General features: G+C 41.5%; 13 protein-coding genes across 18 annotated transcripts; 1 reads left to right on the top strand and 12 right to left on the bottom strand.

Annotated features, from left to right (window-relative positions):
- Positions 1–2841: 2841 nt before the first annotated feature.
- Positions 2842–31515, bottom strand: ogdha (oxoglutarate (alpha-ketoglutarate) dehydrogenase a (lipoamide)). Of its 3 annotated transcripts, XM_026342434.1 has the most exons (24): positions 31411–31515; positions 29080–29471; positions 26202–26387; positions 23136–23238; positions 18902–18946; positions 12019–12134; positions 11472–11626; positions 11240–11386; positions 10823–10913; positions 9638–9817; positions 8801–8929; positions 8537–8716; positions 8291–8443; positions 7848–7950; positions 7626–7754; positions 7335–7485; positions 7053–7180; positions 6780–6958; positions 6581–6652; positions 6355–6480; positions 6154–6226; positions 5890–6053; positions 5278–5432; positions 2842–5189 (listed from the first exon to the last, which is right to left on the bottom strand). In XM_026342434.1, the coding sequence occupies exons 2-24, from the start codon at positions 29317–29319 to the stop codon at positions 5069–5071; spliced, it is 3126 nt and encodes a 1041-aa protein (XP_026198219.1). In that variant the 5' UTR covers positions 29320–29471; positions 31411–31515; the 3' UTR covers positions 2842–5068. The 3 variants fall into 3 exon arrangements, with proteins under 3 accessions (XP_026198219.1, XP_026198221.1, XP_026198220.1); XM_026342436.1 differs by lacking the exons at positions 18902–18946; positions 23136–23238 and adding an exon at positions 23580–23673; XM_026342435.1 differs by lacking the exon at positions 18902–18946.
- Positions 31516–31913: 398 nt separating this feature from the next.
- adam9 (ADAM metallopeptidase domain 9) lies at positions 31914–57206 on the bottom strand. The gene is made up of 24 exons (XM_026342448.1): positions 56723–57206; positions 51373–51473; positions 47549–47607; positions 47319–47397; positions 44525–44601; positions 43659–43860; positions 43508–43573; positions 42849–42920; positions 42199–42368; positions 41943–42024; positions 41525–41658; positions 40962–41133; positions 40351–40443; positions 40085–40192; positions 39894–39984; positions 39464–39569; positions 38955–39138; positions 38531–38611; positions 38310–38415; positions 37938–38085; positions 37149–37251; positions 36229–36258; positions 35874–35932; positions 31914–35723 (listed from the first exon to the last, which is right to left on the bottom strand). The coding sequence occupies exons 1-24, from the start codon at positions 56814–56816 to the stop codon at positions 35654–35656; spliced, it is 2487 nt and encodes an 828-aa protein (XP_026198233.1). The 5' UTR covers positions 56817–57206; the 3' UTR covers positions 31914–35653.
- Positions 57207–58660: 1454 nt separating this feature from the next.
- ercc6l (excision repair cross-complementation group 6-like) lies at positions 58661–66730 on the bottom strand. The gene is made up of 3 exons (XM_026342428.1): positions 66576–66730; positions 65179–65223; positions 58661–64007 (listed from the first exon to the last, which is right to left on the bottom strand). The coding sequence occupies exons 1-3, from the start codon at positions 66629–66631 to the stop codon at positions 59858–59860; spliced, it is 4251 nt and encodes a 1416-aa protein (XP_026198213.1). The 5' UTR covers positions 66632–66730; the 3' UTR covers positions 58661–59857.
- Positions 66731–69242: 2512 nt separating this feature from the next.
- sdhaf1 (succinate dehydrogenase complex assembly factor 1) lies at positions 69243–70992 on the bottom strand. Of its 2 annotated transcripts, none has more exons than XM_026342497.1 (2): positions 70911–70992; positions 69243–70403 (listed from the first exon to the last, which is right to left on the bottom strand). In XM_026342497.1, the coding sequence occupies exon 2, from the start codon at positions 70109–70111 to the stop codon at positions 69863–69865; it is 249 nt and encodes an 82-aa protein (XP_026198282.1). In that variant the 5' UTR covers positions 70112–70403; positions 70911–70992; the 3' UTR covers positions 69243–69862. The 2 variants fall into 2 exon arrangements, with proteins under 2 accessions (XP_026198282.1, XP_026198281.1); XM_026342496.1 differs by having other exon boundaries at positions 70799–70986.
- A 970-nt stretch (positions 70993–71962) lies between these two features.
- nudt18 (nudix (nucleoside diphosphate linked moiety X)-type motif 18) lies at positions 71963–77327 on the top strand. The gene is made up of 7 exons (XM_026342477.1): positions 71963–72034; positions 72619–72791; positions 73234–73344; positions 73439–73541; positions 73909–74032; positions 74281–74405; positions 74502–77327. Exons 2-7 carry the CDS (start codon positions 72621–72623, stop codon positions 74882–74884), a joined length of 1017 nt encoding a protein of 338 aa, XP_026198262.1. The 5' UTR covers positions 71963–72034; positions 72619–72620; the 3' UTR covers positions 74885–77327.
- Positions 76764–86063, bottom strand: LOC113150104 (protein FAM240C). 2 transcript variants are annotated; one of them, XM_026342495.1, is made up of 5 exons: positions 86039–86063; positions 85385–85525; positions 83669–83726; positions 83188–83309; positions 76764–76891 (listed from the first exon to the last, which is right to left on the bottom strand). In XM_026342495.1, exons 2-5 carry the CDS (start codon positions 85450–85452, stop codon positions 76789–76791), a joined length of 351 nt encoding a protein of 116 aa, XP_026198280.1. In that variant the 5' UTR covers positions 85453–85525; positions 86039–86063; the 3' UTR covers positions 76764–76788. The 2 variants fall into 2 exon arrangements, with proteins under 2 accessions (XP_026198280.1, XP_026198279.1); XM_026342494.1 differs by lacking the exons at positions 85385–85525; positions 86039–86063 and having other exon boundaries at positions 83669–83952.
- A 36-nt stretch (positions 86064–86099) lies between these two features.
- On the bottom strand, positions 86100–87319 carry LOC113150085 (tripartite motif-containing protein 35-like). Its single transcript, XM_026342475.2, has one exon. It carries the CDS (start codon positions 87282–87284, stop codon positions 86235–86237), a length of 1050 nt encoding a protein of 349 aa, XP_026198260.1. The 5' UTR covers positions 87285–87319; the 3' UTR covers positions 86100–86234.
- A 3725-nt stretch (positions 87320–91044) lies between these two features.
- LOC113150076 (E3 ubiquitin-protein ligase TRIM39-like) lies at positions 91045–94393 on the bottom strand. Its single transcript, XM_026342462.1, is given in 5 exon segments — positions 91045–91842; positions 91844–91963; positions 91965–92467; positions 92565–92686; positions 94305–94393. Coding segments are annotated over 3 exon segments (1386 nt in total). The 5' UTR covers positions 92451–92467; positions 92565–92686; positions 94305–94393; the 3' UTR covers positions 91045–91062.
- An 89-nt stretch (positions 94394–94482) lies between these two features.
- Positions 94483–96338, bottom strand: LOC113150069 (tripartite motif-containing protein 35-like). Its single transcript, XM_026342453.1, has 2 exons — positions 96195–96338; positions 94483–96097 (listed from the first exon to the last, which is right to left on the bottom strand). The coding sequence occupies exon 2, from the start codon at positions 96078–96080 to the stop codon at positions 94497–94499; it is 1584 nt and encodes a 527-aa protein (XP_026198238.1). The 5' UTR covers positions 96081–96097; positions 96195–96338; the 3' UTR covers positions 94483–94496.
- A 1572-nt stretch (positions 96339–97910) lies between these two features.
- Positions 97911–99771, bottom strand: LOC113150073 (tripartite motif-containing protein 35-like). The gene is made up of 2 exons (XM_026342458.1): positions 99612–99771; positions 97911–99514 (listed from the first exon to the last, which is right to left on the bottom strand). Exon 2 carries the CDS (start codon positions 99495–99497, stop codon positions 98088–98090), a length of 1410 nt encoding a protein of 469 aa, XP_026198243.1. The 5' UTR covers positions 99498–99514; positions 99612–99771; the 3' UTR covers positions 97911–98087.
- Positions 99772–102561: 2790 nt separating this feature from the next.
- On the bottom strand, positions 102562–104791 carry LOC113150077 (tripartite motif-containing protein 35-like). The gene has a single exon (XM_033326174.1). The coding sequence runs from the start codon at positions 104772–104774 to the stop codon at positions 103395–103397; it is 1380 nt and encodes a 459-aa protein (XP_033182065.1). The 5' UTR covers positions 104775–104791; the 3' UTR covers positions 102562–103394.
- A 5290-nt stretch (positions 104792–110081) lies between these two features.
- LOC113150540 (tripartite motif-containing protein 35-like) lies at positions 110082–111408 on the bottom strand. Its single transcript, XM_026343084.1, has 2 exons — positions 111276–111408; positions 110082–111178 (listed from the first exon to the last, which is right to left on the bottom strand). The coding sequence occupies exon 2, from the start codon at positions 111159–111161 to the stop codon at positions 110082–110084; it is 1080 nt and encodes a 359-aa protein (XP_026198869.1). The 5' UTR covers positions 111162–111178; positions 111276–111408.
- Positions 111409–112413: 1005 nt separating this feature from the next.
- On the bottom strand, positions 112414–114552 carry LOC113150097. 2 transcript variants are annotated; one of them, XM_026342488.1, is made up of 3 exons: positions 114020–114552; positions 113393–113429; positions 112414–113218 (listed from the first exon to the last, which is right to left on the bottom strand). In XM_026342488.1, exons 1-3 carry the CDS (start codon positions 114386–114388, stop codon positions 113136–113138), a joined length of 489 nt encoding a protein of 162 aa, XP_026198273.1. In that variant the 5' UTR covers positions 114389–114552; the 3' UTR covers positions 112414–113135. The 2 variants fall into 2 exon arrangements, with proteins under 2 accessions (XP_026198273.1, XP_026198272.1); XM_026342487.1 differs by lacking the exon at positions 112414–113218 and having other exon boundaries at positions 113392–113429; positions 113727–114552.
- Positions 114553–121896: the final 7344 nt, after the last annotated feature.

Genomic DNA, 121896 nt, shown 5'->3' with positions numbered 1-121896 from the left:
AGAGAGACGAACCTTGTCTGACAGAGATCCTGGTATATTACAGTTCATACACTGAACCCCACCGAGCTGTCAGGATCCAGGTGAGGAGGTGTGACCTGAAACATGAAACTGGGAGACTGGTTAGGGTTAGGGCAGGAGCAGCCAACACTGGTCCTCGAGAACCATCCCCGCACTTACACCTTCTGATCCGAACACACCTGATCCAGGTAATGAGCAGTGGGTGGAGCAGGGAAACAAGCTGGAGCTGTGGAGTTAGCCACAGGTTGGGGTTAAGGTAACACTGGGGTCAGTCGCAGCTGGTTTGTGTAGGCTGGAACTTGCCACCTCCTTTGAGATGATCCTTGTTTCTTCTCCCACATTCGTCTCATCACACAGACACAGTTCACACAGTGTCAGCCGGCTGATGTCTGGACTCTGGACCCTGTCTAACAGGGTGTTTGGAGAACCCGCTCTGCAGCCGTGTAACCACAACAGAATCAGAGGGAGCTCAGGTAAACGAGAGGAGAACGTGGAGAACTATGCAGCAGAAACTGAAACAGAGAGTTTATTAGTTTACTACCTGACAGGACGATAATTTAAACAGGAAAAACCAGATCACATCAGCAGGACTGAAAAACAACAACGGTTTGTAAAAACCTTTCCATCCATTCACTATCGTTGGATAGACAGTAGCTGAGGGTTGGAACATATTGCCCAGTGCTGCTGAAGCCAACACCACCTGGAACCTCCTCCTCACTGCATCCGTCCATCAGAAGACTGAAGAGGTGTTTCAGCCACATCACACAGGTCCACATCTCTGGGTGAATCTCTCCAGGACCAGGAGGTGAACTGAGGTCCAGTCAGCCGTCGGTTCTGAATTACAATATTTTATATATTTATATATTTTGTAATATATCTAGAGTTGTCCAACATTATCCACGTGTCCCGCTTCATTTGGTTTCTACTATCAGCTGGTTGTTGAAGTGGAAACAGGGAGTTGTGGCAGGTTTGTGTTTTGTGGACAAAGGACCAGCACAGAAATCTTTACAGTCACAGTGGTTTGAAGCGTGAGAAAAAGATTTATGAGTAACAAAGGTGGAAATAATAAATAAATGTTTTTAATAAATACTGTAGCCTCCTTTAGTCCAACAACAGTGGACCTACATTTCCCATAATGCACCACGATCGCTCTTCTTCATCTCCTTGCCTGGTAAAGAGCCACGTCTTCAAACCATCGAGTCTGTGACACACACAGGATGATGTCCATGTGCAGACGTCTGTGTCCGATGATGTCACGGTGATGTCACTGTGACGTCACCAAGGTTATTTTCACATTGGTGAAGCTCATAGCAGCACACACACACACACACACACACACACACACACACAAAGAGAACTCTGTGTGTGTACCGACCGTCCTCTCGTCTAAAGAGATGCTGCTGTGATCTGCAGTCTCTGTTGCCGTGGCAACCGATGCTCAGAAACCCACATACACACACACACACACACACACACACACCTGTGAGACAGGTTTGATTTGATGTGTAACAGACCCTGTGAGAAGATGAGTGAAGAGGAGGAGGAGGAGGAGGGAAACAGAGGGAGGAAGAAAAGGAAGAGAACAAAGGAATTCAGCAACTGATCAGAAAAGGAAAAGTGAAAGAGAGAAGGGAAGAAGGAAAGGAAGCAAGGAATGAATCGAAATAACAAAGGGACTGAGGTGAGGAGGAAAGGAAAGGAGGACAGAAAGGAATGACACAAAGAGGGAGAGAGACAGAAACAAGACACTAAGAGAGAAGGAAAGGACAAAATGGACAAAAGACAAATGTTGACAAGATGCAGCTGTGAACAAACTGAACCAGGGTTTGAATTAAAAACATTTTTAAGAAAGGGAAGTGAATTTATCAGCTGTTCAACCATCACACTGAAATAAATCAATAAAAAACAGCAGAGACGAGGTGAATGAGAATTATTAGGTACGTTTATTAATATTAATATAAAAATAGAGATAAATAAAACACTGAACTGGGCTGTGACACATGATGAATTCCTTTATGTTTGATTCTTCTGTATTCTTATGTATTAGTGAAACATTTAGAGCATCAGGTTAAATTTATGGAACATTTAACAATTTAATGTAGAAACAAATCAACTAAGAAATATTCTTTACTCTTCAGGTGTTCAGAAGTTGTTTCTGTCCTACACTCTTCATCAGAGAATAAATAAAACCGGACGTTTATGACTTTAAAAGTTTTGTTGGTGAGTTTCTGCTGAGAAAATTATTTATAATTAAATACCAATAATATAAGATAAAGCTAGCACTGTGTTACATAAAAAGTACTTTTACCATTTTATTTTGGCATTTTTACTGAATAAAAAGATGAAACTGCAACTAAAACAACTTTTACACTGTAAGGCTGAATTTAGTTAGTTTTAGTGATGCTTGAGGTACTTTTACTAAATAAAAAAAACCTACAGTATTTCTTTTGTTTAGAATATTTACTTAAGGTAATGTTTAAATTTAAAATCTAAATTTTGTACAGTGTGGTTGAAGTTTTAGTAAGTGAAGTCTTTATTTAAAATTAATAATATTGTATAATGTATATGATAAATAAAACTCATCTACACTGGTCTGTTTGATACTTTTACTTTGGATATTTAAAGTACAATTTTAGAAAGATTTTTGAAATTTAATAACCTTGGTCAAAGTCTCAAAGTCTAGGTGGAGGCTCATGGTACGTACTGATGCAGAAAGGGTTATTATTCACACATAAGACAGATTGAAATGATTATTTTTCTAAGATGTAAAAAATAAAACTTGGTTCAGGACATAATGATGATCAAAGACAGAGGCAGCGGCTCTTCAGTACATACAGGATTCTTTATTGAATGAAGCAAAATAATGAAGAGAATTTCAATCCCCTATTATGAAAATAAATAAATCATTTTCTTTGTCTCCCAGAGGCCCAGAACAACACTACCTGCAGCTGACTTCATGTTCTGCCGTCGTCCATTCAGCTGCTCGACACCAAAAAAAGAAACAATAAAAACATGATCGGATCCATTTTGGCACGAGATGATCGCTCGCCGGAGAGAAAAAGAAAAAACAGAGAGAGGAGTCAAAGGGTAAAATCAGAATCAGCAGCGCATTTGGTTCAGTTCATGTAGGGACGCCTGATTGTGCGGATCATTTTATTCCCCAGATATCCCTTCAGAATAAAATACAAAATAAAGTAAAATCTCAGTGTGCGGGTAAAGCGTTGCCATGGTGACTAATTACAGACAGTCCTTAACGAGCAAACACCTGCTGCTGGAGTGATCCTCAAATCATTACTCTCATTTTTTCCCAGCTAGCTGTGCTCCCACCAGTTTCCAGTAGGGAGCGCTAACGATGCTAACGAGCCATTTATTAAAACACTAATAATAAAATGTTTCCTGCAACGTATCAGAGGAAGAGAGGATGATGATGGTGAAGATGGAATAACGAGAGAATAAAACAAAAAAACAAAAAAACACAGGAGTCGTGGCTGTGCTGGGTAATAACTGGAGGGGTGTGTGTGGACGGAGGAAGAGGGGTGTGTGTGTTGAAAGGGTCAAAGGTCAGAAAGATTCAGGCTTTATTCTACCACATTGTTTGATTTGTCAGGGGCAACGGTGCCTAAATAGTTGCCAAAACAGAAAAACCTCTAAGGCATCTTTAGTTTCCTTCATTTTACCCAAGTTGCCCCTCAGTGTTGCCCCGAGTCTTGACTCCAGATTGCTCAGACACTCTTGATGAGGGCCGGGTACCAAACCTAAACACTTTCTAAATACTGACTGAAATGTTTCATTAAAAAGTTCTGAAAAGTGGCAGAATGAATTCAGACTGCACCAGACTCCATTCAGAAATTTGCCAAATTTAGAATAAATGTGATTTAAAACTCTCGTATGATTTGTGTTTTGATTCAGGACACTGGTTCTCTGATTTCTGTCTCACTCCCGTCTGGAATCCTGCCATAAATCTAATTAATATTTACCAATCAATGAAAACAGATGCTCCCCCGTCTCCTTTTCTGTGATTAATTCTAGACAAATTTGAGCTTTGTCACATTTAGTTTTTCTTTTACGTCAAACATCTCTAAATAAATTCATCAAGCAGCAGACAAACCAGACCATTTTCCTTTTCAGTCTGACAAGAAACAACTTGTTGAGGCAACTTGTTGCCCACTTAGTTATTGCCTGTGGTGGAACATAGCCTGAAGCTGCTGTACTACAGAACAGAGTACACACGGTACCGATACTACGCACTGACACCTGTGCTGCTGATCCTGTGTTCTTCTGCATACTGTTAAATACACAAACGTACTACTTTCAAAGCAGCAGTAGTCGTACACAGTTACTGTATGTTGTCCCACATGTTTACTACACACAGATACTATGAAGTACACACTGTAGGGCTGCAACAAACTCTGGTTTGAAATTTCAAATGAGAAACATGTTTATTAGTCTGTCACATGCATAAAAGTGTGTGGACAGGTGAACACGTCAGTCTAAGACCTGAAACATGCTTCAGGAAGTTACGTGATCGTTCCCACACAGCTCCTACACACACTTCGATTCCTACTTCTCGCTTCTTTAAAGCTTTGGATGAAAATTGTTTTTGCTACATTTCAGTGGTTCGATGATGAAGAGCCCAGATTCACCGTGTACTTGTACTGTAGTAGTAAGTAGTAAACTGTGTCACATTATAAAAACTACAAAATGTGAGTTTGTTTTTGGTTTTTGAGTTTAACTGGAGTGAAATTTAAAACGTGAAAACAACAGACTGTAAACTTGGTGATTGTGTGGTATTATTTGCAGTTGGAATACTTCACATGTGTACTATTTACTTAGTATTACACAGTGTTAGCAGACTGTGCAGTACGCAGAATTAGTCCATGTATTATCTGTGTACTATGTTCTTAGCAGTACAGAGTAATTATGCAGTAGTACAGTGTGTTATATCTGTGTGTTGATGCTGCAGTCTGAGCATAAAACTGAATCCAGGGGGTCATGGGTCAAGGGTCGGGGGGTGAGACAGTAGAGAGTTTCATCCAGGTGTCGCAGGTGTTTACTGCTGATCTTTGAACGCGTCCAGGCCGAAGGCGGTGTCCAGGAAACGCCTCAGCTCCACCAGGTGAGTGTTCTTGTTTCCTGTGGCCGGAGCCGCTGCCGGTTCTCTGCCGGCATACCTAAGACACAGACAGGGTCAAAGGTCAATGTGGACTCCCCCCTCAACTGTCACCGTCTGATAACTAAAAAGATGACGAAGGTCGTTACCAGACAGGCTTGGATCTCTGGTTGGTGGTCCTGATGCGAGGCTTCACGTAGTCGTAGTAACCCTGGTTCTTGTGCTCCTCCTGACACCAAACCACGTCAGCGTTAGGGAAACGCTCCATCTCCGCCTTCACCTGGTCGAACGGGAACGGAGACAGCTGCAGGGAGGAAGAGACGTAGACACATCAACACGACTCCTCAGCTTTAGCTCATGTTGGTTATTTTAGCACAGCAAATAAAAACTCAACCAACAGCTCAGTTTGCTTTAAATGTTCAGTCCACAATTCTGAAGCATCACAGCAGCAGTTCCTGAATGAGAGCAGTGTAGCAGCGCAGCTCTGCTACACTAAACCACAAAATTCAGTCATATTCTCCTGTTTGTCCCATCAGAAAACCACCTGTGTTTTGTAAGAGGCAAAGAATGTGGGCCAGGCTGGATAATTACAGAGAGAAAGGAGGTAGCCTACACAAACCCCAACAACTAGAGAGAACAGCAGAACATGGAAAGTGAGGAGATCTGTGAGGAGTTCTCTCTGCTCCAGTGGGAGACAAATCCAAAGACAGTGGGAAACAAATCATTCTTTTATGCAGACAGGTGTATTTTTAGGTCTGTACCTGCTCCATGCGAGCGATGGCCACAGTCCCCTCCATGCCTCTGTTCTTCCTCTCTTTGGTCAGCTCATAGTAGACCTTCCCTGTGCAGAAGATCAATCTTTTCACCTCCTCTGGACGCTCCAGCGCTGGACCTCCTTCTGGGATCAACCTCTGGAAGTGAGTTCCTACAGAGGAGAGAAGATGACGAAGAAGAAGAAGAAGAATAATAAGGAAACACAGACTCTTTAAATCTAATACGGTACATAATGATGGAGGTGAAGTTACCAGGCAGCATCTCGTCAAAGCTGGATCGAGCCTCTGGGTGACGCAGCAGAGATTTAGGAGTGAAGATGATCAGCTGGTGAGAAACAGGAAGAGGATCAGGCTTTATAAAATAAAAGTACATGTGAAACATAAACTGAAACTTTATTCTCTCTTATATATTAAAGAGCACTAAAGGTGTGTGTGTGTGTGTGTGTGTCTTACAGGCTTCCTGAACGGCAGCAGGATCTGTCGTCTGAGAACGTGGAAGTAGTTTGCAGGACTTGAACAGTTCACCACGATCCAGTTGCAGTCGTAGAGTTGACGCGTGGCAAAGTCCTCTGTGATGTTCTGATATGAAGACAATCGGTTTAATGAAAATGAGAATGAAGCCACTCACTCCTGTGTGTGTGTGTGTGTGTGTGTGTGTGTGTGTGTGTTAGAGTCTTACTGGCATGACATCAGGGTCATCGTTGCACATCTGGAGGAATCTCTCTGGACGAGCTGAAGAATGTTCTGGACCCTGAAAACACAGACAGAGACTCAGACACACTGAGCTGTGTGTTTATTACTCAACAGACCTCATTCTTCAGGTCTAACTTGTTGAAGAGATTATCTCTGGTCTGGAGTTCTGAGCCTGTGGTTCTCACCATGCCCTCCAAGCCGTGTGGCAGCAGCAGCACGATTCCGTTCTGTCTGACCCACTTGGCCTGACCGGGAGAGATGAACTGATCGATGATGCCCTGAGCCGTGTTGTGGAAGTCTCCAAACTGGGCCTCCCACAGGATCAGAGCATTGGGACTCGCCATTGCAAAACCCAGCTCGAAACCTAAAATACACAGAAAATAAAACCCGATTAGAAACAGAACCCATGATCAATCTGTAGAAGGACTAAAAAAGCAGCAGCTTCACGACGGACTGACCGAGAACGCCGTACTCGGACAGCGAGCTGTTGCAGACAGTGTATGGTGCCTGGTCAGGAGACAGGTGGTTCATGGGGATACAGGTCCTCTTGTCCACATTCTGGTCATGGAGGACGTGATGACGGTGGCTGAAAGGAGACAAAACAGCATCAGTCTGCAGAACGACTGTAGAACACAGGACTGAAAACGCTATCCTTCCTGAAGTAGTGTATTAGAACTGAACTTAACATTCAGGTGAAAACAAAAGCAGACGCAGAACCTGTCTGCAGGTGGATCGTTCACCTGAATGTGCCTCGTTCTACGTCTTGTCCTGACAGTCTGACGTGAATTCCCTCCTTCAGCAGTGACCCGAAAGCCATGTACTCCGCCAGAGCCCAGTCCACCGTCCGGTTACGAACCATCTCAGCTCGGCCCTTCAGGATACGACTCAGACCTGAAGCAACAAGTTTGGTCAAGAACCAGAATCAAGTACCAGAATCTCACTGTGATACAGGAAACGCAATTTGGTGTCAGAGCCGATCTCCACTGGGTTAAAGGTTCCTGTTCCCACAAAGCATATAATTTGTGTCAGACCTCCGTGGATGGTGAAGTCCTCCACAGGAACGGACGAGGCCACCTGTCCGATGTGGTTCAGGCTTTCCTCAGTTAGACCGGTGGAGGGGCAACTCATGGACTTTGGCTGTCCGTCCAGGGTGAAAAAACCTGAAGACAACAACAGATCAACAGTTTTTGGACCAGAACAGATTCAGACAGACTCTCATAAAGGCAGCCCACAGTAAAGCCATCCTCTCTCACCAGGCCAGGGGGAGTCCAGCCAGTGCTTGATGTGGAGGATCTTCTCGTCTTTGGAGCGAGCATACGCTTCCTCACAGATCTTATCGTACTTGGCGATCTCCTCCTGCAGAGAAGACAAAAAAATATATAAAAATCGGATTTTGCCGAATTTCTGCAGCTCATTTCTAATAAATCTGAAATTCTCGTTAACATTACAACATGTTAGGCCTGTTTAGAATATAGCAGATAAATTAGAGCGATGCAGAAACTATTGTCCTGCTTTCATCTCCTGCTGATTCACTGGTGAGAAACTTAAAAAATGTTTTAATCAGGGCTAATTCAGCTGCTGAGCCTCCATCAGTGAGTGATGAAGCTGCCCATGCTGTTGAAACCTCGGTGTGTGTCAGGCTGAGTTTCAGTTTTCAGTAACCTGACTCCGTCTGTGTGGCGTTTGTGTGTTTTACCTCGTACTCCTGCCTGCTCACAACTCCCTCTGCGATCAGCTTCTCAGCGTATTTCTGCAGAACCGGTTTTTGCTTCTTGATCTGTTTGTACATCAGCGGCTGAGTGAACATTGGCTCGTCCATCTCATTGTGACCCATCCGACGATAACACACCTGCACAGACAGACAGGTTCACAGGTGTGTCTCAGTCCACAGTTCAGTTAGTTTTCACTTTTATGACACAGATGAAACTGAGCGTTCACTGACCAGGTCAACCACCACGTCCTTGTGGAACGTGGCTCTCCACTCAGCAGCCACCTTGCAGACGTAGATGACGGCCTCGGGGTCGTCGGCGTTGACGTGGAAGATGGGAGCGTTGACGACTCGAGCCACGTCAGTTGGATATGGAGACGATCGAGCCATACGAGGATCAGTGGTGAAACCGATCTGAAAGAAAGGTTCCAGCTCAGGCTCTCCCTCATTTAGCTTTTCTCTGCTTTATATTGGTGGTTCCTGCTATTTCTTTGTTACCTGGTTGTTGACGACGACGTGCACGGTGCCATGCGTAGTGTAGGACGGCAGGTCAGACAGGTGGAAGGTTTCATAGACAATACCCTGACCTGCAAACGCTGCGTCACCATGGAGGAGGATGGACATCACCTGTAGACAGACGAACAGCACAGTGCTACAGGTTACTAATGAGGCTGACCACTGCACAAAGCTTTAACTGTTCCTGAACGTGGCTCTTGTGATCCTTTTAGAGCCGAGACAGTGGTTACAGAGAGTTGGCTGATAAATAAAGTGTCTGCAGATAGATCTGCAGCCTACACTGGGAGCATCCACGTCTACAAGCACTCTTGCCCACTGCGCTCTGCAAGCAAACAATGTCCTCACCTCACCACCAATTTTCAAGTGTCTTCTGAATCTCTCTCCGCACTTAAAACCTTATTAAAAAAAAAAAAAAAAACCCTAACTAAATGTCAGATGCATTTCATGCACATCTGACTGAAAATTATCGTGCATGAACGTGAAAATTTATTTAGATGTTTTAGTAGCACTTGAAGAGATCAGCGATATTAGATAATTGCACGGTGGTGTACTTCTGTGTGCAACAGAGTACACACCATGTGGGATTCCTCACAACAAAGCTGGTGAGGCGTTCAGGGACGGTATAGAGCATAGATCAAGTTTAGCATATTTGTGTCTCATTTTTAATTATTAAGTAAAAAAGTGTTTTATCTGATGCAATAAGGGGAAAATTGAAAAACCCACATTGATTGTGACGTTGTGCGTTTTGTTGCTACAGAACTCTTTCATCTGTTGGACTCAGCGAAAGCTCAGTTCAGTGTGTAAGAAAATGGTGTTCACCCTTTTCCCGTCATTGTCTCCACTGTAGAACTGTTCAGCCTTGGTCTTTCCCTGCACCACGGGGTCGACGGCCTCCAGATGAGACGGGTTGGCCACTAGAGACAAGGTGATGTTTCTGTCTGTCACACGGTTGATACGACGGTGGTACATCCCCAGATGGTACTTCACATCTCCAGAGCCCTGAGAAGGAAAAACTCAGTGAATACAGTCCTGAAAACTGTTCAGTAGAGTAGCTATTAAAGAACAATAACTCCAACTAAAGCACTGAAATAATTCTTTTCAGCAATTTGAGTTTCAAACATTAAAACTGCAAACTTCATGTGTCAATGATGATTTTTAGCCAAACATTTACATAAGTACTGCATTTAGGTGGTTTTTCACTATTTACTTTATTAGGTACACTTTGCTAGTATCGCTTTTTTCTTTACAGAACTGTCTAAATTCTTTGTGGCACATATTTAACAAGGTTCTGGAAACTTTTCTTAGAGAGTTTAATCCATATGGGCATGATAGCTTTATGCAGTTGATGCAGATTTGTCTGCTGAAAATTAAACACCAATCTTCTGCTCCACCACATCGATGAAGGTGTTGTGGATTTATCTGAGTACAGTGAACTCACTGTGATGTTCAAGAAACCAGTTGAGATGATTTTAGCTTTGGGACATGGTGTGTATCTATCGAATGATGGGTGCACTGTGGTCATAAGGGGATAGAAACGGTCAGCAACACTGATGTAGGCAGCAGCATTTAAAAAATGCTTAATTTGTACTTAATTAATTTGTAAGGGGCCCAAAGTGGGACATGAAAATATCCCCCCACACAGCTACAACACCACCAGCCTGAGCTGTTAATACAAGGTAGGATGGATCAAATCCATCCAATTATCTGTTCTCCAGATTTGGTGAGTCTGTGAAAGCTGCATCTTTCACGTTTAGTAGGTTCAGAGATGTCTCCCTAAGACCTCAGCTGTAGTGAGTGGTTATTTGAGTTGCTGTGGAGTTACTATGTCTACGAGCCGAGTTCCTACTTATGTTAACGAGCAGTTGAACACATGTACCTGATCAAGTGGCTGGTGAGTGTTTAAGCAAGTCCCCATTTATTCTGACGGCACATGGCAATTACACACTTTATCCTCATCACCTGCTCCTCCTGTGTGTGCAGCTTTAGTAAGAGCAGCTAAATTACCTCATCAGCAGCTTCCAGTTTGGAGTCGAACTGGCAGAAAATCTGTTCCAGTTCTTTACGGATCACGTTGGCCAAAACATTCAGACGACCCCTGAAATAGAGCGAGAGAAGAGGAGTCAAGATGAAACCTGGCTGCAACTCTACGATGCTCACGTGGACAAAGCTGAGAGCTACATCAGATTTGATTAAAGGCACACCGCAGTGTGCATTTGGGGACAGTCATACTGGGAAACTGAAACCCTGGCTGACACAAAGCAGGTTGGGTTCAGTTTTCTAGTCTACTTCTGGGTCTTGTGACCACAGCAGCCTCAGATTTCTGTTCTTGGCTGACAGTAGTGGAACCTGAGTATTTAACTGAGTTACTGCTGTGTTTTAGCTCCATGAACAAGCAGATGTTCTTAATAAAGTGTGTGTTACCTGTGAGGCATGCCCATGATGACGTAATCCACTCCGCTCCCCGATGATTTATCGATGATGGTTTTCAGAGCCGGGATCAGAGACTCACATCCCTCCAAACCAAAACGTTTCTCTGCAGACCACTTCTTCTGGAGGAACTCCTCAAACCTGAACATACACATATTAACAGTGCTCATACTCTTCATCCTCCACACCAGTGCCCGAAGGTCATATGATCTGATGGCGTTCTTACCGGGTGGAGCGGACCATTCGGGCCAGCAGAGTCCTCTTCTCCTCCAGATTAAACTGCATCAGTCCTGGAGTCTCAAACTTCTGCCTGATCCACTGACACTGCTCCAGGTCATTGATGAACATGAACTCCACACCGATGTGCTGGCAGTAAGCCATCTGCAAAACGCCACACAGCACAGGTTAGGTGTTAGCACAGGTAGTGACCAAGGTTAAGATAGTTTAAGATCCTCAAACCCATTTTAATTTTCGTTATGTTGTTGGATTTCATCTAATTTTATCTCATTTTCACTTACTTTAAAATTAAAAAAGTTTGTTAGGAAAGATACTCCACTCTGACTCTTCTGTACTACCTCATGTCATCTGTTTTAGGGTGATAAAGCTGAAAACAGCCACACAAGGCCAAGTGGAGCATTACAAGTTTTTCCTTGTTGCATTTTACATAAAGGAAACATCCCGATTACATTACTTTGGCTCTCAATGAGCTGTCATCATTGTGCTGACAGATCCCAACATTACAGCTGCCGACTCTGAATGAAGCCTGTATCTACCTCCAATCGTCGTATGATCTCTTTGAGTGGCAGGGCGCTCTCCGAGCCTCCGATAAAGGTGGTGGTGGGCAGGCGAAACACCTTGTCCAGGTCGGACTCATCCAGACCATAGAAGCCTGCACGTCCCATGACACCACAGGACAGGAGGGAAATAGAGGGAGCAGGAAGGGAGGGAGTTTAGGGAGAGAAAATGAGGGAAGGAGTTTAGGAATGATTGAAGGATGCAACAACACCAAAATGATGCACAGATACACGCAGGCAATGGATAAACAAATGTTAGTAATGAACAACAATGCATCAATAAAACATGAATATGGATGGAGACAATGGATCCACAGACAGACATTAAACATGCAGACAGGGACAGAACGGGGGAAGAGGAGAGGATGAAGTTTCAGCAGCAGGAGTTTTAGTAAAGATGGAGAGTGTTAGTGGTACAGGACGGGTGTGTGGGGGGGGGGGGGTTCAGAGAGAATAAAAGATAGATAAAGAGAAAGGTAAGAGAGACGTAGTTAGCATCATGAACACGCACTAATCAACAGATTCACACATCAAACCAGACACGACAGAGCTCAGGGCTAAATCTGGTGATGTGTTATATGTTTCTTACTCTCGTTCCAGTTACACGTGTAATGGGACATACGAGTGTTTTAAATTCACCAATTTTCTTTTAGATATGAACAAAGTTCAAAAGTGATCCAGAGCTGTCGTAGGAGTCAGACTGTTAGTCTGTCGTCACAGAATTGTAGCAGCTTTGTCTGAATCCATTTAGAATTTAATGACTACCACTGAGAGGCATTTTAGATTTTCAGATTTCACTCATGGAGCCTTTTGCTTTACAAAGATGTTTTTAGCGTCCAGCTTCCTGTAGCCTGAACCGTTCCCCCTTTATTTCAGTCTTAATCCAGCTTCTCTGATCATAGCTCATTGACACTTATCATTTTGGCTTCAATACTATGCCTGATTTTGTTACATCAAGATGTGGACAAAATTGTTGGTACCAAAACCAACAAAGTCATTAAAATAACTATAAACTGACAAAAGTAATAATAAATAAAGATTTAATAAAAAAAAAAAAACTAATGAAAATCAGACATTTCTTTTAAGTCTGTTTTTAGCTGTGTTTGGTTCTTATCCTGTTGGAGGACCATGATCTGTGACTAAGACCAAGCTTTCTCACACTGGATTCTGGTTTGCACCAGAATACCTGTATAGTCTTGATATTTCATGAACCCTGCACAGATTCAAGAAAGATTCCAGATGCAGTAAAGCAGGCCCAGAACATAACCAAGCCTCCTCTATGTTTTACAGCACGTACAGTGTACTTATTTGTATTCTTCATTTTTGAATCTGTGAACATAGAACTGATGGACTTGTCAAAAAGTTCCAGTTTTTGTCTCATCTGTCCAAAGGTTTTTGTATGATTTGCTTTCATCAGTGTAGTCCTCCTCGGTCGTCTTCCATTAAGTCCACTTTGGCTCAAACAGTGACTGATGGTGTGAACTGACTCTAATGTACATTGACCTCTAATCTCTATGGAAGTTGTTCTGGGTTCTTTAGTTACCATTTGTATTATCCTTCTCTTATTATTTTGGTTATTTTGCAACTACAGACTGATTGTGGGACAGTTAGGGAAAGGAGGTTTATGAAAGAGAAATGAACTGAGATAAAGTATTTTGTGTGCATCTACGTCTTTGACTCCAGTTTAATCAGACTTTAGACTTCTGTGGCCTTTTTTTTAATGACACAATGACCTTAAACATTTCCTGTTTCACTCATTGACCAATGGCAGCTGATTCAGCCAATCAGAAAGCTGATGCAGCTTTTAATATTTCCCCTAACACGTTGAAACAGCAGCAAAGATAAAAACACCACAATCACACGCCATCCACATGACCAATAGCCAAGCTGGCCAATCAGAAAGCAGAGTTTCTGTAAAGACAACAGGCACTCATCGTTGAGACTCCTGCCCTTTCCCCCCCTCCTTCTTTGCCTTCAGAGGGAGGAGAAGAAAAATAAAACAGGACAAAACTCGTCACCACACCCAGCTGAGGCTTCCCCCCCCGCCCAACAAACACAAATGGGTTTCTGATTTTTACCGCTCCGTCTGCAGCCGGCACTAAACTGCGAGTGGAACTCTGACTCTGAAACACAGGTTCAACAGTTTAATTACACATTCATTTCTCTGAGTCACAGCTGCAGCAGAAACATTTGTGTTTCACTAAACACTCCAGCTCCTCCACACATGCTACCAGTGAGGTAAACAGCACATTGTTGCTTTCAGACCTGAATCGGTCCCACAAACTAGGTCTGGAAACAAGGAGGACCTGGTTAATCAACAATGTGGTTTCAGGATTGGTTTCCTGGCACGTCAGAAACTTGTCGACATTTCTAACTGCGAGCAACCATATTGTGCATGGATGTGCTAGAAGAGCACCGCTCCGCGAGCACACTCATTTTTCGTTGCAGCTAAACAACATGAGTGTTGTTCACATGCAGGTCGAACATGAGCAGCAAAAGGATTTGTTCATTTGACTTTAATCCCAACACTCCCGTCAGCCGCTCTCCTCCATCTTACTTCCATACCTTGTTTCATTCATTTCATTCGATGTGTTCAGGGACCATGCAGAGCATAGTTCAGTTGCATTTCCCAAAATCTAAATGTTCTCTAGCCAAGAAAGAAGCTGCAAAGTTGGAACTGGATCAATCTTTTCTGCAAAGTGATGTCAGCCGGAAACAAGCTGTGTTGGTCAATTATATACATGCAAGTGAACATTCCTGGTGGATTGTTTTGTAACGTGCCGTTTGCTTCAGGATCATCATGAAACAAATCGGATCTGACTGCATCAACTTATGAGTCACGAAATCATTCTCCTGTGACCTGCTCGTCCTTTGAAAACTTAAAATAAGTAACTAAATAAAAACATTTTTCATTTTCCTCAGTTTCTTGCTCAGAATAATCTTTACTTGCAGTCAAACTCAGCACAAAGTTTCTCTGAGCTCATCTTAAAACCTGAAGACGAGCATGTGGGAGTATAATGTGCGAACGCTGATCCCAGGCTAATGGAAGTGTGACATGCAGCATTATAACTTCCAGCAAACAATGAGAACAGGCGTCAGGGTGAAGCTTGTCGTGAGCAGTTAAACTTTGTAAATATGTAAATATTTACATAACCAAAGACGCACAAATTTTCAATTAGAACTGAAAAAGTTCATTTTCATTATTTTTAATTAGTTGAATTAAATTAAATTAAAGTAAATTAACTAAAGAAACAACATACGGGACCCAGTTTTTTAAGGAGATAAGTTTTACATGTTTTTGCCCGACTAATGTAAACATGCACAAAGTAATATTAGTGTAGGATTAAAAATATTTAATATTGGAAGCAGGATTTAATCTGTTCTTGCACAATTATGCTATCGTTCAATTAAGTTATTGTTACATTACTGCTGATTAAGAAAACAGCAGTGGTTTGTCAATTCTAGAGTTTCAACATTTTCCAGCAGTGCTGTGTTGATTTAAACCTGCTGTGGAGCTAAATTTCTGCTGCCCTGATCATGTGCTGAACTGAGAATATGTAGTGTTAATATCAGAGGACACTCACAACCAACGCTGTCATCACAATCACAAGATATGCAAAGACCGAGGTAGGCGTAATGCAAACGTGTAGTTAAATACAAGCAGATCCGCAGCTTCAGGACAAGAACACACAGGAGACAATCTAAAACACATTTTCAATCGTCTGGATGTTGCCAAGGTGCTTGTTATAAAACCAGCAGGTGATTTATAGATCAGAGAAAAGCAGCAGTGTCTTCCAGTTCAGCTGGTTGGACTGACTGATGTGTGTTAGTGTTAATACAGCAGAGGTGTCCCGCCCTCGCCTCACTTTAAAAACAACCCGAGGCAGGCAGCTAAAGGCTAAATCTGCTGTGAAGCCCAAGACGTGGGAGCAGAGTAAAACCAAGAAATGCAGAAAATAAACAACAAAGGCAAGAAAGTACAAACTAAAGGGAAACAGAAAGAACTCAGACCAGCTGTAAACTAACTTACAACTGTGACATGAGCCGATAACACATCACGACACAGGCTGAACGTTTTCTTCAAATGATGAACTTGTTTTAAGTTTTCTATTAATTTTTTTAACGACACTTCTGAACACAGACGTCTGATCTAATTGAACAAATTATATTTTCTTTAACTTAATTTTAACAACTAAATCTTCACGACTACGTCACCAGGTGCAGACATGTTCATCAATCTAAGAAATTTCCAGCCTGTGTTGAGGGTTTGAGCTTCAACAGGTGACAAGAGAAAAATTATTTTTAAATGAACGACCACAGCGAAAAGTGAAATTTGATTTAATTTACTGCAGAGCTGCTTAAATAAGTCATCACACGTCATGTGTCACAGATTCAACTGTTTTTAGTCTTTACTGTTAGTGTGTGAACATACTGAAAATTACTCAATTTTTTGTAAATTATACTCATTTAATTCAAATGTCAATTCTGCATTACAGTGTTTAATCTTCCACTTACAGGTTTTATTCGATTTTGTAAGTTATTTTGAGACTGATGTGAAGCAGAAACAGGGCGATGACCCTTCTGACATTAATAAAACAATCAAGTATCCAGTTTTCAAAGAATTAACTTCACTGTGCAGAATTTGTTGCTAAAAAATAAAACTTTAAAATTACGGTAATTCACTTAAATTAACTTTACAGTGTAACGGAGCTTGGTTGGGTTTAATAAACACATTAAAAACAGTTGAATGGCTGTTCGCATTTTCATTAAACAATGAAAATGGTGCTTGATTTCACCAACTCACAGCAACTTCACAAACCGAGAAACCAGAGAAATGAAATGCGAATATCTTTAATGCTCCATGTGTTGCACAACATCTGTCAGCATCTGTGGTGAATTAGTGTGATGAACCTGAAAGGACATGAAAACAGCTGCCGGGATTTGTTAAAACACGTTTGTCATAAAAGAAAAAATTTTTTTTTTTTTTTTTTTTAAATAAATTTGATATATTTTTTGATATTTTCTGGTACATTAACAACACTAGTTTAATACTAATATCGAAAACAGCATATTTACGGGGCCTCCTCAGGATAATATAATTATCTTTTTATTTTTGGAAGAACCTGTGACCACAGTCAAAAATAATCTTTCAATGTCACCTTGTAGTTTTGTGAAAACTCATCTATCGACTGTTCTACTACTCAGCAGGATGCTAGCAGCCTGCTAGAAGCTAACACAGTTAACTACACCAACCAGAACACACAGGAGACATTCAGAGGTCAGAGGGGCTGAGGCAATAATTTTCTGTTTGTCTTAAAAAACACAGTAAACAACTGCTGTGTAAAGAGCGCAGCGGCCACAAGAGCTTAACGCGCTGCAACTTACAAACACAAATTAAGAAAACATGTTCCCTAACCGGCTGTTTCTATTGTTTCTGTTCCGTTTTGCCCACGTGCTGTCAAACTGGCAAAGAAGTTTTGTTATTTTGCTTGTTTATTTATATTCTTGTGATTTTTGCAGCGAGTTGAGCTCTCAGGTTGATCATAAAAGAGCTGGTCAGAAAGAAAACTGAGTTCTAAATGTCCTCAGGATGTTTTCTGTGCTCCGGAGATTTTAAAGGGATATTTCCCTGTGGTTCAATGTCTGATCCAGTGTCAACAGTAAACACTTTGCCCAGGAGTAAAGAACAGCCTCCACATATCAACTATCCCAAACTGACAGTTTAGGATTAAAACAAAAGTGTTTCCAAAAAAATTAAGTAGCTTCTGTTATTTGAAAAAAACAAAAAAAAAAAAAAAAACAGGTAGGATTAATTTTCTTTCTTTTTTATTTATTTATTTATTTATTTATTGACAATTAGATATTTGTCCTAACTGAGCTAAGGGCCCATTAACATGCACATTCTAGTTCTGATCTTATTGTGGTTTTGGCCTTATTCAGGACTTGGTGTTTACATGAACCATAGAGAAATCTTGGTTTGAGGTTCATTAACATTAGGTTTCATTAACTTTTTCATTAATTAAGTGTGACCAACAATTACAACCAGCAACACAGTGATTGGTATTGGCATCAACACTGACCATATAAAGTCCTTGTTTTGCTGATGATATGACTGAATGATATTGATATTGTTTTTGTAATGGTGCAACTTTATATTTATCTAAAATTTATTAAATGTTCTGATCAACATACTGTAGTAATATGTGCCAAACTAATGACTGAAGCTCTGCACATTAGTATCAACAGCAGACACAATTCATTGTGACTTATACATAGGGTGCCACTGTCGATCAGTTAGCGATCAGTGTTCACAAAGAATTTACCCAAAGGGATTAATAATATATCAATTATTATTATTGTTATATTCTTATTTTTATATTTGGTGGAGGCAAAATCTGGAGGAATTATCACTTTTGTGGCAAAACTGTGAAATTAACTTATTTTCTGACGGTGGATCAATGTGACCAATATGGTGGCAGACCATTCTTTAACTCCTGTAGAAAGAACTTGAATAAAATAACAAAGACATTGAACCAAATGAAAATTTCTCTTTTTTTAAATCCTGCCCTGTAATGCAGCTCAGGATGTCAGGAACAGGCACTTCTGCTGTCACCAGTCCAGCAGACAGCAGTATCTGTTTTTAACATCCCAGACCTCTTGTACATGTTACAGGTCACTCAGGTTGTCAGGAACAGAAACCTCCGCTGCCACCAGTCCAGCAGACAGCAGTATTCATTTTTAACATCCTGGCGCTCCTGTACATGTTACTGCTCGCTACTGCTGTAAAAATACTCAAAACAATGACAGACTACAGGCTTCATAGCACTGTGCAGTGACACACCAGCATCGTTGTTTCTCATACCTCCTACCGTTAGGACTCTCAGCCTCTCCTTGAACACAGTCACGTCTGGATGGGTCACCAGCAGGAAGATGCAGCAAAAGGAGAGACACCCGGACACTGTTATTGAGCTACAATCCATTTAAGCCAGACACCCATGGTCATTTTACACCACCACCTGAGCCATCTATAACCAAAACGGAGCACAACACTGGCCCCGGCATCTCAGCGTCTCCACCACCGTGTAATTAGTTCACGATTTACAGAATGAACTTGATAAGGAAGGTTACTTCAGACAGAAGATGTGGAGAAAGATAGATGCATTTAATGCCATGCTGTGGTTAAACAGTCCTCAATAGCCAAACCATAACCAACCCACATTCAGGGGTCTCCCCAAAACTAGAAGCCATTCTGCACGGGTCACCTGCACTACAGGAATGGGACTAATTCCAGAGCTGCAGCAATGCAGAAGTCAACAGTGACAAAAATTTACTAATTTGCACACGTAGCAGAGTGTCTTCTATCAAACATATACTTTACAATACAGTATGTGCCTGCAATTCTCTAGGTTTAAACAAAATTAAATAATGGTGACAGATGAATTTATTTTCCAATGACAGCAGATGGCATGCGTTGAAGAAGAGCAGGAAGCAAAACAGCGCAGAGACAGAAAATTATACAGTAGTTCAATGTTCCTGAAAATATTCAACAACTAAAAATATATTCACTGCTACAGATGCAGAGCCAGTGGGTTATTTCAAGGTCAACGGTCCGTCTGATTTTAGATTCAAACTGAAAATATTTATCTTCCTGTGGTCTAAGTGTAGATGAGACATTAATATAGAGACTCTTTACTTTAACATATTGATCATCACTATGATCAGTATGATAAATGCTCCACAAAAACTCAACTGCAGCAACTGTGTCTGCAGAAAAAGTTTGAGCCACATAATCCTCCTCCCTAAAAGCAAATAACATAACCACTGTTAGACCTATAAAGCTAAAACGCACTTCAGCCTGATTATTACTGTGACTACCAACCTCTATGGATTTAATCAAAGTCCCATCAGTTTCTGTCTGCCACATATGACCGTCAAACTAACAGCATAAGAAAATATACAAACTAAAAACTGTTAATCTTAAAAATTTTCAAGATTTAAATTTTTAATGTTAGGACTTCTACTTAAAAACAGTGGTGATGGAGTAAAGCTGGTCAGCAACCTCAATGTCTCTACAGCTCCCAGCCAACAAAAAACAAACCAGAGGTAACTAATGGGGCGTTCACACATACGGACTCAACGGATTAGGTCAGCAACTGCTGCTATTCATTGTGAATGAGACCTGACTTGTGTCCCCTGCTGAGCTTGATATATTCAGCAAGAGTCCAGGTTCTGTAAACTGCAGAAGGAAAAGTGAGAAACGTTGACATTTATACAAATATCTCCGGACACGATGTGAGCAACAACCAGGTGAGAGCCGTCATCTTGATTCCAGCAGAGGGTTGTTTACTACTCCACTGCACTCTCTTTCCTCTTTTGCATCAGATAAAATCCAGTTTACACCTTAAAATAGTTTAATTATTTTAAGTGTTTTAAAATAAAGTTGAATTGTAATCTCCAAACTGTACCTGAATGCCTCATTAGCAGTGCTGCTGTGAGAAATAGTGGCTCATTACATTTAGTCATTTGGTAGGAGCTCTTATCCAAAGCTCGTGCTTTGTGGTACACGTCTGTACAAGCTGTGTCCACTTATGACAAGAAGAGAGGACGTAACGATATTCTTTTAATCTGTGGGCGCCAGGGAGCCGATATTAAAAAGTGGGAGACTCACTTAACTTTCAGAAGACATTAGATGTTTGTTATTCTAAGTGTTTTGATGTGATCAACTGTTGCATTTGCTTTTTACTCACTTTAATTGTACTGCAAGAAGTAAGACGAATAACGTGCAGTCGTAAGCTAATTAGGTCTCGCTTCACCTCGTTCTCCTGCCTACTCGCTGCTCTGTGTGGAGGAGCTGAGCTCCATCCTCAGTCCCGGAGACACAGACTTAGAAAGAGGCTGCAGCAGAAACACTATAACTGTATTTTCAGATCTGTCAACCTCACTCTGCTCTCTTCAAGCGCCAATAAAATGCATCTCAGTGAGTCACTCATGCTGGTGCACCCTAATAATTCTGTGCATTCATACCAAATCATTTACTGGCACCTCCTAGGTGGGATAGGTACAATGTCTCTGTTTGATCATGAAAATATAGTAAATAGTTTTAAGAATATGCACAACGTCAGTTACATATTGTAACCACAGCTTCTAACTGTATGAGTAGCTGAATTGCATGCTTTATTGTTTAATTTCTCAATTTTCTCTACACTTTAGTGCAGTCTGTGGAGCATTTAAATCTAAAACAGATTGGAAGCATAAAAATACGCTCTAGGCAGTATAGACAGCTAGTTTGATTAAAATAGAAGCATATTGGCTGTGTGACATGTCAAAAAGATGTGCATATTAAAAATGCAGACATGGTGTAACATCAGCTATGTTCTCATTATTCTGTATTTTTTTATCCATATGTGTGAACGTAGCATCAGACTAGAAACTACTTAGGCCACAGCTCAGAGTCAACATGTCAAAGCAGAAGCCGAACAACCAAAGGAATAAGTTTACAGCTGAAAACACGTTTGCGTCAGCAGAAGGTTTCTGGCATCACAGCAAAGATGCTGCAGTTTCTAGAGCAGCTGGTTATTGATGCATCACAACTACGTAGGCAAAGACTGCTGATGACTTGTAGCAGGCAAAACAGTCCAAGGTTAAACAGATTTGGGTCTGAGTAAAAAAAATAAATAAAAAAATAAATAAAAAACTGAAAACATGACTAAAGATCACAGTTAACAAAATCACATCAACTCACAACTGTGTGGAAGCTGTAAACGACCCGTCATATCATGTGATCTTCCTCTGTACACGTGATCCTGAGTTTTTTTACTACTAAATGAATCAAACTATCTTTACAGATGAACTCTGCACAGTGTCTGGAGAATTAGGTTTGGACATTATCTGCAGTTAGTTTATCACACATGTAGCATACGCTAGGAGATAGTCAGAGTCAGATGTGTTCTCACTTGGGGAAACAGTATTTGGGTTCCGTGAGGAGCTAACGTTAACTTGCCGATGAAGATCATGTTACGAATGCTCCATAAACCCAATAAACTGCTCTGGAGTTGAGGTTATTTTGTCAGAATTATCAAATATCCTCTTTTACACACATTTTACTGTATCTTTCTGTTCATCTCATCGCTGTTTGTTTTAAAGGTGTCAGTAGGTTAAATACAGAACAGAACACCTGTGGGCCAAATCTATTTCTGCCCAACATCTTTCTTAACTAATTGATGGAACAACATGACTCAGGTTCTGAGGACATTATGGTGAAGGGAAACTATTTCATACTGACAATACAGAAAACTGTTCCAGTATTTGTGAGGAGACAAAAACATGAAAACAAGTTAGCGAAATATTCAGTGTATACCTTGTCACACAGACACTGAAAACTAATATTCTGTAGGTACATTTTCTGTGTAAAAGAGAACTACAGAGATATTTTTACTATGTAGCATCTAAACTTAGACAAACCTGTGTTCAAATCCCATCCTCTATTTAGACCAAGTGCAGGACAACAGATTTAAAGATCAACACTGGATTATAGCTCCAAGTTTTATTACACTAAATAAAGCCAATGTTTTAACTCAGCCCCATCATGCACAGGCAAATGGCCTACATGATTATTATAGTTACACTTTCATTGAAATGTATGGGATCACCTACAAATCTCATTGTCTGTCAAACACAAGGAAAAAACAAATTTCTGAGCAGCGGGGGACCGAGTGAGCACTTCCTTTTGGAGATATAATCCATTGTCTGAACCATACTTAGTGGGATCAGATTAGATTTGATTAAATATACTATATACTACAATATCTGATTAAGTTGTGAGTCTGATCATATCCAACAAGGATTCAGAAACTTCACTTGATCAAGAAAGTTTCCGTTTTCAGTAAAGTTCCTTAAACACTCACAGCACATGAGAAGGTTTAAGAAAACTTCAGTACCACAAACATTTATTGTACATAAGAAAGTTAAACTCTATGTACAACAGGTTTTGGGACTATTGGTTAGAACCAGCCGGACTGTGATGCAGATCCGGAGACGACAGGGGGAACGAGGGAAATGGGAAGATGTGGTAAATCTCTAAGGGGTTAGCGCCTCACCCAGCTTGTCAGAGGAGGTGATAATGTCAGTGGGGACACATGAGTCCAGATCGGCGTCCATGATGCCGAGAGGGTCCAACTGGGCCACGTGGTGCCCTCGGATCTACAAGGAGTGACAACAGTACAGAGCCCACCCAGGACGGGAGGAAGAGGAAGGAAAGAGAGGAGTGAGGAATAACAGAAAATACAGATGTGGGAGGATGGTGGACGAGAAGCACAACGGAGTGAAAGATTTAGAAAGTAAAGGAACAGAAAAAGTTGAAACGGAAAGAAGTTAAAGAGGTAAAGTGTTGGACAACAGCGGGGGTGTAAAAAAGACCAAAGAAAGGAAAAGAGAAAGATTTGACAAAAAGAGGAAGGAGAGAAGAAGAGAGGGTGGGTGGGAAAAGCAACATTAACACCACAGACTGGAAGCAGTTTGCTTTTTAGTTCTGGTGTTCTCACCAACATCCTGGAAGCCGGTATTGACCGGAGCATCATCAAAATTCACACAGCTGATTCCCAGAGGATCCAGGTGGGCATTGTGATGCCCCATCACCTGAACACACACACACAGTTATCATCACACAACAGTACTGAGAGTCACTGCGTTCACGTCATGTAGGTGTAGGCGGGGTACAACCTGGTTTCCAGTCTGACATAATAGGTTTACACAATTCAGAGTCACCAGTGAACCTATATGTTTTTAGAAAAACCTAAAGGCGACAAACTCCAGCCAATATCATCTTGTAGTTTAAGGCAGACAAATCCATTTATAATCAATTCTAACACAGTTTGGTTTACTCCTAATTTCACTTGTAAACAACCAGAAATATGTAATTAATGCAATAACAGCCTAACTTAGCTATGTGATGCCTGGTTCAGAGTACACAATATTAGCTGAGTCAAAGACCAACCTGACAGACACTGATCATCAAGACCAAAAACAAGAGTCAGACACCACAACAGATGGTTTAATCTCACATGTATGTGCAGTATCAAAGCTACATCTAACTTATGTGGAATCTGGAAGGAGCAATGATGCTGCTGCTCATGATACAAACTATTAAACAGAGCAAAAGAGCTGTTGAAACAACATCTGTCGTTTTGTGTTAGGTGGTAGGTGTTAGCTGACGACACAGTAAAACTAGAATTACCTCACTGTGGTTGTACGCCTCTGCCAACCATTCAAGTAGCAGTTTTCATTTATTCATTTGTTCAGACTTGTATTCTAATCAGTTCTTCCATGAGTCCAAATGGACATTTCTGCAACACGTAATGAATTTCTCTCCAGTTATTTCTGAATTATAGTGTTGAAGACAATGGGACAGACTGGAGACCCCAGTGACCATCAAAAGCTAAACAGTTACTACTTCTCAAGTCAAAGTGAACATTTGCCAATTTTAAACCAACTCCCTCAAGATGTTCTTGAAATACTGTGGTGAAAAAAATGGGAGGGAAAGACAGACGAGCCGAAGACAAAGGCCTAAAAATATACCAACACATCATTCATGTTAAGCTCCCAGATCACACATCATTATCTCCCTGTACAGACAAACATTCTGTCTACGTTGTCTGTCATATCTTGTGTCATGTTTATTAAACAGACATGTAGTGTAGTGTAATAAGGGACATTTATGCTAGTTAACAGTCACAACAACAGTATAGTAAACAAAAAAACAAACAACACTATAACATTGAAATAAAAAGCTTTCCCATGGTTCCCATTATGACATGACGTGAACGCAGCATCAGTACTGACAGATGGAGGTCTCCACAGCTCCACACTGACCCAGTTTTTAACCTGTTACTTATTTCTTACTTTCTATTCTTTCCTTTTGCTCACTCCATTCTCTCTCATCATTTCCTCTTTTACTTAACTCTACTGCAGTGTGTCTTTACTAGTGGTCTCAGTTTGAGCTCACTTTCCTGACACTGACATGTGCTTGTGTCTCTTCCTGTTGCTTCTCTTTTGATCAGGTCATGTGACATAAAGCTCACTGGAATTTCTGCCTAATTCAGTAAAGGTTAAATAAAAATAACACATGTAATTATTTTGTCCCTAATCAGATCAGTCCAACGTTTGTGATCTGTGGAGACCTGCATCGGCTTCATCACTGATCAGAGTTTCTCAACCTTTTTCCTCGACACCAAATAAAGATTTCACATTAAATTCAGTCGATTTTCTCATATTCATAAGAGCATAGGTTTAATTAAACCAAACACAACAACAAGTCATCATGCCTCACTCTCACACATCTGCTTACAAGATGAACTCCTCCAGAGTGTGAACGTCAAGGTTGAGAAACTCTGATCTACAGAGATCCATACTACACAATCACACACATCCTGTTTAACACATCTTACACGTGCTGGAATTTGATTGTAAATAAATAAAATAATAATAATAATGATACAACATAATACAAGAAATATAACACAGTCAAACTGTTCCAGGATGTTCTGTGAAAAAAGGTTAAATATCATAATATTCATTAAAAGAAAGTTCATTAAACACAGTTTAGCGATTCTGCTTTCAACTGGAGAAATGCTTTGAGTAATGTCCTGAGAAGAAATCATAACTTTTTACTGAATCTAAATTAAATGTAAACTAATAGACCTGATTTTGGAGACGATTTCAAACAGGAAATGTGTCTGGTTGACCAGTACTAGAATGGGAAAGGATGTGTACTTAATGGGTTCAGACAAAATGCCTCTATTTATTTTAATTTTCTCTGTTAAAGGACCAGTTCACCCAAAAACGTTATGACAAAGCCTTTCATTCCTAGATGGAGTTTATTTGCGAAGGCAATTTTTAACAAAACCAGTTCTGTAATTGTATTGAAAGTACAAATCCCCCTTTAAATGCTTGATTAAATTATTATATTTTATCATATGTAAATATGCTTAATTAGATCATTAGTCAACATTCCTTTGCTATAAACCTAAAAAAGCAAGAAATTTATATCTGAAAATAACTAAGGATACTTTCTAACTCTGGATGGAAAGTAGAGAATTTGTGTGTTGTGGTACCGTCTAAGTTTTATGTTCAGGGTCTAATAGACCTCTGTGAGGATGCCTGTGTACCTGGTAGGCCCTGATGAGGGACTGGACGGCCAGGTGATCCTCCACCAGCTTCTCCACGTTGGGTTGAGCTCCAACCAGAGAGGAGAGCTGGGGAGCGAGGAGACTCGTGGCTGCAGTCAGAGGAGACTGGTAGGCAGCACCTGGAGGAGCACCGGCGTTAGCGTTCCTAAAAAACACATCCCAAGACTGGAACGAAGGAGGTAAAGAGGAAAGAATAGAGGAGAAAGTTTGAGGTGTGAGATAATAGTTGCATACATCACATGAATAAATGTACTTAGTTACTTTCCGTCAACTGAATCAGACAGTGTTTATGTCACAGTCAGTAGGAACAGACATCCCTGATCCTACAAACTGTTTTCTGTCTGTTTCAGCATCAGTTTTTCACTTTGTGGTTCAACTCATACTGGACTCGTGAGTCACAGACTCTGTTCATAAACATGTTATTCCCGCCATGAACTCAGCTCTCACCACAATCAAAGCTACTCCGAACACACCACAGGCTCTTCCTGCTGCTGGTTGTAGCTTTTATCACTTCAGCACATATTTGCCTTGTTCCCATCTCACATTAGTCCTTTCTGGAAGCTACAGTATCAGGTACTGGTTGGTAGGTTACAACACATTGTTATAAGGCAGCGGTGGAATACGACCAAGGACTGTACTTAAGTACAATTGGAGCAGTGCGATTCATTTTATTTTATTTTCAATACTGATTTAGTTTCTAATGGTTATGAAAACAAAATAGTCATTTTGCAATTTTGCTTATTTTGACTTCACCGTCACTGCACCAACTGCAGTTTTCTTGGCCAATTCTGATTTTCTTTCATTCCAAGACATATAACTTGCACCATAACCCAACATTTTTGTATACGTTCATAATTTTAGCTTAAAAAATGACTAAGAATAACATAACACATTCTCCAGCTTTCATTTCACTGTCATTTAAAGTTCCAAAATAAAAACTCTCCACTTTACTGGAAAAACCTCAAAGTAAAGATGAAGTGCAGTATTCGTACTTGGCCAGATGTAAACAGGTGCAACAGGTTGCAGAAACAGAACAGTACAATAAGGGACATTTTATCAAACATTAAATCAGGTTTTTACACTTCTGAGATACTCGTAACTTTTTATTTAAGTTACTTTTCCTCCACTATATGACAGCTTTAGTTGCTTTGCAGATTGTTAAAACTAAATGTAATTTAATAATAAATGTTGATGGATTAATAGAATGAAGAAGCTTTTAGCAGATAAACAATTAAAATAAAACCTTCCAGTTTTCCTTCTCTTTGTCGTCAAGCTGCCCACAGGAGGAACACAGCAAACCAGAGAAGAGGGACAATAAAATCCCTCAGTGCCCATCTCTCTGTACATTCACACAGTCACACCCATGAACCTGAGGTTAGTAGGAGGTTAGAGTGGTTTCACAAGCTCAGAAACATTAAACGCATTGTCCTGCATCAGTTAACTTTAAAGCTGCACAATAAGGCACTAGGAACACACATTTTCATCCGGGCTATAGAACAGCTCATCCTCCCACGTTTTTGGAGATGGAAGGCAGCCAGACGAGGAACTGACTTGTGCAAAGTTCAACCCAGATTCCTTCTTTTTCTCTTAACTTCTTTACAAATATATCTGATGGTGAGGGGGTTAAGACAAATTGTGGATAATACATAATCTCTCATTAGCCTAGCATAGTATTTCACATGTATAAGAAAGGTTTCAGTAATAAGGAGATTAATGGGATCTCAGAGAAATTTTCCTGACAGAAACAAAGGATTAAGGCACAACTACACAAAAGATTTATGTTTTCTGACTCTCAAAACTTCCATTCTTCAGTACTGAACCGATTCTTCTCCTTCCAGCAGCTGCTGAAAAATAGAGCTTTAATCCAGCATGAATTTAAGGTTGACACAAGATGAAACTGTGAAGTAGAAACTGCACCTGAAGTCATCAAGGTTGTTAATCTGATTTAAATAACAGAATCTTACTTTGACCTTTACATATCAGCACAATTTTACAGCTATAAAACATTATTGCCACTATGACGTACAGTATACGTGTGAGTTGTGTAAGTGTCCACACCAGTGCTAAGCTAATAACAGCAAGGTCACAATCTGACCGTTACATAACAACTGTGACATGTAACACAACACCTCAGTGACCTGAACACACCTCACTGTGGGGTTACATGTTTACTTCCTCTATTAGCAGCCACAGAAACTTTAAGCATGTGTCAGAAAAGACACAAAAATTAAATTTATCTGCTGCTGGAGAAACAGCTAATAGCTCACTAAAGGCTTTTCATACGTAAATATGAGTTTGGGAATTAAGGAGCAGAAAGTTTGAGCATAATGAAAGTAGGTGTGTATAAACTAACATGATCTGTGGTGTGCTCCCATTGCATGAAGATCCACTGTCCACTACTACTTCAATTAGATCTACTTTGCCACATTTTTTGGGGGTTTTAACCAAATGTTCAGAGGTTGTCTATCGACAGATGAAATAATATAGTTTGACAAATAAGCTGGTTGGAAGTCTTCTGTAACACTGTGATGTTGTAAACATAATTTGAACTCTTGTGCTAATTTGTACTTGGGTATTAGTTCATTTGATTTTATATCAAGAATCAGCATCTGCAAAGTAACTAATGCTCAGATACGTAAAGTGGAGGAATATTCTGAATAAAATCAAAATAGGTCCAGTATAAATACCTCAAACGTCTACTTAAGTACAGAGTAAAGGCACATGGTACTTTTCACCACTGATATTTTATGTCTTATATTCACTTTTGTGTTGCCTTCATTGAGCTTAATGAACCTTCCTTGACAGATCTGTTGCCTGTAGCCCCTCCAGACCAGCAGGGGGCTCTACTGCTTCTTACCTTGTGAACACTCTTGGGGTTCTCCAGCCAAGCAAAGTACATCTCCTCCACATAGTTGGAGCTCGTCCCATTCAGAAACGGCTCCGAGGCCACCGGTGCCGAGTAACACCGGATTGGCTGAAACGTCCTTTTGCCACCTGTGGAGGAGGCTGTGATTGGCCGTTGCTGGCCAGCAGTCTGAGCCGCCTGTGAGGCGGTGAGTGGGCGCAGCCGCACCGCACAAGTCCTTAAACGATGCATGAGCAGTCCTTAACGTATCACACACTGTGGTGGTCAGTCCGACTTGACGGACGTCCTCAGAACAACGACACAATAATAAAACTCCACTGAGGTCAAACTCAGAACTGAGAGGGCTGAATGAAACGTCCACCGTCCACTGGTCTGTCTGTCCACTGGGACACAGAGAGAGAGAGACACTGTGTTAGAGTCAGGCAGCAATATACAGAAGATTTCTGCATGTGTAGGTGTGCTTCATTGTCTCTTTGAAAAACTACTCTAAAAGCTATGCACCACACCGATTATTTTTTATCCAGACGATTAAAAGGATTCTGCAAATATCTTTAGAATTTGGGTGAGTGACAAATGACTTGACTGATTTTTAAAAGATTTCAATATATTTATCAAAGGTAACACATAAAAGGCACAAACTGAGAACACTATCATTCTGTTCCAGTTTCCTCGTCTTGTGGAACATTTGAGTCTGGTGACTCACTAACTTTTACACTTTCAGCAACCTGTGTGCGTGTTTTCCTTGTCTTAAGCCTCACCTATGTAGTATGAGTGATTGTGCAGATGACAGTAGACTCTCTGTTGAACAGATACATTTATTTGTGAGTTTATCTTCATTACTGTAGTTATTATTTTCTAAATAATAATTAAAAATTTTTATTTTTTAATCATCCAGCCCTGTGCACTGGCCCCTATAACAACCGACTCGCTTTAACCCATCAGTTAAAGAAGTAGCAGATTTGAGTGCTGAGTGGACAGTGTGCATATTCCATCTCTCTGTGTCTGCCAAGGAGCTAATGCTAAGCTAACAGCTGTCTACAGATATCAGCCTCGCATCAACACAAACAAAGCTGAATTAGTAACAGACCTTTGGTTTCTGTCCTGTGCCTGCTCAAATTAAGATTAAAGTTGACGTTCTGGTCTAAAGGCATTAACATTTAGTTTCTGTAAACTGATTATGTAATTCACTACAGTTAGTTGCTTGTAAAAGAAAGAACAGAATTTATACAAATGTTAATGTATTAAGACAGTTCACTATAACTACAGTTACTATTATATCTCATCTCTGTAACAGCAAACATCCCAGAGGTTTCATTAATGTTGGTGGGGCACCTTTGGGGAAAGGGCAGTGGCTGGATTTCCCAAAACAGCCTGAGGACCTGCCAAATGTGATTCAGTTTCATGTTTACTTAAGTTTTATGCTCCAACCTACAACCAGTTACTTGTGAAAAGCAATCGAAGGCTGTAGAAGTCCTAAACCTTTAACCTGACCCCAGAACTCTATCTTTGGTTATTTCCAGTGTGACCGACATGTCAAACTTCCTCTAGCTGCAGTTTCTCAGTCTGTGTTTTGACCTTCTTCGGTCTCCGCTCTCTGCCTTTACTCTTCTTCCCTTACCTCCGGCTAGGACCCACCCACTACAAGCTTTCCGAGCACGTGAATGGCCACCAGAAAGAAGCCTCGCCCAGAAAATGGACACCGCACCTTTTTATTGGCCATGCGAACTGTCAATCACTTTGTCCTTTCACGAGTCATGACTTCCCGAAAATTATTACCTATATAATGACAACATAGTAAAATCATCTCTTCTGGATGTTTTAGCGTTTCCACAGCCATAACATTCAGACTCTATACTGCTCTGCACTAACTGGTTAGATGACTAGCTTCACAGTTAACGTGCTACGTTGTGTAATTAGCCGGCTGGCCCCGGCGAAATGCTTCTACTTTTCTATTAATTGCCATTAGCACGTTTGGCTAGCGGCTAAAGAGATGCTAATTGCGTTAACCTAACGCGCATCATGCAGCCACCTACAGACATAATAGAAGCATTTTTCGTTTGTTGAGTGAACCATACTTTTCACTAAGCACCGACAGTTTCAGAGAGTATTTTGACAAATGACCTAGCCCTTCACGGCTAAATTAGTTTACACGGAGAGCTAGCACGCTGCTAACACGCTAACAGGTTTCTCACATTCCTGAACACGGATTTTTATTTTTCTTTGAAAATTAAACCAGAATCTGTCTGTGTGTGACAAAGCAAGTTGAATTGTTTACACAAAGACACTCAGGCGTAGCTAAAGTCTCAAGTCTCGGTAACTGACCTCGAGAAACACGTTTCAGCGGCTCCTCTCTCGACCGGTATCCCGGATGCCCTTCTCCTCTCCCGGTAAAAATGATGACAGTTCGGGGCGCGAAGCATGGAAGCGAGGCCTGCGTAAAAATTACGTGACGCAGCGATGACGCAATGACGCACCACGAGAGAGAGCGTGTTTTCTCCGGTCGAAAAAAACAAAAAATAAAATAAAAACCGAATAAAAAATATAGAAATTTATTTTTAACACTTGTATACAATTTTCTTTAACAAAAAATGTTTTATTAATAATACAATTTACCAATATATATGATTTAATCATTGTATTTAGTTAATTCTATTCTTATATATTAAACTATGTGTTATTGTAGAAGCAGAACTCATGTTGTCTTTTATATATTAAAAAAGAATGATTTCTTTTTCATGCTAGATTTCTGCAAAAATGTATTATTTATTACACATAGATAAATCTGGATCTACATTCAAACAATCATGTTATCAACATGCATCAAGTTAAAAATGCTTGTTTTTTATTATCACTATTTCAAATCACAAAAGCTGAAGGCGTTTCCATGTCACACATTGATATTTATTCATGAAGTAAAAACTCATTCGAAGATTTTTGCATTACCACAGAAAAAAAGTGTTACATCTGCAAAAAAGAAAAGAATATATAAAATCATTTATAACAGAAAAAAGGTGATGAGTGTCTCTGCGTTGCCATGGGGATATCAGTATTCAGGGAGATCAGGTGACACCAGTTGATGTCATCCACCTGGTGTCAAACAAGTCATAAGGTAAAAAACAAATCGAACATGTAACAGGTTTGCTTTTGAGTCTTTCTCACCCTGGAAGTACAGTGTGTGATAACTTTAGGAAAAATGCAGAAAATCACCAGATTCATTTTACCTCTAAAGTCAGCAGCAGCTGCAGCAGAAGCAGTTCACTGACCCCACGTTAACATTTCTCAGGAACTAAATTCTGGGTGTTAACACTGATGCTTTTCATTTGTTGGCACCAAAGTAGCCCTATGTTTTTAACAGTCAAGACAATTAAATAATATATTAAGCAGGTAAATATATCAACATAATGATCTTTTCAACACACAGTGCATCCAGGTTCACGGCCGAAACTGAAACATTTGGTGTAAGTTTAACAGATTATGTCAACGCTGTTATATCTTCAGTCTGGGATGTTCAGTAAGTTAATAACTGCATAACAAGCAAAGGTAAGTATGATGATGATGAGATTGAACTATATTATGCAAAAGAACTGTGATATAGCAGTCCACTATTTTCTTTTCATGGACTGTATCCAAAATCTCAGTGCAACCTCACGGTTTACTGCATTTTGTTGCCTTGTACAAGTGTAATGACAATAAAGTTGGATCTAATTTGAGCAGAAGATTAAAGTAATTCTTAAAACAGTCAAAGACACTTCATAGAATGTGTAATAAAAGAGGAACATTGTGTTTAATAGAGATTTTTGTCATTGATCAGATATCAAGACCCAGTTTTCTCTTCTATACGTAAGGCAGGACGTCCCAGACTGAAACCTGATTGTCAAACCATTGATTGAAACACCTGACTCATTTTTTCCCACTTTCAAATAAAGTGGGTCATCCTTTTGCCACATACAAATACTGTATAATTGGATAATTTTCCTTACTAAATAAATAAATATATTTTTGGGTCTCCTCTCTCTACAATAGTTTTGGGACTTCTAAACTCAGATTACGTTTTAGACAATTCTACAGGGTTCAAAATTAAAGTGAGGGTTTACACAAAGCTCCTACTGTAACACAGGAGAGATGGTTTATTTTCAGATTTTTGTACAGGATGTGACAAATCTTCATGTCATTGTTGATGCTTTTATTCTATATACGAGCTCAGTTTAAGTAACGGTTCCAAATCAGATTTTGGTTATTTTTTTCTCACATCACAGCATCAAGTTTGTAAATGATTGTCCTACAGTCACAGGCTGCAACAGTGTTTTTATTTTATATCAATCACAGAGGTGGATTTGAACTGAAAATTGCCACTGAAAAAACATTGGATCGGTGGTGATGTTATTGTAATGAAAGCTGTGAGACATTTTTGGTTGTGCACCAAAAACAGAACATTAAAAGGCAAAGCTGACCCAACCACATGAACAACTACTCTGTCAAATCACTTGTGGACTGTTGACATAAGGTACATTTCTACCTAAAATTCCTGCATCTTTGGAACTAGAAGGACTTTTCTCAGGAAGTTTGTTGGATCTAAAAGTACCTGCGATAATGCAAATTAGAACCATTAGGATTTTAAGCCTCTGTATTTACTCTTGATGACTTTGTGCAACCTAATGAAACATGGAGGAAAACAGAATCTTCAGAGCACCTGTCTCCACAGTAAATCACCTGCAGAGTGTTTAATGTATTTATTCTGCTTTAAATGTATTGGCCATGGAACAATCAGAAAAGACATGAAAAACACAGAAAACACTGTTTAACAGAGTTTAGTTTTCCTCATTCAGTTTTCCACAGGACATATAAATGAAGAGAGGATGTACCAAACATCTACAGAGCATCCCAGAGATCAGATTTAACAGCGCTGAAGTGTTTCAGGTGAGATTTCCTCTGTGTGAAAACTAAATGAGGCGAGGGTACATTCCCTGCAGCAACACAAACCGGCGTAGTAACAAACATCAACGTACCACACAAACCCAGATCCACAGGAGAGGAACTGAAACCCACAAGAGTTCTGCACTCAGGCGCCATTGCATACTGTGATTTTACAATTCTGGAGAGAGTGCACGCCGGAGCGACCACAGCAGCAGGAGCAGGGGTTCGTTACATTCCTACAACAGTGCAGAGCAGAAGGGAGGTGCAATCAGACGGCACCAGTGCTTCCATTCACAGAGAGAAAGTTAGAAAGTCCAGGTGAGGGAACAGGTGCAGAGTGACCCCAGTCTGTGTCTTCAAACCAGCCAATCACAGTTTGTATATTGTTACAAATCATGTATTTAGCATTTGCACAGTTCTCAGTTTTGATTACATTTGGATGTTAACAGTTATTGTTAGTTTGTGGAGAAAGCTGCTGGACAAGTTCTTTTAATGGCCCCACATTTCGCACCTCTTTCCACTGGTTTTGTAGTGTTTCATATGTCTTTGTATGTGTTTAGTATCTTTTAGTGGTTCTATTTATGTATTATTCCCTTTGTTTTGTTACAGTTAGCATTAGCTCATTTATTTGTACATTTAACGATTAGCTGTCAAAGCTTAGTTAAAAACAGGGAAAGCAAATGTTTTGCAACGCTAGTAGTATGAAATAAGGACAAATGAAGAAAACCTGCATTATAACTTTGTAACACCAACTCTAGCACTTTCTGCTAGAAAATGTTAATTAGCCAAAATGCTAAATACCTAAAGTAGATTTTAGTGATAGAGGGTGAGGAAGTGGATTAATATGGGTATGAAATAGCATTTATTGATGAATAAATATTTGAATAGGTAGTGACTATTCAGTCACTACCTATTCAGTTCTGACATTTGGCAACAGCTTTGTTAGCTAGCAGTGGTTAGTTAGCCCTCTGGATTCCATGCTGTAAAATTATATCCACTTGATTTTGGACTAAACTCTGTTTAACTGATAACTAGCATTAGCCCATGAACTTATATATTTACTGTTAGTAAATATTTGGGAGACGCTGTAGCTAACTAGTGTTAACTAAGACTTTGTAACTTTAACCTTTTGAGTGTTAGCACTCAAATTCCTGTTAGCTACCTAGCACGCTAACTAATGTGAAATAACAGAGGATTAAGGAGTGAATTAAAACAACCGTTAATATAAATACAGAACACTGATGGAATTACATGTTTGTTCTGTAACAATTTAGTGTTTTTTAGCCTGTGTAGTGATGAGATATGATTGGCTGGTTTAATGACGGAGCGGACCGAGTGTCAGCTGATGGAGCTCAGCTTTTACTGCCTGTCTGAACTTTAAAGAAGGAAACAAATAAAGTAAAAGCAGTTCAGTCCCACTGTGTTCCTGTATGTTCCGCTAATTTCCCAGCCCAGTCTGAAAAAGTCCAGTTTCCTGGTAGTCCGGTTTAGAGTCGGGTCCTCTAGCAGACATCCACCATCTTGGCTGCAAAATAATTTCTTGGCAGGTCACTAGTGGACTGAAGTTGGAGAAGTTAAAGAAAAAAGAAGAGAAGAAGAAGAAGAGGGGAGACGTCCAGGTGTAGTAGGTGGGGGCGGGGCTCCTGATGTTTTAGACAGGTGGAGGAGGAGCAGCTCTTTGAGGCACCAGCGGCTGTGATGCAGCACAAGGTTTCGGTTTTCTGAGAAAGGAATGAACCAGAAAAGAGAAATCAACAACTGATACTGAAACCATTTTTACATTTCTGTTTCTTATCACGATCCACAAACAACATCCAACTTTAGACAAACTTAAACAGCAAACATTAACAGATCTGTGGCATTTCTCTTACTGTGGAGGAGGAGGAGGCTTCGGAGCGTAGGATGGAGCTGTCCTGCTGGTCTCCACCACCTGATCAGAACACACAGAGGAAATACAGCACAGTTACTGCACAATCACAACATGATATTCAATGATTATTTTTATATTTGCAGAGTTTAAATCCGCTTTAACAAAGTAATTTGTCATTTTCTCCAAGAACAAGAGTGACAACAACACAGACGACAGGAAAAAGTCATAAGACGCAGATCACAGAGCACTATTGTAGTAGTAGTAGTAGTAGTAGTAGTAGTAATAATAGTAGTAGTAGTAGTAGTAGTAGTAGTAGTATTACAGTGGTAGTTTCTTAAAGTATGTCAGGGTTTTACCTTTTGTGGTGGCAGTAGCTGAGCGTGGTGCTTCACATGGAGAGAGGACAGGATGTTAGTTAGTTTTAATACAAACACTGACTGTCAGTAACACACACACACACACACACACGCACACACACGCGCACACACGCACACGCGCACACACACACACACACACACACACACACACACACACACACACACACACACACACACACACACACACACACTCCTAACAAACCTACTGATGTGTTAATCAACAACCAATCAAATCAATCATTTGATTTGACCATTTATTGATTGGTTACCACAGCTTGTTTACATATTAACTCAAGTGTTCGGTATTAAAAACTAAATGAATCACAAAGATAAAGTGATTAAACAACTTTGTTGGGAATCTCACACAGGATGAAGCTGTAACAAACACTCAATCTACCAAAAGCTAACACACTAAACTACACCTGAGGCTTACCGGGAGTGCATCTACATCATCATCATCATCATCATAATAAGCAGCAGCCTCCTGGTCAGCACAGTCAAAGGTTTTACATATTATAATTTGGTTTATCACAGTTTCTGTACATACACAACATTTAAGAAACTTAAGATGTTTAGATTCTTTGTGTTATCAATCTCATCAGCAGACATCTGGTTGAGCCTGACTGGTTTATTCTTCACCGCGACAATAAGCCCAAACATACAGGCAGAGTAGAGCTCTATCTAGCAACAATTATTTAAACTACCCTTTGTTTTTGTAAGAGGATGGTAAAATTGCACAGCCCAGTTTTAGAGTTGCCAATAACCAGAAGGAAATTCCTTGAATAGTATTTAGTGGTTTTTGTCAGTAGTTTAGTCTGAGTTAGACACGAACTATAACTCAAACACACACTCAGCCCCTATTTTACAAGCTGTCAGCCTCAACCTGTCGGTAAACTCACCCCGTCTCTGACAATGTTGTTGGCGTTGCCGCGGGCAACAGATGGAGGCTGCGCCCTAGGAGGCGGGGCTCTGCTGGGTTTGTCTGAAGCTGCACCGTCAGCCCTGAAGACAGAAAAGTCGGAACAAAAACTCTGATATCATACTCTTCAGAAAAGCTGTCTACATGTTTTCTGCTGTTAGTTCTTCTGACAGTGTCAATAATATTCTTTAAATAACTGAGATAATAAACTTAATAAATATTTTTGAACTGAGATAACCCTAACCCTTAAACTACTAAAGGATAGAACCTAATAATCGCAGAAGTTTGCTGCCATGATGTTGACACGTCTTTCTATGTTCACTGTTCAAATTTATAACACAGCACAGAGGACTATTTTAGAACAGTTGTCCTTGAACGCAGCACAGTGAACAGCTGTGTTCAGAGCAGCTGTCAGTCTGATCTGATTATTCATAGAAACAACAGCTGAGTCGCCGTCAGCTGCTGACGACTGGAAACGCTCTTGAAACCTTTAGGATGACGACAAGCGTGACGTCAGCTGTGGAGTCTGGAAGATAAATGTTAATTCTGTCTGTGTTCATGTTTTACAGCCTGGTCCCAGTGCATAAAAAACACAAACCACATCCACAGTTAAGTTTCCTTATGAAGAAATAATCCTTATGAAAACTTTCCCGTCTGCAAAACCACCCAGACCCAACCCCCCACCCTCACTGAAAAGTGCCCCCTCGTCCAAAAATGTGTAATGTGATGATATCAGTGTTAAGGTCTGTGTCGATGTGTCGAGACTCACTGGTAACCCTGCGACCTCTTCCTGCGGCTCAGCCCGAGTTGTCGCAGTAGCACATTCCTGCGCAGGAAAACAAACGCACCCAGAGCGAGAAGAGGAAGAACGATGAAGAAGAAGACCAACAGCCCGTCCCTGAGAGACGTGTCTTTATCTGAGGGGGACAGACAGATTTCATATTAACCTCTTTAACCTCGCTAGGACGCCCCACTCCTCTTTCTCAAGGCAGTCATCTAGTTTTACTAAACTGGAAACTGGATTTTTTTTAACCCACAAAATACAATTTAAGAAGATGAAAATACTCACGTTAAGTACTTATTACAGTAGTAAATGTAAATGTACTAAGTGATGTTCCACCCTGTCTGAAGGTGACCGTACCGTTCCACGTGGGTCCACTGTCCACGCTGCCTCCATAACCTTTGATGGCACAGTCCGGTGGCTCCCAGCCATCCTCACAGTGACAGTGGTTGTTGCTGTTACACACCTGAGAGACAGACACAGGTTATGTTCACATTCGGATCACACACTCAGGTGTGACGTACCTGACGCGCCACACGTGAACAGATTTGACTGAAATATGAGAAACAGGTGAGCCTCACCCCGTGTCCGTGACATTTCTTCTCCACGTCACAGTCGTAGTTCAGCACGTCGGCACTTCGGCACTCAAAGTTCATGCACACCTGGACACCACAGAAGAAGAAAGCTCAGTCACCATCTCTCTGTGTTACCTTTAACTCTCCTACCCCTCTTGCCTCCTCGTTTCCGCTCCTCTTCCATTTCCTTCCCACTTCTTCTTTACTTTCCTAACCTCCTTTCCTTACTTCTACTCAACTCATTATCTTCTTCTCCCTTGTCATCCTCCTGGTCCCGTCTCGACTTTTTCCTCTCTTCTTACCTCCCCTCTTTCTTTCCCTCCTTTCCTCCACACCTTGTTTCCTCTTCTCTTCCTACTTTGTTTAATCTCATCTCCTCTCCTCTTCTTCCTCCCCATTACCTTTCTCTCCTCCCCCCTATTCACCTCACCTTGTTGTCTCCACACTTGGTTCCCTCGTTCACCATTCCTGGATCGGGAACGTCTGATCCCAGCCTGAAGTCGACTCCGAAACACTTCCCTCCAGCGATCGGTGTGGTGATGATCGACGGTTCGATCCCGAAAACCGTGGTCTGCTGAACATTGGAGCACTGCAGCTTCCCACACAGAGCGTTTCTACAAAGAGGGATACAAACATCATGTGATCAGGTAAACTGCACTATTATTATTAACTTCTTATGTTTTTATAATAAATAATCTGAATATCTGTTGATGAGCTCTAGTCTAGATTTGAGTGTGTACAGTGGTTATTTACTTTTCAAAGGGTGTTAAATCTACTTCAAGTTACTTCTAGCATTTTCCAAACAACTAAATTATGACGAGTAACTTTAGAAAATGACTAGTGTCAGTGTCTGGGGAGCAAAAAAGTCTTAGTTTAAACATCCTGCTGATTATATGTACTGTGAGATTTAAGTGATGGAAATGAGAAAATGTGTTTTACCTGCTCTCACACTTCCTGTAGCCAGCGTTGTAGTAGCCACAGTTGCCAAAACGATCTCCTTTACTGTTGACGTCTTTAAAACAGATTTCAGGAGCCGCCTTCGCCTCTGAGGATGAGGAGGAGAGAGAAGAGGAAGCACAGTGACTTTATTAGTACAAGTGATACTGAAGGGAAACCTACAAACAAACACTTTGAATCATTTAATATCAGTGTGATGTCAAAACAACTGATTCATGAATGAAAATGTGATAAACAAACAGAAAAGTAACTAAATCTTGTTAATTAGTTTGAACCTGTATTTATTTGGAGTACAGAACGTTTCACTCACTCTGACAGTAAAAAAGAAATGTGGGTAATAAACTGTTTTTCTAACAAACCACCACAGAAAAGAAACACGTCACTGAACATAGTAACTGTCTGCGGTACGTACTGGCTCCAAATATGGCCTGACACTGCCCGTCGTAGTGCTGACACCTCCCGTTGTAACAGTAGGCCTGCTGGTTCCTGCATGGCTGCCCGTTCTGAAACACACACGTCAACAGATTATAAGAAGCAGTTCAGACTTTCAGATGGTGACTGAGGAAACTGAGTGAGTGTGGCGCCCCCTCAGATAAAAGTCACCTGGGCGAAGACGTCGCTCTGACAGAAGGATGAAGAGCCGTTGCAGTACTCTGGTAGATCACACTCAGCGTCTATACTGGAGCGACACACTGTTCCTCCAGGCCGGTACTGAACGAACACACACACAGAGCAAAAGTCATTCACATAAAGGAGCTGAGAGATTCTAACTATCTACCTATCTCTTGACACATCTCATCACTTGATGAGGGCGAAAACTGTGTTTCTGTTTGTTTTAATACGTTGAGTCTCTGCTCGACTCTGTTTACCTGACAGTTCTGGCAGCACTCTCCGTACGCACACTGAGCTCCAGACTTCAATTTACAGGTCTGATACTCACAGCAGGGGTCCTCCTCACACTCCTGTTCAACACACACAAACACACCCACGTTTAATGCATATATGGATTTAACTAAATGTAACTGTGATAATTTAAATCCAAACTTTTTCAGGTAGGGATTTTAGTTAGTTTGTAGTTTGTTACTGTATTATTTTATTTTAATACCGTTTATTAAATATTTTAGATTTTTTGCAGTCACCTTGGAACAAGGTATATTTTTAAATATTGTTCAAGCATTTTCAAAAACTGATTAATGATTTTTTTTCTTTCTATCATTTTAAGGCTTTTTGACTTTTTATTTATATTTATAGGAGATTTTTAGGACATTTTTTAAAACACTATTTTTCTAACTTTTTACTGGATGACTGTGTCATTTGCAAACAGGGTTAGAAGTTGAAGCTATAAAATGATCCTGTTTACACAGAGACTATTTAAACTACTTACAGAAGTGAGGGCTCCTAAAGATTTCATATTTAAGGTTAACTGTGAAATGTTTTTGACTTTGATTTAACATAAAATAAAACACAAATCTCCACAGACCTTTTGAGATCCACAGTCACACTCCTCTCCAACATCCACCAGTCTGTTCCCACAGTAGGGGGCGCTGTAGGCCTCATCAGGCCGGGGGACGTTCAGGAGACAAGTTCCCCCAGTTAACAAAATCATTTTCTCAAAATCATCAGCACTGCAACTGCTGAAGTTTCTGGATCCTCTGCAGAGAAGAAGAGGAGAGAAGGAAATACAGTACCCAGTATACACACAGTACACAGTATACCTACAGTACACAGTATACACACAGTACACAGTATACCTACAGTACACAGTATACACACAGTACACAGTATACCTACAGTACACAGTATACATACAGTACACAGTATACACACAGAACACAGTATACACACAGTATACCTACAGTACACAGTATACCTACAGTACACAGTATACATACAGTACACAGTATACATACAGTACACAGTATACACACACAGTATGCATACAGTACACAGTATACACACAGTATACATACAGTACACAGTATACACACAGTATACATACAGTACATGCAGAATTTTTTATGTATATTCAGGATTCCGTCTTACGTGGCTGCAGAGTTCATGATGCAGGAGAGGGTGGGGCAGGTACAGGGACGTCCGTCATCATGATTCATCCCCAGGTTGTGACCAAGTTCATGAGCCACGATGGAGGCAAACGAGGGAACGTCGTTATTGATGAACTGAGGGAGAGAGAGCGGGTGTTAGAATTCCCAACACTTTCATATGACTTGAACACAGCGTTAGTTTGTAGTTTTCTTTCATAACAGTATTTATCTATGTAAATGTATATAAACACTTATCTTTATCAAAACAGACACATCTGTGTTAATGAAGCTCAAGTTAAGTCAGATAAGATTTTGTTTATTGCTGGTGTTAAAGTTAAAGGTGGTGTTTTACAGAACAGTATCATAGTCAGAGGTGATCCTAATATTCTGAACATCCTCGCTTATAAATCAGAACGAACCGCGTTGATCCCTCCCCCGTGACTCCTGGAGCAGACGGTGGAGACGAAGGCCATTCCAGCTGTTGTTCCAAAACTCTTCTTCCTGCAGACAATATCATCATCATCATCATCATCATGTGTGTGTTTTCCCTGCACCTCTCAAATAATGAGTTGAGGGTGTGTGTGTCACATAATGTATGTGTGTTACAGAGTGTGTGTGTCACATAATGTGTGTGTGCGACAGAATGTGTGTGTGTTACAGAGTGTGTTCACTGACAGTATCAGTTGTGCTGAGTCGTGCCGGCGCCGGTTGACCAGCTCCTTCTCTCTCCACTGGGTAAAGCGACTCAGCACCTCTCCAGCTCCTCCCTCGGTGCTGATCGGGTTCTGCTGTGTCCAGATCTCCAGACCTACCAGGACCACTCGGACATTCAGCTGCATGTAGATCTGCAGACACACACGTCACTGTTACGTTTTTAAAACCAACATCCATTCACTGAATAATGAAATAAATTAAATGTACAGAAGGAGAGAAGTCGTAAAAGAGTTTCACCATGTGTCGACATTAAGAACCACGAATGTTGAAAATTAGTCTTAAAAACTTTCACCTGAACATATTTTTTTTATCCAACTTCCTGATACAAATTGCAAATCTGCACAATAGTTTATGTAATTAATCATTATTACAGTGCAGGGTGCAGATCGTTGGTCTGTTTGTTGACATCAGTCTCAGCTGGTGTTGGATGCAGAGTTAAAGTTTTTTTCTAATTCAAGAAACAAATATCACTAAAGCTGGTTTCTGAACATATTTTTCTTTCTGTTACAGAGTTGAGGCTCGTGACACTGAAGGGTCCATAAAACTTTGTTTCATCTGTGGACATGTGCTGAGATCTAGTCTGGAAATGGTTTGTGTGTGTGTTTACTCACGCTGTCTATGAAGTTGGCCAGATGAACCATCTCCTCCCTCACTGCTGTCTCATTCCTGTTCATAAAATTATACTGAGCACAGACAGAAAGAAAATCTTCAGACCAATGTTTTATTTGTGTTGGGATGATAATAATAATATTTATTATTACGATAACAAAATGATTTTGTAACATTTCAAAAAGGTTAATTTGAAGATGAACAAACAGGCAGACTGACACTGTGACTTTTAGTTTGCTGTTGGCTCTGTACGAACCATCACAGTCTTAAACTGTCAGTGTAAATTAAAGAGTTTGGTTGAAAACATTTAATTAAGCGTTTAGGAATTTCAACTACTACCACAATTTGTATTCATGTAAAAGAAGATGCTTCACTCTAACGCTGCTTTAGATCCAACAGAGTGATACATCTCTATTTTAGAGGATCAGTTTCAGATTCACATTCTCCCAGTTGTTACTTCACTTGAATTAAGATTTTGGTATTGTTTCACTGTCACATTCAGTTGAATCACCATTTATAGTAGGCTCACTTGGTTTGTTCACATTAATAAATAGATAAATAAAAAAATAAAAATCAGACCTGAGTCACTAGAAAAAAGAAAAATCACATTTGAGTCACTTCTTTGTGTAAACGTAGCTGAAGTTGTGTTTGAGTGTCTCACCCTGTCGTTGTCGACCACCAGCAACAGCTCCACATAGTGAGTTTGATGGAGAACAGCTCGCTTCACCTGCAACGTCAATGATGAATCAGTGGATGGTAATAAATCCTCACAGTGTGTGTGTGTGTGTGTGTGAGAGAGAGAGAGAGTTCACCCTGCTGTGCTGTCTGTGGTGGATTTCCTTTGGTTCGTACGGAGCATGCTCCGTGGAGTTAGCGTGGTTGTGCTCATCATGTGGCGTTCCACACCCCCGGGGCTGTGATGTCACGTCCTGTAAGCGGTAAACCAGGTGCTGGTCGGGGCCGGATGCTAGCGGCTCGATACCGTAGCTATCGTCGTTGAGATGTAACACTCCTCTGAAGAAAGAGAGACCAAAAATATTAGAACACGTCCACACATGAAGTCAAAGTGTTAAGATCAACAAAATAATTACTGAGGAATCACACAGACTGAAGCAGCAGGAGAACACACACACACACACACACACACACACACACACACACACACACACACACACACACACACACTCACTCACACACACACACACACACACACACACACACACACACACACACACACACACACACACACACACACACACACACACCCATCTGTGCAAAGAATATAAATAGGACAACAACTCTGTCCTTGAGAGAGCGGAGCGTGTACAGTGAGCATGAAGCGTCTGCTGTGTTCATAAAGTGTCTGTAAGGTGTGTACATTGTGTATTGTTTATACAGTGTGTATAAATTGCGTACAGTGTGTATGACGTGTGTATAAATTGCGTACAGTGTGTATGAAGTGTATATAAATTGCGTACAGTGTGTATGAAGTGTATATAAATTGCGTACAGTGTGTGTAAAGTAACAGCAGCAGTAGTGTAACATCCAGTGAACCTTCAAGGACCAGAAAGCAGCTGCTGCTGTTCACTCGTGGTTCTCATGAGTCCAGTGCAAATGTCACATTATTATTATTATTAATATTATTATTGTTGTTGTTGTTGTTCTGTGTTTTGTTTACCTGAGGCCGTTGCAGATGCTCATGGCAACAGAAGAACCCTCCATGTCTTGAACGAAGCCCTGATAGTGACAGTGGTTCTGTAAAACAACAGCAGCTGGTGAAACAGAGCCTCCTCGCTGAGTATGTGTCACATCATCTACACCCTCACACAGCTTCTCCTGTCACGGCTGTGATGGTGACACAATGCTCTTCCTACCTTTGGGTGGAGAAATACATTTTCAACTCAGTTTCTCCAAGACAGATGCACCAGCATCTACTTGAGATCTCCAGTGATTCTGGCAAGAATCTGGGTTCATCACTGACAACCAGCTAAGCTGACCACACCTCCTTCCTCTCTCAGGCAGCTGATTCACCCTCCACAACATGAGAAAAATCAAATCAGGCATTTATCATCTCTCATCTTGACTACTGCAGCGTCTTAGCGACCATCATGCACAATCAAACTCCAGATGACCCAAAATGCAGCAGCACGTCACACCATTGTCCATATGTCTGCACCGGCCTCCAGTAGCTGCTGCATCAGGTTCAGAGCTCCGACAAGGAACATCCTAATCCAGGTCTACAGTCCCTCCCTCCCACTACAAATGCAGTCTGGTCCCTACAGCTCACAGAAAAAGGCCTCAAGGAAAGATTTTCAGCTCAGTCGTCACATGATGGTGGAATGAGCTTAGGACATGATCAATAGATGATTTATAGCTAAAACAGGACAAATCACAAACGTACTGAGAGTAAAATACTATGTGAAGAAGGAAACCTGCAGAATGAACTGTCAGCTGCAGAGATTTGAAGACTACTCCTCACACTGTAACTGGAGGAATAAACTGCACCTCACACTGTTACTGTGAGTCTAAGCTTGTTTAATGAGCTCAGTATTTAGAGTTTTACTTGGTTTAGGTTCAGTTGATGGATCAGTGACAGTTGAGGGAGGCTGCAGACTGACGGCACTGGGTGGAAAATATGTTGGTATGCATATAATTAAGAAGAGTTTTATGATCATGTGTTGACTAAAGTGATTAGACTGAACTGACACAGTTTGTCAGTGAAGCTCTGCCTGTTTCCTCTAATGTGAGTTTCTGCATTAATGAAGTACAGCTGGTAAAAGTACCGAGTGGAGTCAAGTATCTGAGTACTTCTTCCATCACTGAATATGTGGATATATTTACAGCTAAGCGTGCAAGACAGCAGGTGGTCTGTCCAGAACTTTTTATCAGACACAAATTGAACAAAAGCTGGTCGGAGCTGCCGAACATCTGTATAATAATATATAATATTTAAAAAGAAGAAGTGAGTAATCAGCTGACTGGAAATATCAGCTGTCACTCTCAGAGGAGCTTACAGAACACTTCCTGTCTGCCAGTGTGTGAGAGTGAGTTGGACTCTGTGTCTCCTAACGTCTATTTTGATTATTAATATGTAAATAACATCAAAATCATCCATCACAAAATATATACCAGATATTTAGTACATTTACTTCCACCTTCTGCTAGTTCATAGTTGTTCATATATGTATTGTTGTTTAATAACACCAAATATAACATCCAATAATATACATCATTTTAAAACCATGGTGATTATAAAAATTGATTAAATTGTTTTGCTACTGGTGAAAATCTAAAAACATGACAATTCTCAGGCAGGTTCTGAAGGTATATGGAGCACTGGGGCAGAATTATGCACTAGATCTTCATTTATCATTTATCATTTATCTCACACACACACACACACACACACACACACACAGGAAATGTAGACTGCAGCCATTATTGTTATTTAGCTCTATGTCACAGCTGCACCAAACTCCATAAAAAATTCATTTGAAAAAGTCAATTAAGATGTTTTGCAGTTGACGACTGAGACGTTTCTCAGGAACAGGAAACATTAGCTGTTGGTGTTTTAGCAAACACAACCCTGCTGTGTAGTTTCCCTTTTGCAGTGACTCAGAGTGAATCCAGTTTTCGTACAGATGTATTTACATGTGCCAGTAAAGTAATTCAGATTTGAATCTGAGATGCTCGATCATTTACAGTATCATATGCAGAGAGCAGGGGAGGTGATGGAGCTCGGGGTCAGGAGACAGGAAGTATAAGTGCACAGAGTCAGAGGAAATTCCCATCATGCTTCTCTTCATGGGAAAAATTTTGTTTCAATAAACCCAACGGCTCCAGTGACGTTACACTGAGTTGCAGTGGAATGTACAGTTACTCAACTACTGCGAGTATTTAGGTATTTGTAATTTAAGTATTTCCATTTTATACTTCTGTTCTCCAAACAAACTCCAGTGACTCAGATAACTGCAGCCACCCTCGTGGAGCATCACACCGTGTCATCACCTCCTTCTTCATCTTTCACTATTTTTATTGTTCTGTTTTGCATTTCTGTACTAAGCTCTAGATTTTTTTTGTTCTGATGGTTCAGATTTGATGTTTGGTTCAGTTTGTTTCTATACTGCTGTAGCACCTAAACGCCCCCTCAGAGGAACTGCGGATGTTTGAATTAAATATTAGAAGACGTTCAGCTGAAAATATTAGTCTGTGATTCGACCTTTCAGGGATTTTTAACTAAATTTTAATTAAACTTATTATGAGTAATAATAATAATAATTATTATTATTAATGATTATTATTTGCACAGATAACAATCAATGGAGAGACAGAAATGAATGTATCTGATGGGCGTTTTCATTCCCTGCATCTACGTCTAGAACAATGTAAACACTGATTTACAGTTTGGGAAATACTGAATATAATCAACTGTCAAATACAGAATAAATACAAAGTGTGTGTGTGTGTGTTACCTCTACAGGTGGTCTAGATGTCACCAGCGATCCATTCTGACTGTAGGTAAACAAGGTGAAATCTGCAGGCAGCAGCAGCCTGAAAACAACAAATCATTTCCAATTAATATAATTGTTATTTCATCCAATATTAATGATTAATGAAGATCCAAAGGTGGAGGTTTAATTAAAATGCAGAGCTCAGGTTGTGACTGATAACAGAGTTAAACAATCGTCAGATCAACACTTACTTGTTTCTCTGCAGATGAACAACGTGGTCGTTTCCGTCCACGCTGATGATGTACGACACCTGAGGAAACAGAGACGACGAGAAGCTGTTAGTGACGGATGTGAGCGCTACACGTTAGTTCTGATTCACACATTGTGTAGGTGGCAGCAGGCATTCAGCAACACCCCCAACCTGTCAACTAGAGGAAGACGAACGAATGGCGTCACACTTCGCTACGTCCACTGTTCAAGGTCTGTGGTCTCTGTGCGCTTCTCACAAACTGACCATTTGGTACAACACCACCCAACCCCTACAGGACATCCTGAGATGCACCCTAAGTGACAAACTGCTCCACCTGCTGCCATCAGCCTCCATCACACACACACACACACTCATTTTACTTTTCTTCTTGGTTCAGGTCTTTCTTTACTTCTGTTCAGCTGCTCTAACGTCTGACTAAAGGTTTCTCCTGTCTTAGCGCTGTGACATCAAGTGGAGGCTGAGACCGACTGCGTCGCTTTGTTTCGACCAAACGTGTCACTAGGACATATCTCAAAACAGCAGGTGGCTGTAAAACAGAAGAGGGGCGAGGACTCTTTACTTTTTTCACATCTCTTCAGATGGATTATAGCTGCTTCTAATCCATAATGAGTATTATAGGAAGTAGTAAATCATACTGGGTCCATTTGTAGTGACCGGCTAAGCTGAACAGCCAATCAGAGCGGTCTCTCTCAGGTACACCACAATATTATCCAAACCACAGACGCTCAGTGTCTTTGTAATCAGCGTTTTACATTTTAAAAACAATTTAAACTGATGATTAATGCTGCGTCAGGTTTTGTGTAACACCTGTTGTTATTATGGAAAATAACAACTGTCAACAAAGTCCAAATGAGTCTGAGGAAGTTTCAGAGAGATCTGTCAAACTGCAAAAGTCTGAAAACTCCAAGGTCACCTGAGCCTCTCACCTGGCAAATACTCTGTGTGTGTGTGTGTGTGTGTGTTGCAGCTACCAGCAGGTATGTCATTACTGCTGGGGTGAACACACACAGACAGATGGTGTGTGTGTGTGTGTGTGTGTGTGTTTGGGGCGAGGACAGGAAGTCAGCGGTGGACGACATCACCCAGCTGCCAACAGCAGCTCCTCCGTCCTCTAACACAGCAGGGGTCAAAGGTCAGCACAGGAGAAGGGGAGGAACTGTGAATCCCACACAGAGACTCATCTGTTTATCCCAGCTCTTAAATAATGTGTTAGAGTTTCTAGATTTCATAATATTGATGGTTTTATGGCTCCTGATGCTTCATGTTATTAATGTTTTCAAAGTTAACTCGCTGCTGGTTGTAGCTCTGAGTGTCACATCTAGAAAAGAAGAACTGTGTAAATCACAGTGTGTTTTAAACCGGTTCTTCTGTTTATACACGTAGATGTTGACGTGCATACTTTCACACGGTGTCACTTGCTCCGAGCGCTCTCACATTTCACCACAGCACGTTACAGTGTTTGTGTGTGAGTGTATTTCTGTGAGGACCATTTCCAGTTTTAGATCTTTAGTGTGAGGACAAACACAGTTTCTGGAACTGCCAGTTTGCAGATGCACCAACTCTACTTCACACAACCAACCACAGCGCGAGACAGTGGATGTTTGTGTCAGTTTCAGAACCACCTCATCCCACAGGGAGCAAGACAAACAAGTGTGACGGCCGTTTGTCACAACACTAATCAAAACACCACCAGCAGATTAATCAGGTTCATGGGGAAACCGGTGATGGATGGTGAAGAACAAGCAGCAAAGCGAGACTTCATAGCTGTAACATAGTGTGGTGAATAACTTTATCTGACTGCTTTCCTCTCTCGTTCCTCCTTATTTTTACTTCCTGGATCATATTTCAGGGTCTCACTGGTGCATTAAATAACAATTCCTGCCCTGAGGCTTCTGAAACTGTTGTAACGTAGGAGGCTGCTTTAACAACAATCTCAGTGAGAATGTGGCCTGAGGAGCCGAGGAATGCTTTATGCCAAGTGTGTGTGTGTGTGTGTGTGTGTGTTGTACCATAGTGCTGACAGATTGTGCGTGAGAGTGTGAACATGTACAAGGGCGTGTGTGTGTGTGTGTGTGTTGAACATGTTCCAGCACGCAGGGCGGGACAGAAGATGACAGCACAGGAAACTCACAGAGTCTGAGTCAGTCAGCATATTAAATCCTCCTCTGATGACTCGTCTCTGTGTTTTAAGGTTGTTCTGCTGCACAAGCTCATCTCACACTCAGCTGTTCAGTAGAGGAGGTTCGGCTCCACCTTATCGGCCCAACTAACAGTTATTACTGTCCAAACATTGTTTCTCCGGAACCGCTCGTGTTCGCGGTTTTGTTAGAGTCCAGGAGGATCGCGGTCCGTGTTCTGTCAGTGGGGTAAAATAAGCAGGAACCTACTGAACATGTGTCACTGCTGGGATGATGTTGTCATGTTGGAATGCGGCCCACTTTTCACAACAGACGTGCTGCATTTTACCTTCACATCTGGAGAGTCAAACTGCTCTTTGGCAAACTCCAGGCGCGGTGATGTTTTTATGGAGAGCAGCAGTGGGGCGGGATTTGTTGTCCAGCTCCAGTGATTCCTTCCTTCTGTATGTTTAATGGGTGTGTTCAACAAAGACACGAAAGATCACGATCGTCGGAGTGTGTGGATATTTGTGACTTTAGAGAAGATCTGATCAGACTTCAAGGCAACGAGAACATAAACAGTTCACTTACTTTTTCTTGCCAGTAACATCAATAATTACTATTATTTACTCAGAGAATCACAGCCTGTCTTCAGTTAGACTTGTTTTCTAACAAGTGCATTAGGATTAGTCACTAACCTAAAATCATCAGGACCTTGTAGTCCAGACTGGACTTTTCATTCATCTAGTCATCGTACATTAATTTCCCTTAGGTCTGTGCCAGTTTGTGTCTGCAGATGTAATTTACAGCAGCAACTGTCACGTCTCTCTGTCTTCTTCCGCCACATGTTGTGCTGCAGGCAAACGTCTGAGTCTGGGCTTGTTCTGATCACTCAGCTGAAAGTAGCTCTCATTTTTAGACTCTGTACTCTTACTGTACTGTTTGACATGATTCTTGCGTTGCTGGTAAAAGAGATTAGGGCAGTGACGTTAGTTTTTCAGACTTGAGAGCACGACCAACAAGCACTCTGTGCCGTGTGTACAGAGCAGCAGTAAGTGTCCACTGACAGCAAAGTACCTGAAGTCTCTCAAACTAAACAGAACAGAAAAGAAACAACTTTGTAAATATGTGAACGTCTACGAAGTCACAAGTTTCTAGATTGATTCTGATGTGAATAAGTTGGATGTAGAAGCTCATTAAGCTGACAGATAAAATTATGTTGTTGATGTGTTTCAGATTGTGCTGTTTTATGCTGAAATTCTTTAAATATTGTACTTTTAATTATTCGACAGTAACTGTTGCATCAGTAATCCCGTCTTGAGCTGCCAGGTGCTAAGTTAAAAGTTGTTTGGTTTTGTGACTTGACTTCCTGTTCGTTAAGTCCTGAATCCCAGCAGTAGGTACGGTTCACTTGGTTACTTCTTCTCACCTTCACCGTTAATGTTTGAATGATGTGTTCAGTACGGATTAAATGTTCGAACCACTCTGTGATGTTTAAACTGACTTTGGACAAACGGAAGAACAAGGAAGATAATCTAAAGCTGACTCAGCGAAGGTCACAAGAGGCGGTGCTGACTGCACATCCGCTGTGCAGTTTCCTGAGGTCAGAGGTCAAAAACAGCTTCCGTGGAATAAAACAAACCAGAAGAACAAGTAGAAAAACACCTTGATGGTAAAACCATCATACCTGATCAGGTAGTCTTCCGTCCACGTCCCGCCTCAGCCTGCCTCCTATTGGTCGAGGGACGGTCAGCTGATAGGAGGAGAGGTGATCAGTCTGCTGAGAGTCTGCAGGAGGAAACAAATCAGTGTCAGCGAAACTACAGGACTCACTTCTTTTCCATGTTCCTACCGTGTTCATATGTGCTGGTATCGTTATGGTAACCTAGTCAACTCAGGCGTGACGCCATTCGCAGCTCTGACTTGAGGTACATTAAGGTAAAAGTACTAGAATCAGCGGAGCGACCAGTATCTTCTTGTGGTGTCGCTGTTTATTTTCATGTTTCTGCGAGTTTGTTTTCAGCTTGTTCGGCAGCTCTCTCCTGATGTTTAGTGCACAGAGGAACGGTTTTGTTTGAAACCCACTGATGGAGGGAGGTAATAAAAACCAGGCGTCTGATACAACGTGCTGCTGCAGAGGAAACATTTCATTCAGATTCTATTTTTAGCTCCTTAACTGGTTTAGTGTAGAATCCAGTGATGAATCTGAACATGGTTTGTGTCTGCACAGCTCTGCTCGGGTCACGAGAAAGTAAAATGTGACCTCAGTAGCCTCTCCGGCATTTCCCCACTCTCTCCATCTGTTACATAAACTCTTTGTGTTCATATTACTGCCGGCTTAGCAGCTGTTTGTTTGCCTCTTTTTGTGCAGTCAATGCGCCGTTTCTGAGCGTGTGTTGTTGTGTGAGAGTGTGCACAGAGCGTAGCTTCACCGTTTGAGTTTATGTGATGATAATTAATCTCTGGATGTTTGCAGGTTGAAGAGGCCGAGCTCTGAGGTTGCTGGTTTGATTCCTGACACGTTACCTGAGTACAGGTGGAAATATTTTCCCTGTATTTAACTCGCAGTGTCTGGAAGTTGAGTCATGGCGACTATGACACAGGACCTCCTGATTGGACTGACTTCAGATTGGTCACACTTAAAGGAGCAGTTCAACATGTAACAAAGAGCCGTTAATATGAATTAATTATTACTGGCATCTTAACCACTTCCACATTTTAGGTTTTGTTCCTCTCTGACTTTTCTTGTCAACCAGACAATCGACTAGTTTGTCTTGAAACTGAGAACTTCCTAAGAATTGAGAGGACGCTGTTTAGTCCTTCATGCAGACGTCATTTCAGGTTTTTTGAGACTACAACTAAATTCTCAACTGCAGTTTTAGGTAACAATGATGTGCGAACACAGCGCTTAAGCTAAATCTATAAGAAATTTAAATCACACAGAGATCTTGAAGAGAAGTTTAGAAAGTTTTAGAAAAAAATAAATCTTAAATAAAATCTACAGAAGGCTTAAGAAACTCTTATTTCTACCATCCCCTGAATAAACCTGTGAGCTCGGTGCCAGCTCTGGATGTGGATCAGCCAAGTAGGTTAAGTGGGTCTGAACCACAGAAACCTGACCTGACCCTCCACATCGACTGAACCTGAATCACACCTGACCTCTTTCACATTTTTCCACTTAGTTCTGAAAACAGAAACAAGTTCATTTACCACTAACAAGATAAAATCGGTGTCAGAACACAGACGCTGCCCCGTTCTAAGGACAAACGTGGTAAAAACTGATTATCTAGACTTTATCTAGACTCTGCATCCGCTCAACGTTGCTCTTCAGTCACAACTCCACATATGTGTTTTAAAAATATTAACATTTGCTGTGTGTTGCCCACGGACTAATTTTAAATGGTGTTGCTGTCATTTTGTGGCTGATGAGAAGATAAAACCTCCACATATTTATTATAAAACTCACTGGAGAAGAGTAAACAAGCTCGTTCAGGCATTTTACTTTCAATATGATTAATCCACTACCAAAATGGTTACAGCTGCTGATGAACTCTCTGCCAACTACTAGTTTCAGCTCTTGCCGATTTGGATCTGCACGTGGGATTTGTCCTGATCTAAAAATCTGCAGCATGATCTTTAACAGGAAACACTTCAGGATGTTTTCTGGGTGAAAGTGAATGTGTGAATGTTTCAGAGCTGAAGGTTTGTTCATGTTCAGTAAGAAGAAAGAAAAAAAAAAACACAGAGTGAGTCATAATCCAGGGAAACAGGGGCCGCTGCTCCACGGTCAACATCAGTGTGATGGCTTCTGTCTGTTATTCACGTATTAAAAAAGGTTGTTTTAACAAGTCTTTCATTAACAGAACGAGGGCTGAGCTGGACGACCCTGATCTCTTCCAGCCTAATCACCAATCCTCCAGTGATTTGGATTCATGCATTGTTCTTGTGATAAAACATTAGAGAAGAAACAACCTCAGCTGCAGAGATAAAACAGTATCACAGTGCCGCTCTCCTCCACCCCAAGCTGCTCTGCTTTAACGCAGGCGTCCAGTCTACATGTCGTCATTTTATTACTGCCACACAGGGTCAACAATGTCCCCCAATCTCAGGTTCTATGGAAGAAACATACAAAGCCTGACACTGAAATATGGCACTGGAACACACCACAATGATGACAGCTGTGGCCAACTGGCACGAATGTTCTTGGAATAGGGAACCCTTCTCTATCGAAAATAGAGAAGAGCGTTCTGTGTCCCCTGTTCACAACCGTTTTCTTGATTTCATCACATATGTTTTTCTTCTCGTTCAGTCATTGGCTAAGACGAGCAGCTAATCGGTCTATAACGCTGATGAGGTTAAAAATGATGAATCAACAGAAAAATGTGGACAGACAGCAAAAACTAGTCCGACCGATGGAGACACAGCCGTCTGTGGGCTTCGTGTGTCCAGGCCTCAAGTCTTCGTCCGGACAGGCTGTGTTTTAATGCAGGAGGCTGCAGCAAGAGGACGGTGACAAACACAGTCCAGTCCACTTTATTCTTCCAACTGGACTTTGGAGGAACAAGTTATGTGTTTAGGACACAGAAACGGGCGTTTGTTACAGTCACAGAACTGATAAACAGCAGAAATACAACGTGCACATTACAAAGTATTCCACCAGGAATTTGTTCTTGCATGTACAGACAAGCTCAGCGTCTGAGTGACGTTATCCTCCAGGAAATCTTGATCTAGATCCAACTGTTTATCTGCACAATGCTGCATCATCCCCACGGTTCCTACTGTAATAACCTCACTCCCTGTTGCTAATAAACGGGACAGGGCTGAGTTTTAATCACACAGAGAAACTCAGTGTGAACGCAGCCTTACACAGAACGGTGTGACGGCGAAATGCCGCCATAATCCATAGTAGAACCACGATGTGTGTGTGTGTGTGTTTTCAGATTGTGTATGTGTCTCAGGCAGTTTAAGCAGCTTAGCGTCGTCGTTCAGCCGAGTCCTCCAGCTCAGGCGCCGACAGGAAGTAAAACCCTGATAAACCCTCGACGGTGAGTGTGGTAGAGGGGGTGAGTTGACCGTGAGCTGAGGAGAGTCTCCGATATCGTCTACGAGAGTTTATTTACAGGAACCAGCTGCTGCCAACAAATACACACTTTTTATCTATGTCAGTGCGAAGAAACTCTTCTTTAGGCCGTCCACCCCCCTCCACCCTCACCTTATCAGTGTGGCCCTGTGATAAGGTTCAGGTTGAATCAAAGGTGTTTTTTAACTCTGCCTCTCAGTATTATGTTATTAAAACACTAACGTTCTTCACATTCTTCTTCTTTCAAGGCAACAGAGATAAAAATGGACTTAGTTTATATAAATACTTCAACATAATACTTACTGTAATCTAAACAAACAGACGGGAAGTGCAGTCATTTTGATTTTAAAAGGTTTGTATATGATTTAATGTGAGCTTGTACTGAATCGTGACAGGATGGTAGAACTGGAATACTTAGACTCAGACTCGTTAGTATTTGACTCAGACTCGTTAGTATTTAAATCTGACTCGTTAGTATTTGACTCTGACTCGTTAGTATTTGACTCGTTAGTATTTGACTCTGACTCTTTAGTATTTGACTCGTTAGTATTTGACTCTGACTCGTTAGTATTTGACTCGTTAGTATTTGACTCTGACTCGTTAGTATTTGACTCGTTAGTATTTGACTCTGACTCGTTAGTATTTGACTCTGACTCGTTAGTATTTGACTCAGACTCGTTAGTATTTGACTCAGACTCGTTAGTATTTGACTCAGACTCGTTAGTATTTGACTCGTTAGTATTTGACTCTGACTCGTTAGTATTTGACTCTGACTCGTTAGTATTTGACTCTGACTCGTTAGTATTTGACTCTGACTCACCACCTGCTTTAACAGAGTCCAGCATTAGTTTCCTGCCCTGACATTAACATCCTCCCACCTTTAACTTTAAGGAAACTAGTTCATGTATATTATTCAGATCCTAGAAGTGTAAAGTTGTTCTGCATATTTAAATTTAAAGTAGATGGTTTTAGCTCAGTCCACTCTACAGTGGAGCTGCACTCTCATCATGACAGATACAGTACAACATCCTGGTTGGGGTGGGGGGGTTACCTGCTGTCTTGTCTTTGTTACTATAATACGTTAAACTATAGTTTGTATGTGTAGTTTGACCTACAGTGTATTTACAGGTTCATGCTCTTTATAAAGTTCAATCACAGACTGCAGCGCTGCAAACATAACAAATACATGAGTGGTCCCACAGTGTTCTACCTGCTCAGAACCACACACTTCAATCAGTGTCAGAACATTATCAACACCCTCTCTCCCCCTCCCCTCACCCACCCGCATCACCCGCCGCTCACCCTGCTCTACCGCCCTCCCCCCCTGCACCCCCGAGCGCCACCCGCCTCCCCTGCGCCCGCAGGACCCCGCCCACCCGCCCCCGCGCACCCTCTCACCCCTCGCCACCCGCGCACCCTCGCGCACCCTCGCTCCCTCCGCCCCCTCGCCACCCAGCCCCTACTCTTGCACGCACCTCACCCTCACCCCCTCCCCCTCGCCACCCCAACCCTCTCGCCCTCACCCTCTCTCTCCCTCCTCACCCTCTCTCCCCCTCCTCACCCCGCTCCCTCCTCACCCCCTTGTCCCCCCTCTCACCCTCTCCTCCCCTCACCCTCCTCACCTCCTCACCCTCTCTCCCCCTCCTCACCCCCTCCTCACCCTCTCTCTCCCTCCTCACCCTCTCTTCACCCTCCTCACCCCCTCCTCTCCCTCCTCACCCTCTCTCTCCTCCTCACCCTCCCTCTCCCCCCCTCCTCACCCTCTCACCCCCTCCTCACCCTCTCTCCTCTCCTCCTCTCCCTCCTCACCCCCTCTCTCTCCCTCCTCACCCTCCTCACCCTCTCTCTCCCTCCTCACCCTCTCTTCACCCTCTCACCCCCTCCTCTCCTCCTCACCCCCTCTCACCCCCTCCTCACCCTCTCACCCCCTCCTCACCCCCTCTCTCCCCCTCCTCACCTCTGCAGAGCCCGTTTCCGCTCAGCAGCAGCAGCAGCACCCAGCAGACCTCCAGCAGCTCCACTCTTCCTCCCCTCTTCATCTTCATCTTCATCTTCTTCTTCTGCTGGTGAAAACAAATGTCCCCGGGCAGCTCTCGGACACCCTCCACCTCCTCCTGTGTTTCTCTCTGCAGCTCCTATAGTTTCTCCCGTCTTCCAGCGGTCCTCTCCCCCCACTCACACTCATGCTAAACACCCAGCCGAGGTTTTCGTCCTGCTCCCGGACGAACCATTCCCGCTGCCGAACCAGTCCCAGCGGGTAAACGGGGCGTTTTAGCTGTTTGCTAACTTAACAGTCCGGGTCCTAACTGTCTCCTGTGGCTGTTTCAGTCGGTGAATTCGCTCATTGAGACACAAACAGCGAGTGTTTCCTGCTCCTTCCTCCGTGTCCTCTCCGCGTCCAGCTGATGTTTCTGTCCCTGGAAACTCGGTGAAGCTAAACTAGCGTCAAGTTAGCGGAAGTCCTCGGTGGAGCACTTCAAAATAAGAGTGTCTCTTATTCCCAGCAGCGAGTGTGTGTCAGGAAAGGGAACTCGAAAGGTGGCAACACACACACACACACACACACACACACACACACACACAAGTAAAGGTGAATATTAAAAACTACAACAAGTGCTCTTTTCCAATGATTTACTAAAGCAGTACTGATTGAACAATAAAATCCGCTAAGGCTGCTGTCAGTACGAGCGTTTAAGTCTAGTTTCGTTTCCACATCTGCTTCAAATATCAGTTTATCTTCACATCCAACGTGTTCAAGTCTTGTTGAGTTTATTTAATGTGCGGAACACGCCGTAAAAAATGGAAAACATTAATTCGATATGTCACCGCTAGACCTTTATTTTGAAGTCAAAGTAGTTTAACCGGAAACCCTCTGTTCACGTGAATAAACAAATCTCCGCTGGAAAAAACGCTCTAACCGCGCATGCTCACACTGTAAAGTTAAATAAACAAAGTGTTTCCTTCTTTACTTCATAATTTCACTTTATTAGTTCATCAGACGGTGAAAACAAACCTTCCTCCAACATCGAAAACCTGCGGGAGCTCCTGACACGTTTCTCTAACGCACCTTTAAGGCGTTGGGCGCTCAGCCAATGAAAGAGGAGCGTTCGTAATGTCGACCGCTGATTGGCTGAACTCTTATCAACTTGTGGTGCATTCAGGGTTCTCTGGTAAACCAAATATCTGGAAATCTGAATTCAATTATTTTCTGAGATTCAAAACGTTCAGTGTAAAATCATAGTGATAAGAATTAAAAACATTAACAGCATTTTGTAACATCAGAACCTTTAACATTACCTAAAGCAGCAACAAATGACGTTTCCTTTGTAGATGTAGGCTACTTAATAATAACTAATAAAAAATAGCCCAACAATTCCCAGCTGCAACATTAATGATGTTTGCATCAATTCATGCATAAAAAATAGTCTATTATTCTACATGAGTAGTTTTACTTTTAGTACTTTAAGTGTACTTTCATAATAATAGTTTAGTATATAATTTATTAGTTATTAGAAATCTTTAACTTATAGTATCTAAACCTGTGTAAAGAATGTAAATGGGCACTTCTACTAATTCTAAGATTGTCGTCACATAGTTTACCACTATAATGACATTTCCATTATTTATGTAATTGATGTAGTTTTGAATATGTCAAGAGTCTGATTATAATTCTTAATTTATCGGCTTGTTATGTTCCAACAGTTGAATTAAATATCAGATGTTTCCTGTTGTTTAAAGGAGATCTATTTGGACTATTTCCATTGACATAGACTCTGGGTAAATGCAGCTATTATTGATGAATGAACAAAACTTTACACATTTTCCCCAAAAATATCAAAAATAATGTCAACATTTAACAAATTGTTTAATATTATACAAAAATACAGATGTTTCAGAGTCTTTTTGCAGACAGAAAAATAAAGATGACAAACTTTAACCTTTAAGGTTTGTAACAGTTTTTAGTGTCACATTAAAAATTATTAAACTCCGAGACAAAAGTCGTAATATTCACTGAATTAAATTGCACTTTAGTCTCAGAATTCAATTTTCTTTTCACTTATGTAACATGACATTAAAACGCTGTCAGTTTTGTGCAAACAAGAAACTTGAAACTTTAAGTCATGGTTTTTGAAACACATAAAGCAAAAAAATCAACAAAGGACAAAGTCGAAGTTAAATAATAACCAATATTGTTTTTTGTTTTTTAACAAATCTCAAAATGCTCCAGCTCAAACTAACAGTGAAGAACTTTGGATTAATGTCTATTTTCAATGGGTGAAAATCTCCTTCTTCACCACAAATATACACTAATAACCAAATGATTTCGGATTAATCCGCTGCTGAAAATAGTCCAAAACAAATGCTTTAAATATCTGTTTGTTTCATTACAACTTCAGTGAGCAGCTGTTTGATGGACATTTCTTCATCCTAGTACAACATTATAAAATGGTTCTGTGGTTGTGTTGGTCCACTCCTTGACAAAAAAGTCAATAATTTCTTGCTTCCTGCCGTAGAAGTAAATACATGTGCTGCTTTTCTTCGTGATATATTATAGAAGTTGAACATTTGGAGTTTTTGGACCATTTCTTTGATAAAAACATGACATATGAAGAAATTTGGTCTTTGCAAATTTGTGTGGTTCACTATTTTCAAATCAAGAAATGATTACAGCAGCTCAAATGTTATTTACACATTAATAACCCCAAGATTCAGACGTCTAACGGCTGTGGAAACGTTCTGAGGTTTTATCTAATGACGACATCCAGTTCAGAAATAGTACAAACTCTGCAGCAGGTTGGTGAACATGGTAAACATTACACCTGTTGTCATATCCATCACACACACCAACACATTGTTGTGGGCTTGTTAGAATGCTAAGTACCATCTGTGCTTTATCTGAGGAACCTGCAGGACGTTTACTTTGAGTCTCTTCAAATTCTCCATGTTCACTTACATCACACAAGAATCAAGAAATGTCTGTTGCTTCTGAGTTGAAACAAGATTCTTTTACAAATGTCATGCCAATGGTTCTTGCTCTTGATGTATAATTATTTACATCACCGTCAGCGTGATGCTGACTGTGGTACAGTTTCTACTTCCTCTGACTCAGCTGCCGGTAGAGTTGGATGGTCATGAGCTGAATCTCAGGATCTCCAGGTTTGATGTCAATGGCTCTCAGGAAGAAGTCCAGAGCATCGTCCAGCTTCCCCCGGCTGTAGCTCTCCCTCCCTCTGTTCACCAACGAGTCGTAGCTCTCAGACTCGACAACGATGTTTGTCGTGACTCCTGAATCGACGGTACACTGGTCCATTTGCTCTGCGGATTCTAACTCAGGTTCGCCAGTTGATGACTCGAGGTTACTGCTCATTTCCTCTCCTGAATCATCAGTGTACTCCACCTCCTCTTCTTCCTCCACCTCCTCTTCTTCCACCTCTTCCTCTTCACCCTCTGTGTTTAATGTCTCTCCAGCTGTCTCCTCCAGCTGAAATTCACCATCACTAATAATATCTTCCTCCTCCTCCTCCTCCTCCTCTTCAGCTTCATTAGAGTGCCTCTCTGAAGTGTCACCATCATCACTGCTTTCATCTTCATCAACCATGTTCTCCTTGTTGTTATCCATGTCTTCGATGATAGAATGGAGTAGCGACCGGCGTGAAGCCACAGAGGTGTTTCCTCCGATGCTCTTTCGTGACCACAGAGGGGTGGAACCAGAGGGTGCGGATTTAGGTGTGGAAGCTCCAATTACCTGGAAAGAGTTTTCAAGTTGACTCCTCATCAACTGCTGCCTCTCATCATCATCATCATCATCATCTCCATCTTCTTCGCTGTCGTAAATGACTGCAGCTCGTTTTTTCCTGGTTACTACAATCGAATCATTCATCGAGTCATCCATTTCAGTGGCTTCGCCGTTGCTGAAGCTTTTCCCGAGCGCTTCTTTGTGCTGCATCTCAGAAAGGGATTTATTGACATCAAAGCTTCCCTCCACCTGTAGCTGTGACAGCAGCTTCCTCTCTTCGACTTCAGTCTCCTGCTGATCTGGAACGTCGTGGTCGGAGAACATGTCACTGTCATCTAGCTGTAAATTGAAGTTGCCTTCGAAGGATTCAACCCCAGCGCTGACTCTGGATGTGTCTGCTTTGAAGCTCGAATTCGATGCCTGGAAGAGAGACAGTTTTTTGTTCTTCAGCGGTGTGATACGAGGAGTCACGTCCATCTTAGAGTCTTCATATTGTGATTGTGAAGTTCTGTTCAGCTGCTGTTCATATTCATCAACGGCTGTAACGTACGGCAGACTGGCCTCACCTGCTGCAGGATCTGCAGCCTCAGACACCACAGACTGGTCCATTAGTTCCTGAACTGACACATCACCGGCTTCAGGTGTGACAGACTGATCCATTAGTTCCTGAACTGACACATCACCAGCCTCAGACACCACAGACTGGTTCCTTAGTTCCTGAACTGACACATCACCAGCCCCAGACACCACAGACTGGCCCATTCGTTCCTGATCTGACACAGCTTCAGGTGTGACAGACTGGCCCATTAGTTCCTGATCTGACACATCACCAGCTTCAGGTGTGACAGACTGGCCCATTAGTTCCTGATCTGACACATCACCAGCCTCAGACACCACAGACTGGCCCATTAGTTCTTGAACTGACACATCACCAGCTTCAGGTGTGACAGACTGGCCCATTAGTTCCTGAGCAGAGACATCTGCCGTCTCAGACATCACAGACTCCTCAATTACCTCCTGAGTAGAGGTGTTTTCAGCTTCGGAGAAACTCCTCTCCTGCTTGATATTTTGGTGTTTTGGAGAATCCAGGTTTGGTTCCTCCAGCTTGTCGTAGCTCTCTTCTGCAGTAGGTTGATCCTCCCTCATGCTCTCATCTACAGTTAGATCAATAACATGGTTACTTTGATTCTGTTGGCTGTCCTCCTTGCCAGAGCTCGACTGGTCCAGCTCTACTACAACCGGCGAGCCATTAGAGTTGTTGTCATATTGTGGATAAGAAGGACTTGGTCCTGGATTTCTTGGTTTTTTCTCCGTAGACCGCTCCCTGTTGTTGATGTCTGATGGTTGTCTGAGCCAAGCTGGTTCAGTGCTTGAAGCAATGCTTTCTGCCAAATGCATCTGCAACTCTGACTCCGCCTTCATCAACTCCTGAGCCTTTTGGACTCTGCCTTCGATGTAGCGGTGTTCCTCCTGGTTTTCTGGAGCCTCGTCATGGTTTACATCGAGGGAGAACATGAGATCGTGGTCAGAGATCCCAAACATCTCCATAGTGTGCAGGTGAGCAATGTGTTCGTCCAGTTCGGGGTCTGTCCGTCGGTGTCTGGAGTGCAGGGCCTGAAGCTGCAGCTGTGTAGACGAGGACCGGGTGTCCTCAAGGGTGAAGAGCTCCTTCAGCTCCTGTTTGCTAAAGTATCGAAACGGGTTCTTCTTGTCCCCGGTATTCTGTCTGATGAGAGAGTCTTTGAAAACTTGTCGTCTGTAGATCTTCTCCTCCACTGTGCCGCAGGTAATCAGCCTGTAGATGACGACGTTTTCAGTCTGGCCGATGCGATACGCCCTGTCAACAGCCTGGGCGTCTGTTGCAGGATTCCAGCTCGGATCGTAGATGACTACTCTGTTTGCTGCCGTCAAGGTGATGCCAACACCACCAACCTGGGTGGTCAGGAGGAAGACGGTGTAACGCTTGTCTTTCTGGAACAGTGAGATGAGCCGCTCTCTCTCTGCGATCTGCGTTATTGTGCCATCCAGCCTCAATACCTTGAAGCCTCTGTTGCCCAGGATGCGTTCAATGATGTCAAGCACCTTCCTGTAATGAGCAAAGACAAGTGTGCGGTGGCCTTCTTCTCTGAGCCTTTCAAGAAGTGCAAACAGAAAGACAAGCTTGCCAGATTCTGATATTAAGGTGCCATCGGGAACATTAGCGATGCTGCTATTATCAGTATCCACCTCGTCACTCTGCTGGCTTTCAGCCGTACTTTCCTCCAAGCCCAACTTGGCTATGGCTCCAGCGGACAGCAGTCTTGGGTGGTCACACAGCTTTTTCAGAATGTTTAATTCAGCCAGAGGTGATTTGGTGGTCATGAGCAGCTCCTTGATGTGGTCCAGCGAAATGAACTGCCTGTATATATCCTCCTGAACCGCGCTCAGGTATGTCCAGACAATCAGGTCGTTCTTCCTGGTCAGTGTGGGCATGGTTGCACCAGAGTCCCTTTCTTGATTTTGGATGTGGTTCTCCTTGTTGTCCGAGTGTTCCTCCTTGACTGGGTGTGCGCCCTTCATTTTGTTTTTCTGCACTTCTGATTTGGTCCTGCGAAGGAAGTAGGGTTTTATTATGGCCATGAGGTTCTCAGACATCCGGCAACCCAGAGCCTTTTCCCCTGGAGTGGCATCCTTCTCCCTGGCACGGGTTATGGGGTTCTCATACTCGGTTTTGAATGTTTTAGATGTGCCGAGAAGAGTGCCTTGACAAGCAAAGTCAAACAGAGCCCACATTTCTCTCAGGTTGTTCTGGACTGGAGTTCCTGTGAGAAGAACTCTGTTTTTTGAAGGTATAGCAGAGGCGCTTTTGGCCGTTTTGGTAGTTGTGCTTTTTATCTTGTGTGCTTCATCCAGGATCATGTAGTCCCACGTGAACTCCCTGTTATGGTACGATGACAGTTGCTGCCAGTTGTTTATTAGCATAGTGTATGTTGTGATGATGACGCCACCCCTCCTCTGAACCTTCTCCAAATTCCTGGTTCTTTCTCCTTTGCTGGTACCGTGAAACTCCTTGACCCTCATGCCAGGAGTCCATTTGGCAAACTCCTTGGTCCAGTTGGTGATGAGTGAAGTCGGCATAACCAGCAGCGTGTGTGAAATCAGCTCATTATCATACATGCCAGAGAGGAAGGATATCACCTGGATTGTTTTACCGAGACCCATGTCGTCTGCCAGGATCCCACCTTTACGACCATCTCTGTAGAGACTGTACAAGAAGGCAACTCCGTTTCTCTGGTAGTCATAAAGTTTGTCATGTAGCTCTTTAAAAAGCATCAATCCGCTGTTGTTGATGTTGACAAACTCGTCATCTTCTTCCTCCGAGTCATTCTGAGCAAGAAGCTCTTCGATTTTCTTTATCCTGCTTTCAAGTTTTTGACTCTGGTGAATGTTGAATGCCAGTATGAAGAATTCCAGCGCTTTGTGCATGTCTCCCTTTCTGGCAACATCTTTTCCATTTTGAATAAATCTGAAAACAGACGACATCAATAGGTTAAATAATGTTTAGAACCGGTTGCAAACAAGCAGTTACAGAGCATCACGAGGATTTGTCTGCAAAGATATATGTTTCCTGTTGTATTTTGTTATGACTGGATTCAATCATGTTTTTGATCATGTCTATGTTGATGACCTGACTGTATATTGGGAAAGACGCCACAGTAAAAACATGTTGGTGAATTTGAGACTCAACCTGCATGTTACAGTGTGCGTTCTCATAAAGCCAACGATTATCAAATACAAAACTAAAAGTTAGAACCAGTGAGGTGTCGTAGAGCTTCAGCCTCCGTCTTCAAAAGCTGCTGTGAGTTTCACAAACCAGATGTCACTGTTCTTTATGTGTTTAAGCCTCAAAGCTTCAAAAGGTTTCATCCACCCATCATTAGTGACTGACACTAAAACATTTAAAATGACAGGAAGGACAATATTTTGGTCAACACAGGTTCTCAAAACTATCCTGTGTCCTAATTTGAATACTCCCCAAATTAACAACCTACATTAGTCCCCCTCCCACATCATGGTTTAATTTACAAAACTACTTTATACATTTAATTAATGTATGATTAATGCTGCTGTCTTCTGAGGGGAATCATTTTTAACCACCAAGTAAAAATCACCGAACCAACTGGTGATTATGTTGATTCGCAACGGTTAGCTGCAGTCGATTCATTCATGCCTAAACAAAAGCTAAAGACTCCATTTTATTAGGAGCAGTCCAGACATGTTCTGTTCAAAACTATGCAAATGAAACAAAGAGAATGGTGAGAATGAAAGAGAAGCATCCGACCATCCTCTGAGAGGAAACACACAGAGACCTGATTGTTGTGGTTAGAACTACAGTGGTTATTTGACTTAACGGAAGCTGATCTAGGTTTACAGTAAACAGAGAGGTTGGCCACCTGAATATTCATGTCAGGAAAATACATGTCAGACTAAAGTGTTTTAAATAGTGGTGAGATTATTAGAGACATGTTCAGTTACACACATTATTCTTGGTTGTGTAGATGTAATGGTGCTGATTCTTAAAACTAACAAAATATTTATATTAACATAACTGTATGACACATGCAAAAAATTAGAGGCTGAATTTTTAAATCCCAGACTGCTACACACAGCTGGGAGCTGTAATTTCTCAGTGTTACCTGTGGTACGTTTCCATCTTGTCGTCTGTGTCCATGGACAAAGACCTGTCAAGACAAAATCAGTCAGTAACACCATCACGTGTAAAGCCATCCATCCCATAATAACCAGCACATTCCATTTTAGCCTGAGTGTGAATTAACAGGAAGTTAATGAGTACTTTACATAGAACAACAGGAATGCAGAAGCTAAAAAACAAACAAACAAACAAACAATTTAGAAGAACCTCAAAGTAAAACACATCACAGAACAGCAAAACAGCATCGAGGACAAGTCACAACTACACCCAGAGTTTGAAACAGGCTTGGTGCCAGACTAAGATAAGGGGGAACTACTGGTAATTGTTTATAAGCTTATCTTATAAAATAATTAAATAAAACTTCAATATTTTGGCATGAACGCTAATGCACTTGCTAATTTCCGTCTACACTTTTGCTCTTTAATCTTTCCTCTTGTTGTGGCATGTGAACTTCCCCAGCGTGGTGGCAATAAAGATTGTACTGTGCTGTGCTGTAGTAACATGCATCTGTGTCTTTAGTGTTTAAACACTACAACAAATCTTATTTATCGATGTTTCACCACTTCACAACACAGATATTAAATTAAATTAGTTTTAGAAAGTTTCATTTCTCTAGCGTGTAGCTCCAACATTTAATTGTATTGCTACTAACCAAAGGCTAATATTTTTAAAATGTAGTCTTTAGACTTTAAATAGTCAGAAATCGGATTCTGTTAAAATCTGTTCATGAATTAAACTAAACAAAACATGAACATGTTGGATTCCTGCAGAAACCTGATTACTGAGACACATTAAACAAATCTGAACTTAAACATTTGTGTTATCATCAGCATCAAGGTCAGCATTGGTTGAAATACTTTGTTTTTAATCGGGAACTCGGAAATTACTTTCTTACTGCAGTACTATCATCTCTGGGACTCACTAAATGGTACTTCATTATTATTATTATTACTTCTACCTGTTGTAGATTCTAAATTAGGCAAATACTTGAACTTTTACATGAGCACTTTTGCCACCTCTGCCTACATCTGTACAATAGTTTGTTTTGAAAAGCAGCATATGTAACGTGAAGGGGAAATAATAAATAGAAACACTGAGATAGAAATACTAAAAGTACAAGTATCTCACAGCTGGTCTTATAACGTTATGAGTACTGTGACGTTACGTGAGTAGCTAAATGTACCATTAGTTTGCTGTTAACTAAAAAAAAATCAGCTGACATTAACTTGTGTTTAAATCGCATTCACATTAGTTGTTTTCCTATAAACTTGTTTCCAAACACGATCAGCAGCCGAAACGTGGCTAGCCTTTCCTCAGCATTAGCATTCATGCTAACCGCAAACTTCTCGTCACACAGACATCATGGTTAGCTTTACTTACTTTTCCAGTTTCTTGGAAATCTCTGCAACTTCGCCGTTATGGTGAGAAACGTCCATCGCGAGAAAGTTACGTTTCACCGGCACAAACAAAGAAGCAACACACGTTTATTGGACTTTTTTTTACTGAGCTGCTTCGGACTGAGATGTTCGTGTTGTTATTTTTGAACCCGCAGCTTTTCCCCCCGCCAATTGTTTTCAGCCTATCAAAGACGATTTCTTAGTGACGCAACGACAAGGTTGCCCAATCAGAAAAGGTGACGAGTAAAGTAGGCGGAACAAACACCGAAGGACAACCTATGGGAAGCGCTGAGCGAGGCAGGAAAAGCGACGCTGTACTGCGACTAACACGGTGACATTATCCCACATAACACCTGAGCGGCTGTCAGACGGTTTTCCAGGGAATGCCCCTAAAGTTTCATCTTTGGAAAGTTCTTTCGTTTTCCTGGAAACTACCTAGATTTTCTGTGAAAAGGACATGTTCATTCACCTATTTGAGAGGTTTTACTGTGATGTTCCAGGTATTTTACCACAATAACACCACAAAAAGGTTGTGTAGGTGTACAGGCTTTTATTAGGAAGAGTCACCAGCTTCAAGGCCCTGACAAATAAGTACAGTAAAAATTAGTTTGTTTACAACTTGTCAAAGTCTTTTTCCTGTAAAATTCTCAGACTTTATCTAAGTGAAATTCATTTCCAACATGCAGAGCTCTGTCTCAAGAGTTTCTTTTCTGAATGTGAAATTGTTGATATAACATTAAATAAAAAAAGGAAAATCACAAATATAACATATGATATAAAATACAGGGTTTAAAATGTGTATAGAATAACATAATCTCAGCTGAACACATATAAAATGTGCCTAGATTGAGTTTTCACATTTTTGTTAAACACTATTGACAAAGTCAGAATAATGGAGCCGTCTCGAGAGCTTTGACTTGTGCAGCAAAAACCAGAACTCTCTTTTCCACCTCAGCGTTGATCTGGGCCTGCGAGGCTCGCGGGTTCTGACGGACAAACTCTGCGATGCTCAGGATACACTCTCTCTGAGGAAACACACAAACATAAAATGAGCCCCGTAAAAGAATTATGATAAACAATAATTATACATTTTAATCACAGCTTTCAAATATTGTAATATAATAATAATAATTGATACTGATTCTTTATTATTTTTTATTCTTACTGTTTTTAATATTTTTAGAGATATAACTATCATCAACAAAAAGAGTCAAAAGGTGTTGAGATTTTTTTATAGTGACACTAACACATATAACTTTACTGCCATGATGATAAAATCAGCACCTTGTAAGCGTCCACTTTATCCTGGCCGGTTATCCGGTTCAGCAGCTCTCTGCCGACCTGAACGCCTGTCACTGCAGCCAGGATCCTGCGATCCTCCTCAGTCTGAGAGGACAGCCAGCGCAGCAGCGCCATCTGAAGAAGGAACATTATGAAAATGATCATTTTAGTAATTTAGTATGGTTTAATTACAAATCATTTACACCTTATTGATGATCACAAACTATTGAATTAAAAACAGAGTACAACTAAAGCTCTACAGGGTTTTCAGATTATTGATACTTAAAGTTAAAATTTCCACCTGGACGAACATTATAATGAAAAGAAAAATCTATAATAAGAGATTATTCACTCTAAATATAATTTATAACATCATATTGTAGTTCAAGTTAATACAGTTAATTGTTGAACCCAGGGAGAAACAAATTACCCAGCAGTAACAAACATTATTCAGAAAATGAGTTATTTTGAATAATAGGTACTTTTTAATTCTGGTACTTTTAAGTATATTTAGAGCTAAATCTTAGTACTTAGAGTATTTTGTATTTGTATACACCGTGGAAGACCCGAGTAGCTGGTTTTATTAACACCAACCAGTCATTATTTATTAATATGATAAGATTGATTTCACACTACTTTTTCTATTTTGACTAAGTCTTTGGTGCATTTGTAATAACACGTGAAGTATTTCTGAAGTATTAGTATTATTCTTTTATCTTCCCTGATACGTTTTTCTTTTTCTTACCTGCTGAATCAACTGAGCGTTTGTCATTTCTCCTTCTGACATGACTAAAAAACATAAATAATCGACAAAACACAAAACTGCCGACGCCCTAAGCTGAAACTTAACCTTCTGACTTGTTCTGCAGCTGCGAACTGCGGCTAAATCTTTTATTTTCACAGAAAAATGTCGATAAAAATACAACTGTAAAATTTGGAGGCCGTAAAATCTCTCACTTCCTGTTTACATTCCTTCTTCTTCGTTTGTTTTTTTCGGTTGTGAGTCCGCTGCTGCCGCCAACAGGTCAAAACATGAACAAACCAAATATTCACTGATAAAACTGTAAAACTAAACGATGATTAAACTAATAATTATTATATTAACTTTCTTTCTTTACCAGTGGTGGTGGGAAGTACACAGTCTAAATACTTAAGTACTTCTTACCTAAAAGAAAAGCACTACACTTTTCTATTAATCAAGTAAACATTTCAGCTTGGATGTGAAACAAAGTGAAGTAAAAAGTATGTAAAAGTACAAAATAATATGAAATGATAATACTGAACTAAAGCACAAGTACAGTGCTTGAATAAATGTTCTTAGTTACTTACCCAAGAGAGAATGTGAGAAAATGCAACAAAGCAGCAGAGGTGTAAAAAGCTTCACAACTTTTATTTAAATATATAAAATACATCCAAATAATCAAAACAGGAATATTATGAGAAATATATACCAGTGACAAAACCTTTATGCATGATCATTGTACACTTTCCACAGTATCCTGAAGGTTGGATGTGGCTGATATGATGATGTAACTTATATAAAACTTATATACCCCCCTACTTTGCTTTTTTCTGGTGACCTTGAGTGCCATGAACCCATAAAGAAAATGTATTATTATTCTTGCTTTCCCACTTTTTCAGAAAAATTTAACAGGAAACTGAAAATTGATAGGATTAGTAATTAATTACTTTTTGTGGTGTTTAATTATTCTATAAAATCACCTGAAAATGAAACTGAATGGTTTAAATGAACATGGATTCTTTATCTACTCACACTCACCGTTTTTACAGACGTCCTTTATTTTAAAACCAAACCAAATTTTTGCTTTGCGTCAGAATTTAACTGTATTTCAGACTGTATCCAGACTGAATCCACCTATTGAGTAAGTATGTTTTCCCAGTAGATCTGAATGCAAAGTTCAACACTTTGCTCATTACCAAGTGTCAGACAGGTGGGATTATTCAAAGTCACATGGTGCAGATCTGAGGTCAGCTCTGGTCTTTGGGTTTGGAGAAGGATCCCAGCTGTTTGGTGTTAACGTCCCTCAGCTGCTCCAGCTGCCTCTGTCCTCGTCGGTACAGATACTCAATGTGCATCACGTCCGTCTTCTTGATGCGTGCGTTCTCTCTGAACTCGTCTCGGATTCGTGGGATGAAGCCTGGTTTGTCCTGACCGGCTCGCAGGAACTGCCGGTACAGAGCCAGGACCTGCTGCTGCAGCTTACTGTGCCGCGACATGGAACAAATAGAAAATCTGAAATCAGCCGCAAAGGATGCTACAGGACCATGTTGGAGTTTCCTCTGATGACTGAGTTTAGGTTTTCATAGAACGTCCTTTTAAAACTTGTCAGAGCAGGTTTATGAGCACAGAATGTGTCACGGGTGAAAAAGTGGAGCTACAGGTTGAGCATCACAACTTTGTCTCTTTTCTGTCTCTCAGAGATAGAGCTGTGAGAGCAGGAGCGGCGGTGATGGGCTGAGAAGTCGTCTGAGGTTTGCAGGTGTTGAACAGATTTACAGGAGCTTTTGACTGCAGGAGCACAACAAGCACACAGATTAGATGATATCACAACAGATTAGCATTAAGAAGGTGAAGCATGTCAACAGCTAGCTGTGTTTACTGAGAGAAATATCATCTGTGCTTTATGAAGATTAATATTTCAGCTCATGTCTCAGTATTTTACAGCAAAAACATGAAACCCAGCTACATTTAAATAAACAACTACGACATTAGAATAAGAAATGCTAAAAACAATGTGTGGGGGAAAGTGCTGTAGTTAGCATTTAGTCAGTGAAGTAGTTTACTGAACAAAGAGCTACTTCATTTCCAGTGATCACAGGCTGTGAACAGAACGACGAGTTAAAACAATCAAAACACACATGGTCACTGAACTAATGTTAGAAAAGCAGCTGAGGTTAATTTACCTGTTGACGCTGTGGATTAACACATTTACTGAATCAAACCACTTCCGCTGACTAAACAGTCTCTGTTCGTTACAATAAGACAAGTTTTACCAAACATAAAACTAATATTTACCATGAAATGACTTAGAATAGCGACGTTAGCTGTGATGTAAACAGCCTCTTTGACCTTACTGCACGTTGGAGGGAGGAAGCAGAGGGACTACAAAACACGTGACATCCGGTAGGAGATTTCACAATAAAATCCCCACATGAAGTACTGCCATTAACAAAGGCTGTCAGATTAACAGTGGTAGAGGACAAATTCAAAAACTTTACTTACGTAAAAGTTCTCAGATCACACTGTGAAAATATTGTCGTATAAAAGACGCCATTTAAAATCTTACTTATGATAAGAAAACGTAGCCTATTTTAGAATAAGTATTTATGTCCAAATAGCAAGTCAAGTCAAGAAGCTTTATTGTCATTCCAACCACATATAGCTGAAGCAGTACATAGTGAAATGAGACAACGTTTCTCCAGAACCATGGTGCTACATAAAACGGCAACAAGACAAACATGGGGCTGAGGATTGCTAAGTTGTCCTAGCAAAACACATAAAGTGCATCCTGTGCAACCTAGTGCAAACAGTGCAAGAACACAAAGAAAAAGTGCAGACAGACGTCAGAAGACAGTGAAAAACAGAACACAAAACACAAAACAGCAGCGACCAGTAGCGGAAATGAATACAATTTACAACTGAAAGATGGAAACATGTCAAATCTAGCGATGCAGTACAACAGAATGTGCACATATTAGGTAATAGCAGTATGCACTTAAAATGTCAAAGGTACTCATTAAGTACATCACCAGCCTATATTATGTTATTTGTATTGTTGCTACATTCATTTGTAGCTTATTATACAATATAGCAGCATTATATTAATATGTTGGCCATGTAATTGTGTGCAGTTTTTTCAACCACCTACCTGATGTCTGTAAAAAACCTGACTCAAAACTACGTAGTGGAATGGAAGTATAAAATGGGAAAAATAATTAATTGTACTGTATTTTTTTGAGTAAACATACTTGGTCACTTTAAAGAGACAAATGTGCTGTGCACAGAAATCCGTACTTTTGCTTTGAAACCCTGAACCGGAAGAGCATACGTATTTCCTGTTTCGGGTCAAGGTGTCAAATATCAAAACACAACAGCAGAGTCGCTAAATGAGAAACTAACAGTGCTCAGAACCCACAAAGGTTCGTGTTGTTGTTCATGTGATTATTTCTGAGTGTTTCACACGTTCGTAGGAGCAGATAAAAATAACGTTCGGTACTTGTGCTAGCAGCTAACGTTAACTGAGCTAAGGTTAGCAGCTGTCAGAACCATGCAAACTACAGTTAGCTGTGAGAAACTGATGATGATCAATAAGAAAAATATAATAATAAAAATATCACTTAATGTATTGATAAACAAAAAGGACCATCGGGACATGCACCAAAAGAACTGTGTTAAGGCAACATTAATAAAGTGTTTATTAGCAGAAATAAACCGAGGTGGCAGAAGTTCACAAAGTGAAGTGTAGTAGAGTACTAAAAAGTAATCTACTACAAGTCCCACTATAAATTCTTCACTTTAAATATGAGTTAAGTTTAATTCGTGTGCAGGTTCAATGAGAGAACAACTGTTTTTAATCAAAACTCTGATTTCTGAACAATCATTAACATTTATTTAATTTTGGACTCAGTTTACATCAACATTGAAGCAGGTTTATGACCTTACACTGATATTGATCAGATGTGTCCTTATGTTTGCTGTTTACTACATTTTCCTCTGACTCTGAAGATGGAGGTGACGGAGGAGGAGCAGCAGCAGGTGGAGGAGCAGGTGGAGAGGCTCTTGAGGGGTGAGGGGTCAGAGGTCATCATTTGTGATGTGGGCCTTGAGCAGAGTAAACCTGCTACTCTGAGGAAGAACGTCACCTACATCGTCTGTGCCGTCATCTTTAACGACAAGGTGCCAGGTTCTGGTCAGAGTTTCATATTTGAGCTTGTAGACAGTCAAGGTTACGTGTTTCAGTGTTTTCTACAAGTTGAGCTGTATTTTTTCATCAAATTTATTTATTTGAGTTTAACTGTAATTTGGTGCTGTGGCCTCTGAGGACCTGCAAAATGTTATGACCCATTAGACAAATAAAAGCAGAATATTATCTTCTTGGAGTTGAGGACTGAGAAAGTACTTAAACCATAAAGGTCGGATGTCTTGGCCACGTTTCCTGCCCCTGGACATCACTGAGATGCAGATGCTCTGATTTCACTCAGTATCCACAAAAATTGGATTCAACTTGTATTCATTTCATGAAAATCTAAAATATGTGAAACTGGTTATGTTATAATTGATGATGGTTTTGATGATGATTTTGTCATGGTCTCACATGTTGATTGTTAATATTTGTCAGGATGAGGTGCTCATGGTGCAGGAGGCGAGGCAGGACTGTTATAAACAGTGGTACCTTCCTGCAGGTAGGGTGGAGGTGGGGGAGAGTCTGGAGGAGGCACTGAAGAGGGAGGTGAGGCAAACACACAGAACTCTAACTGACATAACGCATCTTCTATCGCCACAGGTGTCCTGTTTACCCGAGTTGAAGCTCTGTTTTCCTGCAGGTAAAGGAGGAAGCGGGGGTTGAATGTGAGCCAGTCACTTTGCTTCTGATCCAGGAACAGGGACCACAGTGGATCCGCTTCATCTACCTGGCCAAAGTCACAGGTCAGAGGTCACAGATGATCCCAAATGATCCTAAACTACATGTTTCCTTTTTTTTTATCTCAGCACAGATGTTTTGGCTCTGATTTCTTCACTTCACAATTGAGTCATTTTAACTTTTCCTCAACATCAAGAGTCAATCAGCTTGTTTAACAGCAGGTGAAGCAAGTGGTTACCTGTAATCAGCGGTGTCACAGATCTGCTGTACAGAAAACATTCCCGTTATAACATTCAGTCTCATCAGTAACGGATAATGCAACTTTAAACATTTTACCAATAATAAACAACACTTTGAGATGGTGGAATCTTTTCTTGATCTGGCTTCATTAACAGAACCAAACTCACCTCTGTGTCTATGTGTGTGTGTCAGGGGGGAGTATAAAGGATCTGTCAGCAGCAGATAAAGAGTCTCTTCAGGCCTCATGGTGGGACAGACAGACAGTCCTCCCCCTGAGAGGACGGGACATCCTTCGCCTCATCGACTGTGGACTCAAGTATGACGTTAATGTTCTGGTCTTTGTGCTAAACTCATCCTGGAACTGAAACTTTGTTATAGTCTGGTTCCCCAAAAAAAGTTTTTTTGTATTTGGTCCTAAAAAGGTGATGCTCCTGGATTTTGTGAGTTGTTGTCTTTGTTTTGTGGTGATTTGGATCAGGGTCAGTTTTGTTTCTACAAAGTGATTTAAAAACCAGACACTGCTTGAATGAGCACAGTCTGAATTTTTTTGTATGCTGCTTTCAGGTACCGTCAGAATCCCTGGCATCCTGTCACATTACCTTTAGACCTGAGCTGCCGTCACGTGCTGCAGAGACTCCTCCTGGTCTTTATTGGGACAGAGGAGCAGATCTGGATCCTGCTTGTCAAATGTACAAAAGCGCTCAGACTCATTGTTTGATCTAAGTTCAATTTTGACTTTTACCTTCAGAAGCAGCAACATCAGTAATATAAACTCTTTCTTGCAGCCCCACTTCTCCACTTTCCTATTGCAGCGGCAGTGAAGACCCACGCAGTGACCTGGGCGGCCAACATGGTGGTGCAAGAAGCCATGCCGTCGTCGTACTATGACCATGACGTCAACACGCTGGGCATCTTGAGCCTGCAGCACAACGGCCGGCAGCATGGGAAGACGGACGGCGTGTGCATTAACACACTGGTGGCACTGGTGCCCGACTATGTCCAACGAAATGAGGACGGAGAGAAAGTGGAGTGGACGGGGATGGGACGTCCTCCACCTGTGGAAAACCCTCGGTATGTCTGGTATGAAGTCCAGAAACAAACACTGAGAGAGACACTGTTGGAAAAGACCAAAAACACCTCCATCTTACCCATCCACAGCCTGTACTGACCAACAGGAGAGACGACTGTCTGTATATAACTATGTTACTGTACACTCAGTGGTCAGTTCATTAGGTACACCAAGCTCAGGGGAAGTCATTCTAATCCAGTCCTGCAGTAAATCCTCCTCCACAAAGGTAATAATATTTAGTTTTTGTTTAAACTCTTTCAGATCTGATCACTTTCTCCACGGCGTTCCCTGTCTGCAGACTTTTGTCCTTCACATGTGCAGTTGTTTCACGACAGATACATCAGCGTTCTTTAGGAGAAATCAGGTTTCCGTTTACACGACAGTTTAGAAATAAGCTGCTCGAGGAAAGACAAGTGGAACCAGGTTACTAAAGAGCACATAGGCACAGATGCCTTTATGGACTTCCCAAGATACACAACCAAGGAGCTCCCTCAGACCCATTGTCAGCAGCATTAACTCAGTAACATATAGCTCTGCGAAGTACCTGGCACCATTGATTAGACACAGATGCAGTTAACCTCCAAGGTCAAAGGGAGCTGAAACTGGACACTGGTGAAGGTATAGAATCTTTTGGTATCCTCCCTTTTTTTAAGGATTATGTTTTGAGTATTTTGAGCCTTTATTTAATAGTTTGACAGTAGAAGGCAGAAACGTGGGGAAAGAGAGATGAGCTCAAAAATATGAGGACTACATACTTGTCCCAGTGCAGTGAAGGGTACATTAGAGAAACTGAACAGCCAGAGGACCAGAATCAGCCTCAGATGGATGATGGAGAATCTTCACACATAGACACATTGGCTCAAGCTTTAGTGTCATCATCTCCCCTAATTCACATTCTAGGCTCTGGGTTCAAAAATGTGAGTCCACTATGGTTTTAGAACAAACATGAGCTCTTCTCATTAGAGTTTAGCATCATACATGTGCAGATACAGAAACCACGAACTGGCATAACTGGCTTAAGAAACCTTTCATACAGTTGTATCAGCACCTCTCTGAATAAAAGGACATTATTACCTACATGAAGTAGGATTTACTGAAGGAGCCTGATGTATATAATAAACTGACAGCAGAGGATCCACTCTGGGATTTAGAAATGAGCTTTTATTCTGAAAGAAACAAATGTCTAACCTTTTTTAAGTAGTTGGATTAAATTGAGAATTTAAATGTGAACAGAGCAATAAAATATAAATATGGTTTTAGTAAGTAAGGCTCCAAATCTTCCAGGGAAACTTTGGCTTTAAATAAAAACTTTTATTCCAGTTACTTTTACTTCACTACATGTATCTGACAGTTTAATTTACTTTACAGATATATACAAAATAGAATTATTACATAATGATGTGGAATTATGGACTTTAAAAAAATATTTAACAATAAAAACATAAAATTTTTAACATTTAATATTTACTCAAATATAATTCATTTGTACTTTTTATTTGTACTATTTAGTACTTGACTTTATTGCATTTACAAGTAAAAGAGAAATACTGTACTTCACTACATTTGTCTGACAGCTGTGGTTACTTTTCAGATTACAAACTTTCATCTTCAGTTCAGTAAAAACCATGTATGTATATATTGTATTGTGTTTTTGTGTATTTGTGTTTAATTTATATGTTTTTTCACATAATTAAATTGTCTGACACAAGTTATGAAAGTCCTGAACTAGAGGGTACCAAAAGTAAAAGTACTATTACATGGAGAGTACTTAAACACTCTGTTTTTAGTACTTTTACTTATAGTACTCATAAACTCTGAATATTTCCACCACAACCTTTTTGTACCGCAGATTAAATATCTAAAACACATCATTTAGACATTTTCAGTGCACAGAAATAAATAAGTTAGTATTTCAAACTACATGAAAGTGATCAAAAACTATTTATTGCTCTTTAACATCAGTATGATGAAAATCAGTTTTATCTTTGTCCCTTCTCTTAAACTCATGTCTGGTCCGGTTCCTTCCCTTTCCCCTTGAAGCTGTCATTGAGTTTCTTCAGGTGTTTGTTTCGGTTCTCCAGACGGACCAGCCACTCCCCCCTCAGCCTGAAAACACACACACAGTTTGTTTAATTTTATCTGTTTTAGTCCGAACTACAGGAGACATTAAAGTAAAATTAGCGTCATCAGCCACAAACTGTTTCATATATCACTAACATTACAGAAGCCATCCGTCTTTGTATGGAATACAAATGGGGTCACAATTCATCTAAATCGTGACGTCACTGGCCTCCGTACTGCTGTACATACTCAATGTGCTTTTTAATAATAGTACATTAACAGTTTCCTCATGACTTGAGATGAGTGCATGTCACATGATGATCACAAAAAAATGTATGTTTTCAGATACACACTGGAACCCTGAACTCAGAATAGCTGCAAATGTCAGAAGCAGTTGGACCCAGAATTATATAAACTTTATCCAGTAAGTTCTCGGATACAAAGCCTGTGTTATGTCCAATAAAGCCAATGTGTGAATCAATCCAGTAACTTCTGTTCTTTCCTCTCTCCTCTGTCCACTCACCCCTACTGGTCTAGGCAGATGGCCTCCCACCCAGAGCCTGGTTCTGCTATAAATACGGGGAACCTACAGCGTACAGTAGAGATCTGGGGGAAATCTTATATGCAGTTTAGTTGTACAGAATTTAAATTTGATGAGAGAGTTATCCTACCAGTGTAATTCTAGATTCTCTGGCTTTGGGGCCCAACCAACACTTCCAAAATCTGACTTCATAAAGACGATCGGATCCACCCGGCGTGCGTAGAAGCAGCAGCAGTAATGTAATATTTGGTGTTTTATGTGCAGATTTTAACCAAGAGGCAGATCTGGTATCTGGTGACAGCTGGGGTGTTATCACCGTCACATCAGCATTTCCCTTCACATAAATCAGACACACACCAACATCACTGAGTGTGTGTGTGTCAGACAGAAAGACAAAGTGTGTGTATGAGTGTGTCTGAAACCGAACCCTCGCTGTCAGCTGTCCTCACTGTCTCTTCACCACCTTCCTCTCGAGTTTTTTGGATTATTCCATTTGTTCTTTCAGCTGCTGATAATCCTCCTGACCTCAACAGAGACAGACACAAAGAAAGAGCAGACAGGCAGGTAGACCCAGACCACATCTACACCAAGGCATCTGATTTTTAACAACCCGGTTTTTGTGCCATACAGAGAGTTCTGTCTGTTGTTAAACAGGATAGAAACTAAATCAACAACAACCAAACTGCACCACAACCATCATCTGCTGATGATGAGAAAATCTGTTTACAGTTAATATTATTAAATCCAGGTTAACACGATGAAGAACCAATTACAAAAAAGTTACTGTCTTATGTCAGCCTAAGTACTGTATTTGCTATTTCACCAATTGAAATGTAGGAATAGACACTTTTATCCAAACCAACACATGTGGAGCAACTTGGAGTTCAGCGTCTTTCCTAAGGACATTTCAATGTGTGGACTGAAGGAGCTGAGGGTTGAACTGCTGACCCAATATTTAGTAGAAGACCTGCTTCTCCTCCAGAGTCACAGTCACATCAGGATGAAACCATGACACAGATAAAGCAGTTAAAGTGAAAGTTTTCTTTAATCTTACTCAATGTACAGGTGGTGAGGTGAGTGTCAGTCACTCTGGCAGGTGAACTGTAGGCAGAACGACACAGGGACGAGATAAAGGCAACCAGATCCAGGAATAAACCCAATTCATAGATTTGAACATTTTGCCATTTGGTGAGAAGTTTTACAGTGAAACCACAGAGCATGCTGTTACAGTCATGTAGTCATGGGTCAGAGTTTCAGCAGCAGAGACTGGTAGGTATAATCGAACACATACAAAGTTTTGGAGGCAGTTTTCACTGTTTGGTCAATGTTGCTTTTGAATGATGTTATTTATCGAAAATGTCTAGATGTACGAGCTATTTAGAAGACAAAACAGCTGAGTTGTTGGAGAGAGATGTTTGGAATGGTTTTAGTGAGTATTTGGGACCTAAAATGATGAAATTTGTTTGGTTTTATCTCCTCCAGACAGAGTGGAGTGAGTGGATGAGGTATTGGATGTAGAACAGGATGTCATCAACATAGTGACGAAACTTGAGTTCAGGTTTTCTGATGATGCTTCTGAGTAGGAACAAACAGAGAGTGAATATGAGGGGGAAAGGACTGAACCTCAGTGGAGAAGGGGCAGTGTCCTTTAACCAGGACAGAGCAGTCCTGCTGAGGGCTTAGGTGGACTTTAGGTGGACTTCGGTTAGGTTGCAACAACACATTCTAGGAGAGAGGAAAGGAAATGACTGGGAGGGGTTGTTGAGGGAGTCAGGGTTGAGTCCAGGTTCCTTAAGTACTCAGAGAAACAGAAGCTAAGTTGAGAGCAGGGAGCACGTAGCCAGAACTTAAAGGATGAGTTGATGACAGCTGTATAATAAGAGTTTATGTCTCTGATTAACAGAATTTTTCCTACGTTTCTGACCTGAATTTTGTTAAATATGGTTTTAAAAAGTTTCCATTGACCCTATAAGTTCAGTATCTAAGTAGTTCAGTCTGCAGCTGCACGATAGAGATTACCTGTACACATATAGTGGACCACTGAATAGGAAACAAAGCAGACACAGATACACAAAACATTCACAACAGGCAACCAGATCCAGGAATAAACAAAACAACCCAGAAAAAGTTGCAAAAGGAAATTTAACAAAAACTTTGCGTCTGTTCCTCAGCGAAAAAGGTCAATTAAGACTCAGGCTTGTTGTCATTGTAGGTGTTTTCTGTGAATGTGTCTCCTTGATGTGCTTGGACACATTTTACATTTTATAATTATTAGTTGACAATAACAATAGTATAGATCCCCTATACGTCACAATTATTGAAATAAATAAAATTAATTTGATGTTACTCTAACTTGCAGTAGAAGAAGTAAAATTTGGATAAACGGATAAACCGAATACCCACAATTATTTACTTCACTGTTGTTTACTAAGGTTTCTCAGTATTGTTTTGATTTTACACCACTGGTAGACTGAAGAAGTCCTAATATTGTGATCTGGATGAGAATATCTTCTGATATCAGCCTGTGTCTATGTGTGTCTGCGTGTCAGCCGGCCTCCGTCAGTCATCGATGTGCGATTATCACCTCGACTCCCTGCAACACGTTTTTCCAGCCTCTGGCCGGGTCACACATAACGTACACAATTAGCGCGGACTAGAGCCGAAGTTAGAGGCGTCGGGGGGGCGGATAGCTGTGAAGTTGTGGGGGACATGGAAATAGATAGCATGGGGATTAGAGGAAACATGGTACTGATAGGTGGGGGATTAGAGGGGTACGGAGTAATGGATAGGAGAGGGATTAGGTGTGATGGACTGAGGAGGTGGTGTAAGGTTAAGGTGGGGATAGAGTTAGATGGGATCGGACTAATAAGTGGTGTAAAAGGTGAAGGTTTAATACGAGGATGTGTATCACACCGCCTGAGAATCCCATCACAAGGCAATGAAGGAGTTTGACAGAAGGAGCTGACAACATCGATGCTGCAGGTTCCTGATCAAAGCAGATCAGGAAAAATTAAAGTTTGGTTTGACAAACAGGATTCAGAAAAGATTTGTTAAAGTTACCCCACCAGAAACAAAACTATAATAACAAGACTCTGATCTGTGGTAAGGATGTGCCATTCAGATCCTGACCCTAACCCAAGTCTTTAAATATTGGGTTTGTACCCATTAAATTAACAGACCAGGCACAATCCCAGGGACCCGAGAAGTCAGAATACTCTTGGGTCTGTGCCCGTACAACATGATTCAGAACAACTATAAGACAAAATTACCACTTTTGACCCTTTTCTGGAAACAGTTTTGGGACTAGTTTGGACCCAGTGCCTAATTTCAAACGAGTTTTGCTGACTGAGACAGTTCTTTGCCCGTTAAAACACAAAGAACTGTCTCAGTCAGCAAAACTGGTTCAAGACGGGCACCAACTCTTTGTCTGGAGTCTGGATTATTGGAACCAACAAGACCAAAAACAGTGTGAATGAAACCGCTATACTGTATACTAGTTAATTAGCTAAAGGCTAAAGCTAACCATACTAACAAGAGCAAGCGTCAGCTGCTTCTAGATCTTTTGGGTTCGGCTTAATGAACTCTTGTTGTTTCAAACCTTTCCACTCCTACATGTCCTACAAATCACCTGGTGCTCTCTCCTGCTCTCCTTCGTCCCTAATCAATGTCATATATTTGATTTTATGCACAGCCTCAGTTCCTTTCTTCTCTATCACATTGTCTATTGTGCATCTCGCTTTCCAGCCTTCTTACCTGTTTATCTGAATCCTCCCCTGGTTCCTTTGTCTCCCCCCCCCTTTTTTTAGATTGTTCTGGATCTCTGGATTACCTGTTGCCACCTGCTCTCCCCACCTAACAAACCCTGTTTTGTTCTTTTGAGTCTCGTCCTACCTGAGAATTTGACAGTCTGTAATTTAGCTGCTCTTTCCTTTTTGTGACAGTAGCCGTGTAATTATGAAACTGTGGACGACTGATGGTCGTTTATTTTTTGTCAGTGACATAGACAGGTTCAGGTTTCAGTCTGGCTGATGTTTCCGCTTGTTAGTGATCATCATTACTGAGACCTTTAACAACCAGACTGGGCAGGGGTCGAGTGTTTGTCCTGGTATGTCCTCCAGCTCACTGAGAGAAGACGCTGTTTGTAATAAGAGGATCTGTTTTTAGATGCGTCTATTTGCCAGACAGTCACACGCTTACCACAACTGTTTGGTCACAGACACCACATTCAAATCAGTGCCGGGATGTTAGAGTAAGTTTTCATTATACAGCATACAGTATTAAATATACAGTATACAATATATAGTATACAGTGACCTCTGAATGTTTCTCAGTATTGGCTGTTGCCTCTCATCAGACCACAACAATGCAGCACACACTGTGGTATCAAGTGGAAATCAATCATTAAACTGTCGATGATAAATTTAAAACCTACTGGGTTAAAATAATTTAGGTCAGTTCTTGATTGAACAAATTGCAATTTAATAGCTTTACTTTGGCAGCCAGGAAATAATATTTAGTTGCAGTGGACCACTGATGAAGTGCTATGTCAGGGTGGCACAGGATACTAAAGGAAATGTTTGAATATTTAACTTCTTTCTAGATGTGGGATATTCTGTATGTAAATCAAGACTAAATCAGTCACAATCCCAATTCCAAAAAAGTTGGGACACTGAAATATTACATAAAAATAGAATACAATGATTTGTTATTCTTGAAGATCCATATTCACACAGTTCACAATAGAACATCTTAAATGTTTCCACTGAGAAAATTTAAGAACTCAACAGCACCTATTTACCTGAAGTCCCTCATCCAGGTCTACAATCCAGGGTTAAGAGGTAGAATGGAGACTTTCAAAAACGTACTGAAAACCCAACTTTTCCGAACCTTTCTCTGTACTTAAAACCTTAAATCTCTCACTTATTCCCAAATGAACCAGCTCTTTCTAGAAACAATACTTACTGAGATATCTGCTTGCTTTGTGCCTCATTTGTAAGTCGCTCTGGATAAAAGCGTCTGATAAATAACTAAATATCAATGTATACTGGCAACAGGTCAGTAACAGGATTGGGTAAAAGAAGAACATTTTGGAAAGTCAGAGTGTCTACGAAGTGAAGATGTGCAGAGGATCCTCAGGCTATGTATTATTGGATGTGTGTGATCATCAGATCTTCAGACAGCACTGCATTAAAACAGGCATGACTGTGATGGACGCCACTTCATGAATATTTTCAAAAATCACTGTCAGTGAACATGGTTCTCTGTACAATCCAGAAATGTAAGTTAAAGCTCTGTTAGAACAGAGAGTGAGAGGGAAGAACAAGGTCTTAAAGACACAGGAGCAAATACGTCTAATATCAAATTCAATTATATTTATAAAGCGTTAAATCACAACAGAAGTCATCTGACTTTACAGTGTCTACGGTTTAAGACCTTACAAAATATCACTGTATACAGAATTATATAGAACAACCCCATTTGAGCAAGCACCAGCACTCTGGGGAAGAATAGCTGCATAAAGAGATAGTATAACATGTGTTTGTACTGTCTCCACTGTTGTAGGCATTGTATGTTTACAACTGTTCTATTTTATTTTATTGCTACCTGTCTCTGTTTTACCTGTTCCACCTCTTTGACCACGTCCCTGGTACCTTTGCCAACTTATATTTAACACACCTGTGTTTTCCACCTTTCTTAGCCACATAAACACACTGAATTCAGGACCTGTACCTGTAACAGAGGATCTCTCTTCTATTGCTAATGACACTTTTACTTTAGTCAAACGTCTGCTATCACTGACTTTTTCAGCGCACTCTTGTTCCTCCTCTGCTCTTCGCTCTGCACATGCTGACACTCAGTGTCGATCTTCTTCTCCCAGAATGACTTGATGTGAAGTCTGTCGTGGATCAGAGCCAGGTTCATCTGCAGCAGCACAACACCGACAGTAACACCAGCCTTTAAAGCTTTTAAGATCTAATATCTTTACTACTCACAGTGTAAAATCTGTATTCTACAGTGAAATGTTATGTTGTTATGTTTCTGGGACAACTTCACTTTTAATACTTTCAGTACATTTTACTCAGAACACTTACAAAACCTCTCCTCACGTACGATTTTAAATGCACGATTTTTACTTGGATTGTAGTTTTTCAGTATTTATATCACAGAGCAGGGTTAGTGTTTTCACTGTTTTGATAAACAATCTAACAAATAAAATATAAAATAAAGAGTTAATAAATAGCTGAATTATTTAAGATAATCTAAAAAAAAAAGAAACAAACCTTTGCTCGGAGTTGAAGATGATCAGATCGTGACTGCGTGTGATCTCCTTTCCCTCTGCTGCAGAAATAAGCGTTTTTACATCTGAACTCTGGTGAGTGAAACGACTGTGAATCAGTCAGTGAACCTGTACGTCTCACAGTGAACTCACTGTACGAGGATTTATCTAGTCTGCAGGGACCACACAGACTGAGAGACATGGATGGACAGAGAGAGAGAGAGAGTGGAGGAGTGATGGAGGGAGAATGAAAGACGGATGGAGGGAGAGCTCAGAGGTGTGAATTTACTTATTTATAGATAAAGTTTTTATTGCCTGATTCAGCTCTGATTCAACTCTGAAGCATTTTTGCTATTTTTAAATTTGAGAAACATCTTTAAAGGTTCTCTGTAGATGTGTTGACCACTGTTAATGCAGTAGAGAAATATTTTAGCCATTAAAGCTACGGTGGTATCACAAAGAAGAAACGCAGGCAGGAAACATTTAATCAAAAACACAAAGAGTTAAGGAAGAACAGGAGGTGAGGTACAAACCAGCAGAGACCAACAGGCAGACAGTCCCCAAATAATAATAATAGACCAAGACCACAGGCAGGGAAATAGTCCAAAGACAGGAAACGTTGGAAGAAAACACGTTGGTCTCATTCTATAGCTGCACAAACAGAACAGACTGTCTGAGAAAGAACTGGGGAACAGGCAGGTAAATATACTGAGGAGGTAATGAAGGACACAGGTGTGCAGGTAGTTAGCGGCAGAGTCAGGTGTGCAGGAACAGAGGGAAAGTCTGGGGACATCTAGAGGCCGGATGGTGGAATTACAGTTTAGAGAAACGTCCACAAAAGAGTCTGATGAGAGAAACAACAGACGCAACAGCTGGACTAACTCCAGGTTCATTCAGAGTCCATCAGTTCTGACCAAACCTGAACCCTGAATCCAGGTCCTGGCCCTTAAACAGTCAACTGTGAGATTGTGGGGACCTGACAACATGTCCTCACAGTGATGGTTTAAAGCTGAATGTTGTCCTCACACACTCGCTGTCATCGCCCTGCTGCTCCCTGACAGCTGTCACATCCTGTGTCATCGCTGAGAAATAACACGCGTGTTTGTTGGAACATTTACTCAACACACAGCAGGAAAACCGACCCAGGAAAATGATCTGTGTGTGTGTGTGTGTGTGTGTGTGGATGATGTCATGCACAAGTCGCACAAGTGTGTGTGTGTGTGTGTGTGTGCTCCCTGCAGACGACAGAGAGACTGAAAGTGAGCTGCTTTCAGTCTGATGTCATGAATTTCAACAACATACTTTACCTGTGTGTGTGTGTGTGTGTGTGTGTGTGTGTGTGTGTGTGTGTGTGTGCGTGTGTGTGTGTGTGTACTGTACAAACTACAGACCATGGAACTGAGGACATGTTGTTAGGACCTTGTGTTTAATAGCTATGTTAGGCTTATTTTAGTATTGGTGGAGTTTAGGTGTGAACATGGTTTAGGTTTAGGATTTAGTGTGAACCTGTATTTACAGATCGGGCCGGGTTCTTATGCTGAAACACAGATTTTCATTATAACTAAACGTAACGCTTCACATTCAATATAAGAAGTTCTACTTTTTGCATTTGTTCTGCTACTTATCCATCCACAGAACATTTTGATCATGTTTTACATTTTATTTTATGTTACTTTATTTTATTTTATGATAAGTAGAAAATTATAAAGGGTTTACAAACTTTGAAGCACCAGGTCCTCGTGTTGTTTTGAAGCAGCCAAATGTCTGTGTGAACGCAGCCTCAGACATGTAGTCCTACTGGTTAAAGTTAGTGTGTGTGACACTTCAACCCTCTCGCAGAGTGATACGCAGCAGAGCACACCTGCAGAGAAAGATGGACTGAAATGTGAAATATGACAAAAACATCATGAAATATGTGGTGTGCCTTCTATCCACAAAGACTTTATATTTATATTATATTTATTTTTCTATAGTTTTTAATGTTGACAGAACAAAAACCAGCTCCACAGATTAGAACTACTTTTACTCCACAGTCCACTTCTGAAAGTCACCAGCAGGAGGTCGTATTTATTTTCTACATGCAGTTATAATTCACAAGGTTTTGAACTATGTTTATTAACTTTAAGTAGTTACAGATGAAAGAATCAGAAACAACCTGATAATGAACTAATTGTTAATATGTATTTCCTGAGTAACTCTGAAATGAGTACTACATAGAAAACAGAGATACTACATTAATGAAGTAGTAGTTGTGTTTACACAGCAGTAGATTTATATGGACACATTATCATAGCTGGAAAAACCACCAGACATTAAAAGGACTGGATTATGGATTTATGAAGTAACCATTTAACTTTAGTCTAAACAAACAAACCAGGCTGGGACGAGGAGGTCCAGAGAGTCACAGGTCACAGGGATCAGTAACAGGTAAACAGGTAGAGTGGACACAGAGGGACTGAGGGTTTAGATGGTGTTTAGGTCATCAGAAAAAGATCCTGGTATAAAGGTAAATACTAATACATCATCATCTAGAGTAAAAATATCATCAACAATCAGAGAATCTAGATAAATTATTTTGTACGCCAGCAGTTACATAATGCATTACATATCACCTGAGCTAATACAACAATTGGGGAACTGAAAGGTAGAATTTCAGGATGCTGCTTTTCTGCTCCTTCTCTCACACTGGTCAGATCTTCAGACAGGATCCGTTCTGCATTTGCAGTGTTTGGCTCCAGAACCACAGGAGCGTTGGAGACCATGTCTTTCATCTTGATCCAGATTTTGAAGCTCAGGTTTCCCAGGTGTTTGACCTGGTCTATCAGAGCTCCTGAGGGCAGCTGTGGATCCTCCAGCAGGGGGCGCTGATGGACTCTTTCTGCTGCAGCCTTGTAGTTCTGGAGGAAGGAGAGATCTCCAGCTCTCAGCTCTTCCTCTGTGGCTCTGACTGTGTCTGAAAGAGCTGCTATCTCTCTGCTCAGAGCCTCCATCTTCTCCTTCATCCTCTGACTCTTCTGCTCCTCTTCCTCCCTCAGTGCAGCCATCCTGGCCTCCTCTTCCTCTTCTAGAAACTGGTGAAGCTTCTTAAACTGCTCTTTGATCTGGTTCTCTGTGTGTTGAGCCTGCCTCTTTATGTGTTTTGCTGTTTGATCAAACTTCACTTTATCTTTTTTAAAAACCTTCAACTTCTTCTTTAAGAGCTCCAGAGTTTCCTGAAGTTCCTTCTTTTGTTGTTGAACTGCTTCATCGATGGGTCTGAATCTGTGGTTGGTGTGTTTTTCTGAATCTCTGCAGACCAGACACACTGGCTGCTGATGGTCCAGACAGAAGAGTCTGAGTTTCTCAGAGTGCAGACTGCAGAGAGTCTCTGAAGCCTCTGAAGATCCCTGATCTCTGTCCTGTAAGAAGGACTCACACAGGTTCTTTAACACCCGATTCAAAGGTGGATCTGACTTCGAAGATCTTCTCTTACAAACTGGACACTGTTGTGTTAGATTCTGTCTCCACCAGTTCTTCAGACAGTCTTTACAGAAGCTGTGGCTACATGACAGTACCACAGGATCACTGAAGACCTCCTTACAGACTGGACAGCAGAGATCCTCCTCTGATCTTGAAGCCATTTAGTCTTTGAGTAAAGCAGAATCTTTAACGTCTGTTCTTCAGTTTGTGTCTGTGTTAAGTGATAAACAAGTGTTTGTGTTTGTCTCAGGTGAAGTTGAGGGGCGGAGCTTTATCAGACCTTTTCTCATAAATGCTGTTGTTTTACCTGCAACTCAGGATGTGTCTCATTCCAAATTACTGATTGGAATCTAAACCGAAAGTATACAGGCTCTTGAAACCAGCTCATACTGCTGACACTGAAGACTTTATCAAAGAGAGAGAGAAAGATAAGATAAGATAAGATAAAATCACATAAAATAGGATAAGATATCATCCTTTGACCCTGCTTCTGTTTAGATGGACTCACTGACTGACTTCCTCTGACCACAAAGCTTTGGTAAACTAACTTTTACCAGCCTTGTACCCATTGTGAGTCATCATCACTGTACTGTAGGTATCACACTAAGGTTCTAGCAGAATGAACTCTGCTGTTGAACATGTACCAAACAATTGGTGGATTCCTCCCACCACATGCCTGCACTAACAACGTGTTTTTATGAAGACTTGTCTTTGAACATGTTTACATAGCTTTTACATGCATACAGAACACCTAATTGAGTTATTTTAGTTTCAGTTAAGGTAACAAGTAAGAATCAGAAGCTCCTCACCATGAGCTAGTTGCGGCCCATTGTTTAGGGCACTTAGAAAGAGTTTTCACAGAGAGTTTTTAGTGATGTGAACACAAAACTTGAGGCACATTTGCGTGAAAAATGGAGACAATTCATTCATTAGGTCAGGTTCTCAATTATTTTCTGTTACGCCCCCCCCCCAGGAAGAACTAAACATTCGCGCCCCTCCGGGCGACATATTTGATCGACCGATCGGCCAATCGCTCCATAACCTTCGTCATATTTCCTCGTCTTAGCTTTCAAGTAACTTTCGTTTTCTCTCATTACTTCTCTCTCTCTCTCTCTCTCTCTCTCTCTCTCTCACTTTCTCTCTTTCTTTTCGTCCCTGTTAAATATTTTTCCTTGGTGTCTCTTAAAGGTTTGTTCACTACACTTCAAACCTCCTGCTCTGTGCAGCATACGCACATATTCAAGTACGGCCGAAAAGCATGTTTCCTGGCGCTCCACTATTTGAGAAACACTGCATTAGGTACAGGTACAGGTAAGCGCAAGCAGGTCTTGCCTGAGGACCCTTACTGGAGGTAGGCCACAGCTGGGGTTCTAATCCCAGTCTACTGCATTGAGGGCAGTGATCTTACCACTACACTATCCAGCTGCCGGAATGGGAGATCTTTGAAGAAGTTCCAGATGTCATCAAGATACAAAAAACATACAATACACAGCACTTCATCTGTCTATCTACTGCTTTGGCAACAACTCGAAAGCAAAAATAAAATTCTATTTTGAATTCAGTTTCAAGTAATTTTGTTGTTAAAAAGCTTCACAGGAGATTGTGAGTTTATGGTTTAACCTCTACATGAATCAAATATGTCACATCATATGTGTTAAAATATATTGAGACACAGTTATCGGGTCAGTTTGCTAATGGAACTAAATGTCAATAGAAATTTAACATCTACATTTGATTATTATTCTGTCAGACATGTAGACTGTCAGAGTCGTGCAGATCTTATCTTAGTAATCTGAAAGAAATCTCACATTTAACAAGCATTTGTTCTGTTACAGAATAAATCTTCAAAGTCAAAAAGAAATCAAAGTAAGTCCAAAAAGAAATTCTATAAACATCCTGCTGTTGATCCAACAGCTGAACCAATCAGATCTTAGACCAGGTGTGATTTTCCATCATGCTTCGTGTCTTTGCGTCTAATTCCAAAATCTGCAGCCACCTGGATCTCACAAGCTCATTGTTGCTTACACATGCACAACATCAGAGCAAGTCGAGATCAAGTCGGGCAGAAAACTAACTGGCATTTACTGTGCACTGACCACTGGTGATCAAATCTGTGCAGAGCTGGCTCTTCTCGAACAGGCCTAAAACCAGGTGATAGCTGGACTGTACCATTATAAGAGGGGGAGAACAGAAAACAAAGAGGAAAAACAAGAATGAGATTTATTTAGACAGAGAAACATGAAAATGGGAAACAGGACCTTTATTTATTCATGGCCTCCAGGACCAGTTCAGAGAGTGAGACCTCTTATGCTTTGGGATGAAGAGCTGGCATCAACAGAAATAGGAGTTTTGTTCAAGGGCAAGTTGGTGAAGCCCAGAGAGTGAGACACAGAGGCAACCCACCTGGATAACTCAGGCGAGTGCAGAGCTGCTATTCAAGATGAATGGCAGGTGGTGAATTGGTCCATGTTGTATTGTCCGGTCGCTGGTCAGGACTGAGAAACAAGTGTTTTGCAGAGAGTGTAAATAAAAAGGATCTCAGAGAAAATCAGACCACACCACGAAATACTATGATCAGCCAGTCTGGGATACCCAACACTGTGCCGGTCCAATGATTACATGCATGGTGGTTCACACAGTGCACAGTTACCCTGTAGTTCCACTGGAAGTGGGTGCAATGTAGTCACATATAAACTGTAGTTGTTGAGTAAAAGGGTGAATCTCACTGTCAACTTTTCAGTTTGTGTCTTTAGGGATATAGAACAAACGGTTTCCTGTCACAGTTTCAGCTCCTCCTGCCTGTCTGCTCCTGATTTCCTGACTTGGCCTGTTCCCTGTTTTCTCTCTCTCTCTCCTGTCAGGTGACCTGACGGTTGCCCATTGCCTGCACCCCTGTCTCCCCTTCGCTCTACTAGCAGGTCTTTTCCTAGTTTGCCAGATAGTCACACATTGACCTGAGAGGCAATCTATCCAGCACTTATCTTCGGACTGCCGGACTGCCCCCTTCTGTCCTGTCCTTGATGGTTGCAACTTGAACCGAAGTGGACCAAAAAACTGGCTGAGGTAGAAAATGGCAGTGACACCTGATGGAGTAGATGGTGACCTTTGGTGTTGGTGTCTGCTGTGTTGTCACTGAGGGAAGAGGGTGACAGGGGTACCCACCACGCAGTAAACAAAACAGATGCTTCATAGCGTGAGCAGGGATGAGCAGCTTTAACAATACAGATATCCACAATCTAGAATCAAGGCACAAGCCTCTTCAGAAAAACACAGGTCAGAGGTAGAGAAGAGAGAGAAGTTCCAAATAGGGAGAACACATCCAGAGCCAGGGAACCAGTCAGAGTAGGGCCAGAGGTAGAGTCAGAGGTCCAGAGCAATTGATGCAGAGCAGTTAATGGCCCTACTTAATTCTACTGACTTAAATTGAAGGGAAGTGAAAGTCTGATTCTGGTCCACAGCCCCCACTAAAGATTAACAATGAGACTCAAATTCCCTACTTTATGGATTACATTTACCTGCTGTCCTTTGCAGCTTCAGTTGCCCAGATATTACCCTGAGGTTCCCTGTGACCTCCTGGACTAGTTCGTACCTGGTCTTGGTGTGATCTTTGCTGGTCGACCACTCCTGGAGTTCCTAAACAAGTCTACAAAATTTATATACATATGAACATAACAATAAGAAGAATACTTTAACCAAATCTTAAGTCAGAAAATAGAGTACACAGTTGAAATACACTAAATAAAATCAGAGTTTAAATCTTACAAATGAAAATCTGAAAATCATTGGACACGTGTGAAAAGGTCAACACTTAAAAAAAAAGTAAAACGTGCTTTTGTACTGATGAAGCAGCAGAATGAGGGCTGCTATTCAACAGGTTTAGATTCAGTTTAGATGTTTCCTTTTATGAAATCAACAACATGATGAATTTAATCATCCTCTTTATTCGTATCTGCTCTGTTTCAATGTTACATCAACTTTAATTGGTAAAATCTTTACTGGGAAATTATCCCCACTGTAAAAATATGGAAACAGTCTCTCAGTGAAAGTGTGTGTGAAGGTGTGTATGTGTGTGTCAGTATAAGGATCTGAGAACGACAGCTTTCCTCTGTCCCAGTCCAGATTCACTCTGATCCTCAAGAACTTCTCATGCACTCGATAAACAGGACAATACGATGTGGTGTGATGTTTGCAGAACCATATTCCCCATAGTCCAGACTCCAAGTGGGCTTTCCTCTCAACAGACTCTGCTGCCACACCCAGTTCCCAGAATGTGCAGAATCCAACCTCAACATCCCAGCTGTGAGTCCCTGAGGTAAAACCCTCAGAACCCAGGACGGACATGTAGCGTGTAAACCTCTCTGGATTGTCAGGAAGCTGCTGGAGCTCTCCTTCTCTTACACTGAGAAGATCTTCAGACAGGATCAGTTCTGGGTGAGCTGTGTTTGGATCCAGAACCACAGGAGTGTAGGAGACCATGTCCTTCATCTTGCTCCAGATGTTGAAGCTCAGGTTTCCCAGGTGTTTGACCTGGTCTATCAGAGCTCCTGAGGGCAGCTGTGGATCCTCCAACAGGGGGCACTGATGGACTCTTTCTGCTGCAGCCTTGTAGTTCTGGAGGAAGGAGAGATCTTCAGCTCTCAGCTCATCCTCTGTGGCTCTGACTGTGTCTGAAAGAGCTGCTATCTCTCTGCTCAGAGCCTCCATCTTCTCCTTCATCACTCTGACTCTTCTGCTCCTCTTCCTCCCTCAGTTCAGCCATCCTGGCCTCCTCTTCCTCTTCTAGAAACTGGTGAAGCTTCTTAAACTGCTCCTTGATCTGGTTCTCTGTGTGTCGGGCCCCAAACCTTAATGTGTTTTGCTAGTTTATCAAACTCCATTTTAACTTCTTCAAGAACCTTCAATTTTTCCTTTAAGGGCTCCAGAGTTTCTTGAAGTTCCTTCTTATGTTCTTGAGCAACTTTTTCGATTGGTCTGAATCTGTGGTTGGTGTGTTTTTCTGAATGAAGACAGATGACACAGACTGGCTGCTGATGGTCCAGACAGAAGAGTCTGAGTTTCTCAGAGTGCAGACTGCAGAGAGTCTCTGAAGATCTCTTATCTTTGTGCTGTAAGAAGGACTCACATAGGTTCTTTAACGCCCGGTTTAAAGGTGGATATGACTTTGAAGATCTTCTCTTACAAACTGGACACTCTTGTGTTGGTTTCTGTTTCCACCAGGTCTCTAAACAGTCTTTACAGAAGCTGTGGCTACATGACAGAAGAACAGGATCACTAAAGACCTCCTGACAGATCGGACAGCAGAGATCCTCCTCTGATCGTGAAGCCATTTAGTCTCTGAGTCAATCTGAAAACACAGCAGACACAAACACAGTCAGTCTTGGCTCCTCTCCCTCCTCTACTAACTTCACTTGTTCTTCAGTTGTGTTTTCTGTCAGACTCACCTTCAGTGTGTGGAGTGTCAGCAGGTTGAAGCAGCAGTGTTGGAGTTTTCCACTTTTCTCTCCTGTAGCTGGACTCAGTCAGAGGACGGTGAATCTGATCGTCTCTTCTTCAGTCTGTGTCTCTGTTGAAGAATAAACTGTTTCCTTTTATTGTCTCAGTTAAAGGTGAGGGGTGGAGCTTTGCTGTTGCTTCACCTGTAGCTCAGGATGTGTCTCATTCCAAAGTACTGATTGGAATCTAAACTAAATGTGCACAGAGTAGAAGTATTAGATTTAAGCATGAAGCCATGACAAGTAATGTACCCCGACCAGAAAGTGTTATCTAACATTCTACCAGCTCAGGCTGCTGACACTGAAGACTTTAATCAATTAGGATTTTTTACTGATCCAGCTGAAACAAGTGAAGGATGATGCCTCTTCTTAATCTGCCCAGATTTTCCCGAAGGTTTTCAGTTATCCAATTATTTTTATGGCCAACATAGTTTGTGGGACATCACCCAGACAGTCAGTGCTAAAAAGGCCACATGCGGCCATCACATCCATGGTTCAAGCAGTAACTACTTGACCACTAGTTTTAGTTGTAGTTTGTTTATGTGTGCTAGCTTTGGGTTTTGTTGATGCACAATGGTTCCAACACGTTTGATTTTGTTGAGTTTTTCTATCAGGGTTGTTTGGTGGCGAGTTGGCGTCCTTCCTGTTCGCTGGTGTCATGTGAACATAGATTTGGTTTTGACACAGGAACTGACCTGATGCATTTTGTGTTGAGTGTTGTGGTGTCACCATGTTGCCCTTTACTTTACACATAGTTTCATGCATGAAAAATCTTGAATGTAATACTTCCAGTCTGTACACATTCAGGTTGGTGTCCAACTCTATGCTCTGGAATGAGACACATCCTGTGTTAGAGGTGAAGTTAAAGTATTTATCAGTAAGCATCTGACAAAGCTCCCCCCCTTACATTCTACCTACGTCCTGCTTATGAGTCCTCATCATTGTACTGTAGCTATCACAGTATAATGTGAGCAGAATTAATTCACATGGTGTCAACCAGGTACCAAACATTTTGACTGCTCAGCCAGACGCCATCTGTCTGCACCAACAAAATTAAGGAATTTTACAACAACAAAAACATGGTTTTATAAGAATATTCATCAGATTTCACAGTTTGCAAGCATCTTTTGGCTGCATCTTTGATTCTTTCCATGCTTTATTTTGAAATTTCTAGCAGACCTTTTTGGCAATTTGCCACCTAACCTGTTTACTAGGATAATTTGATGATAACTGAAGGAAAACACATTTCAAAGGTGTTATTATATTTAAACTGCTTTAAATTTAAAATGGCAAATGTTCTGCACTTATATAGCGCTTTTCTTCCTAACTGGTACTCAAAGCACTTTACACTGTGTCTCATTCACCTATTCACAAACACACTCACACCAATAGCAGAGCTGCTATGCAGCTAACCTAAATCACCGGGGGCAACGTGGGGTTCAGTATCTTGCCCAAGGACACTTTGGCATGTGACATGGCAGCCGGGAATTGAACCACCAAACCTATGATTGGCAGACAACTGCTCTACGTATTGATCTACAGCCACCCCAAGACAGAAAGAGGTTTGATGAATCTGATCAATGATAAGTCAACAACAGAAACAAATAAACATAAATAAATATACATAAACAACATAATGAATCTAATCACGCTCTTTATTTGTATCTGCTCTGTTTCAGTCACACAGACCTTCATTAGTAAAATCTTCACTGGACAATTATCCCCACTGTAAAACCCTGAGAACCCAGGGCGGCTCTGTAATTTATAAAACACCTCTCTTTGTTGTCAGGAAGCTGCTGTAGCTCACCCTCCCTCACACTGGTCATATCTTCAGACAGGATCAGACATGTTTGGATCCAAGGGAGACCATGTTCATATTTTTCATCTAGTTCCAGGTGTTGAAGGCAAGATTAATGAACCCCACTGAATCTGTGTGGCCTCTGCTTGGACTTGGGGAGATGGAGAACTTGTCGTCCCTGATGGTGGGAAGCTCCTGAGTGGCGTTTGCCACATGTGCGGTGTTGCTGGCGTGGTAGGAGTGGCTAGTGTGGCTAAACTGGTTAGTGCAGGACTCTGGGTTGTTCTGGGCCATGTGGGTGGCGTCTTTGACAACGTGAATCTCTGGGTGACTGTGGGCCATGTGGGTGGTGTGGTTGATGTAGCTGGTGTGGCAGGCTTGGGTAAAGTGTCACTCTGGATCACTCTGTACCGCGGGGCTGGTGTGAGACTGGTAATACTGGCCCTTGTGGTTGGTGTGACTATCTTAGGTAGCGTGGGTCTCTGGGTTGCTCTGGGCCATATGAGTGGCTTGCTTGACATGGTTGTCCTAGCTGGTGTGGTAAGCTTGGGTAGTGTGGGCCTCGAGGTTCTTGCGGGTGGTGCCGGCTTCGTAGTGTCTGACAGTTCTAAAAATTTGTCTCCAACCGTGACATCCGAATAGCGAGTTCGTGATTTAAAACCTTTAAACCTCGGGGCACAGTTGGAAGCATCATCAAATGCTAGATCATCAGGAAGCTGCTGTAGCTCTTCTTCTCTCACACTGGTCAGATCTGTATTCAGAATCAGTCCTGAATCAGTAGTGTCACGATCCAGATTCTCAGAAGTGAAAGAAACCATGTCCTTCATCTTATTCCAAACCTTGAAGGTCAAGTTGTCCAGGTGTTTCACCTGGTCTATCTGAGCTCCTGCAAGCAGTTCTAGGTCATCTAACAGGGGGCGCTGATGGACTCTTTCCACTGCAGCCTTGTAGTTCTGTAGGAAGGAGAGATCTCCAGCTCTCAGCTCCTCCTCTGTCGCTCTGACTGTGTCTGAAAGAGCTGCTATCTCTCTGCTCAGAGCCTCCATCTTCTCCTTCATCACTCGACTCTTCTGCTCCTCTTCCTCCCTCAGTGCAGCCATCCTGGCCTCCTCTTCCTCTTCTAGGAACTGGTGAAGCTTCTTAAACTGGTCCTTGATCTGGTTCGCTGTGTCCCGGGCCTGGAACTTAATGTGTTTTGCTGTTTGATCAAACTCCAATTTAACTTCTTCAAGAACCTTCAACTTCTTCTTTAAGAGCTCCAGAGTTTCCTGAAGTTCTTTCTTTTGTTGTCGAGCAGCTTCATCGATGGGTCTGAATGTGTGGTTGGTGTGTTTTTCTGAATCTCTGCAGACCAGACACACTGGCTGCTGATGGTCCAGACAGAAGAGTCTGAGTTTCTCAGAGTGCAGACTGCAGAGAGTCTCTGAAGATCCCTGATCTTTGTGCTGTAAGAAGGACTCACACAGGTTCTTTAACACCCGATTCAAAGGTGGATCTGTCTTTGAAGATCTTCTCTTACAAACTGGACACTCTTGTGTTGGTTTCTGTCTCCACCAGTTCTTCAGACAGTCTTTACAGAAGCTGTGGCTACATGACAGAACAACAGGATCACTGAAGACCTCCTGACAGACCGGACAGCAGAGATCCTCCTCTGATCTTGAAGCCATTTAGTCTCTGAGTCAATCTGAAAACACAGCAGACACAAACACAGTCAGTCTTGGCTCCTCTCCCTCCTCTACTAACTTCACTTGTACTTCAGTTGTGTTTTCTGTCAGACTCACCTTCAGTGTGTGGAGTGTCAGCAGGTTGAAGCAGCAGTGTTGGAGTTTTCCACTTTTCTCTCCTGTAGCTGGACTCAGTCAGAGGACGGTGAATCTGATCGTCTCTTCTTCAGTCTGTGTCTCTGTTGAAGATTAAACTGTTTCCTTTTATTGTCTCAGTTAAAGGTAAGGGGCGGAGCTTTTTTAGATACTTACTGATAAACACTTCACCTGTATCACACCGTGTCTTATTGCAAAGTCCTGACACTCAGAATCCAAACTGACTGGATCTGCTAGTGGAGCAGGTCCTGTCAAGTTTGTCTGTACAGAAATTTCAGGCAGTGCAGCCAGAGGATCCAGGACAGACTCAGACTGTACATAGGACAGAAAAGATGATTTTAAAATGTATCTGTACACTGTCCAGATTATAGTGAGTGACCGGTGTGACAATGTGCACAGAAAGACAGACCCTCTCTGAAGCGACTGTTTTTGATCCAGATTAGTAAAAGTAGTTTTAAAGTTGTCATCTGACACCTCTCGGACGTCCTGAGTCTCCCACTGTGTAATGAGCCCAAACATTTGTCCTGCTCCGGAGTGTGAGAGAAGCTAATGTTAGCCACATTAGCAGTGTAGCATTAGGGTGCAGCTAATGTAGCTACATTCAACAAGCTAACGCAGTGAACAATGAGACAAAACACAGGGTGCAGGAAACACTGTCAGTAAGGACCAGGTTTAGTCAGAGTCAGTTCATGTTTAAGCTTTAGTCCTGAAATCAGTCCAGCATCCACTGGTTGGAGCTCCCATAAAACAATACCGGACTGTGAGTGTTCAGTCTAGGTCGTCATGTTTGGACCGAGTCTGATCAGGGACTGGGTCTCAACAACTAGTTATGAGCTCAGACTTTGAATGGACCACTCAGGGACTGGTTTCTACAAACAACATGCATAATTTGATGTTTCCTTTGTATTAATTTTAAACACTTTTTATTTTTTCTCAGTATAAATTTGAAAATACTAAACAGTACTCACATAAACAAGCAAACGTGAAATATTAAACTTTGAAAATAACAAGCGACGATGAGTATTCGAGCTGGGCTGTGACAGATACCAGCTCAGCTTTTCTTTTTCTGAGCTGAGTTTCTTTACGATCTTTTAAGCAGTTTTTTCTTATTTTGTACACAGAGTAACACTTTACGGTAACAGTACATTAATTATCATACATTTATAATTTTATGCACGGACAATCATGAATTCCTGAATGTAATATGTAATGTCTGTACACATTCTGGTTGGCGTCTAACTCTGTACTTTGGAATGAGACACATCCTGTGTTATGGTTGAAGTGAAAGGATTTATCAGAAAACACCTGACAAAGCTCCGCCCCTCACGTTGAACACCCACCTGAGACTTAGAAAACAGATAAAGAATGAAACCCTGCTGTCGCCCCACCGTAAACCAGGCTTGGGTCATCGTGTTCCCCTTCACCCTGCTCATGTTTGGATAGTTAGACTCGCTGACTGCCTTCTACTGAACATGGACCTTTTATCTTCCCAGTCATGTTCCCACGTCCTGCTCGTGAGTCCTCATCATTGTACTGTAGCTATCACAGTATGATGTGAACAGAAATAACTCAACTGTATCAACCAGGTACCAAACATTTTGACTAACCAGCCAGACGCCATCTGTCAGCACGAACAACTCCGCAGTGGATGTATGATAAATAAAGGACAACACAACATTTCAAATGTGTCACTAAATATAAACTGCTTTTATTTAAAATGACGTTTAATCGATCTGATCAATGATAAGTCAGAAAATCGTTGTACACATGTGAAACGGTCAATAATGGAAACAGAACAAATACACAAACAAAATAAAAGTCAAATAAACAACATAATGAATCTAATAAGCATCTTTAGTTGTATTTGCTCTGTCTCACAGTCACACTGACTTTCATTGGAAAAATCGTCACTGGACAATTTTCCCCACTGTAAAAGTACGGGAACATCCTCTCAGTGAAAGTGTGTCTGATGGTGTGTATGTGTGTGTTAGTGTAAGGATCTGAGAACGACACCTCTCCTCTGTTCCAATCCAGATTCACTCTGATTCTCCTGAACTTCTTATACACTCGGACAACAGGGCACAGAAGTGTGGTGTCATGATCACAGAACCATATTCCCCATGTTCCCCCGGGCACTTTGTCTCCTATCTTCATAAGAGACTCTGGTAGCACACCCAGCTCCCAGAATGTGGTGTTTCTAACATCAACATCCCAGCTGTGAGTCCCTGAGGTAAAACCCTCAGAACCCAGAACAGCTCTGTAATTTATATTAAACCTCTCTTTGTTGTCAGGAAGCTGCTGGAGCTCTCCTTCTCTCACACTGAGCAGATCTTCAGACAGGATCAGATATGGATTGGCTGTGTTTGGATCCAGAACCACAGGAGTGTAGGAGACCATGTCCTTCATCTTGTTCCAGATGTTGAAGCTCAGGTTTCCCAGGTGTTTGACCTGCTCTATCAGTGCTCCTGAGGGCAGCTGTGGATCCTCCAACAGGGGGCGCTGATGGACTCTTTCTGCTGCAGCCTTGTAGTTCTGGAGGAAGGAGACATCTTCAGCTCTCAGCTCCTCCTCTGTCGCTCTGACTGTGTCTGAAAGAGCTGCTATCTCTCTGCTCAGAGCCTCCATCTTCTGCTTCATCACCCGACTCTTCTGCTCCTCTTCCTCCCTCAGTGCAGCCATCCTGGCCTCCTCTTCCTCTTCTAGAAACTGGTGAAGCTTCTTAAACTGCTCCTTGATCTGGTTCTCTGTGTGTCGGGCCTGGACCTTAATGTGTTTTGCTGTTTGATCAAACTTCACTTTATCTTCTTTACAAACCTTCAACTTCTTCTTTAAGAGCTCCAGAGTTTCCTGAATTTTCTTCTTATGTTGTCGAGCAGCTTCATCGATGGGTCTGAATCTGTGGTTGGTGTGTTTTTCTGAATCTCTGCAGACCAGACACACTGGCTGCTGATGGTCCAGACAGAAGAGTCTGAGTTTCTCAGAGTGCAGACTGCAGAGAGTCTCTGAAGTCTCTGAAGTCTCTGAAGATCTCTGATCTCTGTGCTGTAAGAAGGACTCACACAGGTTCTTTAACACCCGGTTTAAAGGTGGATCTGTCTTTGAAGATCTTCTCTTACAAACTGGACACTGTTGTGTTGGTTTCTGTGTCCACCAGTTCTTCAGACAGTCTTTACAGAAGCTGTGGCTACATGACAGAACAACAGGATCACTAAAGACCTCCTGACAGATCGGACAGCAGAGATCCTCCTCTGATATCGAAGCCATTTAGTCTCTGAGTCAATCTGAAAACACAGCAGACACAAACACAGTAAGTCTTGGCTCCTCTCCCTCCTCTACTAACTTCACTTGTACTTCAGTTGTGTTTTCTGTCAGACTCACCTTCAGTGTGTGGAGTGTCAGCAGGTTGAAGCAGCAGTGTTGGAGTTTCCCACTTTTCTCTCCTGTAGCTGGACTCAGTCAGAGGACGGTGAATCTGATCGTCTGTTCTTCAGTCTGTGTCTCTGTTTAGCGATGCTGAACAAACTCCTTCCTTTTTTTGTCTCAGGTGAAGGTGAGGGGTGGAGCTTTGTCAAACCTTTTCTCAGAAATGCCGTTGCTTTACCTGTAGCTCAGGATGTGCCTCATTCCAAAGTACTGATTAGAATCTGAACTGAACATGTACCAGGGGGTTAAAACCAGTGTTGACACTGAAGACTTGTGTTCGCTCAGTTTGGCGTTTCAAAATGTTTTTTAATGTAAAAAATTTGCAAAGGAACCATATTTTAATTTTCAAGTCCTACAGTCTTCATCTTTTCCCACCTAAAATCTTTTATCATAGATTGTGTAAATTCTCATCTCAGCACACATCAACCCTTCATCTCCTCCTACCTTTGAGCTATTTCCTGATTTCCTCCAATCCTTAAACCAGGTGCTCACAAACTAGATCACAAAAAGCATTGTTCTGGGCCACTCTCTCCTGACCCGGTGGGCCATTAGCCTTACTTTAATCCTGCTCCTCTATAGTTTGATTTGCTGATTGACTCCCTCTGATCATATAAACCTTTATATTACGAGACTTGTACTAATGTCAATTCAGTTTATTTATATAGTGCTAAATCACATCAAAAGGTTGAATCCAGGCACTTTACAACGTGAGGATTAAGACCTTACAGAATATATCAATAGAACTGTATAAAAATAGGTAGAAACCCCAACAATCCCATTTGAGCAGCACAAGGTGACAGTGGGGAGGAAAAACTCCCTTCAATGGAAGAAACCTCCAGCAGAACCAGGCTCAGGGTTGGAGGCCATCTGCCTCGACCGGTTGGGGTGAGTGGAAAGAGGAGGGAGAAAAGAACAGACTGCAAATAAAACTGAAAAACAACAACAAGCAGCAAAAACAGAAACAGAAAAACATTCACAATCACTCATTAAACACTGTAAATGTATTACTATTCATCCTAGTAGTTCTGCATCAATGTGCCAGTTAAATAAATCAACTGTATATAAAGAAGGTGAGCACACATGTTGAAAATGTATTTACATTGTTTCACACAGATGGATATTTATAGATCTATAGTAAATAAAGAGCAACATGTTCCTGCTGTTTGAGATGTGGAACCAGTCTGTTCTGATAACATATAGGTGGACCCAAGTGCACAACAGAACAGAGGAGGTTGAGGTAAGAAGGACTTTAATACATATGAGACTACTTGAAGCTTTGATCTGCATGGGCTTTGAAAGGAAGGGCAGTTGAGAAGAGAAGGTGGACCGAGGCCTTTAATTGAGCTCAATTCACTGTAGCCTCTGCTGGACCCAGGGAGATGACGGCCATGGTGTCTCTAATGGTGGGAGCTTCCTGAGTGGCGTTTGCCTCATGTGTGGTGTGGCTAGCTTGGCTAAAGTGGTTAGCGGGAAACCCTGGGTTACTCTGGACCATGTGGGTGGAGTGGCCGATGTGGTTGTCGGTTCCATTTCCAGTCCTGAGAACGTACTGTCTCCAATCGTCACGTTCCAGCAGTGAGTTCTTGAATTCGCTTCAGAGCCCAGGACACGTGTTGTCAGGAAGCTGCTGTAGCTCTCCTACTATCACACTGACCAGATCTGTGTTCAGGATCAGTCCTGAATCAGCAGTGTTTGGATCCAGAACCACAGGAATGTAGGAGACAATGTCCTTCATCTTGTTCCACATGTTGACTAAAGAATCGACTTTAAAAATCCTGATTTTGCTGAATCACTCTGATCTTTGTGATTTCTGTTATTTTCATAATGAGAGAAAACCAAGACAAACCTGATCAGTCCTACACAGACAGTCAGTGAGGTCCCAGTTCTGGACGTCTGTCATTTTATATCTAGTCGGATCCAGAACCACAGTAGTGTAGGAGACCATGTCCTTCATCTTGCTCCAGATGTTGAAGCTCAGGTTTCCCAGGTGTTTGACCTGGTCTATCAGAGCTCCTGAGGGCAGCTGATGATCCTCCAACAGGGGGCGCTGATGGACTCTTTTTTTAATAATTTACTAATAAATAAACCAAACCAGTGAAGGCATCTCTGTGAAACATTTGCCACTATTTTATTTACACTTTTACAAACAAAACAATGAATAAATTAATTAATTATCAGTCTGATATAAAACCTCAGAGACATCAAAATGCTGATGTGTCTGGATACTGATGTGGTCCTCTGCTGTTTCTCTCCACCTGTAGCTGCCGGATTTCATGTTCTGCTGCCACATGATTGGTTGATTACACACAGAATAATTAATAATTATTGACGCTGTGATCACTCTGAGGCCCACGTCACCTGTCTAAAACTACTTTATTAAAACATCCTTAGAAATATTTTGTCACCCATTTGTTACTCAAAACAAATACTGTTAAATAATGAGATATCCAAAATGTAAAACTTGAGCAATGAATAGATTTTATTTACACTTTTTGTTACAACGTCAACATCAATAACACGTCTTTAGAAAGAAGAAACACATGAAAGAGAGAGAAGGAAGAGTCTTTTTCATCATAGTTCAGGGTGTTACCAGACTAATATTTGTTAATTAGCAATAGTAGAACTGTACATCGATTGTGCTTTGTGATGATCATAATTTTATGTATTAAAAAGGAAACTACACAGATTAATGATGATTGTGTATTTCTCAATTTAAACTTACTAAAGTAGAATAAAAAGAGAAACTTGTCAATAGTTATTTTAAGGCTGCTCTCAATTTCCCCAAGGGGATCAATAAAGTATTCATTATTATTATTATTAAAACATCAAGGAGACTTTGAATGTACTTCAGATTTCAAACTAAACTGTGTTTAGAGAAAATAAAGTTTAATGTAATTTGAATTAATAAATTAACAAAACAACAATTGACAACAATCCATCCAATAGCTGCTGCTGACATTTTCCAACTATAAACCTCACGACGCAGCTTGTAAAATATAAACATAAAAAATTAATTGCACAAAATCTAATCATCCTCCTTGTCTCTCTTCAGTTTTTTCCTCTGAAGAGATTCTGGTAAACTGTCTCCAAATTCAACATCACTGGTGTGAGTCCCTGAGTTAAAACCCTTAGGACAGAGTCTAAACTAAAGTCTGACTGAATGTAAATGTAAATGTTAAAGGTTTAGTTTATAGAAAGTACTAAGCACTTTATTAACTGTATGTAAAGACTGATAACTTCCAGGTAAAGTCTAAACAAAACCTTCACACTTGAAATGAGCTAAATTTGCAAAACGTTTGTCTACAATCAAAACACAGTTTTCAATAACAAAACATTACCTAAATATTCAGTGGGGTTTAAGTTGAATAATATTCTCATCTGGAAATCAACAATAAACTAAATGACCAAAACTCTCTGGTGATAAAAATTAACATTTAGTTTCAAGAAGCACCTGAATGCAGCTTTAATTCTTTCAGCTCTGATGAACTGTAATCTGGAGCCTCACATATCCTTTAATTATTTGTTAGATTTTCCTGTATTTTGCTTTTTACTTATATAGCGGTAATGTGTCAGATGTATATTTACACGAAAACTGATCCAACACTCTTCCATACATTCAGTAGTTGCTGCTGATCAATGATTGGCTGCTAAACATTAACAAAAACTTGAAGCTGGTTAAACTAAAACTCTTTCAAGTGACAAAAGAAATAAACGAAATAAACAACATGATAAATCTAGTCATCTCTGTACCACAGTAACACAGATCTTCATTGGTAAAATCTTTAGTGGACCGTTACTCGCATTGTCAAAGTACGGAAACATCCTCTCAGTGAAAGTGTGTCTGATGGTGTGTATGTGTGTGTTAGTGTAAGGATCAGAGAACGACACCTCTCCTCTGGTCCAGTCCAGATTCACTCTGATTCTCCTGAACTTCTTATACACTCGGACAGCATGGCACAGAAATGTGGTGTCATGATCACAGAACCATATTCCCCATAATTTAGACTTGACATTTTCTTCCATCTGAAGAGACTTTGATAACACACCCAGTTCCCAGAATGAACTGTCTCCAACATCCACATCCCAGCTGTGAGTCCCTGATTTAAAACCCTCAGAACCCAGAACAGCTAAGTAACCTTTATTAAACCTCTCTGGATTGTCAGGAAGCTGCTGGAGCTCTCCTTCTCTCACACTGGTCAGATCTTCAGACAGGATCAGATTTGGTTGAGCAGTGTTTGGATCCAGAACCACAGGAGTGTAGGAGACCATGTCCTTCATCTTGCTCCAGATGTTGAAGCTCAGGTTTCCCAGGTGTTTGACCTGGTCTATCAGAGCTCCTGAGGGCAGCTGTGGATCCTCCAGCAGGGGGCGCTGATTGACTCTTTTTATTGCAGCCTTGTAGTTCTGTAGGAAGGAGAGATCTCCAGCTTTCAGCTCCTCCTCTGTGGCTCTGACTGTGTCTGAAAGAGCTGCTATCTCTCTGCTCAGAGCCTCCATCTTCTCCTTCATCACCTGACTCTTCTGCTCCTCTTCCTCCCTCAGTGCAGCCATCCTGGCCTCCTCTTCCTCTTCTAGAAACTGGTGAAGCTTCTTAAACTGCTCCTTGATCTGGTTCTCTGTGTGTCGGGCCTGGACCTTAATGTGTTTTGCTGTTTGATTAAACTCCATTTTAACTTCTTTACAAACCTTCAACTTTTCCTTTAAAAGCTCCAGTGTTTCCTGAAGTTCCTTCTTTTGTTGTCGAGCAGCTTCATCGATGGGTCTGAATCTGTGGTTGGTGTGTTTTTCTGAATCTCTGCAGACCAGACACACTGGCTGCTGATGGTCCAGACAGAAGAGTCTGAGTTTCTCAGAGTGCAGACTGCAGAGAGTCTCTGAAGATCCCTGATCTTTGTGCTGTAAGAAGGACTCACACAGGTTCTTTAACACCCGATTCAAAGGTGGATCTGTCTTTGAAGATCTTCTCTTACAAACTGGACACTCTTGTGTTGGTTTCTGTTTCCACCAGTTCTTCAGACAGTCTTTACAGAAGCTGTGGCTACATGACAGAAGCACAGGATCACTAAAGACCTCCTGACAGACTGGACAGCAGAGATCCTCCTCTGATCTTGAAGCCATTTATTCTCTGAGTCAATCTGATAACACAGCAGACACAAACATAGTCAGTCATACAAGTCAATTCAATTTTCAATTCAATTTAATTTGTATAGTGCAAATTCACAACAAAAAACTCCCATTTTAGCAAGCTTTAGGCAACAGTGGAGAGGAAAAATTCCCTTTAGAGCAGTGCTTCTCAAGTGCTTCTCGCTTCTGAGCCCTGTGGAACTCCATAGCCAACTGTGCTGTGCATGAAAGGCTCATCTTTAACATGTACAAACTGGAATAGATACAATTTAAACCACCCTTGTGCTGTTCCTTTAACCTCAATGTGTGATCCTCCCTTCATCCCCGTTCTATGGTTTTATTTTTGTTTTGTCAACTATTCTCATCCTGCTCCCCTGCCACTTTCTGTTTGCCCTGATTTGGACTTCCTCTCCCTCCACTACCTGGCTGACTGATTATGGATTTCATTCACCTGTTGGTTTTCATTCCTTTATAGGTTCCCCTCACTCCTTTGTTCACTGTACATTGAACGTTGACACACGTTTGTTAGACTTGTTTTTATGTTTGTGAGTTGGCTGCCTGCCTTCTGCAGAGATCCTGTTTGTTACAGTGTATTTTTTGTTAGTTTCTTGGTTTGTACTTTGCCTGTGATTCTGCAGTGTTTTCTGCGGTTACTTTGAATGTATGGTCAGTCTGTGTGTTAGTTTGTAGTTTGTCTGTATTTGTGCTTTGATTTTCATTATTGTTTCTGTGGTTGTACGTAGTTTCCTGCTATGTGCAGTGATTTTGTTTTGTCATTTTGCATTTTATGATTATTTAGCTTGTTCTTGTTTGTATTACTGTGTCTAGTTTATATATTAGTTTGTATGTTGCCTTAGAGCTGTTTTATTTTGTTGTCACTTTGTTTGTCACCGTATTTTGGGTCTCCTTATGTTACTTTCCTTCAATACAATCGTTCTTGTTTGTGTTTTTTTTTTCTTTATCCTGTTGGTTCCCCGTGTCCCCTGTATCTTTGACCTGGTGTTACTAAATAAACACTTTTTTGCCTTTACTGGTTTGTCAGTTTGTAACACAATGACATGTTCCAGCCTGTGTAATAAAATGTGATCTGTAGTGTCGAGGCAGCACTAAGGTCTAACAAGGTGAGTAGGAAGAGTAGTCCATTGTCTGATGCTAACAGACGATCGTTGGTGACCTTTACCAGTGCTGTTTCTGTACTATGATGTGCAGGTGTTTACATAAATGCTTAGAAACTACCCATATAAGTAATAAAGGGCAGATTGGATATTGTTCTATAATTACTAAAACCCCTGGGTCCAGAGTAGGATTTTTGAGTAGGGGTTTGACTACAGCAGCCTTTAAAGCCTGTGGTACGTAGCCTGTTTGTAAGAATAGATTGATCTGATCTAGTAGGGATGTACTCAAAGACATATTTAAGCAGTCTAATCAGGATGGGATCTAAGAGACATGTTTTAAATGAATTGATTACTGTTAATAAATCAGAATGATCTACATGGAGGAAGCAGTCTAAGTACGAGTGTGGTCTTACAAATTAATCTAGAGCTACAGTACATATGAGACCATCCATGCCATTTGCAGGGAGGATCTGATCAATTTTTTTCTCCAATAGTTATGATCTCCTCTCCCTCCTCTACTAACTTCCCTTGTACTTTCAATTGTGTTGTCAATCTCACCTTTAGTGTGTGGAGTGACAGCAGTTTGAAGCAGTTTTCCACTTTTCTCTCCTGTAGCTGGACTCAGTCAGAGGACGGTGAATCTGATCTGGTCTGTTCTTCAGTCTGTATTTCTCTTTAGCGATGCTGAACAAACTGCTTCCTTTTACTTGTCTCAGGTGAAGGTGAGGGGTGGAGCTTTGTCAAACCTTTTCTCAGAAATGCCGATGCTTCACCTGTAGCTCAGGATGTGCCTCATTCCAAAGTACTGATCGGAATCTGAACTGAAGATGTACAAGGTGTTAAAACCAGTTCAGACTGTTCACATTGAAGACTTGTGTTTGCTCAGTTTGGCCTTTTAAAATGTCTTCTCTCTCAAAAATTTGCATCCCCACCTTAACTCTTTTAACATGTCAGACTGTGTAATTTCTCCTCTCCATACAATCTTTCATCTCCTCCCACCTCTCAGCTATTTCCTGATTTCCTCCAGTCCTTAAATCAGGTGGTTACAAATTAGACCACAAAAAGCATTGTTCTGGGCAACTCTCTCCTGACCAGGTGGGACATTTGCCTCACTAATGCTGCTCCTCTTCAGATAGTTTGACTGCTGATTGATTCCCTCTGACCATACAAACCTTTATTTTACTAGACTTGTACTTACGTTCATTCCATGAAGTGGAAATAGTTCATGTAGTTACGTGTCATTAAACTCTGTGTTGTCAGAAAACTGCTGTAGCTCTCCTTCTATTACAATGGTTAGATCCGTGTTCGGGATCATTCCTGATTCAGCAGTGTTTGGATCCAGAACCACAGGAGTGTAGGAGACAATGTCAATTATCTTGTTCCAGATGTTGACTGCTGTTTAATTCAATTCAATTCAATTCAGTTTTATTTGTATAGCGCCAATTTACAACAGAAGTTATCTCAAGGCACTTTACAGTGTAAGGTTTAAGACCTTACAGAAAATATTAATACAAAAAAATTATAGAGAAAACCCAACAATCCCATTTGAGCAAGCTTTAGGCAACAGTGGAGAGGAAAAACTCCCTTTAGAGGAAGAAACCTCCAGCAGAACCAGGCTCATAGTGGGCGGCCATCTGCCTCGACCGGTTGGGGTGAGTGGAAAGAGAAGAGAGAAAAGAACAGCAGGCAATAAGACAACAACAAGCAGCAAGAACATTGCACAGGTCAACCGGATTCATGGAGATGTACAGCTCCAGGCTGAGGATACCTGCAGAAAAGTACAGAGAGAGGGAGACAGAGAGGAGGAAACACAACTACAGGAGAGAGAAGACACAAAGATAGTGATGTGCAATGGTGGCATTTGCATTGATACAGGAGAAATGAGAGAGGAGAGGAGCTCAGTTTATCAGTAGAAGTTCCCCAGCAGACTAAGCTATATCAGCATAACTAAGAGATGGTTCAGAGTCACCTGATCCATCTCTAACTATAAGCTTTATTAAAAGGGAAAGTTTTAAGTCTAGTCTTAAATGTGGAGAGGGTGTCTGCCTCCAGAACCTGAACTGGGAGCTGGTTCCACAGGAGAGGGGCTTGGTAGCTAAAGGCTCTGCCTCCCATACTACATTTGGAAACTCTAGGAACAACAAGTAAACCTGCAGTCTGAGAACGGAGAGTTCTGCTTGGAAGATATGGAACTATGAGGTCTTTAAGATAAGATGGAGCCTGATTATTAAGGGATTTATAAGTGAGGAGAAGAATTTTAAATTAAATTCTGGATTTAACAGGGAGCCAATGGAGAGAAGCTAACGTTGGAGTAATATGATCTCTCTTCCTAACTCCAGTCAGAACTCTGGCTGCAGCATTTTGGATTAACTGGAGGCTCTTTAATGAGTTATTGGGACATCCTATTAATAATGAATTACAATAGTCACAAACAAATGCATGGACTAGTTTTTCAGCATCACTTTGGGACAGGATGTTCCTAATTTTAACAATGTTTCTCAGGTGAAAAAAGGCAGTTCTAGAGATTTCTTTGATGTATGAAGTGAAGGAGATATCCTGTTCAAAGATAACTCCGAGATTTCTTACAGTATCACTTGAGGCCAATACTAAGTCATCAAGGGTAAGAATGTGATTAGACATAGTGTAGTAATCATAGTGTTTAATCATCTTGTATTGATATAATAAACATCATTTGGGTCTGTGTGTAGAACCAGTAACATTTACAAATGTCAACTTAACCTTGTGGTTCTAAGACACAGTTCACCAAAGAATCTACTTTAAAAATCCTTATTATGCTGAATGAAGTCGTGCAACTTTTTTTTTAGTTTATTCTTCTGACTGGTTATAAATTTCTGTGTAGTTTTTTCCACATTCACACAAGTTTGAAAAGTGTTTTGTTTTCTGGTACACTGTAAATAAACCTTACACCAGGTGAAGATCTATCCTTCCTCTCTGCCTATGTTCATCCACCACTTGACTAACACTTACAATCATAGTTCAGAAAACAGATTCACATGCAACTGTAGGATCCAGGCAGAGAAAACCAAGACATACCTGATCAAGTCCAGTCCAGCAGAGTAAAGAAGTTAAGTAGGACTCCTAACTTGTCAAGGTGGTGAGAGTCGGGCCGGATAGGTGGGGTTTGAAGAGTAGTGAAGCTGGGACAGAGAATGAGAGAATGAGGAGCTATTGATCCGCCAGCAGGGGGCGTTGGATTCCGTTTTTAATGACTAATAAATCAAAATCAATGAAGACGTCTCTGTAGTCTGACACATTTGCCACTATTTTATTTACAGTTTTACAAACAAAACAATGAATTAATTATCAGTCTGATATAAAACCTCAGAGACATACGCACACACCTGTCTTCAACCTATAATTTAGGCTCAACTATCATGCGTTTCTTTCACAGGCTCTAACTCACCTTAAACTACTTTATTAAAACATCCTTAGAAATATTTTGTCACACATTTGTTACTCAAAAAAATACATTGTTCAAGAATGAGATATCCAAAATTTAAAACAGTTGAGGAATGAAAAGATCACTCGTACGTCTGTAGACGTACACATGAAAGAGAGAGAAGGAAGATGCTGAGTCTTTTTCATCATAGTTCAAGGTGTTACCAGACTAATATTTGCTCATTAGCAATAGTAGAACTGTACATTGATTGTGCTTTGTTATATTATAATATATATTATAAAAGGAAAATACATCGATTAATGATGATGATAATGATGATAAATTCAAACTTACAAGCAAGCAGCGAAGTAGCGAAAACAAAACACCACAGAAACTTGTCCTTAGTTATTTTAAAGCTGCTCTCAAAACATCGAGGATACTTTTAATCTACTTCAGATTTTAAACTAAACTGTTTTAGTTAATTATCTGTGAGGATATGGACGGGTAAGTACAAAAAAAAAAAAAAAAAAAAAACTCTGTTTATTCAATCTGATTACAGGAGACACAGGAACCAACAAGATGAGGGAAAACAAAACAAGTATGAACACAGCTAAACAAAGTATGAATGAAACAGAGCAGTGCTCCTTTTCCTCCCTCAGTTCTGCATCAGTCCTGAATACATGATGTGTATTTGACTGGAGATTTATCAACATATGAATTAGGCCCAAATCCATCTGGACTCAAGTCAAGTCCAGCAGAGTCAAGTAGTTAAGTAGGACTCCTGAATTACAAAGGTGGTGGGAGTCGGGGTGGGATAGGTGGGGGTGGACGAGAGGGTTTCGACATGAATGAAAATGTGGGTGGTCTGGACAGTGTGGGTCTTGTAGTAGCTTGTGTTTCCAGATCTAGGTTGTCTTCAACATCGTTGGTGTGAGCTCCTGATTTAACGTCCTCAGAGCCCAAGACTAACCTGAAAAAATCATCAAACCTCTTTCTATTGTCAGGAAGCTGCTGACTCAGGTTGAAGCTCAGGTTTCCCAGGTGTTTGACCTGGTCTATCAGAGCTCCTGAGGGCAGCTGTGGATTCTCCAACAGGGGGCACTGATGGACTCTTTCTGCTGCAGCCTTGTAGTTCTGTAGGAAGGAGACATCTTCAGCTCTCAGCTCCTCCTCTGTGGCTCTGACTGTGTCTGAAAGAGCTGCTATCTCTCTGCTCAGAGCCTCCATCTTCTCCTTCATCACTCGACTCTTCTGCTCCTCTTCCTCCCTCAGTGCAGCCATCCTGGCCTCCTCTTCCTCTTCTAGAAACTGGTGAAGCTTCTTAAACTGCTCCTTGATCTGGTTCTCTGTGTGTCGGGCCCCAAACTTAATGTGTTCTGCTAGTTCTTCAAACTTCACTTTATCTTCTTTATAAATCTTCAACATCTCCTTTAAGAGCTCCAGAGTTTCCTGAAGTTCCTTCTTTTGTTGTCGAGCAGCTTCATCGATGGGTCTGAATCTGTGGTTGGTGTGTTTTTCTGAATCTCTGCAGACCAGACACACTGGCTGCTGATGGTCCAGACAGAAGAGTTTGAGTTTCTCAGAGTGCAGACTGCAGAGAGTCTCTGAAGTCTCTGAAGTCTCTGAAGATCCCTGATCTTTGTGCTGTAAGAAGGACTCACACAGGTTCTTTAACACCAGGTTTGAAGGTGGATCTTTCTTTGGAGATCTTCTCTTACAAACTGGACACTTTCGTATTGGTTTCTGTCTCCACCAGTTCTTCAGACAGTCTTTACAGAAGCTGTGGCTACATGACAGAAGAACAGGATCACTAAAGACCTCCTGACAGACTGGACAGCAGAGATCCTCCTCTGATATTGAAGCCATTTAGTCTCTGAGTCAATCTGAAAACACAGCAGACACAAACACAGTCAGTCTTGGCTCCTCTCCCTCCTCTACTAACTTCACTTGTACTTCAGTTGTGTTTTCTGTCAGACTCACCTTCAGTGTGTGGAGTGTCAGCAGGTTGAAGCAGCAGTGTTGGAGTTTCCCACTTTTCTCTCCTGTAGCTGGACTCAGTCAGAGGACGGTGAATCTGATCGTCTCTTCTTCAGTCTGTGTCTCTGTCCCTGTTCCCCTTCTTTTTCTTTTTCTCAGTGCACAAGCTCAAAATCTAAACTGAAAGTGTCTCAAATACTCTGCTGAAGTCATCTGAGTGCCCCACCCTCAAACTTCCCCAGGTCATGTTTCCTTATCTTTGTTTATTATGAGTTAATGGTCAGTGAGCAAAGCTGATGGGAAAAGTGGTTAGAGACCTTGGGAGATGGAGGCCGTACCTTCCCTAATGGTGGGAATTTCCCAAGTTTGCGACACGGGTTATGTGGTAAGTGTGGCTAAAGTGGCTGGCATGAAGCTCTGGGTTACTGGGGGCCATGTGGGTGCAGTGGCTGGTTTGAGACTCGAGATTCGCCTTGACGGTAAATCTGATCGTCTGTTCTTCAGTCTGTGTCTCTGTCCCTGTTCTTTTTTTTTTCTTTTTCTTAAGTCAGTGCACAAGCTCAGAATTAAAAGTGAAAGTGTCCCATATACTCTGCTGATGAGTCATCTGAGCCCCCCACCCTCAAACTTCCCCAGGTCATGTTTCCTTTTCCTTTTTTGATTCTGGGTCTCGTGGGTGGTGTGGCAGTCTTGTGTAAAGTGGGGTGGGGGGGGGCTTTTATTTTTCTGTGGCAGTGCAGAAGCAGAGAGGTGCAGTTTTGTCCCATGTTTTCTGGCAAATGCTTCGCTTCCTCGTTTCTCATTGCAAAGTGTTGAGAGTCATTACTGTTCAGAGAATCCAGCAAATACTGTAACTGTGAGTGTGGAGACGGCTCAGGAACAAAATTCTGATATTCAGTAATATAAAAGTAATTAAACCTCATCACACTGAGGTTCAGAGTTTGTGCGAAGGAGAGATTACGTAGATCTTTTCTCCCTGCTGCAGTCAGACTGTACAATGAACACTGTTGATACTCATATTAAACCTGCGTAATAATCATAAACCAACTTTACAATGTACATTTTCAACACTGCTATCCAGTAATATCCATATACTGTACATACTCACACTGCTACATATACTGTACTTACATGTATGTATTTTATTTATTACTGTACTGTTTGTAATATCAGGTTCTTAGTTTATTTATCTCAGACTGTACCAGTTTAGTCTTTCGTCTTTAATTTAGCCCATTTGGTCAGACTATCTTTCTGACATTCTAGTGTACTTAAGCTGTTGTAAAAACACAATTTCCCCATTGTAGGACTAATAAAGGTTTTCTTATGTTATTTTATCTTACATTCCCCTCCCCTTCAGAGTCTTCGCTGGGAAAGCGAGAAATATAGTCTGCAGTGGCGTTGCTCTTGCCGGGAATGTTCTGTACTGTGAACCGTAATGGCTGCAGAGCCAGATACCACCAGGTCATCCAGGTCTTTCATTGGTATATTTAATCCTCTCCAGCCATTGTAATGCCTTATGGTCGCTCTCCAGTGTAAACTCCCTCCCAAGGAGGTAATATTTGAAGGAATCCAAGGCGTACTTGATTGCCAAAGCTTCCTTCTCCACTGTTGAATAGCGAGCCTCCCTAGGGAGCAACTTGCGACTGATGTAAGCAACAGGATGTTGATCTTCTGGTGGTCCCTGTAAAAGCACAGCTCCAATACCCCTTTCTGAGGCATCTGTTTGCAAAACAAAATCTTTCTCAAAATCTGGACTGTGTAGAACTGGGCTCTTACTCAGGGACTGCTGGATGTTCTGGAAAACTGTTATTGCTTCTGCTGTCCACTGCATCTGGTTCGGGCAACGTGAGCCTGTCATATCAGTTAGCGGTGCAGCCCTGGCAGAGAAGTTTGGTATAAAGCGATGATAGAAACATGCCATCCCAAGGAAAGACCTGAGCTGCTGCCTAGTTTGAGGAAGAGGACATGATTTAATAGCATGGACTTGTGTGGGTTGATTAAACCTGTGGTTTAATCAACCCACCTCCGATGGTGAAACCAAGGTACTCAGTTTCTGTTCTAGCAAGAGCACATTTGGCTGAATTAACTGTCAGTCCTGCAGAATGTAAATGTTCCAGTACCTCCTTCAGATGTCCCCAGTGCTCCTCCCAGGTGGTGCTGAAAACAACAATATCATCAAGATATGCACATGCAAATTCAGTAAGGCCACAGAGTACTTGGTCCATCAGTCTTGCTGGAGCCCCATGTAACTCAAATGGCAAAACTGTGAACTGGAAGAGCCCCCAGGGTGTTCGAAAGGCTGTTAGCTCCTGAGACTGGGCTGTTAGGGGCACGTGCCAGTATCCTTTGCAGAGATCAATAGTGATCAAATATTTAGCTTTTCCTAAGCGTTCAATGAGATCATCAATTTGTGATGTTACATATGAATCAAACTTACAAATTGAATTATGATACCTGAAATCAATACAAAATCAGATTGTTCCATCCCTCTTGGGTACCAAGACAACTGGATTACTCCACTCACTTTTTGAAGGCTTAATAATCCTTAGGGACAACATCAGGTCCACCTCCATCAGTGACCCAAGAAGACGCTCTGGTATCTGGTAACTCATACGTTGTACAGTTGCATTGTACTTCAACACAATCTCATGCTCTACATGTTCTGTGCGGCCTGGGTATTCTTGAAATATTTCTAGAGAAAGCAACATTTTAACCTGAGCTTGCTGTTCTTCAGAAAGATGACTCACATCCAACTCTGAAGACTCTGATGAGGGCAGGTATTGATCATCCGTTTCCTCCTTCTCTTTCACACCTTGGATCAGCAACACCTCTGCACTCTCCTTCACTCTTGGAATCCATTCTTTCAGAAGGTTCACCTGAAGAACACGGCTGGATTGCTTACGTTCTGGAGTAGAAACTTTGTAGGTGGTGGGTCCAAGTTTCTTCTCCACCACAAAAGGCCCCTGCCACTTTGCCAGTAACTTACTGTCACTGGTGGGTAGCATAACCGGGACCTTTTGACCTGGTTCAAAGCTTCTCTGGCGGGCTGACTTTTCATACCAGGTTTTTTGGCATTTCTGGGCCTCCTCCATGTGTGCCTGGGCTAATTTGCTCATTTTCTATAGTTTTTCTCTCATCTGAAGAACAAAAGAAATCACATTAACAGGCTCCAAACTATCCTGGTTTCCTTCCCACATCTCTTAGTAAGGTCAAAGGTCCCCTTACCTCATGCCCATAGAGCAGTTCAAAAGGGGAGAAGCCAGTGGAGGCCTGAGGTACCTCCCTGTAGGGAAAGAGAACATAGGCAAGCCATTGATCCCAGTCAGATCCAGTCTCATTCACAAACTTACGGAGCATTTGTTTAAGAGTATGATTGAAGCGCTCTATCAGTCCATCTGTCTGTGGATGAAAAGGAGTAGTCTGTACACTTCCAATACCCAGCAGCTTGTCAACCTGCTTCAAAAGTGAAGACATGAAGTTAGTGCCTTGGTCTGTTCAGATTTAATGGAGAAAACCTACTCTTGAAAAAACTGAACTAATGAGAATGCCACAGCTTTTGCTTTAACAGATTTTAATGGGAACACTTCTGGGTATTTAGTAGCATAATCTGTTATAACCAGCATGTAGCGATTTCCTGCTTTACTTTTCTCCAATGGACCAACAATGTCCATCCCCAGGCGTTCAAAAGGGTACCAATGATGGGAGAGGATGTAATGGAGCTCTAGAGGGGACTCTATCAAAAGTCTTCTGACACTGAGGGGACCTCTTACAGAACTGAGCAACATCTCTGCGCAAGCCTGGCCAGTGAAAATGGCGTCTAATTCGAGCAGGGGTCTTATGTTTCCCCAGGTGGCCAGCCCAAGAAATAGAATGTCCCTATTTAAGTATTATATCTCAGGGTTCTTAAGGAACCACTAGCTGCTTTGTCTGGCCCTGCTGATGATAAAGAATCCCATTCTGAAGAAAGTACCCTCTGTTATCAGGCTCAGCCTCTAGCCCCATCTCCCTAGCACTCAATAAACAGGTGGACAAAAAAGTTTTGATGGTGCATTATCCTGCTGATTCTCCTTTACAGGAGTCTTACCCACTCCTAGCATTGATTGCTGGTGATAGGTGGGTATAGGCCACGAGTGTCTTTAGAGGTCTTCCAAGCGATGTTGCTCTGTGGCTGCTTCCTTTTCCGGGCAGCCACAAACACTTCAGCCAAATTGGCTGCCTCAGCAGCTGACTTAGGACCATCATAATGAGTTCGCCAATTTCTTGAACTGTTTTACCCTTGGGTTGAATCCATTTTCCATACATCTCTTTCAGCCTCACATACAGCTCCTTGGGACTCTCACTGGATCCAACATCTAGGGAGTGAACACTCAGGATTAATGTAATATTTTTGCATAATGGCAGTTTTCACTTTATCATAATCCAGAGAATCATCCATATCCATGTTCACATAGGAACTTTGGCCAACATCATCACTTTCTGTTAATTTTTCCAGTCTTAGATCAACAGAAAATCGAGACTGACCTGATGCCACATGGGGTTGCCAGACACTTTCTGGGGGATGTGTGGCTTGGGCCTGTGAAGCCTAAACTGGGAAAAATGTTGTTTACCTGTTTTATTCTTTGTGATGGCTGCACTTGCTGCCACACAACTGAACTGTGGGTAATCGTCATGAATTGGAAACTTTGGTTTGGATTTGGATTTACTTTAACCACCACATTAAGTTTATACATAGTAGTTCATTAAATATAATATATATATATATATATATAAATATATATATATATATATATATATATATATATATATATATATATATATATATATAAATATATATATATATATATATATATATAAATATATTTTGTTTTGCTGTCAGTACATACATTTCTATTTGTAGCAAACTTTTAGTTTGTGAATGAGACTGGATCTGACTGGGATCAGTGGCTTCCTTATGTCCTCTTTACCTACAGGGAGGTACCTCAGGCCTCCACTGGCTTCTCCCCTTTTGAACTGCTCCATGGACATGAGGTACGGGGACCTTTGACCTTACTAAGGGATGTGGGAAGGAGACCAGGGGACTGTGGGGCCTGTAAATGTAATTTGTCTTGTTCTTCAGATGAGAAACTGCAGAACATGAGTGAATTAAACCTGGTATGACCGGTCAGCCCACCAGAGAAGCTTTAATCGACGTCAAAAGATTACTAGATATGCTGCCAACCAGTGACAATAAGTTACTGGCAAAGCGGCAGGAGCTTTTGTGGTGGAGAAGAAACTTGGAGCCAGAACCTACAAAATTTTCTACTCCAGGGCAAAAGCATTCTAGCAGTGTTCTTCATGTGAACCTTCTGAAAGAATGGATTCCAAGAGTGGAAGACAGAGGTATTACTGGTCAGATCTCAAGACAGGATCAGTTCTGGGTGAGCTGTGTTTGGATCTTGTTCCAGATGTTGAAGCTCAGGTTTCCCAGGTGTTTGACCTGGTCTATCAGAGCTCCTGAGGGCAGCTGTGGATCCTCCAACAGGAGGAACTGCTGGACTCTTTCTGCTGCAGCCTTGTAGTTCTGTAAGAAGGTGAGATCTCCAGCTCTCAGCTCCTCCTCTGTGGCTCTGACTGTGTCTGAAAGAGCTGCTATCTCTCTGCTCAGAGCCTCCATCTTCTCCTTCATCACCCGACTCTTCTGCTCCTCTTCCTCCCTCAGTGCAGCCATCCTGGCCTCCTCTTCCTTTTCTAGGAACTGGTGAAGCTTCTTAAACTGCTCCTTGATCTGGTTCTCTGTGTGTCGGGCCCCAAACTTAATGTGTTCTGCTGTTTGATCAAATGCCAAATCACCTACTTCAAAAACCTCTAACTTTTCCTTTAAGGGCTCCAGAGTTTCCTGAAGTAACTCCTTGTATTGTTGAGCTGCTTCGTCGATGGGTCTAAATCTGTGGTTGGTGTGTTTTTCTGAATCTCTGCAGACCAGACACACTGGCTGCTCATGGTCCAGACAGAAAAGTCTGAGTTTCTCAGAGTGCAGACTGCAGAGAATCTCTGAAGATCCCTGATCTTTGTGCTGTAAGAAGGACTCACACAGGTTCTTTAATGCCCGGTTTAAAGGTGGATCTGTCTTTGAAGATCTTCTCCTACAAACCGGACACTCTTGTGTTGGTTTCTGTCTCCACCAGTTCTTCAGACAGTCTTTACAGAAGCTGTGGCTACATGACAGAACAACAGGATCACTAAAGACCTCCTGACAGACTGGACAGCAGAGATTCTCCTCTGATATTGAAGCCATTTAGTCTCTGAGTCAATCTGAAAACACAGCAGACACAAACACAGTCAGTCTTGGCTCCTCTCCCTCCTCTACTAACTTCACTTGTACTTCAGTTGTGTTTTCTGTCAGACTCACCTTCAGTGTGTGGAGTGTCAGCAGGTTGAAGCAGCAGTGTTGGAGTTTCCCACTTTTCTCTCCTGTAGCTGGACTCAGTCAGAGGACGGTGAATCTGATCGTCTGTTCTTCAGTCTGTGTCTCTGTCCCTGTTCCCTTCTTTTTATTTGTCTCAGTTCAGTGCACAAACTCAGAATCTAAACTGAAAGTGTCCCATATACTCTTCTGATGAGTCATGAGCCCCCCAACACCAAACTTCCCCAGGTCACATTTCTTTTTCCAATTCGAGGGTCTGAATTGCAGCTGTGTGTAGAAAGTGCTTTATAAATAAAACTGACTTGATATCACGTCTCCCCTTTAGTTCACACCATGGGTATGATGATTGGTTCAGAGAAGAACATTGAGCCAATCAGAGGCAGAGTAGGGCGGGACCTAAAGTTTAAAGAAAGTAAAGACAGAAACAACTGTAGTTGGTTATTTAATATACTTTATTTTGTTTGGTTGTCAGTACATGAGTTTCTTTTTGTAGCCTGCACTTTTAGTTCTCTTCTATACTGTCTTACTTACGTTTGTTTAACATTTTTTTTAGTTACCAGTGCTGAGGTTCCACTGCTAGTTGTCGTTGTTGCCAGGAGCAGGGAAGACTCCTGTAAAGGAGAATCAGCAGGCACCATCAAAACTCTCTAGCAAAGCGTCAGTCTGTTATTTGTGTGGACAGGAATGTCAGACCATCAAATGTGTTTTGTTTCATGCCAGAATCTGAATTTTGAATGCATGAATAAACCGTCTGTGAAAAATGAGCACTGTAAAATCAATGGGGAAAAACTCAGAGCCTTGATTGGTAGGGGCAGTACTCAGACTTTTGTACTATTTGTGACTACTATTGACCTCTATATTGAAGTTCAAGGACAGACCTTTCTGCTGAATGTTGGAGTTGCTGATAATTTGCCTTTTCCAGTGGTTTTGGGCCATGGTCTGCCAGTCCTTGTTGATTTTTTAGGCACAGAACACCACTGTAATGTTGCAGTTACAAGAGCACAAGCATAACATGTATAGGAACACTCTTGTGTGTTGCCTTTTTAAGCTGCTGAGCTTGAGACACAACCTCGCAAGTCTTGCAAGCCACATAGCGAGAAAAGACAAAAAAAAATTAAAACGCACTGCGTCAAAATGCAGCAGAATCATCAGACTTTCTCCACCTGTTTATTAAGTGCTAGGGAGAGGGAGCAAGAGGCTGAGCCTGATCACAAGAGAGAGGAATACTTTCTGCAGAGTGGGATTTTTTTATCATCAGCAGGGCCAGACAAAGCAGATAGTGGTTCCTTAAGAGGCCCAAATATGATACTTAGTAGGGACATCCTATTCCCTGGGATGACCAGCTGGGCAAACATAAGACCAGGCGTCAGACACTATTTTCACTGGCCAGGCTTGCGCTCAGATGTTGCTGAGTTCTGTAACAGCTGCCCTCAGTGCCTCAGGACTTTTGGTAGAGGCCCCTCCAGAGCCCAATTACAACCTCTCCCAATCATTGGTACCTCTTTTGAACAGCTGGGGATGGACATTGTTGGTCCTTTGGAGAAAAGTAAAGCAGGAAATGGCTACATGCTGGTTATCACAGATTATCCTCCTAAATACCTAGAAGTGTTCCCATTAAAATCTGATGAAGCAAAAGCTGTGGCATTGTCATTGTTCAGTTCTTTTCAAGAGTGGGTTTTCCCTGTGAAATGTTGACAGACCAAGGCACTAACCTTTGTCTACACTTCTGAAGCAGGTTTACAAGCTGCTGGGTAGTGGAGTGTACAGACCACTCCTTATCATCCACAGACAGATGGACTGACAGAGCGCTTCAATCAGACTCTTAAACAAATGCTCTGTAAATTTGTGAATGAGACTGGATCTGACTGGTGGCTGCCTTGTGTCCTCTTTGCCTACAGAAAGGTACGTCCACTGGCTTCTCCCCTTTTGAACTGCTGTATGGGCATGAGGTAAGGGGACCTTTGACCTTACTAACAGATCTGGGAAGGAGACCAGGGGAGTGTGGGGCCTGTTAATGTGATTTCTTTTGTTCTTCAGATAAGAAACTACATAAAATTAGTGAATTGGTCCAGGCACGCATGGAGAAGGTCCAGAAGTACCAAGATGAGATAAGATAAGATAAGATAAGATAAGATAAGATAAGATAAGATAAGATGATAAAAATGTACATTGTAAAGTTGGTTTTTGCGATTATTGCACAGGTGTAATATGAGTATCAACAGTGTTCATTGTACACAAAACCTGGTATGACCAGTCAGCCCACCAGAGAAGTTTTGACCTACATCAAAAGGTCCTGGTTATGCTGCCTACCAGTAAAAGTAAGTTACTGGCAAAGTGGAAGGGGCCTTTTGTGGTAGAGAAGAAACTTGGACCCAAGAGTGGAAGACAGAGCAGAGGTCAAGTCAAGTCAAGTCAAGAAGCTTTATTGTCATTCCAACCACATATAGCTGAAGCAGTACATAGTGAAATGAGACAATGGTGCTACATAAAATGGCAACAAGACAAACATGGAGCTGAGGACTGCTAAGTTGTCCTAGCAAAACACATAAAGTGCATCCTGTGCAACCTAGTGCAAACAGTGCAAGAACACAAAGAAAAAGTGCAGACAGACGTCTGAAGACAGTGCAAAAACAGAACACAAAACACAAAACAGCAGCGACCAGTAGCGGAAATGAATACAATTTACATCTGAAAGATGGAAACATGACAAATCTAGAGAGTGTGTGTGTGTGCTCGGTTCAGTTTGTTGTGTGCGTGTTAAGGAGCCTGATGGCTTGGGGGAAGAAACTGTTCAACAGTCTGGTTGTGAGGGCCCGAATGCTCCGGAACCTCTTCCCTGATGGCAGAAGTGTGAAGATTGGGTGTGAGGGGTGGGTGGGGTCGTCCACAATGCAGGTAGCCTTGCGGATGCAGCGTGTGGTGTAAATGTCCGTGATGGAGAGGAGAGAGACTCCAATGATCTTTTCAGCTGTCCTCACTATCCGTTGTAGGGCCTTGCGTTCCGAAACGGTGCAGTTCCCAAACCAGGCAGTGATGCAGCCGCTCAGGATCCGGACTGACTGGGGTCAGGAAGTGCAGGATCCAGTTGCAGAGGGAGGTGGTCAGACCCAGTCGGCTCAGCTTCCCAATCAGCTGCTGGGGAATGATGGTGTTGAATGCTGAGCTGAAGTCTATGAACAGCATTCGAACATATGTGTCTTTGTTGTCCAGATGGCTGAGGGCCAGGTGGAGAGTAGTGGTGATGGCATCGTCCGTGGAACAGTTTGGACGATATGCAAACTGCAGAGGGTCCAGTGAGGGTGGAAGCTGGGACTTGATGTGCCTCATGACCAGCCTCTCCAAGCACTTCGTGATGATGGGTGTGAGTGCAACAGGGCGGTAGTCGTTGAGGCAGGAGACAGTAGACGTCTTCGGCACCGGTCTTGTAGTTAGTGATTGCCTGGATGCCCTGCCACATGCGCCGGCTGTCTCCGCTGTCCTCAAAGTGGCCGTGGATCCTCCTGGCGTGTACGCGCCTCGCCTCTCTGATGGCTCGGGACAGTTCAGCCCTTGCCGTTCTTAAGGCCGTCTTGTCTCCTACTCTGAAGGCTGAGTCCCTCGACTTCAGCAGCGCACGCACCCTAGCAGTCATCCACGGTTTCTGGTTGGAGCGTGTAGTGACGGTCTTGGAGATGGTCACATCATCAACACACTTGCTGATGTAGCTGGTCACTGATGATGTGTACTCCTCCAAGTTGACCTAATCACTAGTGGTTGCAGCCTCCCTGAACATGTCCCAGTCGCTGCACTCAAAGCAGTCCTGAAGAGCAGGGATGGCTCCTGTTGGCCAGGTCCTTTACCTGCTTCAGAACCGGTTGGGAGCGTCGGACAAGTGGTCTGTATGCTGGAATTAGCATAACAGAGATGTGGTCTGAGTATCCAAGGTGGGGACGGGGCTCCGCTCGGTACGCTCCAGGGATGTTGGTGTAAACACGATCCAGCGCGTTCTCCCCCCTCGTCGCAAAGTCCACATGCTGATGGAGTTTAGGGAGCACTAACTTGAGATTTACATGGTTGAAATCTCCGGCAATGATGACCAGACCGTCAGGTTGGGCGTTCTGCACGTCGCTGATAGCTCCATGTAGTTCACTCAACGCCTCTTTGGCATTAACGCCAGGAGGGATGTAAACTCCAAAAATGAAAACAGGGGTGAATTCCCTCTGTAAATAAAAAGGTCTGCAC

Source organism: Anabas testudineus, chromosome 9, assembly GCF_900324465.2.
Source record: "Anabas testudineus chromosome 9, fAnaTes1.2, whole genome shotgun sequence".
In the NCBI taxonomy this organism is placed as follows: domain Eukaryota; kingdom Metazoa; phylum Chordata; class Actinopteri; order Anabantiformes; family Anabantidae; genus Anabas; species Anabas testudineus.
The sequence above is the reverse complement of the archived record's forward strand: the minus strand, read 5'-3'. Positions and strand labels throughout refer to the sequence as shown.

Coding starts and splice junctions, on each gene's coding strand:
- ercc6l (XM_026342428.1), bottom strand. CDS start 66,631: ATGGACGTTTCTCACCATAACGGCGAAGTTGCAGAGATTTCCAAGAAA. Junction 65,224..66,575: donor ATTTCCAAGAAACTGGAAAA/GTAAGTAAAGCT, acceptor TTGTCTTGACAG/GTCTTTGTCCATGGACACAG. Junction 64,008..65,178: donor AAGATGGAAACGTACCACAG/GTAACACTGAGA, acceptor GTCTGTTTTCAG/ATTTATTCAAAATGGAAAAG.
- LOC113150540 (XM_026343084.1), bottom strand. CDS start 111,161: ATGGCTTCAATATCAGAGGAGGATCTCTGCTGTCCAGTCTGTCAGGAG.
- LOC113150069 (XM_026342453.1), bottom strand. CDS start 96,080: ATGGCTTCAAGATCAGAGGAGGATCTCTGCTGTCCGGTCTGTCAGGAG.
- adam9 (XM_026342448.1), bottom strand. CDS start 56,816: ATGAAGATGAAGATGAAGAGGGGAGGAAGAGTGGAGCTGCTGGAGGTC. Junction 47,608..51,372: donor ACGGAAGACTACCTGATCAG/GTATGATGGTTT, acceptor CTGTTTCCTCAG/GTGTCGTACATCATCAGCGT. Junction 40,193..40,350: donor AGTGCTGCCAGAACTGTCAG/GTAAACAGAGTC, acceptor GTGTTCGTTCAG/TACCGGCCTGGAGGAACAGT.
- LOC113150104 (XM_026342494.1), bottom strand. CDS start 83,866: ATGTCTCTCAGTCTGTGTGGTCCCTGCAGACTAGATAAATCCTCGTAC. Junction 83,310..83,668: donor ATCTTCAACTCCGAGCAAAG/GTTTGTTTCTTT, acceptor GTGCTGCTGCAG/ATGAACCTGGCTCTGATCCA. Junction 76,892..83,187: donor AACAAGAGTGCGCTGAAAAA/GTCAGTGATAGC, acceptor GTGTGTTTTCAG/GCTGAGGGGGGAGTGGCTGG.
- ogdha (XM_026342434.1), bottom strand. CDS start 29,319: ATGCATCGTTTAAGGACTTGTGCGGTGCGGCTGCGCCCACTCACCGCC. Junction 23,239..26,201: donor CCCTCATCAGGGCCTACCAG/GTACACAGGCAT, acceptor CACTCCTTGTAG/ATCCGAGGGCACCACGTGGC. Junction 7,486..7,625: donor GGACTTCACCATCCACGGAG/GTCTGACACAAA, acceptor TTGTTGCTTCAG/GTCTGAGTCGTATCCTGAAG.
- LOC113150077 (XM_033326174.1), bottom strand. CDS start 104,774: ATGGCTTCAAGATCAGAGGAGGATCTCTGCTGTCCAGTCTGTCAGGAG.
- LOC113150085 (XM_026342475.2), bottom strand. CDS start 87,284: ATGGCTTCAAGATCAGAGGAGGATCTCTGCTGTCCAGTCTGTAAGGAG.
- LOC113150097 (XM_026342487.1), bottom strand. CDS start 114,388: ATGAGCAAATTAGCCCAGGCACACATGGAGGAGGCCCAGAAATGCCAA.
- LOC113150073 (XM_026342458.1), bottom strand. CDS start 99,497: ATGGCTTCGATATCAGAGGAGGATCTCTGCTGTCCGATCTGTCAGGAG.
- nudt18 (XM_026342477.1), top strand. CDS start 72,621: ATGGAGGTGACGGAGGAGGAGCAGCAGCAGGTGGAGGAGCAGGTGGAG. Junction 74,033..74,280: donor CTCATCGACTGTGGACTCAA/GTATGACGTTAA, acceptor TGCTGCTTTCAG/GTACCGTCAGAATCCCTGGC. Junction 74,406..74,501: donor CTGGATCCTGCTTGTCAAAT/GTACAAAAGCGC, acceptor TCTTTCTTGCAG/CCCCACTTCTCCACTTTCCT.
- sdhaf1 (XM_026342497.1), bottom strand. CDS start 70,111: ATGTCGCGGCACAGTAAGCTGCAGCAGCAGGTCCTGGCTCTGTACCGG.